The 144,179-nt window shown below is 37.8% G+C and overlaps 8 protein-coding genes, 2 long non-coding RNA genes and 1 pseudogene across 14 annotated transcripts; 6 read left to right on the top strand and 5 right to left on the bottom strand.

Moving 5' to 3' along the window:
* The first annotated feature begins 11,310 nt into the window (after positions 1-11,310).
* Positions 11,311-14,399, top strand: LOC113345528 (protein PALE CRESS, chloroplastic-like). The gene is made up of 7 exons (XM_026589290.1): positions 11,311-11,493; positions 11,572-11,648; positions 11,849-12,043; positions 12,162-12,248; positions 13,109-13,159; positions 13,282-13,461; positions 13,726-14,399. Exons 1-7 carry the CDS (start codon positions 11,340-11,342, stop codon positions 13,960-13,962), a joined length of 981 nt encoding a protein of 326 aa, XP_026445075.1. The 5' UTR covers positions 11,311-11,339; the 3' UTR covers positions 13,963-14,399.
* A 196-nt stretch (positions 14,400-14,595) lies between these two features.
* Positions 14,596-17,275, top strand: LOC113345568. Its single transcript, XR_003358194.1, has 3 exons — positions 14,596-15,849; positions 15,937-16,012; positions 16,148-17,275. It is a non-coding gene; the product is annotated as an uncharacterized LOC113345568 (long non-coding RNA).
* Positions 17,276-32,254: 14,979 nt separating this feature from the next.
* On the top strand, positions 32,255-33,549 carry LOC113345302. Its single transcript, XM_026589089.1, has 2 exons — positions 32,255-32,390; positions 32,494-33,549. Exons 1-2 carry the CDS (start codon positions 32,375-32,377, stop codon positions 33,354-33,356), a joined length of 879 nt encoding a protein of 292 aa, XP_026444874.1. The 5' UTR covers positions 32,255-32,374; the 3' UTR covers positions 33,357-33,549.
* A 303-nt stretch (positions 33,550-33,852) lies between these two features.
* Positions 33,853-35,439, top strand: LOC113345144. Its single transcript, XR_003358022.1, has 3 exons — positions 33,853-34,318; positions 34,480-34,538; positions 35,155-35,439. It is a non-coding gene; the product is annotated as an uncharacterized LOC113345144 (long non-coding RNA).
* Positions 35,440-35,676: 237 nt separating this feature from the next.
* Positions 35,677-50,954, bottom strand: LOC113345479 (annotated as a pseudogene).
* Positions 50,955-51,920: 966 nt separating this feature from the next.
* LOC113345478 (protein FAR1-RELATED SEQUENCE 5-like) lies at positions 51,921-53,048 on the bottom strand. The gene has a single exon (XM_026589253.1). It carries the CDS (start codon positions 53,046-53,048, stop codon positions 51,921-51,923), a length of 1,128 nt encoding a protein of 375 aa, XP_026445038.1.
* Positions 53,049-55,021: 1,973 nt separating this feature from the next.
* On the top strand, positions 55,022-57,402 carry LOC113345488 (pentatricopeptide repeat-containing protein At5g19020, mitochondrial-like). The gene has a single exon (XM_026589259.1). The coding sequence runs from the start codon at positions 55,258-55,260 to the stop codon at positions 57,373-57,375; it is 2,118 nt and encodes a 705-aa protein (XP_026445044.1). The 5' UTR covers positions 55,022-55,257; the 3' UTR covers positions 57,376-57,402.
* Positions 57,403-57,747: 345 nt separating this feature from the next.
* Positions 57,748-64,422, bottom strand: LOC113345487 (mediator of RNA polymerase II transcription subunit 33A-like). The gene is made up of 12 exons (XM_026589258.1): positions 63,851-64,422; positions 63,585-63,695; positions 63,036-63,383; positions 62,527-62,831; positions 62,326-62,417; positions 61,817-62,180; positions 61,356-61,566; positions 61,005-61,119; positions 60,571-60,732; positions 59,789-60,449; positions 59,225-59,431; positions 57,748-59,087 (listed from the first exon to the last, which is right to left on the bottom strand). The coding sequence occupies exons 1-12, from the start codon at positions 64,129-64,131 to the stop codon at positions 57,967-57,969; spliced, it is 3,978 nt and encodes a 1,325-aa protein (XP_026445043.1). The 5' UTR covers positions 64,132-64,422; the 3' UTR covers positions 57,748-57,966.
* Positions 64,423-79,122: 14,700 nt separating this feature from the next.
* Positions 79,123-82,807, bottom strand: LOC113345565. Of its 2 annotated transcripts, none has more exons than XM_026589331.1 (7): positions 82,505-82,807; positions 81,769-81,920; positions 81,288-81,421; positions 80,736-80,971; positions 80,416-80,622; positions 80,190-80,225; positions 79,123-79,909 (listed from the first exon to the last, which is right to left on the bottom strand). In XM_026589331.1, exons 1-7 carry the CDS (start codon positions 82,744-82,746, stop codon positions 79,633-79,635), a joined length of 1,284 nt encoding a protein of 427 aa, XP_026445116.1. In that variant the 5' UTR covers positions 82,747-82,807; the 3' UTR covers positions 79,123-79,632. The 2 variants fall into 2 exon arrangements, with proteins under 2 accessions (XP_026445116.1, XP_026445115.1); XM_026589330.1 differs by having other exon boundaries at positions 80,190-80,270; positions 82,505-82,798.
* A 307-nt stretch (positions 82,808-83,114) lies between these two features.
* LOC113345599 (NAP1-related protein 2-like) lies at positions 83,115-87,370 on the bottom strand. Of its 4 annotated transcripts, none has more exons than XM_026589371.1 (10): positions 87,159-87,370; positions 86,107-86,241; positions 85,484-85,651; positions 85,301-85,350; positions 85,091-85,161; positions 84,881-84,991; positions 84,719-84,795; positions 84,120-84,174; positions 83,803-83,859; positions 83,115-83,434 (listed from the first exon to the last, which is right to left on the bottom strand). In XM_026589371.1, exons 4-10 carry the CDS (start codon positions 85,335-85,337, stop codon positions 83,399-83,401), a joined length of 444 nt encoding a protein of 147 aa, XP_026445156.1. In that variant the 5' UTR covers positions 85,338-85,350; positions 85,484-85,651; positions 86,107-86,241; positions 87,159-87,370; the 3' UTR covers positions 83,115-83,398. The 4 variants fall into 4 exon arrangements, with proteins under 4 accessions (XP_026445156.1, XP_026445157.1, XP_026445155.1 ...); XM_026589372.1 differs by having other exon boundaries at positions 85,445-85,651; positions 86,107-86,232; XM_026589370.1 differs by having other exon boundaries at positions 86,107-86,232.
* Positions 87,371-108,437: 21,067 nt separating this feature from the next.
* On the top strand, positions 108,438-109,267 carry LOC113345173 (pathogenesis-related protein STH-2-like). The gene is made up of 2 exons (XM_026588990.1): positions 108,438-108,722; positions 108,817-109,267. The coding sequence occupies exons 1-2, from the start codon at positions 108,542-108,544 to the stop codon at positions 109,113-109,115; spliced, it is 480 nt and encodes a 159-aa protein (XP_026444775.1). The 5' UTR covers positions 108,438-108,541; the 3' UTR covers positions 109,116-109,267.
* Positions 109,268-144,179: the final 34,912 nt, after the last annotated feature.

The following is a 144,179-nucleotide window of genomic DNA, read 5'->3' as shown; positions in this document are numbered from 1 at the left end:
AAAAGAAGTATTAGCAAGATGGTTGACTATGTATAAAGAAACTATGAGCATCTGCTAAGTGAATAACCATTTTTTATTATGTCAAATTCCCATAATTTTACAATTTGCTAGCACAAAATGGACAAGTAATTAAATATTAAAATATTTCTTAAATCGACTTCTACAAAGCTGTAAGCTAGTTATATAGAGTTTGGTTAGTTGGTATCTTCAATGAATATAAAAAGCTCAAGTATTATAAGATATATTTACAGGCTAAAATATAGGTGAAGGATCAAGTATTAGTTGGTATCTTTAGATGTAGTAAGCTCTCTTAAACCATTTAGAAAAATCGACAATTTTTTCATGGCAATCAAAGATGGATTCTTATGCATTAAGCTTTCTTAAACAATTTAGAAATATTGAAAATTTGATCACGGCAATCAAAGATGTGCATATGAACCACATCCCCTGGAAATAATTAGACTTGTACCTTTATGGTATACAAAAACTCCTTAATCCACGCCAATGCATGAAATGACAATTTTTGGAGTCTCGACATACAATTACAGTGACACATCCCACAAAAATATATTTTTCCTCATTGTATTGCTCCCTAAACCCCTTATTAATTGCGTCGAAACAATCTCCTGAAATCAGAAAATGAAAGATTAAAGGTGAGTCTATAACCCCAATTCTATTTTATCTATTTTTCGGTTTTGTAAATTTAAGATATGATAAAAAAAAATAGTGACAGAACTTTCCTTTTCTTTTCGTAATAGGAGGAAACTTAAAAATTATTGGTAAAATTAAAATATGCAATCTCGTACGGATTTCAAAAGAAATGCATATGTGTATTAACATGATATGTAAATCGGACGGAAAAAAATGGATTTAGTAGCGTACCGTAGCAGCTGTGGAAACGCACAATGAGAGACAAAACAGATACCTGACATGAAGGTGGTCACTATATCGATTCTTCAAGCATCAATTCGACTAAAAGATGTAAAAGTTCAATCTACTTTAAATTTAATTGAAAAGAAGTATTAGCAAGATGGTTGACTATGTATATAGAAACTAAGAGCATCTGCTAAGAGAATAACCATTTTTTCTTATGTCAAATTCCCATAATTTTATAATTTGCTAGCACAAAATGGACATGTAATTAAATGTTAAAATATTTTTTAAATCGACTTCTACAAAGCTGTAAGCTAGTTATATAGAGTTTGGTTATTTGGTATCTTCAATGAATATAAAAAGCTCAAGTATTAGAAGATATATTTACAGAGTAAAATATAGGTGAACGATCAAGTATTAGTTGGTATCTTTAGATGTACTAAGCTCTCTTAAATCATTTAGAAAAATCGACAATTTTTTCTTGGAAATCAAAGATGGGTTCTTATGCAGTAAGCTCTCTTAAACCATTTAGAAAAATTGAAAATTTGATCACGGTAATCAAAGATGTGCATATGAACCACATCCCCTGGAAATAATTATACTTGTACCTTTATGGTATACCAAAACTCCTTCATCCACGCCAATGATAAAATGCATGGAATAACAATTTATGGAGTCTCGACATACAATTACAGTGACACATCCCACAAAAACATATTTTTCCTCATTGTATTGCTCCCTAAACCCTTTATTAATTGCGTCGAAACAATCTCCTGAAATCAGAAAATGAAAGATTAAAGATGAGTCTGTAACCCCAATTCTATTTTATCTGTTTTGCGGTTTTGTAAATTTAAGATATGATAAAAAAATATTGATAGAACTTTCCTTTTCTTTTCGTAATAGGAGGAAACTTAAAAATTATTGGTAAAATTAAAATATGCAATCTCGTACGGATTTCAAAAGAAATGCATATGTGTATTAACATGATATGTAAATCGGACGGAAAAAAATGGATTTAGTAGCGTACCGTAGCAGCTGTGGAAACGCACAATGAGAGACAAAACAGATACCTGACATGAAGGTGGTCACTATATCGATTCTTCAAGCATCAATTCGACTAAAAGATGTAAAAGTTCAATCTACTTTAAATTTAATTGAAAAGAAGTATTAGCAAGATGGTTGACTATGTATATAGAAACTAAGAGCATCTGCTAAGAGAATAACCATTTTTTCTTATGTCAAATTCCCATAATTTTATAATTTGCTAGCACAAAATGGACATGTAATTAAATGTTAAAATATTTTTTAAATCGACTTCTACAAAGCTGTAAGCTAGTTATATAGAGTTTGGTTATTTGGTATCTTCAATGAATATAAAAAGCTCAAGTATTAGAAGATATATTTACAGAGTAAAATATAGGTGAACGATCAAGTATTAGTTGGTATCTTTAGATGTACTAAGCTCTCTTAAATCATTTAGAAAAATCGACAATTTTTTCTTGGAAATCAAAGATGGGTTCTTATGCAGTAAGCTCTCTTAAACCATTTAGAAAAATTGAAAATTTGATCACGGTAATCAAAGATGTGCATATGAACCACATCCCCTGGAAATAATTATACTTGTACCTTTATGGTATACCAAAACTCCTTCATCCACGCCAATGATAAAATGCATGGAATAACAATTTATGGAGTCTCGACATACAATTACAGTGACACATCCCACAAAAACATATTTTTCCTCATTGTATTGCTCCCTAAACCCTTTATTAATTGCGTCGAAACAATCTCCTGAAATCAGAAAATGAAAGATTAAAGATGAGTCTGTAACCCCAATTCTATTTTATCTGTTTTGCGGTTTTGTAAATTTAAGATATGATAAAAAAATATTGATAGAACTTTCCTTTTCTTTTCGTAATAGGAGGAAACTTAAAAATTATTGGTAAAATTAAAATATGCAATCTCGTACCGATTTCAAAAGAAATGCATATGTGTATTTACATGATATGTAAATTGGACGGAAAACAATGTATTTAGTAACGTACCGTAGCAGCTGTGGAAACGCACAATGAGAGACAAAACAGATACCTGACATGAAGTGGTCACTATCTCGAGTCTTCAAGCATCAATGCGACTAAAAGATGTAAAAGTTCAATCTACTTTAAATTGAATTGAAAAGAAGTATTAGCAAGATGGTTGACTATGTATAAAGAAAGTAAGAGCATCTGCTAAGAGAATAACTATTTTTTCTTATGTCAACTGCAATATATAACCATTTTTTTTTATTTCAAATTTAAGATAAACAAATACTTTTTTTGTAAACCATCCAAAAAATATGCATATGAAGATGTAATTTCAAGGTTCATATAGTATAAAGAAAAAAAATATATATATAATCAGGAATCCCCAATCCATTTGATACCAACGTGTACATGACTTAGTCTAAATAAGAGGCTAAAACTCCCTAGAAAAATATCAATACAGTTACAAAAATATTTAAAAGTTCTAAGGGCAATCACAATGGAACCGATGTTTTTTTCGTTAATTATTTTCATTCCATGAAAATCTTCTTGATTTTGGTCGAAGAAGTCAAAGTTAAATTGGACAACATAAAAAGATAAAACATTAAATGTTATGGATATTAGGAAACCTAATATAAGAGTAAAAATGAATAGAGAACAATCATATTTGAGTATCTTTTTAACTGCAAACGAAGAAAAAAAATCCAGATCATAAAATACAACATTAATGAAGAGAAACAAAAAGAAATCAAGCTGCATATATGACCAAACCAATTAGGCATGAGGCACCATCATTCTTTATATGCTAAAAATGTAGGTTTAGATTATGAAAGGGATTAAGTTAAAAGGGTATTTAATTTATAATAAGAGATGGGATTTCACATTAAATGGGAAAAGTAACTCCCAAATAAATGACATTAGGAGGGTGGATAGAAAATTTAAAAATTTATTAAATATGTGGTACAATCTAGATCACTCTTTGTATGCTAAAAATATAGATTTAAAATCTTAAATATATGGCTCAATCTTAACCCTTCTTTATATGCTAAAAATGTAGATTGAAAAACTTAAATCTAGACCGTCCTTTATGTGTCCCAAATGTAGATAACCATCCATATGGAAAAACACCATTGTCCCTTATAATATAGATATAAAACATTTCTTTAAAGTTTTTACCTCTTAGCAACGTAGTTATGTGCCAAGAAAAAAAGTTAGCAGATATTCTCTCAGAATTAGCTAGAGTCAACAGAATGAGGATCAGAGGATGCTCGATCCAGTTAAATTGAACTAGAACCGACTATATAACTGGAATTAACTTACAAGGAAATACCAACTAGTCCTGCAAATAATATATTAGAGACGGTCTAGTCCAGTGGACCTAGTCAATTGTCTATTTGGTAATATAAATTATAATTTGGTCCTAAAAATTATGGTTTGGTCCTAGGGTGATGTCATGGATGATGTAAATGTCACCTTGTGGTGGCAGAAATACCCTTTTGGATAAGGACCATATATATAGTCAAAAAGTAAGAGACAATAAATCATTATCAAATTTACTTTCTCTCTCATCTTTCAGATCTAATCTCTCTCTCTTTTTCTTTCTTCTTCTTTTCCTCCTGTTAATGGCGTCTCCATTTTTCTTCTTCTATTTTTCTTCCTGCTGCTGTAAACGACGGTGATGAAGGTGAAAATCGATTTAGATATTTAGATCGGTAGTTGTAGACGATGAATGCGATGATGTTGGTACTGTTGAATACGATTTTTTAAGGTTTTTTTCTTTTTTCTGCTGTTGTTGACGATGAAGATGATGAAGATATGTTGTTGCTGCTGCTGTTGACGATGAAGACGATGGTGTTATTCTTGATTTGGAAGATGATGATGAAGAAGATGAAGACGATGGTGTTAATCTTGATTTTCTTTTTTCTGCTGCTGTTGACGATGAAGATGATGAAGAAGATGAAGATATGTTGTTGCTGCTACTGTTGACGATGAAGACGATGGTGTTAATCTTGATTTTGATGATGAAGAAGATGAAGAAGATAAAGATCTGCTACTGCTACTGTCGTTGATGATGAAGACGGTGGTGTTTTTGAAGACGAAGATGTTGTTGTTGTTGTTGAAGACGACGAAGATGATGATGATGCAGTTCATTCCAGAAATGAACTCTGCTTTTATAAGGAGTTCATTCCAGAAATGAATTCTGTTTTTATATGGACTTCATTTATGGAATGAATTCTGTTTTTTTAGATTTTTATATGGAGTTCATTTCTGGAATGAAGTCTGTTTGTTTAGGTTGTTATATTGACTTCATTTCTGGAATGAACTCTGTTTTTTTTAGGTTTTTATATGGGCTTCATTTTTGGAATGAACTCTGTTTTTTTAGGTTTTTGTATGGAGTTCATTTCTGAAATGAAGTCTGTTTATTTAAGTTCTTATATGGAGTTCATTTTTGGAATGAAGTCTGTTTATTTAGGTTGTTATATGGACTTCATTTATGGAATGAACTCTGTTTTTTTAGGTTTTTATATGGACTTCATTTTTGGAATGAACTCTATTTTTTTAGGTTTTTGTATGGAGTTCATTTCTGGAATGAAGTCTGTTTATTTAGGTTTTTAAATGGAGTTCATTTCTGGAATGAAGTCTGTTTATTTAGGTTGTTATACAGACTTCATTTCTGGAATGAACTCTGTTTTTTAGGTTTTTGTATGGAGTTCATTTCTGGAATGAAGTCTGTTTTTTTAGGTTTTTGTATCGGAGTTCATTTCTGGAATGAAATCTGTTTTTTATGTTTTTGTATGGAGTTTATTTTTGGAATGAAGTCTGTTTTTTTAGGTTTTTGTATGGACTTCATTTCTGGAGTTTAACACGGAAGGTATTTTTGTCAGTTTAATATTTTTAAATAATTATGGACCAAACAGTAAAGGCGTTTGACCAAAGGACCAAACAGACATGGACCCACCTAAAAAAGGACCAAAAGATATTTTTCACATTAACTTAACCCAGGTTATGCATTTGTGGGCTTATTTCAGCGAACCATTATTTGCATCCATTAAAGAAAGAACTATAATTTTGGGCATACCAAAATCTTCCAAGGCACACTGAATGAAGACAAAAAAGGCTGTGAAATAGCAAAATCAGATAACCCCTTAACCCAAATTTTTTTTAATGGCAAATCTGCCCTTTACGTATTAGTGTTAATAATCTTGATTAGTGATTAAATATTTTTTTTAGTGATTAAAATAATTTTCAGAATTATAAGAGTTGTTTAGATGAAAAATTTGAGGAAAAAAAAATCAAAGTTTTGGTTTGGTTAAGAAGGAGAGAAAGAGAAGGAGAAAGTGAGAAAATTCTAATTCTTGATTCAATGGAGGATGAGGAGGGTCATCATTCATCTAAAAAACCTAGGAAAATACATATCAACTATAACAATGATCCAGAAATGGCTGATTTCTTAAATTATGAGAATGATTTTACACCCACTCAAACTCAAGCTCAAACTCAAACACAAACTCAAGATGATGATTTTTATGAGCCAAATCCTGATGATGAAGACATTGATAAGGAACCCAATGCTTCTAATACACAGGTACACTTATATCCTATACTTAATCTCACTTCTATAGCTCTCAATTATCAAAAGTTAGGTTTTTTGAATCATGGTTCGGCGAAACAGGTTGAGGTTCGGGTCACATCTATGAGCCGAATCTACCAATTGATGAACGGTTCGGCTTACTGAATCTGTTTACTGCATGCGCCGAACCTATAATTTCCAATTCCAACCCTTTTGCTAGACACTAGTTCGGCTTATATGAAAGTTTCATAGTAAGCCTAACAACATCCTGAATATCCCGGAATAGAATCATTACTAATTCGGCTTACATATCCAAATTCGTATGTGCCGAACATAGTTTTTTAATTTCTGGGTTGAAATATTGTTACTGGTTCGGCACATATGGAGAATATCGTATCAGCCGAAACCTCTTATGTTCAAGGTTCGGCACATAATATGATTATCGTCTGATCCGAACATGAATTTGTTAATTTTTGGGTTAAAATATTGTTCGTGGTTCGACACATATTGAGGATATCGTATAAGCCGAAACTTGTAAATGTTTATAGTTCGGCACATAATGTGATTATCGAATGCGCCGAACCTTGTTATTATATTCCCTTTCTAGTGTTTAACCTTGTGATATTCTTTGTAGATCGTGCTTGGACCCATGGAAAATCAACCTGATCCAGTAGACATAATTCACGAGAATACCAAGGATCACTAAAACATGAAATTGAGGAACATCAACCTGATCGTGCTTGAGGAACACCAATACTGGATTACACCAATAATGATTTTTAAGGCTCGGCTTATAACTCAAATTATAGAAAAAGCCGAACCTGAGGACAAATGATTCGGCGCGTAACTAACATTAGAGGATAAGCCGAACTCTATAAATTCGGCGCATAACTGTTAAGCTATTCATTAAAACATGAAATTGAAGGTGTCCATAACCCAATCCCAGCACCATTAAAAACAAAGTTCAGCACCTAAAAGCAAAGGTGTTTGCAACACCATAAAAGTGTACTTAAAACTTAAGAAAAAGTGTACCATAAAAGTGTACCATAAAAGTGTACATAAAAGGGCATTTAACCACGACCCCTCTTCTTAGTTGCACGACCACCTCTTCTTCCACCTTGGTCTTCATCTTCCGACGCATCATTATCGGGTTGGACGGTAGCACCACCTTGGCTTGTACCTTCACCAACTTGTCGAGACCTCTTAGTGGTAGGCCTTTGTTCGGGTTCCTCGGGTCCTTGTCCTTTGTTGATGATTGCATCTCACTTGTTGATGAGGTATTTTTGTTCTTCCACGGTCATTGGTATTTTGCAACCAAGTTTGGCCTTCATTTTTTTCAACATCTCCCTACCCGCGGAAACCTATTTTTTCAATTGTCAACAACTTATAACCATGAGGTTGAAGACATTTTTACCATAAATAATATATGAAAATAGTATAGAGTGAAGTCATTCTTACCATAATCTTGAAAGCCTTGACTACATCTTCGGAAGTAGACTTGTTGGTGATCTTTATTGGCTTCGCCTTCCCCTTATCAGCTATCTTTTGCCTTTTCTTATTGATAATGAAGGGATGAGAAATTTGGTTATACCAATCCATATAAACCGGATCCTCTTCACATGGATCATCAAGTAAAGGTGTTAACTTGGACGCATCTAATGTGTGATTGTCTAAATTATTCCAAAACTCAACGGTGGGACCAGGATCATACTTTGGTTCCCAAGATGAAGTGGTGCTTTTAGTTCCCTTACCACTCTTTGGTAACAACCTGAATTTCTCGTCAAACAAAGGAACCTTTTGGACACATCCTAATTGACGGAGTACTCGCCTAGGATCGTATATAACATAACCACCGAGATACCACAATGGCCCATGATACATACCTACCGGCATATCCTCATCTTCAACAACTTCATCTTCTTCATCTTCCTTCTCATATGGTTGAAAAGTGACATCATCAACACCAAGACGGTCTAACGTCTCTCTCAAACTTGCCACCAACTTCTTTTTGTTCCTTTTCTTGGAGTCCTCGTACGCGTACCGTGCTGCAGTTGGCTCTGTATCAACATAATCGACATCTTTCTCAAATACTTTGGCCAAGTTCAAAATTGGGAAATGGTCATATATCCACACCTACATCCAAAGAACCACATTAAAAAATCAAAGGAATTGAATTGATAGAAACAAGTTTTACTTGGAAACATCAAAGTAAGAATAAAGTTTGCAAACTCAAAGAACTGTTCGGCTTATATGGATCAAGTATTATAAGCCGAACCAAGTAAGTAAAAACTTCGGCTTAAAAGATTTTATGGTTATAAGCCGAACCATACTCTGAACTCCCAAAATTTACCTGTAGCAAAGTGATGTTCCCTCCGATGTTTGTACTTGTCAACCTAGACGCGGTGGCAAGTTGGTCCAGCAGGTAGGCGAGCGTAGCCGTTCCCCAAGCAAACTTGTTACAAGTTTCAAGATTCTTTACCAATTGGAGATAATTAGCATTTACCTTGTTTCCGGTAGTGTCGGGAAAGATGTCTCTACCAAGAGTATAAAACAAGTAGGCAGTTCCGGTTTGCTTCACTTTGACGGGATCCATTATCAACAAACCTTGTGTGACTCTTTCCTTTGTGTTCTCAAACTCCTTTTTCAAGTTAGTCAACTTGATCTTCTTATTCTTCTTATTTTTGCCACCTGGTATGCAAACGGTATCGACATCTTCAACTGATCGACAAAACTCCAACTCAGTTTTCTGTGAACCCCAACCAAGGCATTCCAGATACAAATTGTATAGCTCATCCCAACTCATGTCATAAAAACCAGCATCCACACTTACACCCCTTGCTTTAAGGCCTGTAATCTTACTATCCTCATCAGGAGTGATTGCCATCTCTCCAAAAGATAATTGAAATGTGTAAGTTTCTTGACAAAAGCGCTCGGTAAATGCAGAGGCCGACACACTATCATATTCCTTATGTCCATAATTGATGATAGGCCATAAAGCACTGCGTTGTACGTAAGCAATCACCTCAGGAACCTCTTCATCAAGACTCCATTCCGCTGCCCTCTGGTGTCTCAATACTCGGACTGCACGGTTGTGATCAGGAGTCTCATAAATTTTCTTCGCCCAAGAATCGTCATAACCAATCAACACATTTCCTCCATCTTCCGGAAGACCATGAGGCAAACCATCTGATCGAGGTGTAATTAAGTCATCTTCATCAGGAATGTGTAAACCAGTGATCCGTCGATCATCATCGTCCTTCTCTTTCTCGGGTTCTTCCACCTTCTTACCTTTCTTGTCTTTTTTGGGTTTTCCTTGGGGTTGTGTTCCTTGATGAACTTCTTGATTATCATCAACTTCTTCATCTTCAGCTATTCCTTCTTCTTGTCTTTCAATTCTTACTTGTTCAGCTTCTTCTTCTAAAATTCCTCCTCTACCTCCCGCTCCCAATTTTTTCTTACCTCCTCCTCTAGGATCGGGAGTTTTAGAAGTAGAAGGTGTTACCTCCATCTTCTTCCTCTTTGTAGCTGCATTGGTCCTGACACAAGTATGAAAGTTATAAGACTAATTCGAACAACAAAGAGATTTGGAAAGCCAAAAACTTGTAAGAAAATAAGAAGGCTCGGCTTACCCGAAATAACACATATGAGCCGAATCATATCTTGAAATTTTTATTAGCTTACACAGAGAGTGGATCGGCTCATACCACAAAACAATTATAAGCCGATCCTATATATTCGGCTCACAACCGATACCGTCGAATAATCCGAGTCTATGATTATGAACTCAAACATGTATTCGGCGCAACATGATATCATATAAATAACCCAATCCTATACACTTGTAAAATTTATGAAATTTTAACAATGATATTCGGCGCAACCCTAATACTATCGAATAAGCCGAATCTAGACTTATGAATTGAAACCTTTATTCGGCGCAAAACTAATACAACCATACAAGCCGATCCTGAGCACATGAAAAAATTCTGAAATTCAAACAACAATTATTCGGCATAAAACTAATACTACCATACTAGTCGATCCTACGCACATGCAAAATTTCTGAAATTCACAAAACATATTCGGCACAAAACTAATACCATCGAATAAGCCGATCCTAAATATAAGTCTCTGTGTCACTAAGTTCGGCTCAAAACGGATTTCAGATATACGCCGAGTCGTTCATATGCACTTTCAGGGTTCAGTTTCAAGAACAGCTCGGCGCACATCTAAGATTTGTTTTGCGCCGAACCATACCCTGTAACCGCCGCAGAAACATGATGTTGACGAATTAAATCGACCGAACCAATCTAAAACATCAAATACGAGATGGGTTTGTAGAACTAACCTTCTTATTCTCATTTCCGGAGTTGGTTCTTCTTCAATCTCTTCTTCCGGTTGATTTTGTGGTTGATTTTGAATTTGTTCTTCACTCTCTAAATCTTCTTCTTCTTCAATGGGTTGTCGAGTCGATCGATTTGAACGAGATACTGGCTTACGACGACCCATTATATAGATGAGTTTAATCGTCGACTAAATTTTCACGAATCGACGATTAAATTTCCGCGATGAAAAAAAAAAGAAAGGGAAGGGTGAATGAGTTCGGCTGTGGAGAGGAAGAAGAAGAAGGTGAATGAAACTGATTTTAGGTGTAGTTGATTATAGGTTTTGTATTAGGGTTAGGGATATATTAGTAGTAATTTAAAGGATTTAAGGGCATATAAGTAATTGTACCACCCCATAGGGTACCCCTTATAAGGTCACCCAAGTTAGGACTAGTGCTTTGTATGCCTAAGAAGATTTTGGTATGCCCAAAATGAGGGTTCTAAAGAAAGGGGAAAAGACATTCATTTTTACTGAAAAATCTTCGAAAAATGGAAGCAAAGGGTTTTATGCTAACTTGCGCACCTCCATTACCACCACCACCTCCAAACTTCACCAGAAGAGGAATTTATCTCCATCATCATCATGTTCATCATCTAGCTTCAAGTTTAACCTTAATGACACCCAAATTATCTTGCAGAACAGGTTTGTTCCTAACATCTTAATCCTCTTTGTGCTGCGTTTTTCTTACATCAATTAACACTTTTTGGGTAATACTTTCAGTTCTGAGGAAGAGTAAGACCAAAGAAGAAGAAGAATTACAGTACTTAGAGGGGCTTCCAGAAAAATTTCATGATGATGTAATGTCAAATTTCTAACTTGGGTTTCTTTTGTTTTCCATTTTATTGCTCAATTTATAGCCCCATATCTGTATTAGGATTTGAATGTGAAGAAATGACTTAAATTAGAGAAATTGCTACATTTTTTTTTAAATCCTTACTGTAGGTTTATAATTAGATTTTTGTGGGTTTGGATTTATTGGGAATTTGGCTTAGGTTAGGAATGGCAAGCTGCCCAAAGAGAAAAGACTAAGGAGTTGCAAAGATTACGCGAAGAAGAAGATGAAGAAGAGAACAAGAAGATTGAAGAGTATCGTGAGATTGGTATGCGTTTGAAGGACTATCCTGATGAAGAAGTTCGAGAAGCAAGGAAATTGGTTTCGAGTTTTATTAGAGCTGGTGAGGAAGTTGAGGAGGCAAGTTTTTTGTTTAAGAGTTTTTTTATTGCAAAATTTATAGTGTTATTTTTAGTTGGATTCTATGCGTTCATAAGTAACAAGCCAAAAATCATTGTGTTTGCTTTTCCACATGTAGAAAATAGAGGAAGCTGCTGAGAGAGGAGAGCTGACTGAGCTTGTTCTTATGGTCGTATGGAATCGCCTTGATCTTGCTCGACGTGATGTATGTGTGAAGTTGTACCCCTTGATTTTTTTTCCGGCTAATTTGCTTATTGTTTGAACTAAGTTCTATAGCACCATGCCAAATGTGTCCGAAAAACAAGAGGAAAGCAAATGAGACATGCTCAAAAATGAACCAACCTGTTGAACTGCTATGAAAAACACCATCAGATTAATTGTTTTGTTAAATTGCTTGATTTCTTGCTTTAATTTCATTTCTTGTTAGACTGACACTAGTTTGCCAGACTAAATCTTATTGTTCCACTTTTGATACTACAACGTCACTTTTTTTTGTTGTTGAAAAGACAGCATCACTTCTTAATCACACCATTATCCAAGTTTTACCCACTGATGGAGATTATGAAGGGGTTGTCAAAAGAGAGATGATAAGCAAATCAAATTATGCACGCTATGTGCTTATAGTAGTAGTATACTGTTGTCGTACTTAAGAGATTATACCTTTAGAATTATGGTACAGTAAAACTTTCTTAAAATAATACTCTTTAAAATAATAAAATTCTTTAGTCCGAATTAGGCTTGCACAGGTTAAATTTTTCTCGCTAAAATAATAATTTTTTTCCGGTCTCAAAGCTATTATTTTAAAGAAGTTTTACTGTATACAACTTTTGGTCTTGAATCATTGAACTTCTATTGCAAACTTTCATAGTAGTAGTATACTGTTGTCATACTTAAGTGATTATACCTTTAGAATTATGGTATATAACTTTTGGTCTTGAATCATTGAACTTCTATTGCAAACTTTCTTGTGGCTCATTTTTTCGGGTTTACTGCCCCCCATGAATGTTTATACTAGTCTTCACCCTGTTTTTTATGGCTGATATGTTACTGTGCACTTCATTCCAGGATGAGAAAGATGCAATTAGAAGTCTAGACCTCTTATACAGGAGAATTGAGGCACGTATCTCATCCACGTATCCATCATAATGCGCTGAACCCATCTTAATGCGTTGTACCTGCATGATGGCATTGGTTTGTGTTTTGAAGAGTTTGACTTACAGTTATTTTTAACTTCTCAGACAGAAATTTTGAAGAGGGAAGCTACCGGGGCCATGAGATTGCTAAATGATCTCTTGAATCTTCACGATGGATTTGATGATGAAGGTTGGCTGAAGCAATGCAGAAAGCAAATGGTTGATACCTTCCCAAGAGAGGATCCGTTCAGTTTGCTTGTTCCATCAGGGTTTGACATAAACACGGTAAGTAACATAAGACTTGAAACTCTGTGCCTTTTTGTGTTATTATTACTTTTTCTGGAGGTTTTCAAAAAAAAATTCATTTGCACATAAGGTCCAAACAATATATCTTTCTCTAGCCACCAGTAGTAGTCTACATTGCATTCTAGCCTTGGCAATCATGGATTTTGTACGGTTTCATTGCTTATTAGTACCATTAGGATTTTTTCCACTTCCTTGTTGTGGTCTACTTATATGTTGTGACTAACGTCTTCCTTTTTCTTTCAGCATCAAGGTCCATTCAGACCACCGCCAGAAGATTCTGATGACCTTTTACTGAGGATAGACTTTGTAAGAGAGGTAGATGCTTTGTTACAAGAAGTTCGCGCTGAACAGGAAGAAGCGGAGACTGCAGAAGGATTTGATGCAGAATCCATTGCAAGTAGATTGAAGCAACATGAGAAACAAAGAACTATAAACCAAATAGAAGCTCTATTAAATCTAGCTGCATCTCTGAAATGGTAGTAGTTCAATGACCCAAAGAAACCGTAATGTGATCACACTGACAGAGGTAGGGAACAATGTGGATTCAAAAGGTCACCACTTCTCAACAATAAACAGATCCACAGTAAACTGCTGGCCTGTTTTTGAGTAGTGCCTTGATGGACCCGAGCAGATACAAAAGGGGGTTTGGCAAGTTAAATGAATGGGAAGTTGCTTCATCAAGAATAATTGTCAGGGAAGATATCCTTATGGGTCATAAACTACAGCGAAGTAGTCCATTGATTTAAAGATATCGATGGACACAGAAGTTGCCTGAATTTGTAAAAGACATCTGAACACTTAATAGTCAAATACTGCAAGTTACTCTTGAGAGACGGGAAATGTAATCCTATTTATGTAACTTGATGGATGTCTAATAGAGTTCATCTTTATCGTTAAATTTTTGGATTTGTGCACCATGGCTAGAGCTTCATTATTTACACCCATTTCACCCCAAGGTTGGTGGCACATAAGACTTCTTAGTGAAGTCCAAAGTAAATCCTGTCCTTGAAAGACTTCAAGCGTGCTGTGAATCTGGTCAAAAAATTTCTCACCAGCATAAAACTCCGTCAGAATTTTGGGCTCCTAGGCCCTAGACTGGAAAATCGTATTGAAAGAAACCACAGCAATTTAGATTCCATGAGCTGCCACCCTGCTTGGGGCAATCTAGTCCTCATTTGCAAGACTTTAGTCGCGTGGTTAACAAAACCCTAACTTACAACTCATTCCGCATAAAATCATTTTCTTGGTTTCCCGAAACATAAACCCTAACTTTGTATCTTTCACTCTCTAAGAAAGAAGAAGAAGCAGCAGCAGTCAAGCATTCCAGAAGAGATGTACCATGAAATCCTTTTAAGGTTACCAGTGGAATCATTACTAGTATGCAAGTCCGTTTGCAAGAATTGGTATGCCATAATCTCTTCCTCTGACTTTGTTAATGCCCATATTGCTATCCAGAAAAACAACCCTATTCTCATGCTACAAGGTCTCTACCATGTGGTGCAACTGGAATCTAGTTTACTCTGTAGATTATGATTCATTAGCATCACCAGATGCTGATAAAATTAAATACCCATTCAGAACTGTTGGTCGTGATTTTCAATTGTTGGGTTCATGTCATGGTCTGGTTTGCATAAGGTTGTTTGATGATAAAGGTCGTACAGATTGTATTTGTCTTTGGAACCCAGCTACAAAGCAATACCCAAATCACCAAAGGAATTTGATACCTGCGATGTATGTGCTTTTGGGTATGATCGCAAGACTGATGATTATAAGTTGGCAATAGGTATAGATGCACATGGAACCGAGGATACTTCTCTAGTTCAAGTCTATACGTTATCATCAAATTCATGGAAAAGCGGGCGAATGGTACCTTATAAGTTTCCCTATATGCAAAAATCTAGGGTGCTTGTTAATGGAGACCTTCATTGGTTAGCTATAGCACAAGGTAACATTATCCTACTCTCTTTGGATACCGGTGAGGAGAGTTTCAAAGAAATGCCACTACCAATGGAGAAGGATCAGCAGTATATGAACCTGGGAAGGGTGCCTTTGCATACTTGTCAGTTCATATACTAGTGGCGTTAAGACTCATGTTGAGCTCTGGAAGATGCTGGATTATGGAGTTTGGGAATCTTGGACTAAGTATCATGTCATTTCCCATAATAGTATTGTAGCAGACCGGATTAATTTGAGGATCATCAGGTCTTTCAAGGATGGGGAGATTCTGTTATTGAGTTGCAATATTCTAGTTTCGTATGACCTGAAAAACGGGAGTGCTAGACGTTACAAAACTAACAATTATCCATTCTCAAACGCGGAGAATTATTTTGAAAGCTTAGTGTCTCTCAACTCCGGTACTCATCTTAGGTAGGAAGACATCTGAAGAACCAACATAGATATGAAAAACAGGTTTATGTATTATTTAGTTCTCCTCATTGATATGTATTTATGCAGTTTTTTAGCGAATTACGAAAGTCGAATGAAGTTTGAGATTACAAAGTTCATGTTATCGGGATGAAACTATCATGTGGTATCAATTCTAGACCAATATTGTTCAATTTCCTTATACATATGTATCAAACTATGAACTGTGTAAGTACACTTTTGATGGGTTGGATAACTCTTTCCTTGGTTTTATGGGGTTTGCTTTTTGATCATCTTGTAGGAGCCGTAGAAGTAAGAAGTGAAGCCCCAAACTGTCAGAGCCAAGGACATCCCTTTTTCAGCCGTGAAACTCTCATGAAACTGCAGCAATCTGCGAGATGGGAAGACATGTCGTGCTCAGGACTCCTGCAAAGAGAGAGGAGGAACAATATATGATCCCCATTCTTCCGATAAACATCAACTGCCAAACTACCATATTTGAAACTATCACGAGGTAGTACGCTTTCGCTCCTAAATCAGACTCACTTGCTTCTCTTTGAATCGCCGAGAAATCTCTGTTTATCAGACCTCCAATTGTGCAATTTATTGTAGCAAACTTGAACTTGCAACACAATAGGGTAACTCATGGCCTGGTTGGCCTTAGCATAAGCAACTTGGGTGCTCACCATAAGGAATCCTAAAATTGAAGCAGCGCCTACAGTTATAAAGAAACCCAACAATTAGTGAGGATTCGTGACACCGGGGAGACGATCACCGGCTCTTCTTATACCAAGCAGTATTATAACTACAATTGCATTCATCGTATACGGAGTGAACTTGTGTTTAATTGGGCATGGCCTAGTTAATTATAATTAATCTCTGAGTTCCATCATAAGAAGATTTGGTCTCGTGATTGCCCTCAAAATGTTGGGTTTCTTTTGTGGCTGTGTGTGCTCGACAGATTACCAACGTTGGATAATCTTCATCGACGAAATTCAGCTCTTGTCTCTCCTAGTGGTAACAACATTTGCTGCTTACGAAAGAATGCTCCTGAATCTAATGCTCATATTTTCTTAAATTGCTCTTTTTCTAAGAAAGTCTGGAACCTGTTTGGTCTGGTGCTGGTAGGACTATCAATTTCTCTGGTCAACCTCTCATTTATTAGTTCGTGGTAAGGAAGTCTGGAGACGTTTACCAACAACTATTTTTTTGGGTTTTTTGGAATGAAAGAAATGCTAGGACCTTGGATAATAAGGAGAGGAAGATTGAAGATCTGATCAATGACATTAAAACGGAAATTTTTATGTTCTCCCTGTATGTCTGGTTTATCTTTTAGTGACGTTTTTGTAAGGTGGCGGGAACTGTTTGCATCTTGTTGCTGGTGATTTGCTGCCGGGTTAGCTTTCCTTTTCTAATTTATCTTTTCTTTATCGGCTAGATTGTCGAGAAATTTGGCTAGACTTAAGCCTAGAGCTAAGTTGTGGATGTTAAGACTAGAGATCTCCAAGTATCTACAGTGTGCGGAAACCCAAGTTTGCGCCCAGTATTATTTTTTCTTGGCCTCTTACATTGAAAGCCACATGTTTTCAAGAAAATCAAATCCAGTTGCACGATTCAGTTTTAGTGGAAATTCGGCTTCCATCCAACCTATTTCACGCAGAGTTTTGAAATGTTAAAAGTATCCACAGAAAATAAGCGTCGATCAACACCACCTGTGCCTGCGATATTAGTTCGACGCGTGAGTTACTACATAGCCGCACAACCGCGTAAGCATTATCTTTCCTGAGGGGGCGCGTCTTTTCTTGCCGCTAACAGTTTTCCTCTCAATACCAAAGTATAAAGTACCCATGCTCCGAGAATATGAAAAACTTCAAACCAATTCATATAGATGAGTACTCATTGTCTTTGGTTACCTTCACTTATCATTTAGCTTACGATCCTTGGTGGTTCTAGAATACAAATTTATGCATTTCGGCTTACTTAATCTCTGGTACAGCTTTAAGTTCGCATTGGAGGTCGATTACCAGGTATCAATGCATATCTTGTTTTACATCATCGCATGTACCTACCTTTGGTACTTAAAATAATTCATTATTATTGTGGTGCAATAATCCAAAACAAGGAAAAAATCAAATAAGAAAAAGTTATTGATACTTAGCTCCTTTATAATGGAAGTGATCGATTTGATGAAACGGACAAGCTCCCCAGATCTCCGCAACAGCAACAAGGCAAAACTTTGTCAAGCTAAAGTTGAACATCTACTACTAGCATATGTAGTAGATGCTCAACTTGAGCTTGGCAACTCCGAAAAAATCCTTAAGGAAAACCGCAAACGCATAAGAAAACAATATAAAATAATCTTCCCTTGAGGGTCCCTCTAGAATATAGAGCAACCCCTTTCCCATAGATTTTACAAAAGTAGTGAATTTGTTTATATAATTGACAAATACCCCTTAAGAAGAGGAACTCCCCGATGTGGGACGAAAAATCTTATATAGTTTCTTAAAACAACTAAAAGGTGGAAACTCCACGGTGTGGGGCTAATAAGTTTTTCATTCACAAAAGAAAAAAATAAATTAAAATTTTTATTAAAACTTTAGAAATCATATTTTATTAATTGTTTTCCAACAATCCCCCACATGAATGAAAACTCAATAAAACACGAAAAAACAGATAGATCTTGGTAAATCAACAATGCAATCTCACGACCCGAACTGACTTAACAAACAGACAGATCGTGCATGTTGAAGTCATACTAGCCATTCCAACGTCATCTCCCTTACACGACAGTGTGTTGACCCCAGGGTCATACTATGGATTGCAAAAATCATATAGTATAGAGAGTTTTCATCATTAGTTTCTCACAAGTAAGACTAAAGGTTCCTTTCACCAAAGTGAAAAAGCATGAACTAGTGAACCCTTAGCGACCTTTAGGTCCTAAGTTCTAGTAATATCAAAACCATCAAAATGAAAATCACATAAAAAGCGCAGAAAAATACCATTTTAGGCAGAGGTGTCCATGAGGTCTTGAACCTTTGCTTAGTGAGATATTATCGGAATTACTTGCTAGAGACAGTGAACTATGTATTGAAATGCTAGCGTTTGATGTAATTCGCGATAACGACCACGGATGATATCTTCAAGGTTGCTACTATGTTCGTGCCGTTTTGTCCAATTTGGCCCTGGACATATCCTGTTTCTCAGAATGCTCTAGAGAATCAAAGCTCATATTCTCATAGGAAGCGGCCCCACTTCCTCATTTAGATAGGTGAGTTTCCATAAAGAGTGTTACTGCTACACCCCACTTCAATCTTAAATTGAAACTATAGAACTCATTAAGACTTCTTAAAAGTCATCCTTCACATGAAGTCACACTATCACGTCTACACCATAGGGAAGGGACAAAGAATGAAATTTTCTGATAGTGTTTACCTTTACCCACCACCAATTAGTTGTCTCATTCGAAACCTTGATCTTGGGATCTCTAGTCAGCAAGGTTGAGTATCCTTCATGGCAATTTTAGTTTATGAGCTTAAGCCCCATCCCCCTCGATGCATTTTTAACTATCTCTTTGTACAAACCTTTCGTCGAAGGTTGTGCGATATTCTCCTTGGACTTTATCCAAGCAATGGTAATAACGCCAATTGAGATTAGTTATTTTTATTTTTAGCTTTAGCTATTATAGCTTGGATAACACAATGTATAGATATAGCTGGCACATGCCTATGCCAAAGAGGAATGTCTTCTAAAAAGCATCTTAGGCACTCGGCCCCCTCTCGTGCTTTATTTAACGCAATATTCTCAAATTCCATAATGAATTGAGCAATATATGTATGTTTGGAAATCACATCCACTTTGCATCACTCGTAGACTTAGACTCCTTTGAGTAAACTATCCCGTTTGCATAACAAAGTCCCTCAAGGACAACAAGATAACTTTCATAAATCAAACAAAAGGTAATAGAGTATTCTAGGTACCATAATAATCTACTAAGTGCATCCCAATGCTCTTGCTCTGGACTACAAGTATATCTACTTAACTTACTCACAGTATAGGAAATGTCTGGACTCTTCCAGTTCATTAAATCATCAGACATCCTATAACTCTTGAGTATTCAACTTAAGATACTCCATTACCCTTATTTTTCTTGAGTCTACAAGAAGAATCGTACGGAGTACACAAGCAGGCTTACAATCATACTGATTGTATCTCTTAAGCACAAATTCAACATAATGAGAATGACTAAGACTATAAATGTTTGATTATCTTCTAATCCTCTTCCCTAAGATTACATCAAAAGAGCCTAAGTCTTTAAAGTCAACGTTCTCATTCAGTGCATGTTTTTAGTGGAATTAATTACATATATGTTTGTATTAAGTATAAGCATATCATCAACATACAAGCATACAATCACACATGCATCCTTATCAAGTTACTTGTAAATACACTTGTAAGATTCATTAACTTAAATCCACTAAACATTATCACATGATCAAATTTTCCATGTCATTGTTTACGTGCTTATTTGAGAACCATACAAAGATTCGTTCAATTTACAAACTTTGTCTTCATAACCTTTCACTACAAAGTCCTCAGGTTGGTCTATGTAAATTTCTTTATCTAATTCACGGTTTTAAAAAAGTTGTCTTAACATCCATCTGATGTATATCCAAGTTGTTTATGACAGCAATATCAATTAGCATCTCAACAAAAGTAATTCTCGTCACAAGTGAATAAGAATCAAGGAAATCTACACCTTCTTTTAGTTTATATCCTTTATCTACCAACTTAGCTTAATATTTTTCCACAGTTCCATCTACCTAACGTTTCCTCTTAAAGACTCATTTACATCCCATGGTCTTACTCCCTGGAGGTAAACTAGCAAGCTCCCAAGTCTGGTTCCGACGGACTAAGTCCTTTTCACTAAATGAAGCTTCTTACCAGAATGGGGTTTCAGTAGATATCAAAGCTTCTTTACAAGTCTGGGGCTCAGACTAAGCTAGGCATGTTATGAAGTCGGTTTCATAAGAAGTCTTAAGTCTAATTGTTTTACTTCTCTTAGGCTCAACATCAACTTCATCTTCCTTTAAAATAAATTCTGACTATTTGAAAATAAATCTAGGGGATCAACAACACATCTCTAATAAGGTACAAGTTTAGAATAAACATGTTCAAAGAACTCAGCATCCCTAGATTTTGTAACAATATTCACACCAAAGTCAGAAAAATCAGAATACATAACAAAAAATCTATATGCATAAGTATACTCAGCATACCCTATATGAAGACACAATCAAATTTTTGGTTTCAATCTAGTTCTTTTAGGAAGAAGAATTACAATCTTAGTCAAACACCCCCACACTTTCACACATTCATAAGAAGGTCATTTACCTTTCCATAAATCATATTGAGTTTCATCTGATCCTCAAAAAGGTACTTTATTCAGGATATACAAGTTTGTTTTTTTTAATAAGAAAAGAAATGAAATTGAAACTTAAACTGAGTTCATACAGAGTTTATCTCTTATCAGAGACTATAACCAGTATGGGGCCGCAGAGTCCCAATACATAGAGATAAGACTATTACTAGATTTTTTCGCTAGTTCATGGGCTACGCTATTTGTTTCTCTAGGAACATGAGGAACAATCCATTTATTAAAAACTTTTAACATTTCTAAACAGTCTCTTATTATTGGATTTGTTTTCCATTTAATGGACTCTTGTCTTCCTTTCAGAGCATTAACGATGTTTAAGCAGTCGCCTTCCAGATGCAATTAAGTAATTTGTTTCCTCGTAGCTAGCTTGATTGCCTCATATGCATCCAGAGCTTTCGCTTGCTCCTCGTCCTCTGCTACTTCCGGGATACTCCAGGATCCATGAAAATCACCTGCATCATTAACTAAAATCAGTCCAGAACTCATACATTTACTTTCTTTATAATAGGCAACATCAAAATTAATTTTTATAAATCCAGTATTTGGAACTGTCCAAGGTATCCTTCCACCATTGGAGTTATCCTGACTTCTGCTAGGATTTAGTCTCATTCTACTATCCTTCCAGCTGTTAATATCCTTGTTGATTTGTGACACAACTAAGTCCACCTCCACCTGTAAACTATCAAAGTTAACTGCACACCTGAGCTTCCAAATGTGCCAAAGAGTATAACCTGCAATTAAGCACATATGTTGGATACTAGTACCTGCTCTAGTATTGTTTCCTTTGTCAACCCAACTTTTATCCAATCAAACACACAATTCAAATTAAGGTTATTTAACAAGACAGGGTTTATAGCATTCCAGATTTGTTTAGCAACGTCACATTTTAAAAATAAATGGTCTAAAGATTCATCCTCAGATTTACAAAAAACACACTTACTGTCAATGTTACCAACATATCTAGACAATCCAACCTTTAAAGGCAGACAACCCTGCAAACATTTCCATAAGAAATGCAGAATCTTAGGTGGAAGATTAAGCTTCCAAAATTGCTTCCAATCGATCAGCAAAGTATCCCTATCAACAATTTGATCGTTGCCTACATTATCAGCAACTCTATAGGCAGATTTAACTGTAAACATTCCATTTCTAGAGGGCTTCCAGATAAGTCTGTCCTCACCTTTAATGGGAATTCTAATTTTGCAAATTTCCCTAACAACATCACTATCAAACAAAATATTTAGGAGATCAATCTTCCAGGAATTACTGTTTGGAACTATAAGTTGATCCACAGTTTGCATGCTACTAGAGCTAAATCTAGAAGGAAGAAAACTTTCTAAGGTGGGAACCCACTTATCTTTCCAAATCGAAATCTTTCTACCATTACCCACCTCCCAGCAGTAATTTTTCCTAATCAACGCTAAGCCTCCACAAACTCCTCTCCAAACCCAAGATCCACTATCCCCAGTGCAATGTAAAGGATTATGATATGAAAAATACTTGTTTTCCATTAACTTGACCCATGGCGAGTCAGGTTCAGTGAGTAATCTCCAAGTTAGTTTAGCAAGCAATACTTCATTTAAAACATCAGTTTTTTTGATACTCATACCTCCTTGCTCCTTAGGTTTAGCAACAAAATCTCAATCCTTGAAAAACAAACCTATTCCTCCTTGATTTTTGTTCCACCAGAAGTTCCTTTGTATGCCGTCTAACCTGTCAGTCAATTTCTTTGGCATTGGAAACACAACAAGATGGTGAGAGGCTAAGGTACCAAGAACAGATTGAATCATAATTGTTCTAGTTGGTTGATTAACATTCTTACCTTTCCAAGAAGCTAGTCTGTCATGAAATCTACCTTCTAAGTGTCCAAAAGTTTCCATTTTATTATGCTGAATAAGGAGAGGAACACTTAGATACTTGTCTTTAAGAGCTAGGGTTTTGATATTAAGAATACCAACAATTTGGTTCTTTATACCTTTATCCATTTTCGGACTGAATGCCAAACCAGACTTGTCCAGATTAATGGATTGACCAGAGAATTTACTAAAGCTCTTAATAATGTTATCTTGTTGCTTAGCATCTTTGACAGTGGCTTTAGCAAATAGGAGACAGTCATCTGCGAAAAACAGATGACTGATTGGAGAACAAGATTTAGTGGCTTTAATTCCCCGAATCACATTATTATTTTCAGCACTAATAAGCATTCTAGAAAGACACTCCATACATGTTATAAACAGATATGGGGACAAGGGGTCTCCTTGTCTAAGACCCCTTGTAGGAAAGAATTGATCACCTAGAGCACCGTTAAGTAAAACTGAAGAAGAGACAATTGAAATGCATTCATAAATCATGCTACACCAGTCATCGTGGAAGCCTAACTTTCTAAAAATAACAATTATAAACTTCCATTCTACTCTATCATAGGCTTTTGACATATCAAGTTTGATAGCCATAAGCCCTTTAATAACTTTAGTTTTCCTCATACTATCGACTAACTCATGAGCAATGACTATATTATCGGTTATCTTCCTAGATGAAAGAAAAGCACCTTGGAAAGGGCTAATAAATTTTTCCATGACTAATTTAAGTCTACTAGCAAGAAGCTTACTAATTATTTTATAAGCTACATTACTAAGACTAATCGGTCTGAAATTTGAAGCAGATTTGGGAGATGCATTTTTAGGAATTAATGACACAAATCTATGATTCATTTGCTTCAATAAATGTTTTGAATGGAAAAAAAGTCTGTACCATTTTAACAGTATCAATGCCCACTACATCCCACATATTTTGATAGAATCCAGGTGGGTAACCATCTGGACCAGGGGATGTCCATGGTTGCATTTTAAAAACAACCTTCCTAACTTCTTCAGCAGTGGGTATGCTAATTAACATTTCATTCTCAGCATCAGTAATACATGGTGAAAGCTCACAAAGAAATTCACTATGGTCAGGAGGATTTGAAGTTTTACTAATCTCAGAAAAATGTCGTTTTAACTCATTAGCTATACAAGACTTATCAGTCAACCACACACCTATGTCAGACTGAATGTATTCAATTTGAGTACGTCTTTTCCTGTATTTAACCTTATCATGCAAATACTTCGTGTTCCTATCATCAAATTTCAGAAAAATTTATTTTGCTCTCTGCATATAAAATTCATGTTGCATATCATACCAAAAATTCAGCTTGTTTTCAAGCTCATCAAGTGTAATCCTATAATTACTAGAATTACTATTCTGACTCAGAAAAGAGATTTGAGCCTGAATGTCTTTGATTTGAGTCTGGAAGTTACCAAACTGATGTATATTACAATCTCTAAGAACACATTTTACATTCTGGAGAGACTTAGAAAATCTAAAAGCATGGGAACCATTTATATCCACATTCCAATTACTTTTTATAAGTTCAGCACAATCCGGGTCAAGAAACCAGCATTTATTGAACCTATACGGTTTTTTAGATTGATTCGACTCTCTATCACTAAATAATAAAATAGGACAGTGGTCACTGCCATAAGGGATAAGGTGGTAAAGTACACTGTTAGGAAAGTTGCTAAACCATCTACCATTGCCCAGGGCTCTATCTGGCCTTTCCAGAATCAGACTAGAATTCAACCTTCTATTGGACCAAGTATACGGATTCCCTATGTATGGTACATCACCTAAATTAAGACTCTCTAAATGATCATTAACCAAATTCAAATCAGTCTGAGAAGGTGCATTACCTCCTAATTTTTCTTTTTTGCTAGTAATAAAATTCAAATCTCCTACTACTACCCAAGAGCAGTTAAAGTTTCCCTTTAAATTATACAAAAAATTCCATTGACTTATAGCCTCATCTGGTTGCAAGGCACCATACATAAAAACAATGAGAGTTCATCAATATTAGCATAACAGATTATGAAGTTCCTATTAGCATCAACAATATCCAGTTGAATACCATCCTTCCAGAGTAAAAATAACCCCCCAGAAACCCCAACAGGGTTGACATAATAGTAATTCATAAATCCTAGGTTATGAGTGAACCTAATCATTTTTTTATCCTGATTTTTAGTTTCAGACAAAAACACCACATCATGATCATTCGACTTAATGAGATCTGGTGTCTAGTATATTTGTTCCCGAACCCTTGCACATTCCATGACAGAAATTTCATGATAACTATTTGAGTTTTCGTTTTAAGACAGCAAAACTTAAAATACTGTAAATTGACTAAAATTTTATTTTGTAAAAAACCTAAACCAAAGTAACTTGGGAGAGTATAGATCTGCCTATTATGACGAAAAACAACAATTTTGAAATTAAAATTAAATTAAATTTAGGGATTAGAAAGAGAGTTTTGGGGAAAACCTTTGAATGAGTAGCAGATGCTCCAAGCTGATTCACTGCAATCGACCCTCCAGTTTGAACTTCCGCGTTATCAATTGCTTGTATTGCCCTCCCACCATTCTGATTTTGTTGGTATCTCAATCCAATTTCAGTAATCTGACCAGCATCTCCAACCGAATCTATATCTTCTAACATGTTCTCATCCATATTAAAATTAGGGTTACTACGAGCTGTGATGAGATTTTGATGATCTATGTTCCTATTATGAGAATCTGAAACTTCCTCTCTGGCTCTATTAGCTTTCCTCGTACCCTTTTCATCAACTTCAGTTTTTTCCTCCTCTTCTACATCTTTCTCGACTATCATTAGGGCAGAATTGTTATCGACACTCTCATTAGTTACATAGGCAGACAGAAAAGCCTTCCCCTCTTCGGTTTGGATGTATACAGAATATTCTTCATCAGTCATTCTTTCTACCTTCAACTCTTTCCAAATCCTCTTACAGTTTGATTCAACATGCTCAACCACCCAACAATCTTTACAGATATTATACGGCTGCATTTCAAAGTGATAGATTACCCAAACACGACCTCCTGCTGCAGTATTAATCCATCCTCCCCTTCTTAGTGGTTCCTTGAGGTTGACCTCCACATAGACTGTGTTAGTAACATGTCCCCATGGTAGTCTTCTTCTCCCTTCAGGCATAACTTTCTTTCCGATATCTTTGCATATATCATTTACCAGTTGCTCTGTTAATAGTATCTGTTTAAGATTTTTCAGCTGGACACACCAGGTTTGCTTGGTAAACTCATGCTCCAAAATTGATTTATTTGGGTAATACTTTTGAATGCAGAAAAAATACCCCAAATAGACCAAGGTGCTTTATACAACACACTGTTGCAGGACTCCTCATTTCGAAACTTAATAACTAAGAGATCTTTTCCTTTAGATATGATCTCAAGTCTTCCATAATTTCTCCATCGAGTAATTATATCTTTCTTGATATCATCATGGTCCGGAGGAGTTTTGGCTATAATTCTTCCAACCAAATTTCTAGACCACTCTCCCGCCACATAGTTCACATCTTGTGCAGTGGTAATAGCTCTTCGGATCCCTCTAGATGAGCTAGAGCCTAAGTTAGTTGATTTCATTTTTTCTGATAGCTTCTCAACCTGTTTACCTTCTCCGGCTGCCATCTTCAAACCAACTCTCTCAGACAAATTATAAGACTCACAGTAGGGAATGAAAGTTTTAGGTTTGGTGCAATTATGAGGATATCGTATAAGATTATAAAAGGGAGAAAGAAACTTAAAATCTGTTGGTTTGCAATAGTAAGGGGAGCTATTTTTAATGCACGGTTTATGCGGAGTAATTGTGTAACGTAAATTTTGAATTTTGAAGTGATATGGGATATTCTTAATTGTATGGCGACTACAGTTACAGACTCTCAAGTTGACCGAGTTGAATCTCTGCAAACATTGTATACTCATGGTGATTCAGATGAAGAACAAGAAGATTGTTGAAAAAAAACTGGAAATGAACCACAGATTCGAACTGACAGATGAGATAATAGGACTTCAAAACTACTTTTGATGCACCAACAAATCAAGGTAAAGAGGGCAATACCACAACACCACTTGTTGATACTGCAAGCACTACTGCGACAACATTCAGAAAATTCAATTACTGGATGATCAACCACTACTGGTGATTACACAAGCGAATCAGCCTGGAATCCAACCAAGAAGCTTAAAACAACATCAAAAAGTCCTTAAATAAACATCATATGTTTTGAACAACAAGTTTTTAGAACAAAAAACTGAAAAGACAAAACGAATTTTAATCACTTCTACAAGCGAACCAATGTCAAACAAGAAATCAATTAAAATCCATACATCATTTAACAAAGTTCACCTCATAGACTAATATCAAAAACGTCAAAGTGTAACTTTGTAACTTCGTATATTTTACCAGTCTGCGAGTCTTAGTGTAACTTTGTAACTTTGATATACTAGTTAAGAGGACTTCCTTCCCCCACAAGGCTGCAGGTAATCCCGAACTAATCAACATGGAAATTATAATCTCTTTAAGGATACATTTGTTATGTTCAAGGCTTCTAATTGGTTTCCAACTTTAAGTTTATACATCTTAAGGCTTCTAAGGCATCATCCTTATCCCTAAGCAAGTATACAAGATAGTACCTCGTACAATCATCTACGGAAGTTATAAACCATCTTTTACCACAGTGGTTTTGGTTGAACTCATGTCAACTAGGCCTAACTGAATTAATTCTAAAGGATTAGAATTACTCTGAACATTTGTGATGAAAGGTTTTATATCATATTTTGATTCTTCACAGATTTCACTTTTGTGTTCAAAATCCAAACTAAATTTGGGTACGCAGCCTATGCTATCCAGTTAAGCATTGACTTATAAGTTTACGGTTCCAAGTCTACCACGTAAGACAATCAATCACACAAAGAAAGCACAAGAATCAAATATGTTCACATTATTAGTTTTTCCATTAAGCTTATATAGACCCAAAGTCCTATAACTCTTGCTTAAAAAATCACTGTCTAGTTAAAACAAGTTTTCCAGATTCAATTAAGATCTTAAATTTTTTTCCATCTACAACAGAACAAGATACGAGATTCTCGCATATGCTCGGAACATGAAAACTTCATTCAATGTGAGAATATTACATATATGAGCTTCTGCTCGACCTTTTCCTTTTATGCAACCTCTATTGCAGATGAGTTACTCAAAAAGAGCTTCTCGACATCCCCTGTCCTCTGATAGGAGATGAACATGTCTCTGTTTCAACAAACATTCTTGGTGGCTCCAGAGTCCACCTACTGGTATCTCACATTAGTTATTAAAATAACTTATGACATCATGCCACTGAACTCGTTCTAGTTCGTTTCAACTAAATTAACATTAAATTTCTACTTATTAAGGTTTTTATGTTGTCTACAATTTACTGCCGCGTGGCCAGAAATTTTACAAACATAACAATCACCCTTAATTAAAGTAATGTCGGATTCAATTTTATGAAATTACTTTTCTTCTGAAGACTACGCCTTAGAGTTGTTTGATGTTCTCTCCTTTGTAAGCTTTGGAAGACTTGTGTTCATCCACATGCTCCTGGTATCCATGTACTTTCCAATTTCATGTCATCATCTTCGTTTATACTTTGACCATGGACGCGGTAATTTCCCAATCACCTAATACACCACATCTCACAAACCTTAGTTCCGAATCGGAAAATAAAATATGATTTTTGAAGATAACATCTAGATGTACAAACTTCGTTTGAATCACCATATCAAAAAAACCTCATGGTTACCCCATAAAAACTACTTTAGTTAACAACAAATTTCTGCTCGTCGGAATTTTTCAGGAACGTTACTCTGTTTTGTAAAATATCAAAAAAATACTTTTACAACTCCAAAAATTCTGAAATTTTACGTGAGTAACTATCAAGATGTCTGCTACATTAGGTCAAAAGGGTTCATCGAAATTCCTTCTAGGTTAAGAGATAGAATCGAAACTCTACAGCTGACCAAACTTTCTTTCTTTTGTTTTTCACTCCACAATTAACATCCATGATTATTGAAAATTCTAATGTCTTAAGATTGTTGGGTGCAATAATCAAAAACAAGGAAAAATCAAATAAGCAAAAGTTATCGATACTTAGCTCCTTTATAATGGAAGTGATCGATTTGATAAAACGGACAAGCTCCCCAGATCTCCGCAATAGCAACAAGGCAAAACTTTGGAAAAACATAGAGAGTCACGTGTTCAACACGTTGCTCTTAAGACATTTGCGGCCGGCTACACTCAAGAGTGATGCTATAGCTCTCACTGGACGGATATCTCCAGGATAAAACACCCTACTACTAGCATATGTAGTAGATGCTCAACTTGAGCTTGGCAACTCCGAAAAAACCCTTAAGGAAAACCGCAAACGCATAAGAAAACAATATAAAATAATCTTTGGGGTCCCTCTAAAATATAGAGCAACCCCTTTCCCATAGATTTTACAAAAGTAGTGAATTTGTTTATATAATTGACAAATACCCCTTAAGAAAAGGAACTCCCCGATGTGGGACTAAAAATCTTATACAGTTTCTTAAAACAACTAAAAGGTGGAAACTCCACGGTGTGGAACTAATAAGTTTTTCATTCACAAAAAAAACAATAAATATAATTTTTATTAAAACTTTAAAAATCATATTTTATTAATTATTTTCCAACAATTATTAGCTTTCTCCGGTCATTCATCTGCGCCTAGGAATACTCGTGAAAAAGGTTTCCATTAAAGATTTGACGAGCATATAAGCAAGTTTGTTCACTTTTCACAACGCAGCATACACCCATTTAGCAGTACTAAATTAATATTATCATAACATGACTATATGCAACTGCCACATATCCTACTTCGATTTATATTAGTTTGGCAAACTTGAAATTTTTTAAAACAAGCTAGATGTATACCTCGCCTCGATTTCTCGTTTTCCTTTAAATCGTCAACAGTTATGTTACATGCATCTTGAATCCTTTTCATTATAATGAAGTTTTCTCATTTGCGCGGATGTGATTAGTCATGTTATGTATGCTTATGCGTGTATCTGTATGGGTATTTCGAATTTCATATGCAACTATGTTTCCACCTAGCATGCTTGCAAAAAAACACGTAGTTGTACGTAATTTTGTACATAATAAGACTATATAGGAATACATGAATAGTATAGAGATTGAAGTTTGTCTTTCAGTCGAGATATTTGAAGCTCTGGAGAATAATGGTGATTTCATGGAGTTTGTCACTGTCTTGCCTCCTTACGAAAGCATTCTATCATGAGAACTGTTTTAACTCATTGCATGCATTAAAAAGCTTACATCTCCTGTGCCTTGATGTAAACAGTCTATTTGTGTCTTACAATCAATCTAGTCGATATCGAATTTCCGTGAAATATCAACAATATTGGCATCTCGGATAACACCAAAACCGATGTTATGGGCAGAGATTGACTACATTGCTTACAATGAATAGCATTTTTTTTAGTGAAAGAGACTAATCATGCTTACAACCGATAAAACCGGATGAATCAGCCCAAAATAAAAATAAAAAATGATGTCGGTTAAATATTTGAATTTGTCCATGGGGTGAAAGGGACGGCTAATTTCACCCCACGCGTTAGATGTTACACGCACGGAAATTACATTTATATTTTTGGGAAATATTCCGGTCTTCACCACCCACCTAACCTGGATATGGTAAAATTGCAAGGAAAATTCCCAGCACTCACTTTCTTGCATTAAATTAATTTGCAAAGACTAATTATTGGATCAACAATTATTAACAAAGAAGATAAATTTGTTAGTTTAGTGTCCGTTGAAATTTCCTTTGCACCTCACGCCGTTGAATCAACTTATTATTATTATTACGAAAATTTAATTTGTCAAGACCAACGACTCTGATTAATCATGTCAGAGATGAACAAACAAGACTCTATATTAGAATACGGGCATCCAACTCAAAACTAATTGTCAATGAGTGGAGAGGCCCAAAGAAATTATAAGGCGCAGGATCTTAGAAACCCATATTATGTGAGACTAATAATCTCAACACGCCACTCACGTGTAGTCTCGTTGGGTCTAACACATGGACAATTAATAAATCGGGTGATGCGGAGTAAAGGCGCGGTCAAATGACTCGTCGCAAATATAGCCTGTTCTGATACCATGTTAAAGTTTGTGGGCATCCAACTCAAAACCAATAGGCAATGAATGGAGCGGCCGTTCCATATTATATCGGCACTGGCCTACACCCCGGGTGTACAAGTGACAAAATCGGTTAAACACTTCGGCCAGTAACTCGGCCTACACCCGGCGTACGCAGGTCTGGGTCTGGGACTTAGCTCTGATACCATGTTAAAGTCTGCGGGCATCCAACTCAAAACCAATTGGCAATGAATGGAGCGGCTGTTCCATATTATATTTTATGTTAATTAAGCGGATAATAGCGATGCGGGACTATTGTCCTTTCACACGCCCCCTCACGTGTAAGACCAGTCAATGTGCCTCACACGTGGACCTACGTATGAGTTAACCAGTCCATCGGTAACAGGTGTACACAGGTGAGTGATTACATCAGAGGGTAACACCTCGGCCAGTATCTGGCCTACACCCCGGATGTACAAGTGACAAAATAAGTTAAACACTTCGGCCAGTAACTCGACCTACACCCTGCGTACGCAGATCTGGGTCTGGGACTTAGTTCTGATACCATGTTAAAGTCTGCGGGCATCCAATTAAAACCAATTGGCAATGAGTGGAGAGGCCCAAAGAAATTATAAGGCGCAGGATTTTAGAAACCCATACCATGTGGGACTAATAATCTCAACGCTCTAACAATTCATTACAAATATAAATAGATCAAAATTAAGGGTGTCAAGAATAGATACAGAAAAATGTATGCAACAAGGCCACTGTCATTGTTCCGGGAGGATTCTGATGAGCTATCATGGCTGCCACCAGCTGAGGCTCATGGTTCATCAGGTTATCTTTTCATCACAGACGGCGAAGAAGAATCAGTGGTCAAAAATATTAAAGGATTCTTGTTTCCTCACAACAAATTCGTAAACGTTGTAAATAGAAAAGGGGTAGGATATTACCGGAATATCGAATGGGAAAGAGTTTGGTTCATTCCTGTTCCTGATCAACCCTTGTCTGCAAACAGATGCTACGTTATAAGAGCATATGGCAAACACAAAGGGTAAGCTAATTCTTGTTTTTAAATGAAGAGCAATCCATCTTTATGTGTTTGGCGCGAAATGTTTATTATTAAGTTCTGATTGAATTAATTACTAATTTTGTAGGGCATGCAATTACATGTTCAAGAGAGGAGGATATGGGCACTTGTTTCTGCTCTAAATATATCAAGGATACTAAACCAGAAGCTTTGAATCACAGAAACATATATCAAATTGTAGAGATACACGAACCGAAGCATGGTGCTTTTGTCGCCAAGTCAGTTACGCCGGACGGCATTCTTCCAGGTTTCCTTAGAGATTCACAAGGGTGGAACGTGTACAAATCAAATTCAAAGCTTTGCCAATTAACCGTAGCTCCTGGTCTTAATTTCTCTCTGCGCAGCGTTTTACCAGACCTTAATATTCCGTTACGTGGCAGTCAGATTTCTTCGCCGCCTGTGACTATAGGGAAATGGTATTGCCCTGCTGTGTTCATCAGGGATGGAGATCTGAGACACCAAATGGAAACTTCGTTGTTTTACGAAATGACTCTTGAACAGTTTTGGGAAGCGATTTATAAGTGCGAAAATGATTATTACTCGCCGAATAACGTCGTGGCTGTGAGTACAAGTGTGAAAAAAGAAACAGTTAAACTATTCGGGATGGAAGCTACAACGCGTAACATGGACCATGACGGGACTGATGGGATTCAATGGATACGAAACGAGTCAAACAATGTTCTCGGGTTGAATACTGCAATCGTTGAGAAAATGAAGTGGATTCAGGAAAAGGGAGGGTTCATAGGAGGTGGAGGAAGAGATGCGAGAGTGGAGTATGTAGAGGAGTTCAAACAAGGAAATCATGCAGGGTGGGAGAGATTTGGTTGCTTTGTGTTGGTGGAAAGGTTTGTCCTGAAAACATTAAGTGGAGCTGAAGTTTTTACTTGTGATTATAAGCATATTCATCAGCTTCAGTGCAAGTGGGAATGAATAACTTCATCTCTGCAAGAACCTAAATATTGTTATGTATGTTTGTGCGCCGTTAAAACGTTAAAATCTTGTCAATTTGTGAGAAATGCTAGTTTAGCAAAAAAAAAAAAAAAGTGAGAAATGCTAGCTATAGATACCTTTCCCCTGTCTATGATTCTATCTACTGTATCTGTATGTAAAAGATTATGACATCGTGATTGTGAGTGAATAGAGTGTGAAGTCAAGCCTTGCTATGACCCTTGTTTAACGTTCATGTAACTCCATTAATTTGACGTAGATGAAACAATTAATATTCAGTTACATAACAAGCTCTAAAAAACCAAGGTGACTAAATTGGTTGTACAAAAAATCCAGGCATATTATTTTTAATAAATAAAAGCAATTTGATTAAAAAGTGACACAAAAACTTCATTTTCATATAAAATTATTAAATTTAGTTTTCATTACTTTATGTATTTCCAAACCTGCCCTTTACTATATATTTGCGCATAAATTTTTCTTCTCCTTTCGTGATTTCATTTCGTTTTCCTCTTTTCCCTAAAACCACCACCATCTCCTACCGCCGCACCACCATCAAACCACTACCACTTCCAAATCCGATACCAGCACCTCATCCTCTTCCTCCTCCTTCATATCCACCACCACCAACAATGCATCTGCTGCCACCAACCGGTTACGATGTTCAGATCTGACATCAACACCATCTCCTCCATCGCCTCCTCCTCCACCTTCACCACCAGTAACATCACATTCTCGATTAATATGCTAACAAATCTCTTAAATTCAAGAGTAAGCCCTAATGATTCAAGTTATTACAATCTTAATTAACCAAATCCATTACATTTCGGTCATTGTTAAGTTTTATCAAAGATAGTTTTTGAGGACGAGTGATGAGTTGTTTTCGTGGAAATAACTCGGATCTGTAAAACCAAATGGGAAAGTTGCAGTGGATTTAACAAGAGGTAATTGCGGTGGTCTGGTTTTTTCTAGAAAAAAATCGTTTTTGTGGTGGCGACGGAAAATTTAGCAAAAGATTTTCTAGGGTTTTTGATTGATTTTTGTTTAATCTCTTAAATCTATATCTCAATTGAAAATCCGATGTTGTAATAGTCTTGATTTGCAGGTGCTGGTATTTTGTGCTGGTATCTATGAATTTGGGAAATCTCAATTGAAAAAATTCTGGTAAGTAATGATTCTTTATCTTTGAATAATGTATGAAATTGTTGTTTTCAAGTTGGTTTGATTTCAAATTAGGATTCTTATTCATGAAAATGAAAAGAAAATCCAGTGTTATAGAGCGACGACCCTTCTCTGTCATACTTCTACCAGTGATTTGGTAACATATGTCAAATTGTGTTTCAATTGGTGAGGTAACTAATGTTTTGGTAGGTCCTTATAAAATTGATACATACTAGTGGTTCTTCTACTTTGGGTTATATTTGTGTATATTATTAATTCTGGATTTATAACCGAGGAAGTTGTATGATGGTGTTTATAACTACTCCCTCCATCCCTATTATATAGCCGGATTTAGCTTAATCTCTTAGATTAAGAAATTATCTTGATTTCTTAAATATGTATCTACTTTCCTGTTTTAACATTTGTCTCGTTTCTAATACAATTATCAATGCACAATAAATAAGGGCATATATAAAAAAACTCATCTTGGAATTGTTATTCCGCCTATCTAGTGGGACTACAAAAATTGAAAACTCCGCCTATATCTTGGGGACGGAGGGAGTACTTGTTTCTGCTCTAAATATATTAAGGATATTAAACCCAGAGCTTTGAATCACAGAAACGTATATCAAATCGTAGAGATACACGAACGGAAGCATGTAGAGGAGTTCAAACAAGGAAATCATGCAGGGTGGGAGAGATTTGGTTGTTTCGTGTTGGTGGAAAGGTTTGTCCTGAAAACATTGAGTGGTGCTGAAGTATTTACTTGTGATTATAAACATATTCATCAGCTTCAGTGCAAATGGGAATGAAATAACTTCATCTCTGCAAGAACCTATATTGTTAATCTGTCACAAACTAGTTGCATAAATAAATAAATAAAGCATTAATAATTATTATGTTCATGGCACTTGAAAATTCATTTAATATTCTATTACATAAGAGATGCATATGAAACCACATAGCCACATTGTTACACAGGATGACTAACAATTACGGTAGTGACGATGTTATTGTAATGCATTGATAAAGTTATTGGGTGATGATACTAGATATCTGAGTACAAACACCATATTTTTTACATGTTCAAAGAGAAAGAGAAAAATAATAATAGCAGTTTGAATTTTTGGAGTTTACGGATCTAAAAAACAAAAGGGATGAGGGCCTTGACATGCTTAAGAAAGTTTGGGAACTTAGAAAGATACCATTTCCTAGTTGTATAACTGCTTCCTATCAAATAACATGCATCTCCGATAGCGAAACAGATAGGGTACCATGACTGAGCCATCAACGAGATCCCAATAAACGTTAGAATTTCGAAAAAATAGTGTGGGCAAATTACAGCTCCAAATAGACCTCCTTTAGGGATTTTATACCCTTTATCAGCACCACTCTTTTCTTTTCTTAGATTTGAAAGTATGAAATGGTGGTAAAAGCTTCCAACTATGCCCACCAAAAGCAACGCGACACCGATGAACTTCAGCTCCAAATAGACCTCCCTTGCAGTAAGTGTTGGTTATAAATCATGTTTGCTGAGCAGAAGAAGTAAGTTAGAGAGATGAGGACTGTGGAGTCAAGCACCATGCCTCCACTGTACTTGTGAGCAAACAAAACCTCGATATCCCTTTTGAAGAAATGAAAAGCGAGAGCAGAACTCACCAACAAGAATCTCAAGTCATGAGTGTCAAAGCAAAGCCAGAGAGACACGGCACCTGCCACGAAAGCCGGTGTGTACAAGATGATCATGTTGGAATCTTACAACAATAGAAGAAACGTTAGATGTACCAAACAATAAATATAAAGAACCATATCAAAAAACTCCGCCATGAACAAATTGAAGAGGGCATAATAACAGGTGCAACAAGCTGTCCTTAACACATTAGTTCGCGGCTATACTCTGAAGTAATGCTAAACCCCAACGTGCGAAGATGTGTCCAGGATAAGACTTCCCGATATAACTTGAGTCAACACAACACAAGTTACCCACTCTTGAACTCAGCAACAGGGATGGAAGTAAAACGCCGCACAAAAAACAACAAGAAGAAGAAAAGTAGACCTAGAGATAGTCGCTGCTTGTGTGTTTTGAAAACAAAATTTCGAGTCATATTTATAGGATGAGGTACTTGCAAATAAAGTTAGGTTTTGGTTTTCTTCAAAAACAAGTAAAACTCGTAAAAGGAATTTCCCACAAATAAAACTCTTAAGAAAATATTTTTGGAATTAATTTCCTAAAGAAAAATTCGCCAAAAATAAATACGAGTAGAAGAAGAACTTGGTGCATGGTATACGCGCATGGGAATGGGTCGAAACATGTATTTTTCTCCCCACCCGCTACACCCACATTGTTTTACAACATATCCATGAACACATGGTTATATAGTGGAGCACATCTTTAGTTTTCCACAATGTGGGACTAAAGGTTCTATTTCATTCACTCAAAAATGAGTGAGTATCCTTAGACCCTTAGGTCATGAGATCAAACCACACCAAGAACAAAAATCCATTTATTAAATAACTCATTTTCTCCAACAATCCCCCACATAAATGAAATCTCGGTAAATAGCGAAAAGTCAGAGTACGGAAAATACCATTTAGGCAAAGGTGTCCATGAGGTCTTGAACCTTGCTTAGTGAGAAGTTACCGGAACTACTAGCAAGACAGTGAAAGCGATGTCTTGAACTGCTAGCGTTTGGTGTAATCCTAATAACATCCATGCATGATATCCTCCAAGTGTTGCTAAGTTCGTGCCGTTTTGTCCATTTTGGCCCTGGACATATCCTGTTTCTCAGAATGCTCGAGAGAATCGTCTCCATTCTCATAGGAAACGATCCACTTCCTCATTCAGATAGGTGATTTCCATCAAGAGTGTTTACTGCTACACCCCACTTCAATCTTAAATTGAAACTATATAACTCATTAATACTTAATTAAAAGTCATCCTCCACATGCAGTCACATTATCACATCAACACCATATGGAAGGGACAGAGAATGAAATTCTCTGATAGTGTTTACCTTTACCCACCAAAAATTAGTTGTCTCATTCGAAACCTTGATCTTGGGATCTCCAGTCATCAAGGTTGAGTATCCTTCATGGCAAGTTTAATTATTTGAGCCTAAGCCCTATCCCCTTCGATGCTTTACTAACTATCTCCTTGGACAAACCTTTCGGCAAATTGTCCACGATATTCTCCTTGGACCTTTTCCAATCTATGGAAATAACGCCTGTTGAGATTAGTAATTTCAAAGAATCATGTCTTCTACGCATATGTATAGACTTTCCATTGTAGATGTTATTCTTAGCTCTACCTATTGCAGATTTGCTGTCACAATGTATAGATATAGCTGGCACAGGCCTATGCCAGAGAGGAATATCTTCTAAAAAGTTTCTTAGAGGAATATCTTCTAAAATGTTTCTTAGCCATTCGGCCTCCTCTCCTATTTTATCTAACGCAATAAACTTCGACTCCATAGTTGAGCGAGCTATGCATGTCTGTTTGGAAATCTTCCAAGATACAGACGCACCTGCTAGAGTGAATACATATCCACTCGTAGATTTAGACTCCTCTGAGTCTGCTATCCAGTTTTCATCGCAAAATCCCTCAAGGATGGCCGGATACCCTTCATAATTTAAACAAAAGGTCATTGTGTACTTCAAGTACTTTAGCACTCTAATAAGTGCATCCCAATGTTTCCGCCCTGGATTACAAGTATACCTGCTTAACCTACTCACAGCATAAGCAATGTTTGGTCTCGTACAATTCATCAAATACATAAGACTTCCTATGACTCTCGAGTATTCAAGTTGGTTAACACTTACACCCTTATTCTTCATGAGTTTGCAAGAAGAATCATATAGAGTGCAAAAAGGTTTACAATCAAAGTGATTATATTTCTTAAGTATGGATTCAACATAATGAGACTGACTCTGACTATAGCCATTAGAAGTTTTTATAATCTTCATCCCTAATATGACATCAGCGGGGCCTAAGTCTTTCATGTCAAAGTTCTCATTCAACAGTTTCTTAGTGGTATTAATAACATCCATGTTTGTACCTAGTATAAGCATATCATCAACATACAAGCATACAATCACACAAGCATCCTTGACAAGTTTAGTATAAACACACTTATCAGATTCATTAATTATAAAACCACTAGAAATCATCACATGATCAAATTTCTCATGCCACTGTTTAGGTGCTTGTTTCAATCCATACAAATATTTCTTCAGTTTACAAACTTTCTTTTCACAACCTTTAACTACAAAGCCTTCGGGTTGTTCCATATAGATTTCTTCATCTAATTCACCATTCAAAAACGTTGTCTTTACATCCATCTGATGTATCTCTAGGTTATGGACAGAAGTTATAGCAATTAACATCCTAATGGAGCTAATTCTACTCACTGGTGAATATGTATCAAAGAAATCTATACCTTCTATCTGTTTATAGCCTTTCGCTACCAACCTAGCCTTTTATTTTTCAATAGTTCCATTTATATTACGTTTTCTCTTGAAAATCCATTTACAACCTATGGCCTTAGACCCTGGAGGTAAATCTACAAGTTCAAAAGTACTGTTTTCTCGAGTGGAATCATTTTCACTAATTCAAGCTTTTTTCCACCACGCTTCAGGACAAGTCATGGCTTCTTTATAAGTCTGAGGATCAAACTCGGCTAGGTATGTAATGCAACCGGGATAGGTTTTCTTAGTTTTAACCCTTTTACCTCTTCTAGGTTCTATTTCTGGTTCATCTTCCTCTAAAGGTAATGACTGACTTGTAGATGGAAATTCTAGGGGATCATCTAAATATCTCTTTCGAGAATCACGTTTCATAGGAAATACATTCTCAAAGAAATCAGCATCCCTAGACTCCATGATAGTATTCAACCCTATGTCAGAAATTTCATAACTCATAACCATAAACCTATGAGCACTAGAATGCTCAGGATACCCTATAAAAACACAATCAACGGTTTTGGGTCCTATCTTAGTTATCTTAGGAGGAGGGATGGCCACCTTTGCCAAGCACCCCCACACTTTGAAGTAAGCATAAGATAGTTGTCTACCTTTCCATAACTCATATAGAGTTTTATCTGATCCTTTAAAGGGTACTCTGTTAAGGATGTATTTGGCTGAGAGGATAGCCTCCCCCTACAAATTCGAAGGTAATCCTGAACTAATCAACATGACATTCATCATATCCTTACGTTCAGCTACACCATTGGATTGAGGTGAATAAGGGGTTGTAGTTTCATGTATTGTACCATGTTCTCCGCAGAAATTTCCAATAGGAATTTCATATTCACCACCACAGTCAGACCTAAAAGTTTTAATGGTAGCATTCAATTGGTTTTCAACTTCACGTTTATATATCTTAAAGGCTTCTAAGGCATCGTCCTTCCCTCTAAGCAAATAAACATGACAGTACCTCGTACAATCATCTATAAAAGTGACAAACCATTTCTTACCACCTCTAGTTTGAACTAACTTAATGTCAACTAGGTCTGAATGGATTAACTCTAAGGGTTTAGTGTTTCTCTGGACATTCTTACTGAATGATTTCTTAGCATGCTTAGATTCTACGCAAATCTTACACTTATGACTTTTATCTAAAGTGAATTTGGGTATGCAGCCTACGCTAGCCAGTTTATGCATTGATTTTTAATTTACATGACCAAGTCTACCATGCCAAACATTCGATGACACACACATGTAAGCTGAAGAATCATTCAATTTCACTTCAGGACAGGTTACATTAAGTTTATAAAGACCCCCAGTCTTATAACCCTTACCCACATAATCATTGCCCTTAGTTACTATAAGTTTTCCAGACTCAATTGATACTTTAAAATCCTTATCATCTAAAACAGAAAAAGAAACAAGATTTTTGCAGATGTCTGGAACATGAAGAACTTCATGCAATGTGAGAGTCTTGCCAGATGTGAGCTTCAGGCCGACCTTTCCTTTTCCTGCAACCTCTGATGCAGATGAGTTACCCATATAGAGTTTTTCGCCTTCCCCTACCCTATGGTAGGAGGTGAACATGTCTCTGTTCCCATAAACATGCTTGGTAGCTCCAGAGTCTACCCATCAGTCCATCACATTGGTCACCAAATTAACTTCAGACACTACAACAGAAAACTCGTCCTTGTTCTTTTCAACCAAGTTAGCATTATCCTTCTTGTCCTTACCATGTCTACAGTGAACTTTCATATGGCCAGTAACTCCACACGCATAACGAGCACCCTTAATTTTAGTAATGCTAGACTCTGGTTTTCGAAACATACCTTTCTTGGGAGGACCATGCTTAGAGTTACGATTGTTACTCTCACATTTTCCGGCTTTGGAAGATTTGTGTTCATTCATATGAGCTTTGTTACTCACGTCCCTTGCAGAAGACACGTTCTTGTCCTTGGTGTACAACATCTCTTCCACTTGAATTTTCTTTCCCAATTCAACCATGTTGATCTCGCCAGTTTCATGTCTTAGCTTTTTCTTGTACTCAGACAAAGAAGATGGTAACTTCTCAATTACCGCAGATACTTGAAACGTCTCATCAATGGCCATACCTTCAGCAAGAATCTCATTAATGATCTGTTGAAATTCGAGGAATTGATCAACAATAGGCTTATCATTCGTCATCTTGAAGTCCATCAACTTCGCCACCAGAAATTTCTTGCTCCTTGCTGATGTGATTTTTCAATGTTGTTGTAATAATATGATTCGTTCAAGACTTGTGAAAGCGGATTTTTAGATTTTGTTTTTACTAAATAAAAATAGCGAACTAAATTAAAAAGATGTTGTGAAAATTATGGAGAGAATAGGGCTAGGATTCCACCATTGGTTGATATTAGTGATTTAATAGAACAATAATTATGCAACTCAACATTCAGATTGATTCTAATAGTATTGCCTAGACATGTAGATTTCCAAAAGAATAGATGTTAATCCAAGCATAGAATACCAAAACCCTAAAGCAAGCATATTCTATCAAGAGAAAATGTACCTAACTAATCAAAATCATATAAACAATTTTTAGTTCAATGCAAAAATCATAATAGAGTTTTTGTAATTAATTAATAGAAATATATCACTTTTACCGAAACAACGGCTTCCTCCATAGCCCCAAGGATTGGGTTTAGCTCATCATGATGTTGGAAACATGCTCAAAAGTTGACTTCATTGCTCAAAGTAGGTGTACAAATAATGAAATGGAGAAAATGATGAAAATCGGGTGTATCTCTGTGACCCTCGTGTGGCTGTCGTTGTCACTGTTGATAAACGACTGCCTCTGGTGGTCTTTTGTTCTTCGTGTTCTTGGTGCAGCAGTAGAAACAGAGTTCTGAAAACTCTTGATTCACGCCTCTTGAGCTCTCCTCTCTACCCCAAACTCTCTGTCCTCCTTCTATGTGATACCAGAAGCCTATATATACCCACAGAGGCCTTCGAATATCACCCCATTACTCCAAATAATCCTCATAACTCCGGCAGCAAAGAAAATATTCTCGGGAATATTTTCTTCCCTTTTTCTTCTCCTGCACGCGTCTGGATACGTGCATAGAATCTTTGTTTAACTCCTTCACGTTTCTGAAGCAACCAACGCGTGCGGTACACGTCCAAACTCGCTGTAATCCCGTGACTGTCTCCCTTGTGAACACGGCTTGCCCTGTTTAGCTTCAATCTGACGATGCAGCCAATTCTAATCGAAACAATCAACCATACCACGCCTGTTACGCTCCGTAAAGTCATCCCATGCAAATTCAGCCATTGAGTCTCACTGCAACTACTCCAAATCCGAAGAAGAATATGTTGCAGGTGAAAAAAATATTTCCCGCCAAAAAAATTAATTCAAACGAGGGAGAAGGGTGCTGTGGACAAAAATGGGTGTTGTGGACAAAAATTTGCTACATATAGCCGTGGGTGACACTTAGCAAAAATGGGGGTCTGTATAGCAATTGTCCTCCGGGGTGCTCCGAGCAACTTTTCAAGCCGAATTTTCCAACAATATTTATTTCCCAAAAAATACCTACAAACACACAAAATACCATAATAAGTACGAAATTGTGTACTAATAATACGGAACATTGAGGACAAATTAGACACATAAATGCGTCTATCAAATACCTCAAACTTATTATTTGCTAGTCCTGGAGCAAATCTAATCTAGAAAATAAAAATGACTACACTTAGCACGTGCAGCAAGCCGTTAAACCGCTAGGTGGCCCTAGCGGCGGAGTGTTGTCTCCGGAGGGTTTACCAGAGGTGTACCCACAATAACCATTACTCCAGACCCTAGCTATCTTTGCAGAACCTTGGAAGGCACTAAAGAATCTCCTTGGTTGGCATACAAACATTGACTATAGGAGGAAGTACCTTGATGCGAATTTCCAATTGTTGTACATGAGTTTGCACTCAGCATACTATAATTCATATATAAGTGACAGAGCTCTACTCAGATAGTTTCTAGACATCATAACCGGAGTCAACCAATCACATGGAAAGATTAAGAAGATGGATAAAGATATGGTTAAAAGTGAACGGTGTTTCCCATATCTGTCTGAAGGCCTCTGCCAAGGTGAACCTATCCTAATAGACTGAGATATCGGTCTGACTAATATCAACACAACTGGCATATACAAGGGGACCAGTGTTCGATAAACCTAACTCTATGTCAACACGACTGTCATATACAAGGGCACCAGTGGTCGATTTTATTGAATTTATTCCGGCTGGTCTAATGGTCTGGTCTCATTTTGTCTTTTTTTTTTTGTGTTCTCAATCACTCTATTCCACCCTAGCAAAGGTAACAAATTGAATCGTGTGCCCCACCAAATCACTTAAAAAAAATAAAAACAAAAGGATTAGGATTCAACGAGATATGGCGAAACTATCATGTTTTTTTTTAATTCTAACACCTGAGCTCTGTGCTTTTATGAATAGACTCTTTAGATGTTTCCATCTAATCAAATTGGTTCCTCAACTCCTACAACTAAGATGTTCCCATCCACTTAGATTGGTTAGTGCCAACCTTAATAAGCATAAATTTCTAGGCTCTGGAGTTTATTTGTTGCAGTTAAGAGCTAACAAAAAGTTTCTTCCCCACCCCCAAACTTAAATCTAACATTGTCCTCAATGTTCTAAAGATGAAATTAAAATCATGAAAAATAAGAAACTGTTACCACTTGATGGATGGAAAAAGAAATAAGGAAGGATATTATCGTAAGCATGAGTACCTCCCAGGAAATGCTAAATTTAAAGTCTTTAGCTAGACATCAAATACCTCAAAAAGGATTGTCACCTTCCAAAGTCATATATCAATAATCGAAACAATTGTGGGTCCATAAGACCAAATAGAGCTGACACCAGTATGAGACAACTGCACTGATTCAGAAAAATGAAAAGAAGGAGCACGTCCTCATCTAAGGTTTATGTCAAGACAACTGGGTTTATCTGCGGCGCGTAATTGAACTTCATATGTGTGTCTCGATAAATAGATACATCCGAAAAACGGGTATCTAATACCTGGGTTACCTCCTGGACAGTATCAGGAGGATCGGGTTGCGGATTCTGAAAAAACTCAAGTAATATCTCAGATGTACAAGGCTCGAGCCCCAAGTTAGAGACTCTAATTAGGGATACGATACAATCACAAGAACCATCACTACCCCCAAACTTAGGGTTCACAGACAAACCTCTAACTATTTCTTGAATTTCCGGATCTTCAGAGTCCTTAAAATACTCAAGAGATTCTTCTAGTTCTCTACCCCCAAACTTAGGGTCATCATTATTCTCAGAAAAACCTAAAACTATTGCCTGAATTTCTGGGTCCATAGTATCTTTAAAATACTCAAGAGCTTCTTCTAAAGATTGATCACATATCTGATCTAAGAGAATGGTTTCCTCAAAATCATCTAAAGAATCTACCAGTAAAGTGTCAAGCCAATTATCCTGAACAAAATCCTGAACTAAAGTGCTAATCATATTCACTTCTTCTAAATCATTGTTCTCAGAAGGTTTTCTAGTAATATTAAAGAAATTTAGTTCAGTGGTCATATTACCAAAGGATGTATTCATAAGCCTATTCCTACAGTTGATGACAGCGTTAGCTGTGGCTAAAAATGGGCGACCTAAAATCACTGGGATTTGACGACTTGGGTCCTGAACAGGCTGGGTGTCTAGAACAACGAAATCCAGAGGATAAATAAACTTATCAACCTCAATCAGAACATACTCTATGACACCACTAGGGACTTTGACAGACCTATCAGCTACTTGTAGTTTCATTTTAGTCGGTTTCAACTTACCAAGACCTAGTTGGGTGTATACATGACACGGGAGTAAGTTAACACTAGATTCTAAGTCAAGTAAAGCTTTATCGACCATGTGATTACCAATCGCACAAGATATGGTGGGGCATTCAGGATCCTTATACTTAGGGGGTGTTTGGTTCAGAAGAATGGAACTTACCTGACCAGCTAAAAAAGCTTTCTTATGGACATTAAGCTTACGCTTTCGTGTACAAAGATCTTTAAGGAACTTGGCATAAGGAGGCATCTGCCTAATTGGTTCTAATAGCGGAATGTTGATGTTCACCTGCTTAAATGTTTCCATTATCTCGTTGAAAGTCGACTCCTTCTTTGTTTGGGCTAACAAATGTGGATATGGGGCTCTAGGCACAAAGTTAGACCTATTAGGAATTTCTTGGGAATCCTTAGAGATTGTTTCAGTTTCCTCGTCTACGGGCTCCTCTTCGGAAGTAGAAGGTGGATCTACAGTATGTCCACTAGTCATGTCTACCTTATTGTCTACCGTTTTACCACTCCTAAGGGTTGTTATCGAGTTCACATGATTTAATGATTTTTCACCAGCTAAAGATATTTGATGGACTCCCCTAGGGTTGGGTTGTGGTTGATTAGGAAACTTTCCTTTTTCTCTCAATGTCTCATTTATCTGGCTAACCTGGGTTTTCAACTCAGAAATAGCCTGAGAGTTAGCTTGTACCATCGTTTTATTTTCATCTAATCCTTGTGCAACCGATTGCTGGAATTCTAAAGTGTTCCGAGTTAACAAGGCAAGAGACTCTTCTAAACTCATGATTTTCTTATCTGAAGGGATCTGAAACTGTGCCGGAGCTGAAGGATTCTTAGTATAGCCAAAACCTGGGGAACCTGAGCATTACTAGACTGACCTTGATTCTGGCCCTTGGACCAAGAAAGGTTTGGATGGTTTCTCCATCCAGGGTTATAGGTTTCTGAATATGGGTCAAACTTCTGTCGGTTATCAAACCTAGTATTGTTATAAAGAGCATTGGCTTGCTCTTTAGCAGCATGGCCTTCCCAAAAATGCTCATTTCTTCCACTACTACCACTAGAATGACCTAATTCTAAGGCTTCTAGCCTTTTGGCTATAGCTGCTATTTTGGCATCTGATTCATAAGATCCGTCTACCCTATTAACATTTCCTCTACTTAGAAGAATTGTTTTCTGGGGTTCCCTACTATTTTCCCATTGTTGGGTCTTATCGGCGATTTCATTCAAAAATGTCATCGCTTCATCAACAGTTTTATTCTCAAACCCACCTGTGCATAAGGACTCAACCATGGTTGTTGGTGAATAATCTAAATCCTCGTAGAGGATCTGAACTAACCTAACCTTCTCCAAACCATGATGAGGACATTGAGATATCAAGTCATTGAACCTTTCTAAGTACCTATATAAAGATTCTCCCTCTTGTTGGGAAAAAGTACATATTTGTGTCCTAATAGACGATGTTTTATGCCTTGGGAAAAACTTATGTATAATGGCAGAAGTAAGTTGGTAATAGGTTTCAATTGACTCAGAGTCCAAACTATACAACCAAGATTTGGCTTTATCTTTTAAGGAAAAGGGGAATAACCTAAGTTTCAACGCATCATCACTTAGGTTTTTAATTTTCAGAGTACTACAAACTTCCTCAAATTCCCTAACATGAAAATAGGGTTCTCATTATCCTTCCCTAAAAACATTGGGAGCATCTGTAAAGTCCCGGGTTTCAGTTTATAATTTGCCTCGGTTTCAGCTAACTTGATACAAGACGGACGAGAGGTCCTAGTTGGGTTTAGCAAAGCTTTCAAAGTTGCCATTTCTGGCACTACCAAAGGACTAGGAGTACTAAGGGTACTTTCCTCACGAAGAGACGGATTCTCAAAACTGAAGTTTCCGAAAACGAGGCTCTCAAAAGAAGAGTCTTCGAGCTCCCCGCCTTCACAATAAGAACTACTAGGTTTGTCACTAATCAAACTACCTAGAGTGTTTCTTTTCCAAGCCCGTTTAAAAACTTCGGGCATACACTAGAAAAAACACAATCAAAAAGAAAAGTCCTAAAAAGGAAGGGATGTTCTATGCAAACACAAACAAGGATGACTCCACCACAGCAAACCTACTGATTTCTAGCAAAAAAAAAGCATGATGGCTCCACTTAGATTGTTTCTAGACCAGCTTCTAACCCTTCGAACGGGAATTCGCTACAATTTAAGCGAACCCCTCTGGAATCAATCCGAGTTAAAGTAAGTTGAATAGAGGCGAGTGAAGCTCGGTGGAGCTTTGATACCCAAGGCCTCACCGGTATTATAAGGCGGCGCAACCACGCATTCAACTTACAGAAACCGTCAAGAACTTAGAAGTATGCTTAAAAGAGTAACCAATATTTTTCGAATGACTTTCCTGTTAAGCTCGTTACCCTATCGGTCTCGTTCTAGTCAAAATTTTAGGCTTAGGTTCGCATTTGGTGTCGTTTTCCTAAGGCAGGCAAGAAGAGAACGGTGATGAAATCCGAACCCTTATCTTGTATGGCCAGTCCTTTCCCTTTACTAGGAAATTAAAGCAGCTGTTTTCAAGTCCTCAACATATATGCATACGAAGGAAGACAGTAACTCACTGACAGGGGATTCGCGAGTGTTTCGACAAACTTACCTCCCGTACCAGACGGGGGATGAACCTTTGTAGTCGACTCGGGCCACGACTTCTATGTCATGTACGAACCCGACGGGCCGAGGTGATATCGTAATCACCGTCCTTCTCTGCAAACAGTTTATATTTACCCTTCCGTAGGGTTTAAAAATAATGTCCCAAAATTTAAAGTCCAAAGTCCAAAAATATAAAGTGCAAAAGAAAAAGAAAGTCAAGAAAAAATAAAAATCTACAAAAATAAAAATGTCTCTCTTTTTTTTTCTCTCTTTTTTTTATATATAAAAAAATCTTCTTCTTTCGCTCCTTTCGCTTTTCCTTTTACTCCAGTCTTTAAGTATTCACCAAAAGCTTTGGCAAAATTTTCTTTCGCTCCAAATTCCAAAATCTGGAAAAAAAAAAAAAAGACAAAAACCCAAAAACGTAAAGAAGAACAAATAAAAATAAAAACCTAAAAAAAAATATAAAAACTCTAGCCTAAAGAAAAGTCCGCGTCGGCGGCGTCAAAAATTTGATGTATTTTCAAAGTTGTTGTAGTAGTATGATTCATTCAAGACTTGTGAAAGCGGATTTTTAGATTTTTTTTTAATAAATAAAAATAGGAAACTAAATTAAAAAGATGTCGTGAAAATTATGGAGAGAATGGGGCTATGATTCCACCATTGGTTGATATTAGTGATTTAATAAAACAATAATTATGCAACTCAACATTCAAATTGATTCTAATAGTATTGCCTAGACATGTAGATTTCCAAAAGAATAGATGTTAATCCAAGCATAGAATATCAAAAATCCTAAAGCAAGCATATTCTATCAAGAGAAAATACACCTAACTAATCAAAATCATATAAACAATTGTTAGTTCAATGCAAAAATCATAATAGAGTTGTTGTAATTAACTAATAGAAATATATAACTTTTACCGAAACAACGGCTTCCTCCATAGCCCCAAGGATTGGGTTTAGCTCGTCATGATGTTGGAAACACGCTCAAAAGTTGATTTCATTGCTCAAAGTAGGTGTACAAATGATGAAATGGAGAAAATGATGAAATTCGTGTGTTCGCAACGTTTATAATTGTTGCAAAACACTGTTACAAAGAACGATAAAAAAAACTGATGTTGTTGTATCTCTGTGACCCTCGTGTGGCTGTCGTTGTACTGTTGATAAACGACTTCCTCTGGTGGTCTTTTTTGTTCTTCGTGTTCTTGGTGCAGCAGCAGAAACAGAGTTCTGAAAACTCTTGATTCACGCCTCCTGAGCTCTCCTCTCTACCCCAAACTCTCTGTCCCCCTTCTATGTGATACCAGAAGCCTATATATACCCACAGAGGCCTTCGAATATCACCCCATTACTCCAAATAATCCTCATAACTCCGGCAGCAAAGAAAATTTTCTCGGGAATATTTTCTTCCCTTTTTCTTCTCCTGCACGCGTCTGGATACGTGCATAGAATCTTGGTTTAACTCCTTCATGTTTCTGAAGCAACCAACGCGTGCGGTACACGTCCAAACTCGCTGTAATCCCGTGACTGTCTCCCTTGTGAACACGGCTTGCCCTGTTTAGCTTCAATCTGACGATGCAGCCAATTCTAATCGAAACAATCAAATACCACACCTGTTACGCTCCGTAAAGTCATCCTGTGCAAATTCATCCATTGAGTCTCACTGCAGCTCCTCCAAATCCGAAGAAGAATATGTTGCAGGTGAAAAAAAATATTTCCCTCCAAAAAAATTAATTCAAACGAGGGAGAAGGGTGTTGTGGACAAAAATGGGTGATGTGGACAAAAATGGGCTACATATAGTCGTGGGTGACACTTAGCAAAAATGGGGGTCCGTATAGTAATTGTCCTCCGGGGTGCTCCGAGCAACTTTTCGAGCCGAATTTTCTAACAATATTTATTTCCCAAAAAATACCTACAAACACAAAAAATACCATAATAAGTACGAAATCGAGTACTAATAATACAGAACATTGTGGACAAATTAGACACATAAATGCGTCTATCACCTGCAGTCTCCGCTTGATACTTTTCTTCTAACGCAGTCCACAAATCATAAGCACTGAAATTTTCTTTAGCATTGTAAAAATCATACATCGCATCTTCCAAACCATTCATGATGTGATTTTTCGCCAGAAAATTGCACCTCTTGTTATACTCGATCGCCTCCTCAGTTAAACCTTCTGCATTCATCAATTCATCATGTGGAACAAGTACATAATCGAGTTCATGATGGCTTAGATAAAATAGCATCTTGGATTGACATCTCTTGAAATCCTTTCCGTTAAACTTATGTGGTCTTTCAACGTCGTTCTTGCTCATTGTTACAAGGAATATTAATGTGTTGAGATTGTTGGAATCTTGCAACAATAGAAGAAACGTCATGGTGCGATTCCAGGGGTCTGCGCCTGCTGTTACAGAACAAATGACATTATTTGGATTTAAATTTCCTTAACATCACACTTCCCAACTCTGGAATACTGCAAAAGTTTATTTACCATTATTTGTTCTAGAAAGGAATTTGGTTCCGCATTCTCGAATCGACCATATGTTGTCTTCATATTTGGCTTACAATAATTAAAAAACCATAATGGTTAGAGGGGGGACTAAAAGGAAAAAAAAAATAATAACAAATTGAAGCACAACAGTGAGGTGAATTCCAACTACTCATACAAGCAGGGTTGATAAATGGTGCTTCGGCAGGAACAGGCATGTACATGCCAACAGTAGAAAAGCTTGAAGTATTGTTGCTCTCTTGAGGGGCATTCATATATCCATGAGTTCCCCGACCTCGAGTCCCCGTACCTCGATTTCCCCGACCTCGGCCTCGGCCACGAGTACCTCGACCGCGAGTAGCTTCTGTATGTTGCTGATGTGAAATATCATGAGGATTTGATGGTGTTGGAGTTGTAACACTCTCCTGGGTCACATGCATATCATTTAAGATGGGGTCAGGAAGCTCTCTGATGATATCCTATAACAAATCAAATAAAGCAAAGTTTTGTAGTGCAACCTCACACTAATATAATGGGATGTTTCTATTAGTTCCAAATTTTGGTTTAGAGTTGTATTTTTAAATGAATTTGCAATAAACATAACATATATTTATATCTTAGGGGTTCTGAGAGTAGAGACGTTAGATAAATATTTCAAACAATACTATACTAATATTTTAACAATGAAAGATGTGTTCCATTAGTAGGGAACATAAAACACTAACCTGGCTAGGCTTTGTAGAAGGCTTTGTTTTGGTATTTTTCCATGATCTCTTGGCTTTGAGTCTTTTAGCTCTCTTTCTTCCTCTACGTTTCTTTTTCGATGGATCGCGATAACTAGGAGCTGATGTATCCCCTTGATCCTCAGCATTCATTTTAATCTTTTCGAGTTCTATTGAATTGGATTTGAGCTCCTCGGTCCTATTGTCCAACCATTCGTTAACAACTTTATTTTCTTTATCATTGACAGAAGCCATATCCGCTAAAACGCTGAACTTCAGACACATTTGATTGTAACGCAGACTTTGCTCGTTCAACTCCCAACAGCTAAAACTCACTTTCACTTTTGTATGCGGTCTTGTTAAGTCTTTTCTCCACCCGCGTAATATGTATTTTTCAAGAATAAGGTGAATCCCATTACGCATTAGTACCACAATTGCATGCTTACAAAGTATTCCCCTAGACTCAAACATTTGGCAACTACAATGAATATCGAAATCAACTAATTTTTTTTCTTTTTTTAGCTTCAGTTGCTTCTGTTTCGTATGTCCTTTTATCAAACACGCATTCCTCCTTTTCACTATCATATGTGCCGCTGCTTTCGGTTTCACTTCCATTTGTTTCGTTGTCATATGTTTCGCTTTCATTATCTGTCTCTAAATCAACCATGCCTTCACCATCATCTACAATTTCAACAGCGATATCACCATCCTCCTCTTCACTGCTATCATCATCTGTTTCTATTTTACGGAATGTAACATAAAATTTCACCTTCTTACAAAAATCATTATCAAGCCAAATATCCTCTCGAATAACATACTTATGAACCTCGGTCACCTCATCAAAATCAACTACTTCACATGCAATCTTCCCACGAATTTCTTTCTGGAACTCTTGAAACTTCACAAGGGTATACATATCCCGAAGCTGTTTTTCAAAAGGATAGCCAGAAATAAGAGGAATTTCCTTTATACATGACTACGCATCTTCTTTTAACTCTTTTTCTACTTTAGCCCTCAAAGCTTGTTCACATAGTTCAACAAACTGTTTTAATTTTGTCTTTGAATTGACATAACCTTTAAAGAATGCGTTTATGCTTTCGCTATGCTGAGTAGAAGCCATCCCCTCCCAAAACGTGTCTTTAAGAAAACATGGTACCCATCGTTCTTTCTCAGGGGATAAATCGCTCAACCATGTGTTTTGCTGTAAATTGTATTTGTCGATCATTTTCTTCCATGATTCTTCAAACTCAGCTGGAGTCTGGGAATCATATACTGCCTCTTGCAAAGCAAACGCAATTTTTCTCTTTGTTTGTAACTACCAAAATTTTCAGGAATTTTTTTCATTATGTGCCACAGACACCATCTGTGCCTAGCTTCCGGAAAAACAATTTCAACCGCATTCTTCATGGCTTGACACTGATCAGTTATAATTGCTCTCGGAGCACATCCAGACATGCACTTTAGCCACTTCTTAAATAGCCATACAAATGTTTCTGTAGTTTCATTACAAAGCAACCCACATCCAAGCAATATTGATTGTCCATGGTGATTAACCCCGACAAAAGGAGGGAAAGGCATCTCATAATCGTTTGTCATGTAAGTGGCATCAAAACTAATGACCTCGCCAAATTCTTTATACGCTTCTCTACTCCAACCATCAGCCCAAAATACGTTTCTCAATTGATTTTCATCATCGTAGTCAACTTCGAAATAAAACCCATTATTCGCTTTTACCTTCTTGGAAAAATATTTCATCAAAGCAGTTGCATCCCCTTCACCAAGTAGTCGGCGTATTTCTGCAAGTGCATTTCTACAATCTTTTTCACTGCAATCAACTTTATCATATCCACCATACTGATTCACCACAGAGCGGAAAGTCTTTTCCATTGGAATTCCTGATTGGTCATTAAGGTCGATAGTACGTAATACATGTGGTTCAACTTTCCGATGTTGTCGATAATGCCGAGACAGACTTGGATCATACGTATGATTGTGATCAAGCTTAAGTTGACTAATCTCCCATTTGTCTTCATCATCCAATCTTGCAGTAACGTAAGCCTTGCAATCACAACAATTGCTCTTGCGATGTTTGGCTATATTTTTAGTCTTGTTAACAGGATTTCCTGCTCGGTTACAAACATACATCACACTTCTTATGATTCCTTCTTCGTTTCTCCGATTAGTTCTTTTTCTAACTGCAAATCCTTCACGTTTTGCATATGATTTATAAGCACGGAACAAATCATCATGTGTTTCAAACTTTTTTCCAATGTACCATTCATCCTCATCGGTATTTTGAGTCTTTTCACCCGCTTTCTTCTCAGTATCATCTAAACTGACCACCGCCATCTACACTTAAAATCAGATTAGATGTATCATAAAACTGATATAAGTTTTTGATATAAACACTTCTGTGAATAATAAACATATGAATCATATGATCCATAGTTATACAATTATCAAAATTCCTGATCAAAATGTTTACCCAAATCTAACAGAAGAGAAACAAGAATTATAAACACTTTATAAAATACGATTTGTATCAAACCTTAAACAATCAAGATGATTTTGGCATTCAAAAAATCTTATACAATAAACATAGAGGTGGTTTTTAAGTTTACCTTGTTAGTAAGTTTGAGATAAAATGGTAGTGATCTCTGGAACTACCACCACATAAATTTTTTCTATTGGAAGATTCGAAGAGAACCCTAGATTTGATCGCAGGATACCCAGAATTGTTTTACGAAGACGAACAAACCCTAAGGATTTGTTTTGGGAAGAAAAAAAGAAACTGAATAGGAAACGTCGGACTTCCTTTTTGTTCAGCTGCCAAGTTTCTAAAGTATTTGGTTTCAATATGAACCGTCGGGTACATCCAACGGTTTAAAGAATTAAAGAATTAACTCGTTTTTTTTTTAAAGAAGAATTAGATAAATAAAAAAAGCTACTTACTTCTCAATGCCACATCAGTTTTGCTGTCAAGTAGCTGTCCACTTGCTGTTCAAATAGCAAAATCGTAACAATTCATTATTAGCAAGGCGGCATTAAGCAAAGAATATTACAGCAATAAATTTTGACTCATACAACAAAATAAAACATCTGACACTAAAAGGGGAGAAAAAGTGGCAGGCTGGAAAAATGTATATACTTTCCTCGTAAATCAAGATCAGGAAAACAACAACTCTGGTGAATTTCTTTGGCAAAAAAACTGGAAAATCAATGTGATACCAAGGATCAAGTTATTCATTTGGAAATTAGCTCAGAAAGCGCTTCCAACCAATGCTAGACTAGGAGCCCATAATAAGGATTTTATCACAGAATGCCCAATGTGTAATACCCAAACGACAGAAACCGAACAACAACTAATAAGAGCTTGTCCTTTTGCTAGAGCGATTTGGTTTGGTCTCTCTTTAGATGTAGTTAATACAAGAATTAATACAGACTCAATAGTGGATTGGATTAAAGAATGGATTTCGGGACCTGACTTCGCTAATTATTCTGGAAAGATTGCAACAATCTCCTGGTTCATCTGGAAGTACCGATGCTCAGTAGTTTTCGACAAAATAAAACCAAACCCAAATTCTCTTATTGAGCAAATAAACGAATTCATTCAACAATATCCACAAGAGAATATCAAGAAGACCAAAAGATTTCAACCAAATATGGATTACAAGGATAAATAGCCAAGCTTGTCTTTAGACTGGATAATGTTCATAGATACGGCGTTTAAAAAGGAAAATTGAACTATGGGATATGCTTTTATCCTATACTCAGCGGACAACGAAACATTTATGTACATTGCAGCTGGAGCAGTTAGGGCTTTATCGGCTTTCCATGCCGAGTCAAAAGCTCTATTAAAAGCGTCTTCATGGCTAAGTGAGAATATCTTATCTAGTGTCACCTTAGTTACATATTGCAAGATGTTAGCGGATACAATAAAAAAGGCGGACAAGATCCCAGATTGGAGCGTGGGTAACACCATAATGAAGACTCAAAATATTTTGCAAAAACTCCCTCAAGCTCAGGTGCAATATATTAACAGAAGATTTAACACGGCAGCAGATCACATAGCAAAAGAAGCTCGTGTAAAGAATCTTCAACATATATCTATCAAATTCAGCTAAGGATATCTCAATCTAGTGTGATGTCCAATATTTTTGAAAAGAAAGATATTCTAAATGTACTTTATTGCTTGATTAATATATTACTTTTTCCATCCAAAAAAAAAAAAACTATATAGTACAAAGGTTGATTCTTTATCATTCCCTTCTCTTGTCCACTGTTTTTTTTTTCCCGTTGTATCTCCCTCTCGAAAACTTCATTCACAGAGACTTGGTCTTTGTTTAACGGAGGTTCAAACACCCTTCTTCGTTCCCTTTGTTTAAAATGGTACATCTTGATGATCAACAAAATGAGGATATGATATGGTTGATCATTCTGAACAGTTGATTAGTATGAAAAACAGTAAATCGATTTTTGTAATTGTTGAGGGAGAAAAAAAGAAAAAAAGGGCCATGTGAGTTTGCCCCTCAATATTTGTAAATATGAACTGATCATCATGAGTAAATCCTTCAAACCCACCACATTCCTTCACTCTGTAATCTCAAACCCTTCAACCTCACATTCAAATAGAAAATGGGTTTCAACAATATCTAGAAAAGGACTTACAGAGATGCCAAATTGGCCCAAGGAAAGTGCCTCACTGTTCATTGATGACCCACTGGCTCGAAATAAACCAAGTTACGAATTCGCTTTAGTTTCAGCTCTCAAGTTCTGTTCATCCCATTTTTCGATATCTCAAGGAGAACAAATTCATTCTTTGGTATTGAAATCTGGGTTGGTCTCAAATATTTATATACAGAATAGTCTGATTAATCTTTATGTAAAGTGTGGTAGAATTGATTATGCAATGTGTTTATTTGGTTCATGTTCGGTTTTGGATACTGCTTCTTGGAATATATTGATATCTGGGTATGTAAAGCTTTGTAGATTAGATAATGCTTGTAGATTGTTTGAAGAAATGCCGAACAAGGATTGTGTATCTTTTACTACAATGGTCATGGGTTTAGCTCAAAATGATAGATTTTATGATGCTTTAGAGGTTTGTAAGGAAATGAGATTTGTGGGACTGAAGCCAAATGAGGTCACATTGGCGAGTGTAATTTCCAGTTATTCGCGTTTAGATGGGATGTGTTATGGAAGTATGGTTCATGCATTAACCCTTAAAGCCGGGCTTGAAGGTTTTATCCTTGTTTCCACTAACTTGATTCATATTTATTCAGTAGATTCTAGATTAGATGATGCAGAAAGGATCTTTCATGAGATGCCGGAGCGGAATCTTGTTACTTGGAATGTTATGCTAAATGGGTTTTCAAAAGCGGGGTGTGTTGACGCTGCAAGATATCTTTTTGAGAAATTTCCTGGAAAAGATTTGGTTTCTTGGAGTACGATGATTGGTGCATTTGTCAGAAAAGATAGGTTACATGAAGCTTTGGTAACTTTTCGAGAGATGTTATGTTATGGTTTTATACCCAACGAGGTCCTGACTGTGGATTTGGTTTCTGCATGTGGACGTTTGATGAATATTACCGGAGGTCAGCAGTTGCATTGTGTAAGCATAAAGATTGGCTTGGATTGCTATGTGTTCATGCAAGCAACAATTATCCATTTCTATGCAGCTTGTAAGAAGATAGAACTAGCTCATTTGCAGTTTGAATTAGGGTGTAAAGAAAATATCCCGTCATGGAATGCTCTTATTGCTGGTTTTCTTACTAATGGCATGGTTAATTTAGCAAGTGAAGCATTCAATTCAATGCCAAAGAGAGATGTCGTTTCATGGAGCACTATGATTTCAGCTTACGCTCAAAATGAGCAATCTGAAATAGCATTTGAACTTTTTCAAGAAATGCTAACTAGTGGGGTTCAACCTAACGAAATCACTATGGTAAGCATTCTCTCCGCAATTGCTAATTTGGGTTCATTAAAACATGGAAAATGGGTTCATGATTACATACTTGATAAGTCCATTCCTCTGAATGATAATTTAACCGCGGGACTAATTGATATGTATGCTAAGTGTGGGAGTATTAAGAAAGCCCTGGAGCTGTTCAATCAAGAACGAAACAGGGCAAAGTCTGTTTCACCATGGAACGCAATTATCTTTGGGGCAGCTGTGCATGGGAACCCTGAAATGTCGCTTAGCATATTCTCGGATCTGGAAAGTACCCCCTTAAAACCTAATTCAGTCACATTTTTAGGGGTCCTGACAGCATGTTGCCATGCCGGATTGGTTGAGCAAGGGGAGAGCTATTTTAAGCGTATGAAGCAATTTTACAACATCAATCCAAATATTAAGCACTATGGGTGTTTCCTCGACCTTTTAGGCAGAGCCGGGCGGCTAGAAGAGGCCGAGAGAACGATAGCAAGCATGCCAATGAAGGCTGATGTCGTGATATGGGGCACATTGTTAGCTGCCTGCAAGACTCATGGAAATGTAGAAATTGCAGAGAAGGCTGCAGTGAGTCTTGAGAAGTTGGAGCCAACTCATGGTGGTGGTAGAGTTCTGCTATCGAATACATATGCAGATGCAGGGAGGTGGGACGAAGTTTTCTTAGTCAGAAACGCAATGCTGCGCCAGGGAGTGCAGAAGGTGCCTGGGCGCAGTGATGTTTCTTGATGAGCTCATGCTGTTTTAGCCCGAGAGTGCTATATACATCTTCTGAGTCGCTTGATTCAGCCTGACTGCAGGAATTTCTTTCTGGCTGCAGTGATATTTAGAATCTGCAGCTATAAAGGTAAACATACTGCAGTGATTGGTAAAGCCTGTGGTATTATACTGTGCTTTCACTTGCTTAAGGCACATTCTTTTGATATTGTACATAAAAATTTTCTTGATATGAAAATCTAGCAAGAGTGTGTTTTGTCCAAGAAAAAAAAAACAGATACTTGGTTGCTAGTTCTTGTTTTTTAAGGTTCAGCTTTTGGTCAAATGTAACGAGTCTGTGCAGGCTCAGTTTAGTTTAGCTGTTTTTATACGTAGAATGTAAAGTGAAGAGACAACAACCTCGACTTTCATATTACTCTTGCAAAACCATCCATCAATTTCTATCTATTGTAAATAGATTACTTTCTGCAACTGTACATGGAGATTTCTACATAGACCATTGGTCTTCTACTAGTATGAGAAGTCGGATTTCTACGGTACAAAAGTAGGAATATAACCTCTAAAACATACTGTACAACATTCATTCTCGGAGAAAGAGGTGAATCATTCGCTACTACTTAAAACAATCAGTTCAGCAGCTGCACCCATTGTCGCATTTCCGCCTCTTCCTAACAGAGCCACAGCAAGCTCTTCCTCGTTCCAATTCCTCAATCCTTTACATAATCTCTTCAAGATGTCTACATCCACTTCCAACAGCCACTCCGGTGTGCAAGCGACCATCAAAGTCAGAGATCCCAACATATATGCACGCCACGTAGCACAATCACAACCAAGTGAGATCTTCCCATCGAGCACACTTGCTAGGAATTGGAAGTGGGTTCTGATTACTTTAGGCCGTCTCTTTGAAGCTGTTGATACAGATTCTACACCCCAGGCAAATGTTCCACACATAACCGCAAAATATGCTAGTGCGTAACCACCTAACATTGCACCCATCCCTCCACAGCTTCCTTCCTGTTCTGATCCATGAACAGATAGGAACCATGATGGTAATGTCTCTTGGATCAAGCGCTGAGCAAGAGGTGCCCCACCAGATAACCACACCAGTGAAGCTCCTAGTGATGCTGCGAGCTTCACCTGTTTCATTGCTGCGGCAAGAGAAATCTGCCCATATCTCGTCCCATATTTGGTCCTTTTCAGTTTCTCCATTCTTTGTCTTTGCAGTTCGCTAGCTGCGATTTCCTTCACCGAGTCCATCAAGAGAGAGAGAATCACCTCCGTCATGAACATAATATTTCTAATACATCGATATACTCGTAAATAGAGAATCCCAGGGGCAACAGGGGAAAATCCTCCGTAAAAATGAGAACCAAATCCATGGCCAAGAAGCGCTCCAACACCACCATTACTCGTTATAGGTGAACCACTAAGGCCTAGTGTAGCTGTAAAGCAGCTCTTGAGAAGCTGAACTACAGCATCCTTATTATGGTGGAAAACTGTGCGTGATGCAGAGAAGATGAGGAAATCGCTCCAGCGCTTCACTTTCTGGACCCACAGGGAAGACACAATCGGCATGCATGGCCACGGGCAACCTGCTGCAAGGTTTTCCAATGCAGGACCAGCAAGGTTGAGGAATCTTTCTGAGTCTTTATCGAGTTTGTAGGTTATTGTAAGGCTTACAAAAGCGGCCAAAGGTAGTGGAAGTGTTGCAGGAGAGCTTCCTCCTGACAGCAACAAAGTTTAGGGCATTGATTCATAAAATGAGAAGTTACTGAACTGTTTATGTGGAATATTAAGAACATTTAATTATTTTTTTTGTGAACACATAGCTTAAGGGTGTTTGATGGTCACAAGGAAATACCTGCAACAAGGCTCGGAACATCAACGCCAGTAGCAGCTACAATTCTTTTGATCTGTTCTTCAGTAGACGAGAGATTTGCTGCAGGGCTTGGCCAATCAGTTCCATTCATAAACGCTGGCTTCCAAATTCCACGAGTTACTTCGGCAGAAAAGTAACTGATAATGGTTCCCAATGATGCAGGAAGAAAATCAGCTAGATCTTTGAGGCCTGAAACCCCAGTAATGAATGTTAACTAGTGCCCATAAAAAAAATGTAAAATTTCAACAATGAAGTAAGGAACTTATGTAAAAAGAAGTTATCTAGAATAATGAACGAAGTTTTTGCTTAAAAAGGTTTTGCTGCTGCCTTCTTTACTCGAAAAAATAAGATAGAAAAATTGCTGAATAGATTTCAGCTCTTAAATGATGACTGAGTTTCGTAAAACAAACAATATTTTCATTGACATATTCCTCTAATTATCTATTGAAGTTGGTTAACATTTGACAATACTATTCAACAAGAGTTGAGCTATATTGCTTGGGAGTAAAAAGTAATTATTTAGATTGTAAGTCAATCAAAACTAACCTGTGGCCAATTCACGAGGCGAAAGTCTTCCATGAGAGCAAGCTGTAAGAGCAGCATCGACCACAAAAGGAACAGCTTCCATGATTTCCCAAGCAGGTAGTTTAGGTCTTAGAGAGGCGTCTTCACTTCCAGGACCAGATGAACTACTACTTCCGGAAGTTAGAGGCTGGTTTCCACTTTTATTCATTGTCTTCCTGAACATCATGTTTAAAAGGTTATCAACAATCTGATGCACTGGGGTTCCGTGCACAAGACCAGAAAGGGTTGATGCCAAACATGCTTGATGCTGCCGGTACCAGACTTTCAATTTTGGAAACGAGTCCACAAAGACGGGTTCCACAAATGATGAACTTCTGACTATTGATTTTCTTCGGCTTCTACTTTGAACTGTTGGCGTGTCGCCAGAAACTACTAATTGAGAATTCCGCACCAACAAAAGATATTCAAGAGTTAAGTGGGACCAGACTGGGGGAACATCTCCAATGACATGTTCGAGAGGCGGATAATTAAATTTCCATAGCCTCAACAAAAGAGTAAACGCATTCGAAAAAACTGAATGTGCATTGATTTCTTCTCCTGTTGGAAGAGTCCATGAGACACTCGGCACACATGAACCAAAAATCTCGCAGATGGCGATCAACGCACCCGCAAGTTGTGGAACCTAGATTAAAGGATCATGAGAATATAACGATAATATCCTCCTGCATTGATATAAACTTAATAATAGCGAACTAGGTGACGAGGTTACATAACACTATGGGATTGTACAAGTAAAAGCCTACCAAGCCATGCAGCGATAAAATTTGGATCAAGTCAACGGCTGCCATGCCAACAAGAAGGGTGTTCAGCAAAGGAGCATAAGCTATCAAATGACTTTCGCTCCTGGAATAATCTGCAGGAACTGGAGGAGATAGCAGTTCTGTAATAAAACAGACTGTGTGCTCCTACATGAAGCATGAAAAGGGTCACAGTGGATTAGAATTAAAAAAAAAAATTACATAGACATCGACAAACGAAAAGTTTTCTTCACCTAGAATTAAAGTTAAAATATATAACAAACACCAACCTTAGTGGATAGGAAGGAAGTTCCTTTGAAGAGTCTAGAGAAAGAATACATAAGATTCATGCTATCCCTCTTAAAAAACGAAAATCTGTGTTTTATGCATACACGAATAAGAAAACAAAAATAAATAAAATATAATAAAAACCTCATTACCTGTATGTTCCAACCTCGAATCAGAGATGCTCCACAGAGAATGGTGGCAGCGGAGACCTTCTCATCGTCTGATCCATTTATTGCAATCTCAAATATTTTTTCGAGCTCCGCTAAGCTTCCACCATTACCATGAGCATAATCAGTCACTTGCTACAGTAAATTAAGCGAAGGACATGAAAAGAAGAGGAAGGGACTCATTTACTTCTATATGGGGGAATATAGGAAATTGGACAGTTTTGACATTGATGAACTAAACCATCGAAAGTAATCAAAATTCTGATGGAAATGTATTTAGTAATGGTAGTGTAGTATTACTAGTTTGACAACAAAAGATGGATATTTGGAGCACACCTTGAAGCCGGTACTGAAACCAAAACATTTACCATTGCTGGAGTTAATGGGGCCCCTTTCATTAATGATGACCAACCAAGCACTTGGCCAGGTGCAATATGAGGCAATTGGCTGATTCGCCCATTCACGTAACTCGGCCAGAAATATGCTGACGTGTCCAGCAGATTTCTAGCAATACAAGACTCAACTATCAAATGCCGCATGTTTCCAGCTGCAAGCAAACATAAATGAATGAGTAAAATTAACATAATTCACAGGAACCCCAGAATACACCAAACAACTCAAAAGAAAGAAAAAAAAAACATAAACAAGCCGTTTCAGAAACTGACACTTAAGAAAAAGGGATAGCCAAACAGGTATAATAAATATGAAGAAAAAAAAATCTATCTTACACAAAAGAGAACCAACCATAAAAGGAATCATTTGTTCAAATTAAAAATTAAAGTATAAGTGATTCTTACAGCAGTTCATTGGCATGTCACTCATGCTAATGCAATCAAAGTAGCCACTTTCTACTGAGAGGCCTGAGACAAACATCATTGCTTTTCCCGCAGCCTGATTGGCTGCAGAAATAATAGATTGAGGTGGGGCCAGCAAAGCCTCATAATCCCCCAGCGATTTTAAGCTGGAAACCAAATCCAACCGACGATTCCCCACAACCTGTCTGTCAGTCCACTGGTTATTCATGCTATTTTGTTCCTTTTCAGCGGCTATGGCATCCTCCTCCTCCTCAATAATATTGGCAATTGCAAGTGTGGTAATAGACAGTAACAAGCATAAGCGAGTATCAAGTCGAGGTACAGGACCTTCAATGGGATCCCTTTCCTGGAAAATTACAAAAATCTTGTTAAAGAAGGAAATGGGCTTTTAAAAGAAGCAATATTTCTTTTTGATGGACTAGTTCTCTTTCTCCCTCTCTTTATTCCTTTTTCTTTAACATTTTTTGGTCTTATTGAAACAAACATATTACCCTTTGAACATGCCGAATTGCAGTAAACCAAAGACCTAAAAAGGTGTCGTGCCAGGTAGTACCATTAACTGCTTGAAGAGATTTAATGAAACCTGTGCAATTTAATAGCCATTAAATTCTAACATTATACATGCAATTGAAACCTAATAATTAAAGAGAGCACGAAATGTCAAACTGCATACAACTTATGATGTGCCCTACCAGTAAGAATTTCATTGGCACTAGTTGCTAAAACAAGTGATCCATCATTGGTATCTTCCAGAAACAGGTCAAGTGGAAGCCAAATTGAAGAACAACTATGAGCGGATGAACTCAGAGACCCAGAAGCCAAAACTGCGTGGAATTCTTGTTGAAGACCGCCTTTACTTTCTCGAGATAAAATTTTACGTGTATCTGATGACAACTGCAGCAGGGTTTCTGGTGTTATTGTATTTGAACTCCTTAATGCGGAAGACTGTGCCGCAAGCAGTCGTAAACGCTGAATGAAACCTTCCCAATGTGACTGCCTAAGAAGAAGTCAGAGGGTATGATCAATCGAATTTTTTATTGAACTATCCAACATCTGAATTAACTAACTGCATAACTAAAAAGATAACAACACATTGAATTGAGTATGAAACCAATTTGGAATTTAGAATTTAGAATTTGAAATCTTTCCAGAAGTACTAAACACCAAAAAAAGAACAAGTTGAAAGGTTCACATATCTCACATGTTTTCACGTGCCAAGAAGAGAAGCCTGGAAGTCAATTTATTCTGCAGGAACTGACCAATCAAATCTATCGCAAACACTGTATTTGCTTTCTGTAATCTCTCATGATGTTCAGTTATCCTCTCACTGAAGCCAACATCACCATCTATTTCCATATCTTGTGGCTTTGTCGCCCATCTAGACTTCTTTTCCAAGGTCGGTTCCAGCAACCCTTCGTCATCTAAAGTTGCATCAACTAACTGCCATACAATCGAAAACACAAACTCAACGACAAGAACGCCTGCTTCAGATGCTTGAAGACCAAATATCTCTGAGAGATGAAGAGCATTATCTATGGCTTTCATGCACCTGCGTAACCAGATGTGTCAGTATCACGGCATTTAACTCTCGCAGAAATAAACATATGCAAAACCATAACATCAACATTTTCCAAAACTAGGGAGTTTTTTATTCCAATTCGAACATGTCCAACACTATATCATCGGAAACAAGACCATCAAGTGAATTTTCCTGATATGGGATGAAATAAACCCGAAAAAAAAAACTTACTTCTTGTCATTTGAACCAGTGAATTGAGATGCAAATGAAAAGGCATGCCTCTTGGTTAGCTCCATAAACAGCCTATATGCAGCTGGTTGAGACCTTCTCCTCGGAATCACCCTGTAAAAATCAATTAAGAAAAGAAAATGATATAATAGCAAAATTCACAATGCCCAACTTCACCAAAACATCCACTTCCCCATCACACAATTTCAATTTCAAATCAAATCACCAAAACCTAAAACAATAAAAAGATAGAGAAAAAGGGTTTGCACCTGGAAGAAAGTAGAGCAAGAACCAGCATAGGGTTCACCATTTTAGCAGTGAACGCCTTCTCCAAGAACTTCCATGAGATTGGAACATTATTACCCCAACAAATGTAAGAAACCAACAGAGTTGCAAGTTCAGTTGAAGGTAAAGAAACACCCCCAAAACCCAAAACTGAAGAGATTTGAGTAACCCATGTCACTGGATCGATAGCTTTACTCCGACCAATTTTAGTTACTTCTAAAACACGATCCCAGACATTAGTTGCTGTTTGTCCAATTACAGCCATTTTTCAGAAACTACTCAACTTACTAATTAGATCATAAATAAAGTCGAGAAACAACCAAATTAGAAACCCAGATCACGAAATTGAAAATCTGTAAATCAAAGTTAGTATGATGAGAGTGTGAATGAGATCATGGGATGATGATGATGATGATGCAGACATTGAAGAGGTTTTTTCTCTTCTCTGTTTTTGAGGAACAGAGAATATTTATTTATTTTTGTCCAAGGGAGTGGTATTGTTTGCGGGTCCCTTGGACTTTTATGTCCAAATTTGAGGGTTTGATAAAATTACAGTATTTAATTTGAAGTGAAGGCGAGTCAGTGTGTGTGTGTGTGGAGTGGGGTTTTAAGAGATTTTTATCTTGATTTATAGGGTTCAGAGTTCGGCTTGGAGCAAGCTACGGTCCCAAGTACAAGAGAGAAATGATAGAAAAAACGCACTGGTGCAACACTTGCCTGTCGAAATATCTAGTTTATGGAAACCGTACCAGAGAAACTCCAAATCACGGTTTTTGAACCACAAATGTTAAACTCAAACACGGACAAACAAATCCTGAAAACTCTGTTGACAACACCTACCTCTTATATAAGAATAAGAAACTACAGCTCCACCACAATTAATATTACATCTCATATTCAATGATCGTTGTTCTGCAACTTTATTTATATCATACATGTTTCAAATACTCATACTGAAATCAAACCCTTCACAACTAGAACGTATCAAACATTTGTCAATGGTTAATGTTTCCAAAACTAACATATTACAAGATTTCACTAAATTCTTATTGCAACGAACAATTAAGAAAGAACGAGTATGAATTCACGTTGACATTCTTCAAATTTGAGTTAAAGAAAGTTAGCAACATGAACTATGTGATGACGATTGATAACCAAAATTATTCTTTCTCTTGATTTGGAAAAATAATAAGACTTCAACATGCTAATATTTGCATCTTTACTTCCACCATTATACAAACCAAATTGTATCACAACTACGATACTCTTGATGTACTGTGTCTTGTCATGTAAACACTATCCATTTAAAAAATCGATATATGTTTTCCTGACAAATCACAAGAATCTCATATGGTACGACGTATAGAGCATAATCACTTAGCATTTTTAACTTTTTAATATGGTTAAACAAAACTTAATTGAAGCCATGCATAGGGTTTACGCTTCAATAAGTATCAATGTCAAATCTAGAGCAATACGAACATCAAGACTATCCATCTTAGCCATACCGAATGGATATTACTGGATATAATCTCATTACTTTAAAGCACACGTTTATGTTGCTTGGTACCGAAAATCGATGAAATCAAATCCTACACATACTTGATAACATCAAACACTACATCTTCATATTTGTAAAAGCAAATATTCACATACTTGATGAAACCAAATCCTTCGACTTCAAAATTTTCTGCCAACCAGAAATCCCAAAACTTATCTCTTCAGAATTCTCTATCCAACCAAATACGCAATTGGAAAGCTATAATGCCTATAAGCTAGCCTTGTTAGCTTAGTTTTATTTGTGTTTACTCATTGCTTTAGTGAGTCTCACTTCTTAATTTGAATTTTCCTTTTCGTTTAAAAAAAATAAAGAGAGAGAGATTTCTCTATCCAACCAAAATCTATGGTATCAATTGTCGGGCCAATTGGCGTTACTAAATCAATGGTCGATGTTCAGAGCTATCTACATGCTAACTTGCGGAAATAAAATAGCATATAAGAAATCCTAGATTTATCGGATTGTTTCACGAACCTCCTTACTACAATATATGATGGGAAAAATAGAAAGAGGAGCAAACGTATACAAGTCATAAACAAAAGGAACAAGTAAAGTAATCGATTTAAAATAGCCAATAAGAAGTCCTAGATTTCTCGGATTGTTCCAAGAACATCTTTATTACAATATATGATGGGAAAAATAGAAACATAACCAAACATATGCAATTCATAAAAAAAATCAACAAGTAAAGTACTCGATTTAATGTGGTTCAACAATATACACAATGTGTGTATATTGTCCACATCCACCAAACGTCTATAACCTCTTTCTTTATTGTATATCTATCAAATGAGAATTACACACATGATGACTAATCAATTCATCGACTCACCAGTGTGATCGAACATAAGAAACTTTCACAAACATTATATAGTGGCTTCAAGTCCTTCAACGTAACAAGATAATGTTTACCACATTCTCTCTCACGACGAGAAGATCTTCTCTGCACATCCTGACATAAACTATCGTGGACGTCTACTGCTCAACACCAATAATTTATTTCAGGACCACTAAGATGATCTTGTCCCCAAACACGATATCTTATCAACATCTCTATACGAATACTCCATAATGACATATCTTTAATATCGATAAGTATTCCGTAAGCACCATAATGATGTGTAAACATATAGCATGGACCTCCTTATATAGGAGTCAAAAAATTGATTTCCAAATATTAGTCTCCTTGGAATAGGAAATCCATCTCAACTAGGAAACCTTAGTAAATTTAAGAAATTCATCTTACTATGGAAATTGACTCAAACTAGTAAACCCAATATTTCCTAAAGAAATAATAATTAACAAAAAATATTACAATCAATCAGCAACATTACAATGATTAATCTCATCAAGAATAGCTAGTTCAAATGGGCAACCTTACTACACATATACAACAGGAAAAAATAAACCAACTGCAAGACTAATCCTACCAACAGATACATGGTTACAACAGTAAAACACGCCTGCTAACTCAACCAATTCTACTTTTTCTTATGAGTTAATTATTTTTATGACCCTAAAAATTATGGGTCTTACTCTCTTGGCCCTAAAGTCATACAAATAATTATGCAATGACCCCCAAAAAATCCTAATTATAGGAAGACCAAAATAACATCCTAGTTATGGATATTCCCTGTACAAATTTTAGTTGTAGATATTTTATGCACATAGGTTAGTTGTGAATATTTTCTACACAACTTCTTATTCTGTTCATCTTTAAAAAACGATTTTCAAAACTCATTTTCTGAATTTGACTGATTGTGCATATTTTCTGCACATATCTACTCATATATATGTGGCAATCAAAAGAGAGTTTAAATAACCAAGAAAGAGTTTTTAGCTCATATAGTGATTTTTTTTTGAAGCATAATCTTATTAAATTAATTAGGCGGCTATTACACGAGGGTATATAATACCCAAAGATTCATCAGTTACAATTGGAATGGTACGCCATAAATCTAGAGTAGCAAAACAGAGGAGCAGAGTATCGGTCTTCGGATCACTGTTGCATCGGAGGGAGATGTTGGAGTCGAAGGTCCAAAGGCCGTCGTTCAATGCTTTCCACAAGAAAATCTGTGTTTTTGATGGACACGGCAGAGTCCATAGAGACTGTAATGATGAAAGAGGTTTTCGATGCGCTTGATTGAAGGTGTTTGTCATGTAATTGCGTCTGTATGCTGTCGAGGTGTATTGATCGACCGTTAACTGTCTATCTTCTTTCTTTCTGTCTTGATCCATCAGTTGGTGTTACCAGAGAAGTTGAAGTTACGATTACTAAAATTGTTATTAAAAACATATTAGAAACTGAAATATAAAAGCAACGGGAATTACATACTCAAACTAGTATTAGATTACACTAGTGAAATTAAAGAAGCAAAAAAAAAATTGCTTAAAATTAAAAAACTATTCAACTGACTGTGAGTATAGTGGTGAGTACACCGGCCCGTTCGCCTAAATTAGGTCTTGATCTTGTTGATGCTGCTATGATAAAAATATTTGTGAAGCTGTGATACAATTGTAAGATTCAATACCCATGGATCCATCATGTGGAAAGGTTGTTATGCGGCATATTTCGCCTTGGTCAAGACATTGGGGATGAATATGCGAAGCTGAGAACTACACATCCGGCTGCAATTGGGAATTAATGTCTGATGGCTGTTTACGCTTGAATTTGGTACAGACAGAGATTTAACTGCTGAAGAGTGAAAATTGAATGTTGTTATTTTCCTTGGATTCCCATGTTAAAACTTACTACTGTTGTCCCATACACTAATTTGGTTGCAACCAAATCAAGATAATCTTCTAACACGATCCAAATCCCGATCAATTACAACTCCAAGGATAATACTAGTCCTTGGAATACAAAATTAACTTAACCAAAATGGCCAAAACAAACATAAGAAAACTGAATACCAAAAACTCTGATAAAAACAAAAGGAAATATTGTAACACTAAAGGAGATAAACAAGGCAATCGATGAAATAACAAAAGGGACACCACTAACGACAAAACCAAAGCAACACTACTAGCAGAACTTAAACTGGTGGTTTGATTGAAATTGCCTTTCAACTTAAACTTTTTTCTTTTTTAACTTAAAATTATTCCGACTAGATGAGGTTGAGCTTTTAATCAAATTGAAATTTACCTCAAATTCGTAATAGCAAACCAGTTGGAGATCAGGGACGGAAAGGATTGTTGTTGAAGACCGAATCCAAGAGAAACATTTACAGAAATCCCAAATCTCAGCAGCAGCATAAAGAAAATTAGGTTAAAATCTTCATGAGTAAAAATGGGTATCACTGATTAGAAGCAGCAACAAACTAATTAAAGGATAAAGGCCGGTGAATCGAGGATTTAGCTGATAAGATCTACTAAATCCATGGTGGTTATTTAGGGTTTTAATGACAGTGATGAAAGGGTTTTTTTTTCCTGCTTTCTTCTGTAGAGGTTTTTTAATTTAATTAATTCATCTATAAGCTAAAAGGGAGGAAGGAATTGATCCTGCTCAGATCAAGGCTGATCTGGGCAGCAGCGGTTGTCGGGAAAAATTCCTCCTATGTCGGTGATCGCTTATCTAGAGGAGAGAGATTTTGAATCCTTCGTTAAAATGCAACTGTTATGGTGCATGTATTTTTTCAGAAGTTCTATCTCATATAGTGATGTACATACTATATTATCTATAATGTTAAACAGAAGGGGGTTTTTGAGTTTGGACAGTAGGATAACATTTTGAGAGACAAAACATTGTATCCGACCATCCCAGTCTCGTCCCAGCCAAAAACATCTGACGGATGTAAGATTTATAACTTCCTTCAATTATGGATATATGCATTGACAACCCTCATATTTAGTTCATCACCAATTAAAAAAATTAGTGTGCCAACAAAAAAAAATCCTTACCAATTAAATGCCACAACTATATAAAACTCGTATTATTACACTCACATTTTCTATTCAAAAAAATAAAATAAAAAATTGAATCATATATTTTTAAATTACGAATTAGCTTACCTTCATCAACCTACACCGAACAAATAACGTTATAACATTTGCGGTTACAACATGTAAAACCCTTATTTCTGCCTTGAAATAAATTAACTGTCCTTCATCAATCTGCAAAGAACAAAGAACATTATATTAAAAATACCAAAAATTCATTTTCATTTGACTTTTCCTTTTTTGGAAAAAACAAGAAAATAAAAATAAATAGTACAATTGAGATCTATCCAATTAATGAATCACCAAAACTTTTCACTTCAACGTCTCACCAAAGTGCCCGGTTTTTCTTTAGAAATTGATGAAAAAGAGGTAAAGTATGTTTATGGCTGAAGTCAACCTGCCAAGGGCATATTCAATTCTAAAGGCATATGAATAATTTTATGGTGAGTTTGGATGTAGAATTGTAAAGGTGGTATTTATGGGTTCATGGGATTTGGTAGAATTATGTTTCCTTCGTTATGTTTGGTTACCCAAATCCCTGGAATGACGTTTCCCCATGGAAATCAGTTTTCCATCAAATCCTTCATATGGAGTCCGACCCCTCCCCCCTAAGATTTGCTGGGAAACTCATCAAGGGATTTCTTGACCAGTTTTTTTAACTTTAAATTTCATATATATTCAATTTTAAGATTCTAAGGGTAATACCAAATGGTATATGGACTTTAAAACAAAATAATTTTATGAATCCTAGGAATTTTAAATGAGTTTCCAAACACACAAAGGATTTATATGAATCCCAGAATTTGTAATCCCATGGGATTATAAATCCTCGGAATCGTGAATTCTGCAAACAAACCTACCATTAATTTTAATGAAAAAAAAATATACTCCCACTTTAAAGATTATAATTGACCTAGAGGACATGAAGTCTCGCAAGCTTGCATTCTTTGCAGCCTTGAAAATGGGACAACATTCTATCTTGGAATCGCATTCCTTTTTAAAGCTACACTAATATTGAAACCTCAATCTTTTTATAAACCTCCATGACTTTTTGGGTCGTTTCCTTTTTCTTCTGCATCCACTAAATCTATTATTTTATTTTCTTGATCCTCAACAAGAGAATATCGACGTTCCTTTAAGGAGGAAAATAAAGGAAAAGCCATACCTCATGCATCACCTGTACGTGAAACTATTGATGACTCGTGAAAAAAAAAATGAGAGAATGGATTTGAGGCTGCGCCGAAACCATGCAATGGAGATGACCTGGGATAATACATGAATGGAATCACTAAAACATATGGATAACGAACACAGGACGATAGTGCCAGCGATCGAGGAAGAATTTCTTGGAGCATGTAATTACATTTATTGCTCATCTGATGAAGATTCAACAGATGGTCTGAATACAACACAAATTAGTATCAAAGACCAATAATATTTGAGGATCTACTAAAAAAATATTATTTTAGGACAAAATAAAATAATTTACCTAATATTTTTATCAGAAATTATGATCTTAATGAATTGCAAGTGTAACCTAATTTATAATTATATGGATGAAATGTATCTAAGATTTTCATAGCTACAAGTTCTCGTGGATCAAAATAAGTCTTATCATAGTTTGTATTATTTATTTAAATCATGTGTATGAAAAAAAATTATTCCGTCTCATGTCGTGCCGTCACGACACGGATTATTTATAATAATATAAACAATTATGGAAGGTTAATTGCACTCTAATATATTATGCATAATAGTTGCATTCTAAAAAAAACTGTGCATAATAAATACACACTGAAAATATGAAGAAAATAAAACACTCATTTGGAGAATAAATATTTTAGAAAAAATAAAACTCATATTTATGCTCGTTGTGTAGGTGTTTCAAAAAGCTTTCCAAATATATAAAATTTATCAAATTCATACTTTTTATGAGGTATGTTATAGTTAAGTGGGCTTGATGATTATACCCCTAAATGAAAGAGTTTAGTCCGATTTTATAACATTTTACCCACAAGGATATTCTTGCCATTAAAACCATTAATTTGATGATATCATCAAATATCTTTATTCATATGACGTTCCTTATTTTCCAAGGGAGATTTCAATAAAATTGTTAATTTTTTTTAGAGAGTACCAAGCCTTCAAAAGGGACAAGGCAAGCATACCCTTTGTCTCCTTTTATTTTTCTTCTGGTAGTTGAAGTTCTCTCTATGTTGTTTAATGAGGTTGTAGCAGAAAACATAATTGGTGGTTTTCAGGGGGAGGACGGTCAAACAGTGGTTTCTCATATACAATTTACAGATGGTACTATTTTTCTTCTAAATGTTAGAGAACTGCTCGGTCGAACTCACAAGCGTTGCTATCTCAAACTTGTTTGTCAAGTTTAGTTGATCAAAACTATATACTTGATTTGTAGCCTACTTATAGATATGTTTCATATTAGGATAGAAGTGTGTAGTTGAGCTTTAGACTTCACGACGTTCACCAATTGAAGAAGAAGATATATTGAAGATCTTGGAGGAACTTCTTCAACAAAAGGTATGTGGAGACTAAAATTATCTATCACTCAGAAGTTTATTCTACTCTATATTCTAAATAGAATAAGTCGTATATCTATGTAGACTTTTAAATTATACACAATTGAAATTTCGAGCCGAGTTTATCTCGTTTATATATTTCTCGAAATATGTGTTGGAAGCATTTAGCTTTAGCTAACTTCATCATCTACTTGACGAGTTTAGTTGGAAACAATTTATTTGTTGGAAACTAAATATTAAGTCAAGTTGATCATGTGAAAATTACCTTGAACATCTTACATGATTTGTGTGAGACAATCATTTGATGTTAATTTGGGAAGTTTCGTATTGATCGATTAATCACTTGAAAATTACTTGAAGCTAGTGGTATGTGTAAGATTACCAGTGTTGTATTATAAGGATGTTTCAATAATTATATGAGAGTTTAAAAAGACTACCAATGCATGGATATAACACAATATGTATACTTTGTATGTGCACTGTGAAGTTATAATTCAGGTCTGGAACTCAAGTTTGCGAACTATGTTTGCGATCAGATTTAATTATGAAAAGGTCTAGACATGTTGTTCGTGTACTCTGTTTACGAACGGCTAGACAAGGCTAAGTCCGGAACTGTTGTTCGCGTACTCAGTTTGCGAACGGAACGACAAGGACAAAGTACAGAACTGTTGTTCACGTACTCTGTTTGCGAACACAATGGTAAGGTTCTAAAATCGGTAAGTAAGAAATACATACTCATGAACTCAGGTTCATTTTCGAACTAAAATCCCTGGAAATTTAATGAAATAAGGTCTGTGAACTTGTTTTACAAACCGTGACATTATGTTCATGAATTGGTACTTGTATAAGTACTTTATACAATTACAAACTAAACCGAATTTGTTTCAAATGGTTCATATATATTTCTATGAGATGATGAAAATTTGAACAACTCTCTTGAAACACATTTAGATTCATTTGATTATCTATCATGACTGATTGATCATCATATTTTATATAGAAGTGTTAAATGAACGTGGGTAAGTTATAAGTGTTCATATGGGTAACTTCGGTTAATTTTTATTGACCCAACAGAGTATACCCGTTTGGGTATGGTCATCCATATCTAAATATAGGTATATTTCATTTGTGTGTATCAAGCTAATACCATCTTACGGTGGAGATTAATTGCTTAGTTTCTAAGAAGACTTAGCTTGAATCTTAAATCAGGAGTTCATCTAACGGCGAATATCAATTGCTTTGTCACTAAGCTATCCTACCTTGATTGTAAGAAAGCCTGATTTGAAAGACTATATAAGGGAGAAATCTAGCATCTGGGAAACCCAATCCCGACACTCTCGTGTGTCCTAGTTGCAAACTAGATTCGATTATCCTTTAACCTAGGTTTTCCAAAACCATTATTAGGTTAACGACTTGAAGACTTCATTTGGGATTCGTGAAGCCAAATCCAACTATTTTCTCTGTAGTTGCGTATTCTAATCTTACTTTTTCTATCATATTGAGTTTTATATTCTCTAAGATTTACTCGAGATTTATCTCCGATAGGTAAGATATAAAAAGTAATCACAACAGTTCTTCGTCTCAGACTCTTGTGATGTCGCAATAACTTCTTCTGTTAATCAGTTGGGAAGTTTCATACTGATCGATTAATCACTTGAAAATTACTTGAACCTAGTGGTATGTGTAAGATTACCATTGTTGTCTTCTAAGGATGTTTCAATGATTAAATGAGAGTTTAGAACGACTACCAATGCCTGGATATAACACAATATATATGCTTTGTATGTGCACTGTGAAGTTCTAATTCAGGTCTGGAACTCTTGTTTGCGAACGGATTTAATTGTGAAAAGGTCTGGAGCTGTAGTTCGCGTACTATGTTTGCGAACGGCTAGACAAGGATAAATCCGGAACTGTTGTTCGCATAATCAGTTTGCGAACCGCATGACAAGGCCAAAGTCCAGAACTGTTGTTCGCGTACTCTGTTTGCGAACATAGTGGTTAGGTTCTAAAAGAGGTAAGTATGAAATACATACTCATGAACTCGAGTTCGTTTGCGAACTAAAGTCCCTGGAACTTTAATGAAATAAGTTCTGTGAACTTGTTTTACAAACCGTGGCATTATGTTCATGAAATGGTTCTTGTATAAGTACTTTGTACAGTCACAAACCAAACCGAATTTATTTCAAATGGTTTATATATATTTCTATGAGATGATGAACATTTGAACAACTCTCTTGAAACACATTTAGATTCATTTGATTATCTATCATGATTTATTGATCATCATATTTGATATAGAAGTGTTAGATAAATGTGGCTAAGTTATAAATGTTCATATTGCTAACTTCGGTTAACTGTTCTTGAGCCAACATGGTATACACGTTTGGGTACGGTGTATCCATATCTAAATATAGGCATATTTCATTTGTGTGTATCAAGCTAATACCATCTAACAGTGGAGATTAATTGCTTAGTTTCTAAGAAGACTTAGCTTGAATATTAAATCAGGAGTTTATCTAACTGCGAATATCAATTGCTTTGTTGCTAAGCTATCCCATCTTTGATTGTAAGCGACCATGATTTTAAAGACTATATAAGGAAAAATATCTCATCTGGGAAACCCAATCCCGACACTCTCGTGTGTCCTAGTTGCAAACTAGAGTCGATTATCCTTTAACCTAGGTTTTCCAAAACCATTATTAGGTTAACGACTTGAAGACTTCATTTGGGATTCATGAAGCCAGATCCAACTATTTTCTCTGTAGTTGCGTATTCTTATCTTACTTTTTCTATCATATTGAGTTTTATCTTCTCTAAGATTTACTCGAGATTTATCTCCAATAGGTAAGATATAAAAAGTAATCACAACAGTTCTTTGTCTCAGACTCTTGTGATGCCGCAATAACTTCTTCTGTTAATCAGTTAGGTTACTGTGAGGTGACTAATATTTCTAGGATGCTCTTTGGGAGTACAAGACCATATTATTAGTTGAGTTTCCTGTTCACCTTGATTTATCTAAAGACGAAAACAAAACCAGAATAGACATATCCGTAGGAGACATATTTTTTTTTATAAGTCTTCGACTTTGGGTCGTAGCTAATATTAGTTGTGGGTGAGATCACCTAAGGGAATCACGTGCGCAGAGTCCTGTTGGGATTTTAGAGGCGCAAGGAACGCGATTGTACCTTAATCGGTGTGAGACTTGGTTAAGGCTCAACTATATTCCAGTTTGAAGTTAACTTGTAGTAGGCTAGAGTCTGTAGCGGCTTAATACAGTGTGGTGTTCAAATCTGAACTAGGTCCTGAGGTTTTTCTGCATTTGCGATTTTCTCTTTCACAAAATTTCTAGTGTCTGTGTTATTTATTTTCCGCATTATATTTATTTATATAATTGAAATATCACAGGTTGTGCATAGTTCAATCACAGTTGATAAATCCGACCTTTTTTATTGGATAAAACTTGATTGATACTCGGACATTGGTCTTTGATACCATCCGAGTTATTCTCATATCAATCAGTCTCATGGATTTCTATCTAGTAGATTTACTGATTGTATTGAGAAAGAGATAAAGCTCTTTGATATCTTTCTTGATTTAGTCTCATTTTTAAGTTGGTGCTCTCTCGGAATTATATTAGAGTTTAGTCCATACAGATTGCCGAACGAAATATTGGGTATGGTTGTTATACCCCCGCGTTTTCACTAAATTCTTCAAAGATGGAGGTAAGAAGATTGCTAATTATTCTTTTGATATTTGAGGTATTGGATGGTTTAAAGTTAAACTTGGATAAAAGCTCTATGACTAATATAAGAGCTGATGATTTGATTCAAAAGCTGGAGTTGGAATTGGTCTATAAGATTGATTATTTGTCTATTACTTATTTAGGTATGCCAGTTGGTGCTAGTATGAGAAATGTGGCTATTTGGGATGTTGTCATTGAGAGAATGAAGAAAATATTGGCTCCTTGGGAGAAAAGTTTCTGAATAAAGCTGGTAGAGTGACTTTGATCAAGAGCTATCTGGAAAGTATAGTCATGCACATATTTATTGTCTCTCTACCAGTTGATGTGGAAAAGAAGCTGAATAACATTATGAGGAAGTTATTATGGGGAAAGCATGAGAATAACAAGAGGATAAGTTAGGTTTCTTGGGAGAAAGTTTGCAAGCCAAGGAAGAAGGGAGGATTGGGAATCAGGAGCTTAAGATTAGTCAATAGGTTTTTACTGGCTAAATTGCATGGAAGATACTTTAAAGAATAAACAACATGGTGGAAGAAAATAGTTTATCAGAAAACTATGCCAAATGACTCTAGTTTGGTACCTATTCAGACCAGGAAAATAATTGGAAGAAGTATGTGGTTTGAAATCTTGAAGTCTAACAACGATTTTTTTGTTTATGTTACTATTCGGGTGCAAATACGAGAAGTACAAGATTTTGGCATGATTAGTGAACTGAGAAAAGATATTTAAAAGAGAAATATCCTAGACTTTACATCATAAGTAGACAAAAATTTGCATTTATTATTGATATGGAGAACAATACGTGGAGTTTTGTGTTTACCAGGGTGCAGCTGAATCCTGCAAGATGTATTTATTTACTGGAGATCAAACATGATATCATGAATGTAACTCTTGCTCAAGATGAAGAAGACAAAATCGAGGGAGACTGTTCAACAAAAGCGTATATACCAAAACTTTCTGCTTCTGATACATAATATGATTGCTATAATATCGTGACAAGAAAATTTGCTCCTCCAAAGGTGTTATTCCTTATATGGGCATCTCTACATAATTCTATACCTATTGGTAAGGATCAATTCTAATTTGTGTTTATTCTGTAACAATGAGATAGAAACCTGGATCATCTTTTCGTTCACTTTATTAGGGATAAACACATATCGGATATCTTTATCTCCTCTTTGCAAGTGTTGTTGTTTTTTCCAAACGATTTTAAGGATTTGATGTTGATCTGGAGATTAGATAGAGTGTTGAGGAGAATCAGAATGGTATGTCATATGCTACCATTGGCGATTAGCTGGAAACCGTGGATATAAAGGAACAAAAGGGTGCATGGAGAAAGAGCTTAGTCTAAAGATGATTTGGTGCACGCAGTTAAGTCAGATATATTTGCCTTTGAAGTTCAGATCCGGATACTTTAATAACTCCAATGTGGATCAAATTACTTATCAATGGGAAGACATCATTATTATGTAATAGTAGTCTGTGTCTTTTTTTGATGGAGATCTTTTGACCACTTTGTAAATACTCTGTAATTGTCTTTTTCCTTTTAATATATCCTTTCTTCTAAAAAAAAAAAGAACCCCAAGACCGCTAGAACAAGAGAAAGTGAGGAGAGTATCAAGCACCTAGTTCGTCTGACTTTGAACATGGCAGAGTTGGTCCGAGTGCACACAAAAATCAAAATGTTACATATCCTGAGAGAAAATCCAAGAATTAAATCCCACAAGACATATAACTGGGGACTCACTTCCATTTTCACCTATCCCACTGCTAGAAGTTTTTTTTATCGTTCGCCCGTATCCATTTCTGCCTTCACTTATCATAGACGAGTTCAATGGACTCCACCTAATATACACACAATTTGGTATCTATCCAAGAAAGGTAAAGAGTTTGGTAGCGAAAAACCACCCGAGTAAAATTGGAATAGTAAGTCATCTACTACTAACTAAAATTCCATTCTTTGAATAAACAAAACAGGGAAAAGGTGTTTTTTAGGTGGGTAGAAATGGTGGTGGAACCACCACCAATTTCATAATTAGTTAAAGAAATGTGATGGATGGTGGTAGTAGGTAAGAAAGAGACTTCACCCTGTTCAGTACCATTTCATATCAATACCGGGGGTTGATTTTCTTTATACTCTCTCCGTCCCACTCCTAAGTGACCTATTTGAAATTTGCACAATTTTTAAGGCAAGCAAGGAAAATTGTATTTTTAATCATTTTTTACAATTATACCCTTATGAATAATAACTAGTGAAATTTAAAAATGGTTTATCTCTCAAAATACTCCACGGATGTTCGCAAATTTCATACAATTGAAAAGCATTTTAAAACACCTACGTAACGAATATAAACATGCCTATCAAATTATACATATTTCATATATTATTTATAATTAACTAAAAGGATAATTCCGGAATATCTCATTGTTTAGTGATATAGGTCACTTATCATTGGGACAAAATCTAAAATCAAATAGGTCACTTAAGAGTGGGACGGAGGGAGTATATGATTTAGGCTTAAGTAAAGGTTTCATTGCCATAACAGGTAATGTCACTGTTGGTCCATAGTGGATTTATGGAATGAACCCTCTTTTCCACTTCTTGAAAGCAACCAACCACGTTAAGTAGAAATTCACTGATCAGAAAGAAAGGAACATGTCAACCGAACGAAAGATGGTCTCTAACAGTTGGTTAAGATGACATTAGATTGTGGATCCCAAAGAAAAGTTTTTTTTTTTTTTTTTTGCTCGTAGAAGTCATTTTAAAATTATGTACTTAAACTAATAACGTGCTTGGATACAATTCAGCTTCTGACTTCTGCTTCTCCAGAAGTAGAAGTCAGAGCAGAAGTCGGAAGTCCGGATTTTTTATTTCACAACTTTCTGTTTCTAGAAGTCGTTCTGAAATTCTACACCTAAACTGACTTCTTGCTTTTTGACTTCTAAAGTCAAAAAGTTACTTCTGAATGTGTATCCAATAGCGCGTTTGGATAAAACTCTGCTTCTCCAGAAGTACAAGTCAGAAGCAGAAGGTAGAAGTCCAGATATTTTGCTTCACAAAAAAATCGACTTTTCTGCTTCTAGAAATCGTTCTGAAATTCTACACCCAAAAAGTTACTTCTGGATGTGTATCCAAACGCGCTCCAAACACGTTATAACTTTTGATTATTTTTTTTTTTACTTTCAAAAGTCAAAAAGTAACTTCTCAAGTGGTATCATGCCGAAAAAACTCCGAAGCTACACTTTTGTTGCTGGACAAGCATAGTGGCCGAGTTTAGTCCCGACCCCCAGTTCAATTGTTGGACACTTGCAATGGGATCCAGAACTAGTTGATGTCAAGCGAAGATGCTCTAGCACAGGATGCATTCATCCCCCACTTTCTGAAACTGTCAATTACTTCTTACACTAAAATGATGCAATTCAGAGAATCATCACAACACAACTAGATAAAGTACAACATTTCATGATGGAACGAGGATATAAAAAAAAGAAGAGCATTATGCAGCTTTGCGTAAAAAGGAGTGAATGCATAGTGGACAAACCCCATCAAGCCTGATAAAGTGTTCACACATGAAAACATGTCAGTGTACTTCCTGGACAAGCCTAACATTTCTCAAAGACTTCAATAACCCAAAATGCCATATCTGCTGATTAAGCAATATCTCTACTTTGGGCAAGAATATCTTAAGAGTGGATGGATCCAACCACCAATTATCACATCAAAATTGCTAGTTCAAGTGTTGAAAAGAGTCTCGAATTTTTCCGAAGGGTTTCCAACAATCCATAAGTTTCTTTGTAGCATATACATGAACTTTTCGATTACGTAACCCACCATAAGAGTCTTTAACTTCTACAAGTCTCTGACTTTCAACCCTTCTGAAGGATCTGGATTGAAAAAAACCTTACCTCCCCCCGGCCCTATTTACACCAAAAAGCGATCTATGATCTTCAGATGGACCAGCAGCAACTGGGACAGATGAACCAGAAACCCTATGGCCAAGCCTCTCCGTTAGAGCTTTGTACATTTGCCTTTAAGTCCAGACACCAACATGCATAATTTGATCGCGAAATCTCAAAGAGGGCATCTGGTGACATATTCTGAAGTTCCCAACTTGACCTGATATCGAAGCCACTTGGACGTGACGAGTACTTTGATGGCGTAGAGTCTTCTGTTGTTGGATGATCCTGTGCACGCATCCTCTTGTAAAGTCTCATTGTTGCAACACAATCCTCATATGGGTCATGCGTCCCTGATTGAATCTCATACCTGTAACGCCAAAGCTACATAAATCAATCTGCAGTTGGTTTGACAGTGTAGTATTTTTCTTTTCTGCGTTATGTTTGGGTTTATTTATGGCACATAACAAACTAGGGAGTTGATAAATGAAAAAAAATGATAAGAAATTATTCCACAAATTATTGAAGCGAAAATTGAAAAACCTAGCATGAAAGACTGGTCAAGAGATGACCTCAACAGAAGAACAAATTAGAATGTACAATTGATAACACAAAATATTGCTGAACCAAGTGAGGAAAGAGTAACTTACCCTAGATATGTTTTTGTGAGGTATTTGAGTGAGTGGCTACACAAATTCGTTTTCATCAAGGGGGAGTAGTGGGCGGTATCCCTGTCTCAATAGACAAAACATTGCAATTTGACTAGTAAGCCATAAAGTTACCCATTTCTAAAAAAAACAAAAACACATAACTGAAATAAAAATGGAACAGAGAAAGTAATTGCAGTAAATCATAATGCTTGACGACCTAATTTACCTAAACAAGTGCTCGGGGTACTCCATTCTCAAGCATTTTAAATCATGCTCTATTTCATGACCCACGAGAAGCTTAGCTCTTCCACCGACCAACCGGGATCTCCATAGGGATTCTCCATTGTACAAGATCTTCTGAATGATCTCCTTCACTTCCTTGAGAGGCATTGCATCTCTCAAATGCTCCTCTTTTATACCAGTTATTTCATACCTAAGTGCGTATAAAGAGAATGAAATTTATATGAGTCTTATATGGGCCGTTTGACCATTAGGCCAACATCAAACACCGGTGGATCAAGAGGAACAAAAAACACAGGGAAGTACCTATAGTCTGTCACAGGAAGTTCAGGTACCACGTATGTGTGAAAGACCACATTCTCGTTTTCATCTGTGAGGCACACTCTTGCGCACAGATCAAGTGTCCCATCACTTCCTCCACCAACCATTTCACAATCTAAAGCAACAGCTTCAGGATGTCGGCTACAGTGCCACCCCTCGGCCAAGTTTGAAGTTTCCACTTCATATGAATCAAGTTCTACGGAAGGTATTTCGACAAGGTCCTGAAAGTGGAGTATGCATTTAAACGGTGCATTTCATTTATCATAAGAAAACTCTATGAAGTTAAATAAAGCTCACCAGTCACCATTCAGATACTACTAGGTAAAGGAAGAACATTTTCAGATTAAGCTTTTTAAAATTTCCCCAACTCTGTTAGATGTATGTCCTTCTGATGAAATTTACCATGACTTAGATCAAAAGTAGGTTTTATTTTCATATATATGGTTATTAAATTGCAGAACCACTAACGGCAAGCCAATAATTGTTTGTGAATACTCTTTCAAGAAATGTGTTTCTTCTATTTCTCAGCTTACTTACAATTGAAGGTGCGGGATGTAAGCAGCAAATCTCTTTGTGTGAATTGAGAGCAGTGGAAGTGTCAAACATGTTCATACAAAGTTCGCAACCTTGGGCACTAAAGACCTTTGCACAATCAGCTTTGGCCAGTGGTCCTTCACAAAACACGAAACAACACAAAGTTAGACAAGAATAAAGAGGTTGGGATCCTGTGACACCAACTTAAGACAAAAAGGTTGAGTTTTGACAAAACATCTCGACCCCCTATTTGAATCGTCCATGGGTCCAACTATAAGCTGATAAAACATTTTATTCACAACATGATTGGGACAACTGCAATTTTAATCCTTCAAATGAAGGATACCATATATTCATGAAACATAAGAATGTTTTCTTTTTTTGATCGGCGAAACTTAAGAATGTTGGTGCCCAAGGAACCTAAACCAAATGATGATGGCCCAAATAATTAAATAATGAGTAATGATTATAAAATTGATTGTACCAGCGATATGTTCCCTTAAAGATTCGAACGATTTGCAGCACTTGTGACACACACCGCACCTTGGCTGATGAGGTGAATGATACGATACTTCCATGTGCTTAACAAGATGCTCCTTCTTCTTGTATTGCTTGTAGCAGGCAGAGCATCTGTGCCTGATATAAAAAAACATAAGATGAGAAACACATTCTAACCCAATTACTGTCCAAGTAAGAAAAGTAAGTAAACACAAGACGATTTGTCTTCATATATTCCAGCACTGAGGCACCTAATCATCATAAAAATCATATCCAAGATTTTTTTTACATTTTCTACTTTCGAAAGAGGACGAGAGCTCAATGAATAGTTGAATTTCCCTCACTCAAAACCCATTGAGCTCCCATGTGTTTAAACAAAATGAACACTACTTGCAGAAAAATAATACCCTAAACTTGTCAAAATTAAGCTTGAGAACAGAAAAATACAACAAAATAATCAAAACCCATGTTAGTTTTAACCCCATTATTCTCAGGGTTCACTCCAAAAAAAAAAAAAAAAAAAAAAAATCCCAAAGCTTGAGAAAACCTTAAAAAAAACAACGAACCCATACTGGAAATTCTCTGAAATAGTCTCAAGTAAGTGTTCTTAAACAAGATTACAACATGCATGGAGTATACAGAAATGATGCTGAGAAATCAAGAAGAACTAAAACAACTAGACAAAGAGTAGTAGTTGAAGCAATTTCAAAGATGTTTAATACCTTGTTGTTTGGGACTGGAGAGGATTCTCTTCTTCTCGACCATCATTCAGTTCAATCGATCTAGCCATTTCTTGGTACAATGTCGGATTGACTGATTTAGGGTCTGGGACTGAAATGTTTGAACTTCTAAAGACCAAATACGAATCGTGTACAAAAATGAGTCTAAAACCGAGTCTATAGAGAACAAATGTGGCGGTTCGGCATTTTTTTTGATCCACACCGGGATGGACAGGTGCTCTCATTTATGATTTCTTTTAATATTTTTCTGGGGAGGAGCAAAGGCTATGAAAATCATTCACTTGCATATTCCCCGTCCGACTTAGGAATATCAATTATGCTTCGGTTTGATGATATCAATCCATTTTCTTTTGGTTTTTATGATCCGATCCGTAACTCAATGTAATTTCTCTATAAGTAGAATGAAGCATATTGTTGTGGGCAATCACCAGGGGCGGAGCCAAAATTTCTAAGTTGGGGGTGCAAAAATTTGGTTTGGGGTACAATTTTTTTTAGGGGATACAAAGAATCAAAACTAGTCTTGTAAATAGCATAAGTATTTGATATTAGGCCTAATTTTAGGATTTGGAGTCAGCCGGGTAGGAGGTGGAAGTGAACACCATACACATGAACTTTTTGATTATGTAAAAAAAAATGTTCAACAAAAACCAACACCCCCGTAACCTTTGTGTAACATATACATGAACTTTTTGATTATGTAACCCACCATAAGAGAGTCCAACTATAACAAATATCTAAATTTCAACCCTTCTTAAGGATCTGGATTGAAAAAAAAAACACTACCTCCCCCTATTTACACGAAAAGCTATCTACAATCTCCAGAAAAGACTCCGTCATTCCTCGTTGCAATATCATAACAACAAATGACAGTCTTTCTCAGATGGCGAGCTCCTCTTCATCAGTGAAGTTTCCCTGAAATCAATGCATAGAGGAAACAATGTCAACTGCATGTACAACACCAAAAAAAAATGTTTGTGCCTATTGACACACCAATTCTGCCAAATCCGAAGTTGGGAGTCGATAGATAAAGTTATGAAAGGTTATGGATGCAGTGAATTGGATTCTTAACTACCAGAGGTTTACACCAGCAAAAGGATTGCAAAAGAATTACTTGACAAACTAGGTATAGACGTAATTGTAAATAAATGAAATGGGCTTTTCCCAGCTAAGAGAAGAACACTCTCTTTGATCCACTCTATCTCGTACCAGAAAGCATGGATCACATAGTATCTATTGGCTAGATTCTTTAACCAACTAAAAAGAGGAGCAAAGAAACTCACATTGATGAAATATTTGACTGCGTTGGGCCAAAAGTCGTCTATAATCATGTACGCTACCTGCATTATGAAAACGAGCTACATTAACGAGAGTCGTGTGTGAATGGACAAGTCCATCAGAGTAGTCAAGCCACTTTGCTCCATCAGACTTTGAACATTAGAGAACGGATAACAGAACAATAAACTGTATATTTAGTAACTAAGTCAGCACAATGAAAGTTTTTCACCTTGCTGGTTGATGCATTTTGCAATTTTCTGATTTTATAACTAGAAAAAGACTGCAGATGTACTACAAACTTGAGAAAGGGGAGGGATATTACCTCATCAGTCATCCCTTTTATATCATCGTCACGGTAGGAGAACCAGTTAATGAAGCTGTAATCCCAAACAATTACCAAGGTTAAGTGCAAGCAATAAAGCATCAAATAATTTCTTCAAAGATAGCCAAGAAACGGTGTCTCAAGAGATGAAACAAATAAATGTTTCGATTCAGTGTTATCATGCAAACACCAAATCTGGCAGTTTGCATGTTCCATCAGAATGCCGTTACAAATAGTCTTTAAAAACAAAATTGGATTAAATTCCAGATGTAATGTTATTTAAACTAAATGCAGGTGTGAGAAGAAGGTTAAACAAACTGAAGGCAAGATTATTAGTTCTTTATTCAGGGTAGTATATTTGAGACATCGAGTAACTGATACTTCGTTAATTTCATATGTTTTATGAAGTATAATTGACTTCATTTTTCTAGTAAATTTCTTTTGGCAATGAGGTGATGCTTCGTAGCAGCCTTGAGGCTGCACCTAACAATGCCAAAGGAAACCGTCTTGCCACAAGTGAATTACGTTATATAGCTAGCTAACAGGAAACATTTCTCTTTGCAATAACAACAAAAGACAAGCACAACTACAAAACAAACCTTGTCTCACCGTTAATGTATCCTTGTTTCTCTCCTTCACCATCAAGACTTTCCTGTTGATTCCAAGTAGTAGCAACCTTACAATAAGAAAATGACAACTAATGCTATAATGATGTAAACTTCAGGTCTATTCCTAGTAGTAAGAGATATGATTCCACTTACAAAGCCATCCTTCCACTTGATAGTGCAACCACATGTTTCCACTCCTCTGTCGGAGTATAAAAGTTTCTTTGTAAGACTTTCATTCTCGAAGTACTGATTTTCGGCAAAGTTCTGCAATCAAGAACAAATATCATAGACTGAAAAGAGATAATAACATGAATCTCACCCATAAAGAACAAAAATAAGGGATGTGGATATTGAGTAACTCACAAAAAATAGTGTACCCAGATTCACCGTCTTCAGTATCCTTCGACATGTATAGACTTTAGAAACTCGAATATCTAGATAACATAGTGGTATGCGAATATCAGGCTTTAATGGCTTAGGATGTCAGGTTCAAAGATATCAGTTCTTGCAAAAGAATAAAGAAGAATCTAAGTCCTAATCCAGTTCATGTATCTTTGAAATTAAAAGCTAAACCTTTTGATCTTCTTCGCTCAAGGAAGGCCAAGGGCATGATGACCTAAAAACTGCAAGGACAGTAACATTGCCAGCCAAGTTAGATAGCAGTCAGTAGGTAATTACAAAAAGTAGATGAACTGGGTATCACGAACTCTTATATACCGGAGGAAAAAAATAACAGGGGAAGGATAGATTACACACAGCAGTTAACCAGAAATGAGGAATGGTTTCAATAATCTCGCTCCTTCTATCATACAAAAGTCTCCTTGTAATCATATCCTTCTGACATGACGTGATCTTTTTCTCCTCTGCCTTTGAGTCAGACATATTCTCCAGTGACCATCTTTTCTCGCATGCCTTCTTTTGAGCCTATATAGATTATCCGCAAAAATAAGTAGATACAAACATAAATAACAGAGAACTGAGAGCAAATACTAGATGCTTTTTAGCATTTTTGTGCCCCTTGAAACTAATTCTTCCTATTTTTTTTGTCAGTAGAGAAATAAGCATTCAACATTCAAGGGAGGTCTTTGACTATTTAGATATTCTTGATCTCTATATCCACAGCACCAACAGCAGACCTAGCAGTTGACTTAAAAAACATGACCAGGGTCATTTCATTTGGGCTGGTGAAGTTGCTACGATGTACAGAAAACTACACAACCAGCGAAAACAAGATTCATACATCCTGACTCCTGAGGGAGGAAGGGAGGGAGAGAAGGAAAATATTAAACCAAGTACATCTGCACCATTATCCCTACAACAAAATCAAACATAGAATCAAAACAAAAAGGACTCCATTAGGTACGATTAACATATCTCACCTCTTGAATCTCAGCATGCTTTTTCATCAACTTTTCCCTGGATTCCTGTAACTTCTCTTCATTGCAGACCCCCTTCTTCCCCTTAGATACACTGGCTGTTTTCTCCCTTTTGTCGTCTTCCTGCACCTGCATGTTCTTCCCCTTGAATAATTTAATTTTCATGAATTTCACAATTTTCTTACAACCGCGTTTAATGAACTATAACACTTAACTGCAAAACTGTAGACATCTGACAATTAATTTGCCAGTAAAGCTTAAAATTTACTAACTAATACTTCATACCATGGTAATAGCTGGTTCAATCGATAGTATCTTCCTACTGTTGGGTTTTACCTAGACTAGATTTATCTATGTTCTTATTGTTCCAATCTTGTATTCTATCTTCTTTATTCTATCCGGTTGCATTATTCTATAACTTTTAGCTTCTAAAGGAGTCACTAGTTGATCGAAAAACAATCTGCCCGTGAACACAATTTGCAATACTCCGACACCTTCAAAAATAGCCTACCCTTCCTCTACAACCCGTCCCTTCAAATCATTCAAAAGCAATTTAATGAACTTTCAGAATGATATCACGAACACCAAGAAACCAAAATATAGAGACACTTAAGTAGCACATGCCCAATGTTTAATCAAAACTCTATCATTCTCAAATTTCAACCTAATCATATATCAGCAGGTTACTCTAGACTTAACCTATGTCCCAGAAGCAAGTCAGGAATCTAACACTACCAGACTACCAGCTTTGTAAGTTGTAAAAATCAGAGATGCCATAATATGGGGAAAACTGCAAACACTGTCGAGAAGATGTGTTCACTTGTAGCCTTAAATCCAATATCTGATGCTGATGGAACTTTCAGCCACCAATTCACCCACTTAAAAGGTATGGGGTGTTGCAATTTCACAAGGACAAGACAATTAATCCATTTCTATCAATAATTTCAGTGCGAATGCAACGAGCATTGCTGTAAATTTTCAAATCTAAGCAAGAAAATAAATACACCCACTCAAATAACAACGAAAGGAGTAAAAAATTGTCAAAAATTGAATACCTGTTTCTGTTGTCTGTAGGAGAGAGAGCGAGGGAGACTGAAGTAGAAAAATTTAAGAATGAGATGAAGATCAGCGAAGATAATCCGTGGCAGAGAGAATTTGAGGAAGACGGGAGTGGCGGGTAAACCCTAGTAGGGGATAATAAAAGTTGCTGTGCGCTCCTTCACTTCACTTAGGCCATGTTTGGGAACTTTGACAACATAAAACTTAACTAGGGAAGAATTTTCTCTAACTCGACTAGAGTTATCATAAGATGTATTAGTAAAGATGTTGTTTGTCCTTCTATTGTATCCATCACAGGTTTATTATACATTATGTTTGTCTCACCATACTCTAACCCCATATTTTTACAAAATAGTCCTATATTAAGGAAAAAATTATATGGAGGAAAATATAAAAATATAAAAATTAATCAAAAATTAATAAAAAAAATGAAAAATTAAAATAACTACTTATATAACCGCCTAACCTATGTAAGGATATTGGTATCCTAACTATTTTGGAGAATACCATAATCTTACTTTTTTGGGTTCCTAAAATCAAGGAAGATTTAGTAGTTCCTGTTCAAGATTAGGATTGCAGTGAGACAAACATATTTTTATTGTATTTTCTTGATAACCCAACCTAGGATAGGAATTTCCAAGGGGCCAAACACGACCTTAAGAATAAGCGAAGTTACCCTTTGTGTTACAAAATAAAATTACCTCATTAACCCTCTCACCAACTGGTGCGGAGGATTTTTATGGTAATCCCCCGCAACGTTTGGATCCCTTCTATATAAATCAAGCAAATTAGAGAATAAGAGGTGGAGAAGAAGAAATAGTTGTTGCCACCATGAGTAACTCGGGTAGGAGTCGAAAGTATGCGAGGATGTTGAATCAAGTGAAGGCGCCAATAAGTTGGCAGAAGAAACAACTGATTCAGAATAAGAGAGCGGACTTCATAAAAGGTAAGATAAATAAACCAGCATGTGATAGTTCAGTTTTGTATATATATATATATGTCGTGTGTTAACCTAGAATTCCCACTTATGAATCAGAGTGGAAGGTCGCAGAGCTCTTGTTGGATCTTTGGAGAAGTTGATGGAAATAGAAGACGAGCTTGATGTAGAACAGTAGTCCATGTATAGTCCATATATGTTACGGTCCATGTATATTTGGTCTTATGTAAGTGTCTTGTAAACCAAGAGTCCGATACGCTTATATAAATACTTGTCTCCAGTACCCTAATAGGGTTAAGAGAGCTTATACAATTGTTCATGGTAACAAGAGCCAGAACGATCTCTCCAAAACCCTAGCCTCAATTTTTTTTCTTCTTCAAAACTCTAGCTTATTCTTATCTTCATCATCATGTCTTCATCAGCTCAATCATCTTCCTCTTCTGCTTCTTCTACCTCTAGTACTATGGCTTCTGATCAAAGCAATTGTTCTCCTACTATCCCTGCTTCCGTGTCGCAACCCGTAGGCTCTCTTATGTCTACTTCTTCCTCTTCTCTGTTCAACAAATCCCCTTTCATGCCTTCTTCAACAAAAATAGTTCTTTTAGATAGAACTAACTATCTTCTTTGGGAATCTCAGATCCTATTCTTAAATCCCAACGACTTTTCAAATATCTTCATGACTCTTATGAGATACCAGCTGCAGAACTTGTGGATGAAGAAACTGAAGCTCGAACTCCTAACCCAGCCTATGAGGAATGGGAAGTTATTGATAAAACTATTATATCATGGATTAACTGCTCTCTCACTGAAACCATGAAGTCTGAATGTGCAAGACGTGGAAACTCTCGTGAAGTTTGGAACTATATTCGCTCTACTTATGCCACAATCAACCCAGCACGTATTCTTCAACTGAAAGCTAATTTATCAACCATTCAAAAGGTTAACTCTTCCATCTATGAATATATTCTGAAGATTAAGGAAATATCTGATTCCTTGGCAGCCGTCCTTCAACCAGTGTCTGATCTTGAGCTAGTTTCCACAACACTACGTGGATTGGGTGCTGATTGGTATAATATTTACACCACAGTTATAACTCGAACTACTCTTCCAACCTTTACTGAACTTCATGCCTTACTACTACATCATGAGTCTCATCTTCAATATTTGCAAAATCTACAATCCCATGTTGCTGACATTCAAAATCCAGTTTCTTTCTTTGCTGGTACTCCTACTGGTCGTGGTAGTCAACAACAACAGAACTCATCTCAACCGAATAACTATGGTCGTGGTCGTGGTTCTTTCAACACTTCTGGTCGTGGTCATGGAGGAGGTTTTGGTCATGGTAACTACTCAAACTCTTATCGTGGTGGTTACAATAACTCTGGTGGACGTAATGATGAGTGCCAAATATTGTATATATTTGCACCTTTTTATTGGCATTTAACTCATCATTTGTGCACTAACGCTCCATTTAATCCCATATTCTGTGTTTTCGTTGTTTTCAAGAATAAATACTTTTCTCAATTAATTTTGCATTTTTAGGTACTAAATAAAGCCTGGTTAACTCACGGAGCGAAAAGAGCAAATAAACGGCAAAGACTCCTGCAGAAAGGCAGCGAAGATTGATGTTTGCAAGAGCCGGATCAATTAAAAGTGGGATTGAAGAGGAAGAATTGTTCTTAAAGAAGATATGGGCTTGGCATACCCAAGGCCCAAAACCCTTACCCAAATCCATTTCCATTATCCATACCCATTTCGATGAGAGCCGTCAGATTGGATCCATCTCATCAACCAACGACCACCTCATCATTGTGCATCAAAATCCGAAGCTCCTGTCAAACACATAGTACCTAACTCCATCTGAAGCCGTCAATTTTGTTGTATCTCATAATCCAACGGTCGCTACAAACCTCTCCATCGTAGCCGTTCGATTCAGTCTATATGGGATCATCCAACGCTCTTTACTCGTTGTGCATCAAAGTTCGCTACTCCCGCTCAACACCCAAACACCAAACACCTACACCACAAACCAAACATCCCCTAACCCATTCTTCATCGACCTCTTCTCCTCTTCTCCCCAAATTCCTCTCTTCCCTATCACCTGCAACTTCCGCCACCACCATCTCCTGCCATTACTGCCACCACCAGACCTCGAACCACACCACCACCACAACCACCCGACAACTCCACCATCTCTCTACCTAGCCTAGGTGTTTCATCAAATTCACATCCCACTGACCTAGGGTGTGGAGTTGATGAGACGACTCGAGCTAGGGTTCACAGTTCACAAAGAAGAGCAGCAAAAGCAGCAGAACAAGTGGGAAGAACAGAAGAAGGTATGGGTCGAGGTGAAATCGCAAGTGGGTACGTCAAATTGAAAATCCCCAAATCAAATTTTAGGTTTTCAAAAATTAGGGTTTAGAAATTTGGGTATTCTGCACTATAAATAGAACATGGTGTGTGTAATGTTGGGGGTATGCCCGGATTAGCCGGTGCACCAAGCTGTAGTAGTATATTGTGTTCATCATGTTCTAATTACTTTTGCTAGGGTTGAGATGAAACCATTAATTTACTGCTAAGTTTGATTCATGTTTCTGATATTGTTCTTGTTGTGCTTTACTTGTCTAGGATAAATATAATCTGAGTTCTTCATCATTTTACTTTCACAGTGTATGTCATGCATCCATTGTAGTTAGAATACTTCTGTGATGAATGTGCTGCAATTCATGCTTCATTGTCTGTTATTGATCCCTTGACTAATTGTGCCCTGAAAAGACAGTTAGTGCTTTGGAAAGATACCCTAACTGTGATTAGAATATCCATCTTAGGAAAGGTTTAATTATCTAAGTTATCAAATTGATCTGTGATTAGTTGTACTGTGAGAAGACAGCTAATACTAGGGATTAGTTAGTTGGCTTAGTTGATATTAATCCATCCATTGAGACCCTGGATAAACGGCAGACTTGCATCTTGTCCGGTGTCCATAAAAAGGGACAAGAACATTATTGAAACTGAACTGACTTATCTGAGATTAGGTGGTGGATTCGACTGCCCTAGTGCCCTTTAATATGCATTCTTGTTTTCTATTTTGTGTTACATAACCAACATCTAGCCGTATCGGCAAACAAAACCCCCTATTTGTGTTACTTCTTGTTCTGAAATCAGTTTAAGTGAGACCATAGTTTCAGCTTTACACCCACCTTGTCCCTGAGGATCGACCTGTGCTTGCCCTGTGTTGCATATCGACACTGTGCACTTGCAGTTAGACATAGTCGTAGGCTTCTTTCAAGTCCTACCAAGTTTTTGGCGCCGCTGCCGGGGACTTGGCTGCTGTGTAGTTGAACTGTTGTCCTAACTGTTTTCTGGGCTAATTTCTGTTATAGATGTGTAGTTTTGTTATGCATCTTAGTCCCTGTATCTTAGTTTCTGTGCATCTTAGTTCCTGCATCTTGCTGTGCATCTTAGTCTCACTTGGCATAACTTAGTTCTGTAAGCATTTAGCTCACTTGATGTGCATTTAGTGTAAGCATACTTGTTGTTCTTCTTACTTGTTGTGCATTTAGTGTAAGCTCACTTGCTGTCTTGTTCTTTGCATCTTTTAGCTTAGTGCTATTATTGCATCTTTTAACTAAGTGTTGTTCCTGATTCTTGCATATTCATCTTACTTGCATCATCTTTGTTGTTCTGCATACTAACTTGTCTGCATATTGTTTTGCATTAACATGTTCATCTTAGCTTGTTCATCTTCATTGCTTTTCTGAGCTAGTTCTTGCTGTGTAACTGCATCTTAGTGTAACTTGCATATCTTGCATAGCATATGTAGCTTAAACCCACGTAGTAGCTGTAACTTTTCTGATAAGCATCTTAGTGTAGTAGTTTTCTGTAGCTTTGTAAGCATCTTAGTGTAATTTTGCTTGTTTCTTTTTCCTACACACAACTGAACTTCCATATGTGAAGGTTCTGACAAGCTTCTTTGAGCCACTAGGTACATGTGGTGCTGCTGAGGAAGAAGCTTGTGCTGCTGTGCTGCTGCTTGTTACTGCTGCCAGCTGCTGCTGGTGAGTGTTGTGTAGCCCGGCTGCTGCTGGTGCTGTTGTGGCTCTTGCTGCTGTTGAGTTGCTGCTGAACAGGCCTGCAACATTGCTGCTTCCAAGGCTGGGAGAAAATGGAAAGGAGCAGGAGCTTGTGAACTGTGAGTTGTTGCTACAACAACCAAAGAATACAACCCAGTTTATTGGGTTTGGTGTTACAAGCTGTTGCTGGGCTGCTGTTGGAAGAGCTAAGAAGAAGTGGGATATCTAGTTTTGTTGCTGGGTTGTGCTGTAAAGATTAAGATCAAACCCCAACTGGGCTTGTGCAACAATAAAAGGGATAAAAAGCCCAACTGGGCTTCCCTCCAAAAAACAAGTAAGCCTGAACCCATTAGCAAAGCCCAACTGTGCCTTCTTTATTGTCTGCTGGGTTTATATTTTTTTCTGGGCTTGTAATATTATTTACCTAACAGTGGGCTTGTGTTTTTGGACTTTTGGGCTTGTAATTTTAATTGGACTGTGGGCTTATAACTTTGAACATTAACTGGGCCTTGTACTCAAAACAACAAATTTGGAACTTTGAGAACAGTGGGCTTAAAATCTTTGAAAATCTATCAAGTTTTCCAATTTCAAAAACTCATGTTGGGCTCCTCACTTTCCAAATAACCTGTTGGGCCTCCTGAAGACTACTGGGCTATGCTTTGGGACCTGTTAAAATACCAACTGGGCCTGTTCAAACTTCATCCAAATTCACAGTTGTAGGTTGTTTTTCAAACTTCTAGTGGGTTGTGCATTCTCCCACCAATGTGGGCTTGCTCCCAATTTTAAAACCAAATTTGCTCCCAATAACAAAAAAATTTCTCCCACATTCAAACCAAATTTTCTTTTCAAAACCCAACAAATCTAAAAATTTTCAAAACCCATCAAAACCAAATTTTTCTGAAAACAATGGGCGAGTATGTGAATAAACCCCGTAGTCTCCATGAATACATGTACTCTAACAGAATAAGTCAGTTATCATGTATCGTCTTACCCCAGACTGATGGACCATTTGAACTAAACGCAAGCATGATACAAATACTTCCTATATTTCGAGGGTTCGATTCTGAGAATCCCTATAATCATGTAAGAGAGTTTAAACAAATTGTCCGGGCTATACAACCTGACTATATGTCTGAAGACTCTTTGAAATTGCGTTTGTTTACATTTTCTTTAAAGGAAAGGGCTAAAACATGGTTTTACAGTCTGAGACCGCAATCAATCACCACTTGGGACCAACTCACAAATCAATTTGTCAAAAAGTTCTTTCCCCATCATAGGACCATCTCTATTCGTCAAAGTATTAATTGTTTTGTCCAGTTAGATGGAGAGACACTTTTTCATTATTTTGAACGGTTTAATGATTTGTTGTTTGAGTGTCCTCACCATGGCCTTGAGAAATGGAGACTGGTCGCCATTCTTTATGAGGGACTAGACTTTAAGTCTCGAGCCTTGGTTGAATCTATGTGTAATGGTGAATTCATTGATAAAACTGTGGACGATGCATGGTCATTTCTAGCTGAAGTTGCAGAGAAAACCCATCAGTGGGAAATCTATAGGGAAACTAGGACCATGCCACATGATATGGGTAATCACCATGAGTCAGATGTTGATTTTCCCAATGAGCTTAATTCTGGATATAGTGTTTCATACCCTATTGCTGAAAATGTCAATCCATATTCACCTATTTTAGAGGCAGATGTATGGACGAAAAATACTAATGGTTTTGACAAAGTAGGATTTTCATGTATTTGTGATGATGATGATGATGATGATGATGATGATGATGATGTTATGTTAGAAGAACATGTCTATGCTGAAAATGTTATGGAACCTTTGGGTTCAAATACATTAGGCTTTTCTACACCGACCTTCATGAATGATGTTTCTTCTAGTATTCCATATACATGTGATGAGGCTACTGATTTAGATATTGTGCAGTTATCCTGTGAAGAGCATGACTTAGGTAATGTTGAATCTTCTGTTGACACTAATGATCCTATACATGAAATATAGTTGATGTGTCTGATTCCATACTTAAGCCACAATATATTGCTTCTTTTGATGCTGATTTGGATATTTCGGATAACCATGATTCTGAATTTGGACTTGTGCAATTGTTTTGTGATGATAAGCATGCTACACAACTTGATTATGACTTAGAAAATGCTTATGTGACTGATAATATTGGTACTCTTGATCTCATGCATGTGCGAAACTTAGATGTCACCTTCCTACTTAAGTCACAATCTGATAGCCTTCCACCCAACCTAGATTCGGTTTGTAACAATATTGTAAAACCAACTTTTATGAGAATACCTAATCTAGGCCTGGAATTGTGTGCCTCCCAAGTCCTCTTGGACTATTTTGCATCTAAATACAATACCTTTAAGGAGCCACAGTTGGAATATGCATGTTTGTCCGTCCCTAGCAAAGCCCATTTCGAGTTAGACCTTGTGCATGATGAACCCCCAAAACTGTGAGATTTTGTATCCAATAGTATATCTAGTGTAAAATCCAGGTTTAGGGGTAGCTCATTTGGTTTTTCACTCTCACTCGCATTTCAATCCAACTATAGTTGTTTGAAACTGTCTATGTTTCAACACTTTGTCTTTTGGGTTGATCCTCAACTCTTTAGACTGTATGTATATAGTGAATTGTTTGTATATAATCTGGTAGGTAATGTTTAGTGGAATCATATGTTTCTTGTATATATTAAGCTAACCCAATGTGAATTCAGATGAGTTATTGTTGGGTTTTCCTTGAATAATGGAGTTCAAAACTTGCTTTCGCCAATATCCGGTAATCTCTTTCCTTTTTCTTCACTTAGCATCGTTCTCATGGTATGTGTCATGTTTATCTTTTGAAACATTGAGGACAATGTTTAGTTTAGGTTTGGGGGTGAAAAGTAGATACTTTGATAACATGCTATAATTGAAAACAAAACTCTTTCTTTTTGAAAAAAAAAAAAAATCAAAAAAAAAAAAATTAAAAAATTTGAAAAAAAACATAAAAATGGAGCTCATTTACCTTGAAATGTTGACTCTTGTGCATGTATGTAAACATAAGGATTCTTAGTCTAGATATTTAGGCACCCTGATTCTAGCACAATTCACATCGTGATAAGAAATTTGCACACGCACGATCTACCAATACATGTATAGCCTCAACCTTGAGGTGTTCTATCGGAAGTTTTAGTTGCCAATCACTTTAGAATACTGAACGAGACTTGACTAGCTTGTTCTTTGGTTGGTTGGGATAGAAGGTGGAGGTTACGTTAAGAAAAACAACCATCAAATTTAACTGGGTGCATCAAAAAGTGCTACCTCTTGATAAGAGTCATATAATTTTTTGTTTCCTTTTGTATATGTATCAAAAGTGTTACCATGTTAAAAAAAAATGATGTATATATTCAGAAAAATATCAAAAAAAAAACAAACAAACAAGTGTTTATCAATTCCATATGTGTCATGTAAAGACAATAGTTCTCTCTTGTTCCAAAAATAAAAGAGAGTAGTCAATGTAAATAAGAGTCATGTAAAGAGTCATCTTTTATTGTTTTATTGTAATAAGCAAGGAAGGGTGTATGTCATTGATGTATAACGCGAGTAATTGTGAAATATCTCCAACTCATTCACAATTCTCGTAAAGCCGGACAACTAGCTAGATTTCGACCTCAGTTCTTAGCCTAAAAAACTATCTCTTGGTGATTAGTAGTCATAACTTCCGATCTTTGTTTACACATGTGTAGATACACTTTACACTCTTATCACGTGTCTTTATTTGTTATCAGTGCTAGGATTGTGCCTTTGATAGCTAGATTGACATCTCCATTTTGCTGTGAGCTTCTACTGTCTTGCACATGTCACATTTCATGGAATCTGAGCTTATATTTTTTCCTAGAACTTTGTAGGTACGTTCTAAGCAAACCTTCACGAGACTTCAACTCGTCCACTAGGGACACTTAGTGGTTTAAAAGGCTTATTGCATTCGTTAAATGCAATCGAGAGACCAGCGACAGTGGTATAGGTAGGATTTCCTTAGTTTTGTTTTACTTGAGGACAAGTAAAATTCAGGTTTGGGGGTATTTGATGAGTGCCAAATATTGTATATGTTTGCACCTTTTTATTGGCATTTAACTCATCATTTGTGCACTAACGCTCCATTTTATCCCATATTCTGTGTTTTCGTTGTTCTCAAGAATAAATACTTTTCTCAATTAATTTTGCATTTTTAGGTACTAAATAAAGCCTGGTTAACTCACGGAGCGAAAAGAGCAAAGAAACGGCAAAGACTCTCACAGAAAGGCAGCGAAGATTGATGTTTGCAAGAGCCCGATCAATTAAAAGTGGGCTTGAAGAGGAAGAATTGTTCTTAAAGAAGATATGGGCTTGGCATACCCAAGGCCCAAAACCCTTACCCAAATCCATTTCCATTATCCATACCCATTTCCATGAGAGCCGTCAGATTGGATCCATCTCATCATCCAACGACCACCTCATCATTGTGCATCAAAATCTGAAGCTCCTGTCAAACACATAATACCTAACTCCATCTGAAGCCGTCAGTTTTGTTGTATCTCATAATCCAACGGTCGCTGCATACCTCTCCATCGTAGCCGTTCGATTCAATCTATATGGGATCATCCAACGCTCTTTACTCGCTGTGCATCAAAGTTCGCTACTCCCTCTCAACACCCAAACGCCAAACACCTACACCACAAACCAAACAACCCCTAACCCATTCTTCATCGACCTCTTCTCCTCTTCTCCCCAAATTCCTCTCTTCCCTATCACCTGCAACTTCCGCCACCACCATCTCCTGCCACCACCAGACCTCGAACCACACCACCACCACAACCACCCGACAACTCCACCATCTCTCTACCTAGCCTAGGTGTTTCATCAAATTCACATCCCACTGACCTAGGGTGTGGAGTTGATGAGACGACTCGAGCTAGGGTTCACAGTTCACAAAGAAGAGCAGCAAAAGCAGCAGAACAAGTGGGAAGAACAGAAGAAGGTATGGGTCGAGGTGAAATCGCAAGTGGGTACGTCAAATTGAAAATCCCCAAATCAAATTTTAGGTTTTCAAAAATTAGGGTTTAGAAATTTGGGGATTCTGCACTATAAATAGAACATGGTGTGTGTAATGTTGGGGGTATGCACGGATTAGACGGTGCACCAAGCTGTAGTAGTATATTGTGTTCATCATGTTCTAATTACTTTTGCTAGGGTTGAAATGAAACCATTAATTTAATGATAAGTTTGATTCATGTTTCTGATATTGTTCTTGTTGTGCTTTACTTGTTTAGGATAAATATAATATGAGCTCTTCATCATTTTACTTTCACAGTGTATGTCATGCATCCATTGTAGTTAGAATACTTCTGTGATGAATATGCTGCAATTCATGCTTCTTTGTCTGTTATTGATCCCTTGACTAATTGTGCCCTGAAAAGACAGTTAGTGCTTTGGAAAGATACCCTAATTGCGATTAGAATATCCATCCTAGGAAAGGTTTAATTATCTAAGTTATCAAATTGATCTGTAATTAGTTGTACTGTGAGAAGACAGCTAATACTAGGGATTAGTTAGTTGGCTTAGTTGATATTAATCCATCCATTGAGACCCTGGATAAACGGCAGACTTGCATCTTGTCCGGTGTCCATAAAAAGGGACAAGAACATTATTGAAACTGAACTGACTTAGCCGAGATAAGGTGGTGGATTCGACTGCCCTAGTGCCCTTTAATATGCATTCTTGTTTTCTATTTTGTGTTACATAACCAACATCTAGCCGTATCGGAAAACAAAACCCCCTTGTGTTACTTCTTGTTCTGAAATCAGTTTAAGTGAGACCATAGTTTCAGCTTTACACCCACCTTGTCCCTGAGGATCGACCTGTGCTTGCCCTGTGTTGCATATCGACACTGTGCACTTGCAGTTAGACATAGTCGTAGGCTTCTTTCAAGTCCTACCACGTAACAATTGGATTACTGGTTGGAATGGCAATGTCAATACTAATGGTTGGAACAATGGTGGTCGCAACAACATCATGGGATCTGTGCTTGGTCCTCCACCTCAAAACGTAGTTGTTATCTGTCAGTGGTGCGATGTGAAGGGCCATACTGCTCAGGCCTGTCATCGACTTACATAAACTTCAAGTCTTGATATCCCGCATGCCTTTTCATCTTTGCAAGTTCAACCAATGCCGTATGAAAACCAGTGGTTTGCTGATACAACCGCATCTGCAGACATGACGCCGGATTCCTCTCAAATGACCAATCGTTATGACTATAATGGTAATGATAAAGTTCTCGTTGGTGATGGTAAACTACTACCTATCACAGGAATTGGTGAAATTACTCTTCACTCTCCTTCGTCAAAATTGTTATTGAAAAATACATTACATGTTCCATCACTTGCCAAAAATCTCATCTTTGTTGGCCAACTTACTCGTGACTCTAATTGTGTTTTTCGTTTTGACCGTGATGGTTTTTGCATTCATGATCAACTCATGGGAGATTTTCTGTACAAGGGCAAGAATGAAGTTGGACTGTATGCTATTTTTCCCAGTGCGTCATCAGATTCTCGCTTGTTTTCTGTTTCATCACTTTATGCTACCACTATTGGTGTTCGAACTAGTCCCTCTGTGTGGCATATGCGCTTAGGACATCCCAATGATACTATTTTTAATCCTCTCAAGTTTCGTTTATTGTTTGATTCTAGTCTTTCTTTTCCTAAGTCTATATGCTCTAGTTGTGTAGGTGCTAAACATCACCGCATTCCATTTTCATCTAGAAATACTTATTCCAATAAAATTGGAGCTGTTATACACTCAGATTTATGAGGTTCTGCGCCTTTTCTTTCTAATTGTGGTTTTCGTTATTTTCTTCTGTTTGTTGATGAATGCTTCCGCTTCTCTTGGGTTTATTTTCTATCTGATAAAACACAAGTCTTTCGTTGATTTCTCAACTTCCAAGCCATGATAAAGAAACAATTCTCTACAACCATGCGAGTACTCCAAACTGATGGTGGTACTGAATATGCTGATCCATTGAAATCTTACTTATTTGAACACGGTATTTTAAGCCAATCTTCTTGTCCTAGCACGCCTCAAAAAAATGGCCTTGCTGAACGTAAAATTCATCATATTACTGAAACATGTCATGCTTTAATGCTTCAAAGTGGCTTCCCTAAGAGTTTTTGGGCTGAATTTTATGCCACAGCTGTTTATTTGATAAATCGTCCCCCTACTCCAGTTTTATCTAATAATTCTCCCTATTTTGTTGTTCACAATCGTCTTCCTAATAATGATTTTTTGAAAGCTTTTGGGTGTCGTTGTTATCCACTCTTGAATCATTTTCGAAGTAACAAATTGCAGTAAAAAACTCTACCGTGTGTTTTCTTTGGATATAGTGATCACCATAAGGGATACAAATGCCTCGAAGTTAAGAGCAACAAGATTTATATTTCTCGTCGTGTTATCTTTGATGAATCAATATTTCCTTACCCTACTGATGTTGGTGCTACACCTTCTACTCTTTCCTCTAATCCACCAACTGCTACTCTTCTCACTTGGTCAAATCCTATTACATCCACACATTTGCATCCTTTACCACATACTTCTCAGTTACCTTCACCCTACTCTTCTTGTTCTACAACTACTGATTCTGTTACTGTATCTCCACTGAATCCAGTTCCACAACATTCCGTTCCTCCCTCACATACTTTATCTACAGTTTCAGCAACTACTCCTTCCATTTCTCCGTTACTTTCTCCTCTAACAAATGCTCATTCTCTGCCCTTATCTCCTCGACGCCTCTCTTTCTCTGATAGTTCTTCTTCGTCATCACCTATATCTCCTCCCACATTATTATCAAAGTCTCATTCTATAGAGTCTTCTCCTACTGCGCATACATCTTCAGCTGAATTGCCAACTGTACGTGAGCCTCCTCAGTTGCCTACTAATGCTCATCCGATGGTAACACGTCTCAAGGATAATACTATTCAACCTAGGAGTTTTGAAGGTTGTTTTACTACACGATATCCTGTCTTACAGTGTTTTGCAGCTCAATTTGCATCTCTTTATTCTGAGCCAACCTGTTTTACTACTGCCTCTTAGTTCAAAGAGTGGTGGGCAGCCATACTTGAAGAATTCAATGCTCTCTTGTGTAATTTCACTTGGTCTCTTGTTCCTCGACGACCATGTATGAATTTTATTGGCTCTAAGTGGGTTAATCGTGTGAAGCAAAAACCTGATGGTTCTCTTGATCGACGAAAAACACGTTTGGTTGCTAATGGGTATTCTCAACAATATGATATTGATTTTGATGAGACTTTTAGTCCCGTTGTGAATCCGGTTACTGTTCGTCTAGTTCTCAGCCTTGCAATCACTTATACATGGACGATTAAGCAATTTGACGTTAAGAATGCACTTATGCATGGTTCTCTCAACCAGGAGGTTTATATGGAACAACCTCAGGGGTTTGTTGATCCTAGATATCCTAATCATGTCTGTTTATTACACAAGTCTCTATACGGTTTAAAACAGGCTCCTCGTGCGTGGTACAATCGATTTGCTGCTTTTCTTCTTGCCATTGGATTCAAGTCATCTCATTCAGATCACTCTATGTTTATTAAACAATCCAGTGAAGGAACAATAATTCTATTACTTTATGTCGATGATATCATCCTTACCGGTAGTAATACTGCAGGTATTAATTCTCTATTACCTAAACTTCAGACATAATTCTCTATGACTGACTTGGGAGACTTGCACTATTTTCTTGGTTTGGAAGCTACGAGAACTAAGGATGGTCTTGTGTTAAATCAGAATCGATACACGTTAGATCTTTTAAGAAGGGTTGATCTTACATATTCTAAACCTGTTTCTACTCCAGTGGCGTCGCGTTCTAAGTTATCATCCAATGATGCTCCATTATTTTCTGATGTTACCCTATATCAAAGTTTGGTGGGAGGTTTACAGTATCTAAATATGACGCGCCCTGACATCACTTATGCAGTTAATCAAGTTAGTCAGTATATGCATCGTCCAACTCAAGCTCATTTTATGGTTGTTAAATGAATTCTTCGTTACCTTAGGGGGACACTTGGTCATGGGATTTCTTTTTGGCGCAACAACCCTATAGAGCTTACGGATTTTTATGATGCTGATTGGGGAGGTGACCCTGATACCTCTCGCTCTACTTCCGGTCATTACATTTTCTTGGGTAAAAATCTTATTTCCTGGGGTTCTCAGAAACAACCAACTGTTTCTACTAGTAGCACTGAAGCTGAATACCGTGCACTATCATCTACTTCCGCTGAGCTCACATGGATTCAATATTTGTTGCATAATCTTGGTTTTTCATTAACAAAGCCATCAACTCTATATTGTGATAATATCAGTGCTACATATCTTGCTATCAATTCTATTCAACATGCGCGTTCGAAGCATATCCAAATTCACTATCATTTTGTACGAGAACGTATCTCCTCAGGCCGTTTACTTCTTCGCTATATTGCAACAGAACATCAACTTGCGGATTTGTTTACTAAGGGTCTCTCTACGACAAGGTTTCATTTTCTGTATGGCAAGCTTTCACGTTGTTTACCACCGCGTACAGCTTGAGGGGGGTGTAGAATAGTAGTCCATGTATAGTCCATATATGTTATAGTCCATGTATATTTGGTCCTATGTAAGTGTCTTTTAAACCAAGAGTTCAATACGCTTAATATAAATACTTGTCTCCAGTACCCTAATAGGGTTAAGAGAGCTTATACAATTGTTCACTTGACCATGTAATATTCTTAAAGTTTGCTTCTAAAATTGTGTTCTCATATTCATCATTGTGTGAGGATGGAATGTGTAAAGCGTTGCTGGTACTACTGTTTATTTGTGTGTCATGCATACAGGTTAAAGAGATGACACAGAATACACTTTACAGTACGCGGAAAACGGAGGAAGAGTATAAGGATAAGCTGTGGGAGGAGGAAATGGAGAAGCGGGATAACAAAATACTAAGGCGTCTCTATAAATAAAGGAGTGACATTATCCAAGAAATTCCTAACTTCTGGTCAACCGCTGTTCGTATTAATCCTATCCATTTTTTTACCTTGTTTTCGTTTTCTGAGAGTGTTACCCAGTTGATATGTCTATTGTAGTGTCTCTATGATGCATGTTTTTGACTCTGACAAATTTATTATTTGCAGTTTATGAGTGATTGTGGGCTTCAAATACGCTTGAATGATGTAGACAAGAATGATGGTTTAGCATGTCAAATACTTTTGACATCTTAATCCACAACTGCCTGAAGTTCACATTTAGTGCTCTTTGTTTTGTCTAGATAGTCGAGTTTCTGGACTCAGTGGTTGTTGAAGATTCTTTAAATGACAAATCATATGATATTGCTTTAGTAAGTTTTATATATTATCCATAATCCCCAGCTCTTGTTTCGGATTTGAACATGTACTATTTTCCGTAATATACTTTTGGTCATTAGTTGGAAACCATATGATATTACTCTTCAGTTTATGAATCTTCATTGTACTTGTTAACTACATCTACAAGTTCAGATAAGTCGCGCATCATAACATCAGGAGAAAATGTTTTTGTTTGTTTCTCCACGGCTCAGTTCATTATATAATTTCCAAGAGATATAAACTCTGAATGCACACAGTACTCTGCCACTAAATTGCAAGGTGGAAGGCTCTACTAGTGCTACGCTCCAAGTCAATTATATTAGGTATTTGTTAGAAGAAGGGAATCCAACTCAAAACCAATTGACAATGAGTGGAGAGGTCCATAGGATTATAAATCGCAGGATCTTAATTGCCCAGACAATATGGGACTAATAGTCTCAACACGCCCCCTCACGTGTAGTCTCGTTGGGTCTAACACATGGACAATTAAACCGGGTGACGCGGAGTAAAGGCGTGGTCAAATGACTCGTCGCAAACCAATCTTATTCTAGCGGCATATGATCCATTGATTACAGAATTGAAGAAACAGATTGAACTGGAACTGACGCTTGATCCAAAGGAGAATGTTTTTGGCTTTTGTTACCAGACTGATACGAGTCAGACGACAACAGACATAATTGGTATGCCTGAAATAACCCTCCATTTAATGTTGGATTAACTTCAACATAGAAGTCACTAACAAGCTGGTTAGGACAAGATTAGGAAATTGATGTAATCCTAAGGGAATTAGAAGTCATCTAGTTCTAAGAAAAGGAAAGACATGTAATAAGGTAATAGGACTAGGAAAAGGAATTCATGGTTCTATATATATATGATCACCAAAGTTGTGGTTGATCATATGAGCAAGATTAGAGCTTGTGTTTAGTTTTGAGAGATTTTCTAAACATCAATAAAGAGAGTTGTCTTTATATAAGCTAAGTTTCATCTTGCAGTTGATATTAATTGGTATCAGAGCTTGTTTCTGAGCCATGGAAAGCGAAACCACCATTGTGGGTGCAAAACAGTTCACATCACCATCAATACAAGTTCCAATTCTCAACGCCACAAACTACACAGTATGGGCCATGAGAATGAAGGTACTGATATAAAACTACAAGGTGTGGGATACAATTGAACCAGGAACAGATGATGCAGATAAGAACAACATCGCTATAGGTTTACTCTTTCAAGTAATACCAGAATGTCTTGTTCTACAAGTTGGTGAACAGGAAACTTCAAAGAAAATTTGGGATGCAATAAAGGCACGTAATCTCGGAGCTGATCGAGTTAAAGAAGCCCGTATGCAAACCTTAATGTCTGAATTTGAAAGAGTGAAGATGAAAGACACTGATACTATTGATAGATTTGCAGGAAAGCTATCAGAGATAGCCTCAAAAGCTGCGTCACTTGGACAATCCATTGATGAAGATAAACTGGTAAAGAAGTTTCTCAATAGTTTACCAAGATCCAAGTATATTCATATCATAGCTTCTCTTGAACAAGTCTTAGATTTAAAGAAGACTAGATATGAAGATATAATTGGAAGATTGAAATCATATGAAGAGAGAATCCTCGATGAAGAAAACAATGGAGAAACTCAAGGAAAACTCTTGTACACAAACTCTTACCAACAAAACTCTGCGACAAGAGGAAGAGGTCGTGGAAGAGGTGGTAAAGTAAACATAGGCCGAGGAAGGGGAGGAAGGTTTAACTCACTAGATAGAACAACAAGTCAGAATGATCAAAACCAAGGGAAAGAAAAGAAGGATAGATCAAACATTATTTGTTACAGATGTGATAAACCAGGACACTTCTCCTCTGTATGCCCTGAAAGAATACAAAAGATGGAAGAAGCAAACAAGAATGAAACAATAGAAGCAGATACAACTCTTTTCATGCACGAAGTTGTATTCTTAAACGAAGGGAAACTAATACCAAAGAACTACGAATCAAATGATGGAGAAGAAAGAATCTGGTATTTAGATAATGGAGCCAGCAATCACATGACTGGTAAGAGACACTACTTTTCTGAACTCAATGAAAAAATCAAAGGAAAAGTGAAATTTGGAGATGGTTCTTATGTAGAGATTGAAGGGAAAGGATCAATCCTATTTCAAAGCAAGACCGGAGAACAGAAGCTTGTCAAAAACACCTACTTCATCCCAAACTTACAAAGCAACATTCTAAGTTTAGGACAAGCTACAGAAGTTGGATGTGATGTTAGAATGCGACAAGATTATCTAACAGTTCATGACCCAAGTGGAAGACTTTTAGTTAGAGTCTCACGCTCACAGAATAGACTCTACAAGATAAGTCTCATGATTGGAAGGCCATTGTGTCTGAATATGAGACTGGAAGATCAGACATGGAAGTGGCACGCAAGGTTAGGACACATAAGTTTCAGAACCTTAAAAACTATGTCTCAGAACAAGATGGTTCGAGGGCTACCACAACAAAACGGAGTGGTGGAGAGGAGAAACAGGACTCTAATGGAGATGACAAGAAGTTCTTTAAAGGCTATGCAGGTACCTAATTATCTATGGGGAGAAGCTGTACGACACTCCACATACCTAATAAACAGGATACCTACGAAAGCTCTGAAAGACATGACTCCATATGAAAGTTTGCGAAAGAGAAAACCAATAGATCATTTAAGAGTGTTTGGTTGCAAAGCATACGCAAAAGTTGATTCTGCAACTCTTAAGAAACTGGATGATCGATCTCAGACTCTTGTGATCTAGGAATTGAGCCTGGATCCAAAGCTTACAGATTATTCAATCCAACAACGAAAAGAGTATAGTGAGTCGAGATGTGGTATTCGATGAAAAAGCAAACTGGAACTGGAAAGAAACTAATGATGGACCAAGTAGGGATCCAGGAATGTTTCACATGAGATGGGGTCAAGTAATTGATGAAGGCGAAGGACCCATAATCATCAATACCAATGGAAACAATGATGTTAATCAAGAAGAAGAAGAGAAATGAAAACACTGAGAATAACGAAGAAGTAGAAGAAAGAAGAAGAAGAAGAAGAAGAGATCGATGAAATAACTCAACCCATTCCACTGCGAAAATCAACAAGACAGATACAAAAGCCACAGTATCTGGAGGATTATGTTCTTCAAGCTGCAGAAGAATGTGAGATTATGCTACTTTCTGTTAATGATGAACCAAGGAATTTTCAGGAAGCAAAGGTCTCGACTAAATGGACACAAGCATGTAGAGAAGAAATTATTTCAATCAACAGAAACAAGACTTGGTTTCTAGTTGATAAGCCAGGTGGGGTAAAAGTGATTGGTCTTAAGTGGATCTTCAAAATAAAACGGAATGCTGATGGTACTGTCAACAATATAAGGCAAGACTTGTAGCTAAGGGATACGTTCAAGAATCAGGCATAGACTTTGATGAAGTTTTCGCACCAGTTGCTAGACTAGAGACAATTCGTCTCTTAATAGCAGAAGCATCAAACTCATGGGAAATTCACCACTTAGACGTTAAGACAACATTCTTACATGGTGAATTGCGAGAAGATGTGTATGTTGAACAACCAGAAGGTTTTGAAGTAAAAGGACAAGAGCATAAGGTTTATAAGTTATCAAAAGCTCTATATGGTCTAAGACAAGCTCCTCGAGCCTGGAATACAAAGTTAGATCAAATCTTAAGAGAAATCAGATTTGTTAAGTGCTCTAAAGAAACATCAGTATACAGAAGAAGAAAAGGGAACGCTTCTTGTGATTGCAGTCTATGTAGATGATCTATTTTTGACTGGCAACTCCCTTAAGGTGATCAATGAGTTCAAGAGAGAAATGTCATCAAAGTTTGAGATGTCAGACCTCGGAAAACTCACTTATTACCTTGGCATAGAAGTCCATCAAGGAGTAGATGGGATTCAGATTAAACAAGAAGCTTATGCAAGGAGAATTCTGAAAGAAGCAGGACTTGAAACTTGTAATCCAACTAAGATACCAATGGAGTTTGGACTTAAAGTTTCAAAGGCACAAGAAGAAGCTGAGATTGATCCAACGAGTTATAGAAGAAATGTTGGATGCCTTAGATACTTGTTACACACAAGACCAGACTTGGCTTTCTCTGTGGGAGTAGCAAGCCGTTATATGCAGAGTCCACGCAAGTCTCATGGTGATGTAATAAAGCAGATATTGAGATATCTAAGAGGAACAATCAGCTGGGATTGAAGTATGGTCGAGGAGGATCAAAAGGAATTGTTGGGTATAGTGACAGCAGTCATAATATTGACCAAGATGATGGAAAAGGTACAACTGGTCATATATTTTATCTAGGAGAAGCACCTATTACATGGTGTTCACAGAAGCAAGACACTGTAGCCCTCTCATCCTGTGAAGCTGAGTTTATGGCTGCAACAGAAGCAGCTAAACAATCAATATGGCTTCAAGAACTGTTGGGTGAAATCAAAGGAAGAGAACCTGAAAAAGTTCTCATCAAGATTGATAATAAGTCTGCAATTGCACTCACTAAAAATCCAGTGTTTCATGGGAAGACGAAACACATTCACAAAAGGTATCATTTCATACGAGAATGCATCGAGAAGGAGGTCATTAACGTTGAACACATACCAGGAACTGAGCAGAAAGCAGATATATTGACAAAGGCATTAGCTCGGATCAAGTTTGAAGAAATGAGACAATTATAGGAGTACAAGATATTCACAAGGTTGAAGCTTAACGGGGAGAATGTTGGTTAAACTTCAACATAGAAGTCACTAACAAGCTGGTTAGGACAAGATTAGGAAATTGATGTAATATCCTAAGGGAATTAGAAGTCATCTAGTTCTAAGAAAAGGAAAGACATGTAATAAGGTAATAGGACTAGGAAAAGGAATTCATAGTTCTATATATATATGATCACCAAAGTTTTGGTTGATCATATGAGCAAGATTAGAGCTTGTGTTTAGTTTTGAGAAATTTTCTAAACATCAATAAAGAGAGTTGTCTTTATATAAGCTAAGTTTCATCTTGCAGTTGCTATTATTTAAGTGGTCTGGATTTTGTTTTAACAAGATGGAATATCTGGTTAGATCGTGGTCATGACGTTGTATGCCTAACTCTGTTACCAGCAAAAGATGATCTGACAGTCATAGGGGCAGAACACCTACAGAATGTTAATGTCGGGTATGATTTGCGGAAGAAAGTAATTTCTCTCCAGAGCAGGGACTGCATGCAAACTTAATTTATTATTTTTTTCACAAAATGTAGTTTCCCTTACATTTATTAATTCAGTAGATGCAAGAAAAAGGATTTTCCTAGCCCCTCGGAAGGGTGTTGATATTCTGACAACGTTTTCTTATAAAATCCAAACGATAATGAATTCTTTCTCTCATAAAGATTTACATTGTTATTAAAAAATGAGTATTTTCCAAGAAATATAAGGTCACCGTGTACCACTCCAAAAAAACAATTAGGTAATTTCCATTACATTTATTATTTCACCGTCTATCAGATAACCTAGATAACAAACCATGATCCAGAGTCCTATAAGCTCGGCTCCCCCTGACCAAGACCTAGTCAGTCTTTCTAGAATGTGATCCCACACAAAAATGCAGCCAAAAACAATATTATAGTCAGAGTTCACCATTGTTGAATGACCGGAATTTCTTCTTCCTCTAACCATGGACCAAGAGACAATTTTTGTCAAATAATGTTATTTTTATAGTACGCAACTAATCTCTATATTTTATTTCGAAACAAAGACTTTTGAATCCCATTTCCCAAATTTAAAATCACCAAAAATCCTGAAAATGAAACTATATATACCCCCATATATATCTATCATCTTCACAAGCACATCAACCAAAACCAAGAGAAAGAAAGAAAAAACATACACTAGATTTTCTATAATTTTCGAGTTTCAAAACTTTTGATTTGTGCAAGCATGGGTATTGTCACATTCACTGAAGAACTCCACTGCCCAGTTTCGGCTAAGAGGATGTTCCATGCCTTGTTCCGTGACGACCACAATTTGATCCCTAAGATTATGCCCAACGTAAAAAGCGTCGATTTCATCTCCGGTGATGGAAGTCCCGGAAGTGTCAACCAAGTTAACTTCGTCGATGGTGAGTAAATAGCACAGTAGATTAATTCTTGCATCTTTCGTAGATATATATCTATCTGTGTGACTAAACAATTCGTTATGAAACTTATATGCAGGACATCCAGTGAAGTTTGTGAAGCATAGGTTGGACCACTGCGACGCTGAAAACTACTCGTGCAACTACACCGTGATTGAATCCGACACATTTGGTGACAAGGTTGAATGCGTTGCTAACGAGGTTAAATTCGAGGATGCAGCTGATGGAGGATGTATCTGTAAGATTAAGAGCTGCGTTCACCCAAAGGGAGATGCTGTTCTTGATGAAGAACATTTGAAGGCCGGTCACGGAGGATACATGGCCAAGTACAAGGCTGTTACTGATTACCTCGTCGCAAACCCTGACGCTTACGCTTAATTTGAGTTCAGATCTGTCTGGATTTTCTTAGTAAAGAGTGGATTTGGTGAATAAGTGTAATTTGTGTGTGTGCCTGTGTTTGTTCATGTTACATGTATGTGCCTTCCCTAAAACATAATAATAAAAACGGATAGTGTATTATTAATTTCTCACGTTTCCATCTCCTCTCTTTCATTCTCACTTGATGGCAACAGTTCTTATCAAACTATATCCCTTACCCATAGTCTTCATCTAATCTCAAGACTAGACTGCTGAGTTACTATGTTAAAAATTTAGATCAGTAGCGCCTGGAGGGCTGGAACGGGCGTCTGAGTGCTATATATATATATATATATCTTGCATTTTTATTCCATGGATCAGCATCAGGTTCAGATAGGAATTGTGGCTCGAATCCACTGCCAAAGGACATATTCAATTAATACTACATCAATCATATAGGTATGCGATGAAAGTAGACCACAAAGTAGAGGTTAAGGTTTTCTCACTTTCATGACTATATCGTTTTTTGCTTACTTGTGAGTAGGTGGGAGTGGGAATACTTATTGTAGTTTTAGGTAGATTTATGAGCGAGACCTTAAAAGGGGATAGTATTGTATTTAGGGACGGTTGCTTCATGGATCTAATATTTTTTTACGGAACAAATGAAAACGAAAACAACGAAGTCGACCGACGTTGTCTTTTAGTCGGACAATTACACTTTTACTTCTCTCTTTAGACACAAAAACAAAAGTTTAACCTCAATTCTCCGAAAGAGAGTAACTACCACGACACCGACACGTACTAAAACTTAATATGCTAGATGAGGGCCTTCAAGTATAAATGGGCTTGGAAATTTAGATTTCTTTAGAAAGACAATTGGTTTCCACTCCATGAAAACGTGGTTTGTGTTTAGTGGAAATTGAATTATTGTCCCTCCTTTTGATGGGCCTTCACAAATACTCCTAAGCCTCTTTACAAATATTCCTGATGAAAAAATTGAAACTTTTTCTAAAAACCTAATTATTATAATTGCTTATCTAGCCTGATCTCTTCGTTCTTCTTCACTTCTCACAACAGAGAAAAAAAAATGCATCGCTCCCACCACCATCTTCTCCATCTCTCCTCCACCATCAACATCTCGACTGCCTCCACAACAACCAGCACCACCACCTCTGTTACCTTCGCCACCGCTATCAACAGATCTATTACGGTTATGTTTTTTTTTTTAAATATCAATTTTGTTAACATGTTCTGCTGCTGTTAAATCTAAACTGAGAGATTGAAAGCCGGAACCTGAAATTAGGGTTCTTGAGATGAAATTAAGATTGGGGGCGAGTTAGATTAGCAAAGAAGATGAAGGATCTGTTCGATTTTGGGTCACAGTTGGTGTTGTTTTAATGGGGTTTGAATCCTTGTTCGAGATCGAGTTGAACTGGGTACAAAATTGTGATGGGGTTTGCATTGTTTCTGTGAATAAAGAGAAGAAGGAGTTGAGGAATTGCAGGATTAGAAGCTGAGAAAATGTTGTTGACTGGTTATAGAAGGACTCTGATGGTTGCTGTAGGAGCTGAGAAGATTACATATGGTTTGGAATTTGTGTTTAGCTTCGGATGGAGAGCTTGGTCTTGAAGTTGTTGCTGTTTATGAAGTTACAGGTGATGATCAATTATTTTTTTTATATGTTTTTATGGGATCAATTGTTGTTGTTGATCCCATTTATTGGATCAACTCTTGTTGTTGAACCAATTTTTTATTGGATCAACTACTGTTGTTGATCCCATTTATTGGATCAACTCCTGTTGTTGACCCATTTTTATATGGGATCAACTATTGTTGTTGATCATTTGAACTCCTGTTGTTTCCTTTCGATAACTATAATCATGCTTGTAGTTAAATCATGCATGTAGTTTAAATCATGTAAATTTCTTCCAATGTTGAACTTGTGGTGCAATGGTAGCATGACTGACTCCATGTCAGATGATGCGTGTCCGACTCACGCCAAGTTCACTCCATTTATATGGATCAACTTCTACTGTTGATCCTTTTTTTTTTTATCAACTACCATTGTTGATCCCCTAAATTGGATCAACTTCTATTGTTGGTTCTATTTTTATTTGGATCAACTACTGTTGCTTATACAAAAATATCTGAATCAGTGGTGGCGGCGGCGGAATAGTGGTGATGGCGACGACGGACTAGTGGTGGTGGAGGACTGGTGGTGGTGAATGAGTGGTGGTGGAATATTAGTGGTGGTGGCGGTTGGTAGGTGGTTGTTGTTGAACGGTGGTGGTGAAATGGTAGTTGAATGTTGGTGGTGATGGTGCTAGTGGTGGTGGTGAAGGGGTAGAGGAAGAAATTTGTTCAATTTTGAAATAAAGAAAAATATTATATGGGTGAGGGTATTAAGGTAATCTAATTTTAAATGGATAAGGTTATTAAAAAGTAGGGATATATTTATTGTTGTATAGGGATATATTTATTGGGTTTCAAAAGTAAGGACATATAAATAATGTACCCTTGTGCTTAATCCTACTAATCCCATCTGAAAACTACGTTAAGAGATATTTCTAAGAAAAAAGTAAATTCGGGATTTAACCTTGTCATGTTAATATTATATTTTTACCTTTAAAAAAAATTATACAACACTTCATTTTTATCCCGTTTATCGAACTAGAAAAACGAGACACCGGTTTCAACTATCACTGCTACCGAATCCTAACACAATCGGAGATCAAACATACATTCATTCAAAAAACCCTCCACTCCATCATGGAAATTATCAAAGAAGTAGCGAGATATACAGATGTAGATGATCCCCAGATAGGTATCGCCTCCTCTTCTACAAACCCTAATATTATCAAACCTAAAACCCCTAATCATGGATAATCTGATGAAAATGAAGACGTCCGTCCAAATATAGAAGTGTTAGGTCGGGGTCGTAAAAGGTAATATAAACGATGTTTGAATATTTTTTACCATTTTAAGTAGTTTTTTCAAATATTTGCATGCATAATTTAGGTTTTTGAAAATTATAATTTCAAATAGATTTGGTTCATTAGTGATGAAAATGTATAAACTCGAACTAATAGACAATGTATATGCCTCATACTAATTTTGGGAATAACATTGAAAAGAAAAGTGATACTGATTTTAATATATCTGTTGCATTATGGTTGCAGTAGAGTGAACAAATTTATATTTACAGGATTGTACAGTAATGTGAGCTGTGTTTTGGGTTAATTATTGTATGTGATTTAGATGGAATTGTAATTCTAAGTATGTTAAGATCATTCACAATGTTGCCAAAGGATGTATGTATATACTATAATTTCAGCTTCTAGTGGTCTTTTCTAAAGCTAAATTATAGCATATGTGATATATACTTGAATGCCAAATTTCGCATTCTCAAATCGCAATGACCAAATTTCACATTCTCAAATAAGAATTTCCAAATTTAGCAATATGATAATGACAAGTTTTGCGGCCTGGCGTAACTTGAGGGTAGTTATTATTACATCTTCTGCGACAAACTTTATTTAGTGTGATTTACTATTGGTTTCCCCTTTTCTATTAGATTAACAAAGTGATTGTTTAAACATGGATGTTATCGTGTTAAATTTAAGTATTACATATCATACTCTAAGACATGTCTACTTTAATTTCATATAAAGAAAAAAGATCTTAACTCAACAACTTGATACTCCTCCAGGTCATTGGCTTGGTAAGAATTTGAATGCCTCAGCCAGGTTAGAAATAAAAAACAACATGAACAACAAGAATAAGAAGAGACATGCACATGCCATGGACCAACCAACTATAGGAAGACCAATTATGGACCCAGCAGTTGTGGTCCTACCAACCATGGACCCAACAACCGGTGTACAATCTTGGACCCACCAGTCGAGGAAGAACCAGCCATCACTGGTGAAACACTCATGGAAGCACTTATGGAAGATGAAGTCAGGGATGATGCAGGCATAAATAGAGTATGTTTTGATATAGACCCATATGAAAGTTTTCTCCATAGTCATGATAAACATATGAATACATTAGTATGGAATTGGTTTTACGATATCTCTGGTGTACAAATACACACGCAATTAGGGCAGCATCATCAACAACTAGAACAACAACTACATGTACAACATCAACTACTACATGAAAAACAACAGCAGCAACAACAACAAGGATAAAAGAAAATGAAGAAGAATTAAAATTTCAAGAAGAAATAGAATAAGAAGTACAGAAGTAGTGGTGCGAAAAAATCATAGGTGTGGAAGGAAGACCAAGTGTACTACCAAGCCCAAGCCCAATACTAAGACTAAGCCGAACCCTAAGAGGGTTGAGGTTGATGATGATCTGCTACCAATTGAAAAAGTTGGCGAAAGATTGCTAATGATGGTGGTAAAGTCATTTTCTATATCGGCAGCATATCGCTACCAAAATTTGGCATTTAAATGTAATATCCTAATCTAGTGTCCTAAATCACACATTCAATCATAGGCTAAATGACACTTTAAGCACATTACTTGACATATGAATATCTTGTGCAAGATGTGGAAATAAAGGTAGAATTCTGACTGTTCACAGTTCGGGGCAATGCTTATTTGGAGCATTGATGATTAGCTCCAAAGTCCTGGAAATTTTTAAGCGGTCAAAGTTGTTGACAGCAGATGATTGTTCTCAGACGAATATGCTTGGCAAAGTTGCGATCTCAGCTTTCGTAGAGAGATTCTACCTGGATATCGATACATTCATCTCCAATTCGGAGAGATGGCCATAAATCCAGATGGCGCACAACATATTTTGGGTCTACCTATGACCCATAAATCGGTAAATGAAAGGTAAAACACTGATTTGGATTGGAAGACACCGAAGGTGTTGACGTATAAGAGTTTGGGTCTGAAATAAAAAGAAGTTTCTCAAGAACTATTTGATAAGACAGGTAGGAAGAAGAAGCTGAAGTTCTTTAGACTTATGGATTGAGGGAGCATTTCAAGGGAAGTTCTGACAAAGGTGATCATCTAACACCCTATGAAATAAATTAGACGACGACTTCCTTTTTCATGAACATCCTGGGTACGACCATATTCCCAGATAGGACATGAAACTTGGTGAATACCCATTACCTCCAGATTTTCCAGGATCTCGACGTGTCGGTGAATAATCATGGGGAACCGCCTGCCTTGCATATTTTATAAAGAACTTGAGATAAGCAAGAGATAGTTCTTATGTCCATACGGGAGGGAATATGCCTCTTCGGCAGGTTTTGGGCGCTGTCTGCCTTACCTTTTCAGTTTTTACCTATTTTTTTTTTAGTTTTTTTAATTATGTTGGTACTGATTCCTTACATATGTGTTTATATTATGGACCGGAGGATGGATATATACCCATTTCCCGTTGTCGTCTCATCATCGTTCGATGAATATTGATTGGATACCAGGAACTGCCCACCGCACTGAGGTGGATTAACAACGATTCTTCTCGGTCTCAATCCATGAAGTTGGTAGTAACCAGGTTGAAGATGGATAAAATGATAGTCTTTTATAGTGTCAGAGCAGATCTCGGTTGAACTCACCAAGCATTGGTATGCCAAGTTTGGTTGTCATATTTTAGTGTGTAAAAACTCATCTAAAGTCGCTTGATTGTAAACTAAAGTCAACTTCGTTTAGGTTAGACTAGAAAGTCAAGGAATGTTGACACATACAAATATTACTCCGAAGACCTGAAGAATGTGAAGAAGAAGCGTACTACAACGACAACATCATCCTTCCTCTTGAGGTTAGTAATATTGACTTGAACTGTTTCATTCCTAACGTATCTTTCAAGTCGTGCTATATTGAAAACATAACTACGAAGCTGTATATACTGTACATATTTTGTTAGAGCATTGCTCGGTCGAACTCGCATGCGTTGCTATCTCAAGCATGTTTGTCAATGTTAGTGATCAAAGCTATAAGTCTTGATTTCTAGTCTACTATAGCTAAGTCTCGGACTAGGATAGAAAGTGTAGTTGATCTCAAGAAATCCATGGCGGATCATCATACAAGACGAAGAACTACTCAAGGAACTGGTGGAACTTCATCGAAAAAAAGGTATGTGGAGACTTGAACATATCTATCACTCAAAAGTCTATCTACTCTATCTCATATCTTGAGACAAAAGTCGTTTTTCTATATAGACTTTGATTATACACATTTGCTATTTCGAGCCTAGTTTAACTCGCCCATCTATTTCTCGAAATAGTAAGCTTTCGCTTTGGCCAAGTTCATCTTTACCTAGTGACGATAGTCATGTTATGTTTCAATCACTTTGATAATTGCTTTGACGAAAAATGATTTGTGAATAACAACTATATAACGTCCTCTAAGAATGTTTGATTTATTGAAATGAGAGTTTAGATTATATAACCAATGATGGATATAAGCATTATTGTGGAAACACATATATGTATAAGTCCTTATTCCTTGAACCGAAGCTTGCGAACTTTGTTGATCAAGAGAACCGGAACAAGAACCGTGAACTAAGTCTGCGAACTCAGTCCGCGAACTGGCGGAAGTTCTTGACCCGAGAAAATATGCTGGAGTTTGAGAACTCCTTCTGGGAACTTAAGTCCGCGAACTTGAGTTAGGTTATATCTAAAGACGATTGTTTGTGAACTCATGTTTATATAACCCAAGGAATGCTAATTGCAAACCGTGGCTATAAAGTTCTTGAACCGATTCGAGTGAATCAAATCGTTTTTGCTTCAATTGTGTCTTGTGTAGTTACATAAGATTTCCCTGCAATTGAACAACTCCCTAACTAGTTTATTTGAGTCATTTGAACTAGTTATGGTGAAGAATAATATGGTTGATATGAAAGTGCTCATATGGCTAACCATTTGGTTAACTATTGTTGAACCAACAAATGTACATGTTCGGGTACGGTTACACAAACCTAGAAACGTGCATTTCATTTGTGTGCAACAAGCTAGGTTTTCGATCTAATGGTTGAAAGATATTAGCTTGAATCTAATCAGGTTTTCATCTAACGGTGAATATTGAATGCTTTGTTACCAAGCTAACATTGATTGCAAACCCTGATTTCAAAGACTATATAAGGGAGAACTCTAGCAACTGGGAAATCTAATCCCCACACCTTACGTGTGATACTAGTTGTGTAAGCTAGAGTCGATTCTCCTTTAACCTTTGGTTTCTTCTTCTAAACCAGGTTAACGACTTAAAGACTTCATTGGGATTGTGAAGCAATACCGATACTATTTTCTCGTAGTTGTGTGATATGATCTTGCATATTCTATCGTACGAGTACAATCGCAAAGATTGTCTTGAGATTGATATCTCCGATAGGCAAGATATAAAAGTAGTCACAAACATCTTCGTCTCATCGTTTGTGATTCCACAATATCTTCTTTTGCCATGTCGATTAATATTATTGTGAGGTGATTGATAATACTAGGCTGTTCTTCGGGAATATGAGTGCGGGTTATCAATTGGTTCCTGTTCACCTTGATTTATCAAAAGGAACAAAACTCGTAGGTATTTCTGCGGGAGACATATTTATCTATTACTGTAAACTTTTCTGTGTGATACAGATTTGTTTATTAAAGTCTTCGACTTTGGGTCGTAGCAACTCTTAGTTGTGGGTGAGATCAGCTAAGGGAATCAAGTGCGTAGCATCCTGCTGGGATCAGAGACGTATGAGCATAACTGTACCTTTGATCAATGTGAGATTGATTGGGGTTCAACCACAGTCCAGACCGAAGTTAGTTTGTAGTAGGCTAGTGTCTGTAGCGGCTTAATACAGTGTGTGTTCAATCTGGACTAGGTCCCGGGGTTTTTCTGCATTTGCGGTTTCCTCGTTCACAAAATTCTTGTGTCTGTGTTATTTTTATTTCCGCATTATATTTTTTATCTTTATAATTGAAATATCACAGGTTGTGCGTTAGTTCAATCAATTAGAATATCCGACCTTTGGTTGTTTATTTGAATTGATTGACACTTGGATATTGGTCTTTGGTACCATCCAAGTTATCTCTCTAGTATTTGATAAAGACTCGCAGATTTCTATTTGCTTGAGTATAGATCAAATTGAGAGATTGAGACATTAGCTCCCTGATATAATTTTATCTAGATTGAGTATGACTGTCTAGTTGATTCTCTATTGAAAGTATATTGGAGTTAGTCCATACAGATTTCTAAGAGAAATATTGGGTGTGGTTATTATACCCCCGCTTTTTCAATTGGTATCAGAGCAGGCAAACACTTTAAACCTGATAAGTTTGTGTTTTCTCGATCCTTATAAATTTCCCCATGGTAAATTTCTTTGGAAAACTTGCTCTTGGCATCTGTAACGCACGCCAGAAATCCTTAAAGATTGCTCAAGGATTATTATGAGTAAAATCTCCGGTTTCACATGATAACCTCATTTCATCTAAAAAGGAAAATTTAGATGATGAGAATCAATCTAAAGGAAAAAAATAAAAAGAAGGAAAGATCGAAGATACGTTCGTCATGCTCAAGGATATGAAACCTCACTAGACTAAATCTTAATCTCTTTGAGGAATACTATCAGAATGGATCAATTGATAAAGATCTATCCAGAGCATTCGAAAGCGTTTTTAAATTCTTAGAAAAACTTAAGTCTGTTAAGCCTAAGAATCAATACGAAAAAGGTTATGTATATGTTAAACCATGGAATAATATTGTACAACCTAGGAATCAGAAGAATCTTCCTTCTAGTCAGATCAAATGAAGGATAGGAAGCTACTGCTCTGATTATCATCATTACATTGATTATATCACAGAGTCTGTTCACAAGAAATGTTGCATGAGAATTCCTCTGCACATTATGCCTCTTGGTAACAAGCCTGGCACTACCCCATTTGTATATATCCTGGAATGGGGCAAGAAATGGTTTGAGATGTGTACAGTTTTGTTATTCTTTATTTAGAGTACCAAATAAAGCCTTCTACTGCATCCATCTTGTCACGGGATGCATAATCTTTGATATGCATACGTCTAAGAAAATCTCACTTTTCTTTTGTGGGTCACGGTTCACAATCGGGTCCAAGCCCATAATTGGGTCTTATAAAGAAGAAGTTCGCACACTCTCTTCTTCATCCCATCAGTCCGCGTACGAGAACCTGTAGGGTTTTTGTGTTGTGTTTCCTCCATTGAAGCCTCTTTGGAGAAATTGAAAGAAAGGGTGTTCAAGGTTCATTCCAAGTAAGTAAATTCTTCTTGGTTCCTTTAATTTTCTAAACCTCATGATGAGTTCAAAAAACTTAAGTGTCTTGTGACCAAAATTCTCTTAGGATTAGGTTTGTGAATGATTCTTGTGCTAGTGTTTTTGAAAAGATTTCATCTAAAGGTTTTATCCTAGAAAAGAAATTGGATCTATCTAGTGGACATGAAGAGGATTTAGTTTGCTTCAAAAAATTCAATCTTGGAAACATCTTTGATGGTCATGGTCAAGGATTTGATTCTCTTACAAGAATTTTCTATGCCAACACTCATGATGTTGATCTCAATAAGATGGAATTCAAATCCATGATAAATAGAGAAAGATTTCTTATTGATAGAGAATTAATCTCAAAGATTACCAAAATTCCGTTAGGAAACATGCGTCTTCCTAGACCATGTGATGAGCGTCCATCATATGATGACATCTCTCTTGGGCTTTGTGGCAAGAAGGTCACTTGGAATCAAGGAAAGTTTCCTACTAATGATCTTAGTATTGCATTGATGGCATTTTTAAAACTTGGTATCTCCAATCTTTGTCCCTACACAATTGAAAATTCTTGGTGGAGTCATGAGTTTAAGGAATTGGTCTATTTCCTTGAATCGGGTGTTCAAAGTATCGATATTTGTGGTTTTATCATTTTTCAAATGACTTCGATGACTTCACCCATCAAGATGTTAGGTTACCCTTGCTTGATTGGTCAAATTTGTCGTGATCGTGGTCTTGATTCAATTGGAAACTCTCTCGCGGTTCCCAAACCGGTTCGTCCCTGTACCTTCAGATGCATAAAGGAGAATGTGTGCAAAAGACAAAGAGACGCTTCCCTTAACGGTTGTGACCCTACCACCTTGAGTCTTCTTCAAAAAATTCACAAGGGTGTGTGTAAGGTCATTTCAAGGGTTAAGTGTGTGCAAGAACATTTTTCATTGGTTGCAACTAAGTTTCCAGAGCTCCAGGAAGAGTTGAACACAATTCAAGCATCTTGGAGCATTTACGATGAGGAAGATAATGAGTAAATGATTTCTTTTAATCTTCCTAGTAAATCTTCTTTTTTGATTTTATTTAGAAGAATAACTAGAGTTTGGAATAACCATTATTGTGATTACACATATCTATGTCCAACGTTTTCATCTTCATGTTTTTTAGGTTTATTTGTTTAAATTCTAAAAATATGTTTGGAAGATGATTTTTGCAGTATTAATCTTTATGGTTTTATATATTGCAATTTATTATGGGATATGTGTGTTTGCGTCCATGAACTATTAATGTCCCATATCTTGTCAAAAGTAAAGTCTTTCATAAGTCGATATGCATGTATTGATAAAAGAATGAATAGACTTTTGACAAATACAAAAATTAAGCCTATTATGTCAATTATTGATGGAAGATAGGTTAAAATCTCTTGTTTGCAAGGATTATGTCTATTGTATGTCATTGTGCGAATAATGATGGAAAATAGAATGAATTCTTGTGTATTCCGCAGTATTGATCTTCCCTGATCCATAGTTTATGTATTTCTGTGAGGCTCCGTAAGTTATCTTATGTTGAGCACTATTGAATGAGTTGATTGTTTTATGATTAGCTTAGTTATTGCTCCATAGATTCTCTTATGTCTAGCATGACCAATTAAATTGATTACTTTTTGTGGTTAATTTGGTTGTGTATTTCGATTAGATTAATTATGGGTTGTCTTGTGATTAATCTAATTGAGTATTTTTGAGTCTCCATAAATTCGCTTATGCTGAGGATTTCCGATTAAATTAATCATAGGTTCTCTTTTGGTTAATTTAGTTGAGTATTTATGGATTCAAATTCATATTCGTATGTGATTTGTTATGTCCAAAGAAATCCTTCTTTTCTTTCTGTTTGAGGGTAAAATGCACTGCATAGGAATGCTTTTAGGTTCGAGAGATCAATCTGTAAGACTCAGGCCTAAACCAAAAAATGGTCGTTCCAGATTCAATTCGGTCACAAAGTGAAGGAGAAGGGTTGATCTTAGGGAGGGAAGCGGAGAAGGTGTTTGAGATCATAGTGTTGAATTGTGAAGGTGTTTGAGATCATAGTGTTGAATTGTGAAGGTGTGGTTGTTTATGACTTGCATATCAGAAAATGATTTCTGGCTACTTATGTTGATAACACTTGTGTTCCTCTATCGTCGAAATAGGTTGAAAAACCTATTTATACAAGTCATTTGAGTGAAATCTCGTAGGAAGTGGAGGAGGTTAAGTTGTGGAGTTGTGTAAGAGGTGGTGATCATTGTGTGCCCACACCTTCACCCACTAATCCATCATCGTTAACCGTCCGTCCTTTCCTGACACGTTCTCGTAATGGGCGCGTTGCACGTCGCATGTTGTAAACCACCAGACCAATACCCCAGTAAGTATCCCCCAGTTTGTGACATGTTTGATGTCTCGAGTAGGTGGTTCAAATCGTGGGACTTGCCGCAAAGAATAGCATACAGTGCTATTAGATGAAACAACTAAGTTTCTTTGTGAGGCTGACATAAAATATCGTATGCGTTCGATGCATGTAAAGCATCGCTTTTAAGCAAGAAGCTCAAGACAATCGACGTGCATGAAGCATCGTTGTCTTAGATCTTATCAAATAAGTCGCGGATTGAGCGTCTTAAAATGGAAGCATGTCCGACCACCTTTGGGTGATCGTTTGAAGGCCGCTTGAATGAGCCACCACTTGTACGATTTCTCCCTATGATAGAGTGGCGGTCGGTGATCATTGAGGCACCTCATTAATCACCTAATATCTAATCCAAACTGTCCGACCAAGCTGGCGAAGTTGGACAGACGAGATGGTTTGCGGCAGATGTTTGTCACCGTTGATATAATTTAGGGTTTGAAAACCGTGTGACCCACCACCCTTTGGGCATGCGTTTCGAGACATCGATCCCTGTTTTGCATAGGCCGGCCTGTCAGGTGTAAAGATGTGTCGATGGTGGTCATGTTAACACCTTTGTGACCACTTGATTCTAGATCTACACCGTCCGCTTAGGCTGGCGAAGATGGATGGCTGTGATCAATTTACGACAGAAGTATGTTGTCGTAAACCCAATTAGGGTTTTGAAACAGTCGTGGATTATCTAGTTCGATCGAGCAATTCAATGCATCATTGACTTCCCATGGGTAAGTCGATCGAGCAGTAATATTGTTGGTCCAGTGGTGAACTCGTGCGTACCTCCTTGACTATCCAAAACGTGATCTAAGCCATCCAAACAGGTTGGCTAAGTCGGATGGTCGTGATCGATTTAAGTAACTAATACGCTTCCGCGACCCAAATTAGGGTTTAAAAGCATCGCGTCTGCCATAGTTTGGGAAAACGATTCATTGCCCTACAGACTTGTCGTGGACAGACCGATCAAGTGGGGGGGGGGGGGGGGGAGGTTGGATAGTAATTCCTTTATCACTCTTAGGAAAATCCAAGCCATCCAACCAGGATGGCAAAGTTGGACGGTTGTAACACTCTTGAGACTGTTTTAGACAGTTTAGCTTGTTCGAGCTTCTTTCAATAACGCGACCACCCTGTTTAGGGTTGGCGTTTGACAACGCTGGGATGCGTTTAGGCAAAGTCCGGTTGGTTGGGACGTTGGTAGTCCCACCGACGGTCAATGCGGTAATTACCTAGTTCTGTCAGGAGCGGTCTAGGTTTGTTGAATTTCGCGGCCAAATTGTGTGGCCATGATCATTTTGAGACTGATATGAATAGTCTAGATTTCCCTTAAGGAATTTAAAAATGTTAGATCGAGCTATCTATAATTAAAAGTGCGTCGATATGAAAATCTCTTTGTCAGAGAGTGATGTATCCTGTGTGGGTATTTTCATGCATATCTCAATACTGGCACTTCGGGAGATTCATGCTACTCTGCTAAGAGTGAACTGGTGTGATTATGGGGTTGCACACAAAACTTGCAAGTATACAAGTCCAAGTTTTATAGTATAGGGATGAGTAGGGGTTAGTCCACAGGGAGTGGGAGCATACAAGAAGTTTTCCTAAGCTAGCAATGGAGACAAGGCACTGTGGCAGTGAGCAGTGATGGATGAAGGCAGTGAATAGCACTAAAACAGTTAGCAAAGCAAAGCAATTAACACAAGATGGAAGCACAACAAAGATTAAATGGCAGAGGATATAAAATAACAATAGCAGGGAACCAAGGCTGTAAGCCAAGGGCAGGGGGAGTTTGTGCACTGATTTCAGTGCACAACAACTTCAAAATGCAAGAAAAACAGTGAAGGAAGGTAAATTTAGCAGGGAACCAAAACAGAACTGAAATTATAAGTGATTGCAAAGGGTTTGTGGTTAAGCCAAGGCTTAGGATCCACCTTGTGTCCTAATCAAACAACATATTTCTAGGTTGAGTTGAAAATCCTATGCATACATATAGAATGGGAGGAAAACTAATTTGCTCCCTAGTTTGCCCCTAGCATTGACTGTCTTTTGACAGAACAATCAATCACAGGCACTATGAGCATTAATCTCTTCCCAATGCTCAAGCAAAACAGGGAAAGGAGTTAACTATCCTAGCAACTTGTCATTTGACAGTGCATAAGGCTTCAACTGAGCCTCAGCCTAATGCAGTTTAGCTCATGCTAAACTTGTAACTAGCAATAACATTCATTGAGTATGATAATTCAAGCAACATTCAACATTCAAGATAATTGAAAACAACATGCACACATTCACTGTTAACTGCATAAGAAGAACTGAAATTGGAATTGCAATGAAACAGAACAAATGTCTACTGGCTAGTCCAGAGATGATTTCTACACTCATCCTACATCTCTATTTATACCCAAAACATTCAATTAGGGTTTACAATGTTTTCCCCCAAATTCTCAAAATTAGGGTTAGATATTTACCTAATTTGATGTGACAAATCACTCAAAACGGTCGACCCCTTTCTTCTCTGCCTCTTCTGGTCCTTCTATGCCTTCAATTGACGCCTATGCTGCTCTAATTGTTCCCTAGTTCGAGTTATTTTACTCACCCCAAAACCTAGGGTTTCAGTGGTTGTGAGATGGGGAAAATAACTAGGCTAGGGCGATGGGTTTGAGGTAGGGGAGGTGATGGTGGTGGTGTCCTTGTGGTCGGGGAAGAAGATGGAAGTGGTGAAGCTCGAGGGGAGGCAGAGAGCAGAGCTCTGTTGGGGGATGGTTGTTGCAGAGGATTTGGGGAGAAGAGAGCTCGATGGATAATGAGATTAGGGTCTGTTTGTTTGGGGTGTAGGTGTTCGGTTACTAGGGTGTTGATCGGGGATAGCGAACTTTGATGATCTACGACAAGGAGCGATGGATGGGAAGATGGTAGGTGGATCCAACGGCGATACGGAGGTAAGCGTTGGAGCGACCGTCGGATGAAGGGATGTAGCAAAACGGACGACCCAAGATGGAGATGGGCGTTGCGATGTAAAGCGGGGGCTTCGGAGTTTGATGTGCAATGATGGAGCGACCGTAGGATGCTGAAATGCTTCGATCTGACGACTGAAATCCAAGACGGGCTTGGATAGTGGAAATGTGTTTGAGTAAGGGTTTTGGGCCTTGGGTATGCCAAGCCCATATCTTCTTTAAGGACAATTCTTCTTCTTCAAGCCCACTTCTCGTTTATCCGGCTCTTGCAAACATCATTCTTCACTTCCTCCTAGCGAGAGTCTTTGCCGTTCCTTTGCTCTTTTCGCTCCGTGAGATAACCATGCTTTATTTAGTACCTAAAAAAGAAAAATTAATTAAGAAAAGTATTTATTCTTGAAAACAACGAAAACACAGAATATGGGATAACATGTAGAATTAATGCACAAGAGATGAGTTAAATGCCAAGAAAAATATATAGAAATATGCACTTTTTAGCACTCATCAAATACCCCCAAACCTGAATTTTACTTGTCCTCAAGTAAAACAAAACTAAGGAAATCCTACCTATACCACTGTCGCTGGTCTCTCGAATGCATTTAGCGTATGCACTAAGCCTTTTAAACCACTAAGTGTCCCTAGTGGACGAGTTGAAGTCTCGTGAAGGTTTGCTTAGAAAGTACCTACAAAGTTCTAGGTCAAAATATAAGCTCAGATTCCATCAAATGTGACATGTGCAAGTCAGTTAAGCTCACAGCAAAATGGAGATGTCAATCTAGCTATCGAAGGCACAATCCTAGCACTGATAACAAATAAAGACATGTGATAAGAGTGTAAAGTGTATCTACACATGTGTAAAGAAAGATCGGATGTTATGACTACTAATCACCAAGAGATAGTTTCTCAGGCTAAGAACCAAGGTCGAAATCTAGCTAGCTGTCCGGACTTTACGAGAATTGTGAATGAGTTGGAGGTATTTCACAATTACTCGCGTTGTACATCAATGGCATACACCCTCCTTGCTTATTACAATGAAACAACAAAATGACATTACATGACTCTTATTTACATTGACTACTCTCTTTTATTTTTGGAACAAGAGAGATGGAATTGATAAATACTTGATTTTTTTTGTATTTTTCTGATATTTTTTTTTTTCTGAATATATACATCGTTTTTTTTTTTTTTTTTTTTTTTTTTTTTTTGCAAAGAACTTGAAATTGATTTTTACATATGGTAGCTCTTTTGATACATAACAAAAGAAACAAAAAATTACATGACACTTTGCAAGAGGTAGCCCTTTTTGATGCACCCAGTTAAATTCGATGGTTGTCTTTCTTAATGTAACCTCCACCTTCTATCCCAACCAACCAAAGAACAAGCTAGTCAAGTTTCGTTCAGTATTCTAAAGTGATTGGCAATCGTGACTTCCTATCAAACACCTTGAAGATCGAGGCCATACATGTATTGGTAGATCGTGCGCGTGCAAATTTCTTATCACTATGTGAATTGTGCTAGAATCAGGGTGCCTAAATATCTAGACTAAGACTCCTAAAATTACATATTTGCACAAGAGTCAACATTTCAAGGTAAATGAGCTCCATTTTTATGATTTTTTAATTTTTTATTTTTATTTTTTCAATTTTTTTGGAATTTTTCAATTTTTTCAAAAAGATGGAGTTTTGTTTTCAATTATGGCATATTATCGTGGTATCTACTCTATACCCCCAAACCTAAACTAAACATTGTCCTCAATGTTTCAAAAGATAAAAATTATACAACATATGAAGAGGAACATGCTGAGTAGAGAAAAGGAGAGAATACCCGATTTCGGCGAAAGCTTAAAACTCCGTTATCCAAGGCAAAACTCCAACATATTCGGAGTCACAATGGATGAGCACAAAATATATACAAAAGGAAATTTAACTAACACATTATCTACAAGAAAATTTGGTTTTTAATGGGATTGGACTTTTTGGGAAAAATTTGGTTTTGTCGGGAGACATTTGGTTTTGATGGGAAAAAGAAAAATTTTGGTTTTTAGGGAAACATTTGGAAAACTTTGGTTTTTATGGGAGAAAAACATTTGGTTTTGATGGGAAAAAGAAAAATTTTTTTTTTAGGGAAACATTTGGAAAACTTTTTGGTTATTTAGGGAAAGAGTGGACCAGTTTAGTCCACATAGACCGGGTCCTCCAGGTTGGTTGTTTCAATGTCGGGTGGGAATGGTTCAAGGAATGGCTTCAATCTCTGCCCGTTGACTTTGAAAATGTTCTTGTTGGAGACATCTTCTAGCTCCACAGCTCCATGAGGGTAAACTGTGCGTACTAGGAACGGACCCTTCCATCTGGAACGCAGTTTTCCCGGAAAAAGATGTAACCGGGAGTCATACAGCAAAACTTTCTGACCAGGAGTGAAGGATTTGCGCAGAATACGCTTATCATGAAACATCTTCATCTTCTGCTTATATAACTTGGCACTATCATAAGCCTCATTTCTCAATTCTTCCAACTCGTTGAGTTGAAGTTTCCTTTGAATTCCAGCTTCGTCCAGAGAGAAGTTCAGCTCTTTGATTGCCCAGTAGGCACGATGTTCTAATTCCACAGGTAGATGGCACGGCTTTCCATACACTAGACGATAGGGGGACATGCCAATTGGTGTCTTATAAGCTGTTCTATAGGCCCACAAAGCATCATTCAATCTTAATGACCAATCTTTCCTGACGGGTTACCGTCTTCTCCAGAATGTGCTTAATTCCCTATTAGAAACTTCTACTTGTCCACTAGTCTGAGGGTGGTACGGAGTAGCAACCTTGTGAGTTATGCCATACTTGCGTACTAAAGACTCAAAGTACTTGTTACGAAAATGTGAACCGCCGTCACTGATGATAGCTCTAGGGGTACCAAAACGTGCAAATATGTTTTCCTTTAGAAATGAAAGTACCACCTTGTGGTCATTTGTTCTGGTTGCTATGGCTTCTACCCACTTAGAAACGTAATCAACTGCGACTAGGATGTACAATCTACCGTCAGAAATAGGGAATGGACCCATGAAGTCGATCCCCCAAACATCAAAAATCTCCACAATCAAAATGGGGTTCAATGGCATCATGTTTCTCCTCGAAATGCTTCCTAGCTTTTGACAGCGTTCACAAGCAACACAATAATCATGGCAATCCTTGAACAATGATGGCCAATAGAATCCACACTGCAAGATCTTTGCAGCGGTTTTCTTGGCACTGAAATGGCCTCCACATGCTTGGTCATGACAGAAAGATATCACATCTTTCTGTTCAGTGTTGGGGACACATCTCCTAATGATTTGGTCCGGGCAGTACTTAAACAAATATGGGTCATCCCAAAGGAAATGTTTAACTTCAGCCAAGAACTTATAGCGGTCTTGTCTCGACCAATGAGGGCATCCTACCTGCAGCAGGTAGTTAACATGTCGGCAAACCAAGGAGGTCTGATACAGACATCAATTGCTCATCAGGAAATGATTCTCTGATTAGCATGGACTCATCAATAGACTCAATGGTTAATCTAGACAAATGATCAGCAACCACATTCTCACAACCTTTCTTATCACGGATTTCGAGATCGAATTCCTGTAATAAGAGTATCCATCGAATAAGGCGAGCTTTAGCATCCTTCTTGGAAAGAAGATACTTCAAAGCCGCATGGTCAGTGTATATGATGATCTTAGATCCTATGAGATAAGATCTAAACTTGTCTAATGCGAAAACGACAGCAAGCAATTCCTTCTCGGTAGTTGTGTAATTGAGTTGAGTATCATTAAGGGTTTTGCTAGCGTAGTATATCACGTATGGTAGTCTATCAACACGCTGTCCTAAAACAGCACCAACAGCATAATCAGAGGCATCACACATGAGTTCAAACGGTAGTTCCCAGTTGGGTGGTCGGACTATAGGAGCGGCGGTGAGAAGAGTTTTTAATTCCTCCCAAGCTTTCACACAAGCATCATCGAAATTGAAGGTAACATCTTTGGCGAGTAGACTACACAGAGGTCTTGAGATTTTGCTAAAGTCTTTGATGAATCGCCGGTAAAAACCAGCATGACCTAAAAATGATCGAATTTCCCTCACAGAGCGGGGTTTTGGTAAATGTCGGATGAGGTCTACTTTAGCTTTATCTACTTCAATGCCTTTTTCCGAGATGATGTGTCCTAGAACTATTCCTGAATTCACCATAAAATGGCACTTTTCCCAATTTAGAACAAGGTTCCTTTTCTTACATCTGGACAGCACAAGGGTAAGATGTCTTAAACATTTATCAAACGAAGAACCGAACACGGAGAAATCATCCATGAAGATCTCGAGAAAACTATCTATCATGTCAGAAAAAATGCTCATCATGCATCGCTGAAAAGTAGCAGGTGCATTACACAACCCAAAGGGCATGCGTCTATAAGCAAATGTCCCAAAGGGACACGTGAACGTAGTTTTTTCCTGATCTTCTGGTGCAATGTGAATTTGGTTATAACCGGAAAAGCCATCTAGAAAACAGTAGTGACTGTGTCCAGACACACGTTCTAGCATTTGGTCTATGAAAGGGAGCGGGAAGTGATCCTTCCTAGTTACTGTGTTCAACTTTCTGTAGTCGATACATACTCGCCATCCTGTGGTTGTACGTGAGGGACTAACTCTTCTTGTCGTTCTGAACTACAGTAATGCCTGACTTCTTAGGCACAACTTGAATGGGACTAACCCATTTACTATCTGGTATTGGGTATATGATACCCGCATCAAGTAGTTTCAGGATTTCTCCTTTGACTACATCTCTCATGTTAGGATTAAGTCTCCTTTGCATTTCCCTAGATGGTTTGGCATTCTCTTCGAGATTAATGTGGTGCATGCAAATGGTGGGGCTTATTCCTTTGAGGTCTGAGATGGTCCATCCTAAGGCCTCTTTGTGTTCCTTAAGTACTTCTAAAAGCTTACTTTCCTGTTCCGTGTCTAAACATGATGAAATAATGACAGGTAAAGTATCAGAAGAACCTAGGAATGCGTACTTCAACGTACTAGGCAATGTTTTCAATTCAAGCTTGGGTGGCTCAACAATGGATGGAATGAGCTTGGAATCAGAGAGTAAGGGTGGTTCCACTTCATATTTCCTTTAGTGACGTCCATTTGAGGTACAGATTCGAGCAGAGATAGGACGTCACTACAGTATGCATCATCATAGGAATCTGAGTTAAAGTTCTCCATACATGCTTGAAAGGGGTCGACGGATAGAATGTTAGTCAACGAATCTTGTATTAATCCTTCAATCATATTAACTTCATGCACATCATCATCATCAAGATTCACAGGTTGTTGACTAATATCGAACACATTCAATTCTACCGTCTTGTTGCCAAAAGACAGTTTCAACACTCCATTACGACAATTAATGATTGCGTTGGACTAGCCAAGAAAGGACGTCCTAAGATGACAGGAATGTGACAGTCTGGGTTTTGTACAGGTTGAGTGTCTAAGACAATGAAGTCTACGGGAAAATAGAATTTGTCAACCTTGATCAAAACGTCTTCGACCACTCCACGAGGAATCTTGACAGATCGGTCTGCCAGTTGTAGAGTGATAGATGTTGGCTTCAACTCCCCAAGACCTAACTGCTCATAAACAGAATATGGCAGAAGGTTAACACTTGCACCTAGGTCTAATAACGCTTTATCGACCGTGTGTTCTCCTATAGTGCAAGAAATTGTTGGACATCCTGGATCCCTAAACTTGGGTGGAGTTTTGTTCAGAATGATGGAACTCACCTGTTCAGCTAAGAAAGCACGTTTGTGCACATTGAGCTTGCGCTTTTGAGTACACAAGTCTTTGAGGAATTTGGCATAAGCAGGGATTTGCCTAATTGCCTCAAGAAAAGGAATGTTGATATTGACTCTTTTGAATAGTTCTAACATCTCATTGTAGTAGGTGCTTTTCTGTTGATAAACTAACCTCTGAGGAAATGGGGCGACAGGAGCATGAGTTGGTAAAGGGACATTCACAGCAATAGAATTGTCAGATTTTCCAACTTGCTCAGGCTCATTGGTTTTCTGGGGTGGTGTAGGCAATGATATGTTTGGCTCAGATTCATTTGATTGTGGTATGCCTACATTGTTCTCAACAATCTTACCACTTCGAAGAGTGGTGATGGAATGGACTTGATCGGGTGAGGTTTCATTGCAAGATGATGTACCTGCTTGAAATATCCTCTTTGGATTTTGTTGGGGTTGGCTAGGAAGTGTACCCTTTTCTCTCTCGCTCATGGAATCGCAGAGTTGACCCATCTTTTGATCAAGATTTTTCTGACCTTGCACCAGATTCTGGACCATCTCCTCTAGGGCGGATAATCTCTTGTCGGTATTGTGTTGAGGATATGATTGTTGTTGAGAGTTTGATTGTTGTTGAGGGTTCCTAGGATATTGATAACCTTGATTGTTCTGAGATCCCTGATTGTTTTGATAGCTCTGATTGGGTTGAGATGGTCCTCCCTGAGTGGGTCCTTTGGACCATGAAAAGTTAGGGTGGTTTCTCCATCCTGGATTGTAGGTCTGTGAATAGGGTTATGCTCTTTTTTTGAAACATGGCATGTGCCTGTTCAAGCCTAGATTCCTGGACTGCAAGCAAATCGGGGCAATTTTGGAATTGATGGTTGGGATCGTTACAAGCGGCACATACAGACGAAGCGACATGTTCTCGGAGAGTAGTGGTGGAAGGTTTTGAATTTTTATGTAGTTCTAACTCTTATAATCTCCTAACTATTGATGCCATGTTTGCTTTTCCCTCGAAATCTGCTTCAATCCTAAAAGCCTTAGCTTCGGATGTAGTCTTTCTGGGTTCACGGATGGATTCCCACTGTTGCGTCTTTTCAGCTACTTCAATCAAGAAGTCCCAAGACGCATCAGCAGTTTTGTCTACGAATAGACCATTACACATTGACTCAACCATTGTTCGGGTGGACACATCTAGACCTTCATACAAAATTTGCACAAGTCTCCATTTTTCAAAACCATGATGGGGACATTGGAGCAATAATTCATTGAATCTCTCCAAGTATCTAGCTAAGGTCTCACCCTATAATTGCACAAAGCTATTCAGACTTTGACGAATTATCGCAGTCTTGTGATTCGGGAAAAACTTTTTGAAAAACTCCTTTATGAGGTCATCCCATGTCATGATGGATTGAGGTTGTAAAGCATAAAGCCAGGCCTTTGCCTTATCTTTCAGGGAGAAAGGAAAAAGCCTTAAATTTAGGGTTTCGTCGGACATTTGAGTGAAACGCAGAGTTCCACAAATTTCCTCGAATTCTCTCACGTGGTGGTACGGGTTTTCATTCTCAACACCTCTAAAAATAGGAAGCATCTGTATTGTGCTTGATTTCAGCTCATAATGGCCATTATCCTCGGGTAGCACAATACAAGAAGGTTGACTGGCTCTAGTTGGGTACATATAATCCTTGAGGGTACGGGGTTCTCCCATTGTTTCGGTTTGATCTGGGCTGTCTACCTCAGAACTCAGAATTTCGATAGGTTCTTCTTGATTAATTCTAACAAGTCTGTTTGTTTGGTCTCTATAGGTCACAATCATGTCCTTGTAGGTACCTCAACTAACATGTTGGTCAGACAGAGTAATCGGAAACAATTTGGCCCACAAGGGTTACGAAGATTTGGTTTTGAATGGGTGTTGGACTAACAAGGGATTTTGGTTTTTTTTTGGTTTAAAATTGGGCTTTGGAAAAATTTTTGAACTAAACCTAGCATAAATTAGCACAACCCATAAAAGAAAATAAAAACAATAATAATAATTAAGACAAGCCCATAAAAGAAAAAGAAAAAGAAAAAATAAAAGAAAAATAAAGACAAAAAAATAATTACAGTCTCAAAGAAAAAGAAAAAGAAAAAGAAAATAAAGGAAAAATAAAAATTATTACAATCCCAACTAAATAATTAAATTAATTATTACAAGCCCGAATTTGAATTTAAATGAGGCCCAAGTGGGTTAACTCATGGGTTAGGCTTACTTGATTTTTGGAGGGAAGCCCAAAAATAGGCTTTTGGTCCCCTTTTAGTTGCACAGCCCAGTTGGGCTTTAGGATCGTCCTTAGCAGCTCACGCTCAAGCCCAGCAACAACAGGTGGAACAGAGCCCAGCAGCAGCAGCAACGAAGCCCAGCTCACAGAAGACCACGAGCCCAGCAACAGAAGAAGGCAGATCCCAGCAGCACTTGGCAAGCCCAGTTCAGTTGAAGTTGGTGAAGCCCAGTTCAGAGAAGTACAAGCCCACCAGTAGAAGGCAGAGCCCAGCAGCTTCAGTTGGCAGCCCAGTTGCTTTGGCTTGGCAGCAGCAGGCTTGGTTCACCAGCTCCAGCAACAGCAGCTGCACCAGGGTCAGGCAGCTTTTCCTAGCACCAGCTCCAACAGCACCTGCAAGTGAACAAGATTGCAATGATCTCAGACAACTCTGCAATGATCTTGTGCAATGATTGCAGGGCAGGACAGCAAAGGAAATCAGCAGATGGCAGCACCACTCCCCGGCAGCGGCGCCAAAAACTTGGTGTGGAAATGGGGTTGCACACAAAACTTGCAAGTATACAAGGCCAAGTTTTATAGTATAGGGATGAGTAGGGGTTAGTCCACAGGGAGTGGGAGCATACAAGAAGTTTTCCTAAGCTAGCAATGGAGACAAGGCACTGTGGCAGTGAGCAGTGATGGATGAAGGCAGTGAATAGCACTAAAACAGTTAGCAAAGCAAAGCAATTAACACAAGATGGCAGCACAGCAAAGATTAAATGGCAGAGGATATAAAATAACAATAGCAGGGAACCAAGGCTGTAAGCCAAGGGCAGGGGGAGTTTGTGCACTGATTTCAGTGCACAACAACTTCAAAATGCAAGAAAAACAGTGAAGGAAGGTAAATTTAGCAGGGAACCAAAACAGAACTGAAATTATAAGTGATTGCAAAGGGTTTGTGGTTAAGCCAAGGCTTAGGATCCACCTTGTGTCCTAATCAAACAACATATTTCTAGGTTGAGTTGAAAATCCTATGCATACATCTAGAATGGGAGGAAAACTAATTTGCTCCCTAGTTTGCCCCTAGCATTGACTGTCTTTTGACAGAACAATCAATCACAGGCACTATGAGCATTAATCTCTTCCCAATGCTCAAGCAAAACAGGGCAAGGAGTTAACTATCCTAGCAACTTGTCATTTGACAGTGCATAAGGCTTCAACTGAGCCTCAGCCTAATGCAGTTTAGCTCATGCTAAACTTGTAACTAGCAATAACATTCATTGAGTATGATAATTCAAGCAACATTCAACATTCAAGATAATTGAAAACAACATGCACACATTCACTGTTAACTGCATAAGAAGAACTGAAATTGGAATTGCAATGAAACAGAACAAATGTCTACTGGCTAGTCCAGAGATGATTTCTACACTCATACTACATCTCTATTTATACCCAAAACATTCAATTAGGGTTTACAATGTTTTCCCCCAAATTCTCAAAATTAGGGTTAGATATTTACCTAATTTGATGTGACAAATCACTCAAAACGGTCGACCCCTTTCTTCTCTGCCTCTTCTGGTCCTTCTATGCCTTCAATTGACGCCTATGCTGCTCTAATTGTTCCCTAGTTCAAGTTATTTTACTCACCCCAAAAACTAGGGTTTCAGTGGTTGTGAGATGGGGAAAATAACTAGGCTAGGGCGATGGGTTTGAGGTAGGGGAGGTGATGGTGGTGGTGTCCTTGTGGTCGGGGAAGAAGATGGAAGTGGTGAAGCTCGAGGGGAGGCAGAGAGCAGAGCTCTGTTGGGGGATGGTTGTTGCAGAGGATTTGGGGAGAAGAGAGCTCGATGGATAATGAGATTAGGGTCTGTTTGTTTGGGGTGTAGGTGTTCGGTTGCTAGGGTGTTGATCGGGGATAGCGAACTTTGATGATCTGCGACAAGGAGCAATGGATGGGAAGATGGTAGGTGGATCCAACGGCGATACGGAGGTAAGCGTGGAGCGAACGTCGGATGAAGGGATGTAGCAAAACGGACGACCCAAGATGGAGATGGGCGTTGCGATGTAAAGCGGGGGCTTCGGAGTTTGATGTGCGATGATGGAGCGACCGTAGGATGCTGAAATGCTTCGATCTGACGGCTGAAATCCAAGACGGGCTTGGATAGTGGAAATGTGTTTGAGTAAGGGTTTTGGGCCTTGGGTATGCCAAGCCCATATCTTCTTTAAGGACAATTCTTCTTCTTCAAGCCCACTTCTCGTTGATCCGTCTCTTGCAAACATCATTCTTCGCTTCCTCCTAGCGAGAGTCTTTGCCGTTCCTTTGCTCTTTTCACTCCGTGAGATAACCATGCTTTATTTAGTACCTAAAAAAGCAAAATTAATTAAGAAAAGTATTTATTCTTGAAAACAACGAAAACACAGAATATGGGATAAAATGTAGAATTAATGCACAAGAGATGAGTTAAATGCCAAGAAAAATATATAGAAATATGCACTTTTTAGCACTCATCATGAACACTTCATCGTCATGTCATGTCAATAATGAGAGTTCGGCTAGGAACTGTTTGAGGGTGAAAACCGTTTCTGCTGATTTTGGTAATGTTGGGTGTGTGGGTGAGAAACGAACCTAAACCCTAAACAATGTACTGCACGGGAGTACTTTTGATTCGAGAGATCAATATGTACAATCCTGGCCTAAACCAAGAAATGTCCGTTCCAGACTTGCTTCGATCACAAAGTGAACAATATGTACAATCCTGGCCTAAACCAAGAAATGGTCGTTCCAGGCTTGCTTCGGTCACAAAGTGAAGGAGAAGGGTTGGTATTATGGAGGGAAGCGAAGAAAGTGTTGACACCAGAATAGTTGATTCTGGAAGTGTGGGTGTTTTGTGACTTGTATCAGAAAGTAGAACTGGTGAGCCGGATGGAAAGATACCAGGTGATTTATAGATACTGTGTGTTGCCGATCAAAAACTTGTTTTGGTGGAAATAGGTGAGACCTATTTATACAAATCATAGTCAAACGTACCCTGGTCTCATAGGAAGCAGAAACGATTGAGTGGTGGGAGAAACGAGTAACGTGTAACTGCCAGACGTTATGTTTCCATGATGAAGAAAGTGAATTCGTGTAACCGCCGATCATTACACTTCCATGATGAAGGAAATGAATTGTTTACACTGTTACTTTTCACCACCAATAGTTATCCTACAGACACTTTCTTGTAACGGGCGCATTGCACGCCGCACGCTGTAAACCACCAGACCAATACCCTGATGAGCATCCCCCAGTTTGTGACATATTTTGATATCTCGAGTGTTTTCGTGGAAAACATGTAGTACTTTGCTATGTGTGGTAAGTTAAAATTGAGAGACTTGCTGCAGGTAAATATCATGTAATGCTAGGCTCGTCTTGGCTAGTCGCCTAAAACTTGTCGTGAGCTCATCAGTTCGGTGGCGAACTTGGATGGCTGAGATTGCATCTCATGAAGAAGGATGGCCATTGATTATGGCCACATCTTGTTGTATAGTGAAGTGGCTTCAACCACATGATAATGGCATGCCAGTGGTGTATCCATGGAATGGCGACATAGCGGCATGCTAATATCCGCGGCATAGTGGTACGCCAGTGATGTTGCGGCATGGCCAAAGCTAAAAATTGGCTCCGCAGCCAAAGTTAGGGTTTGGCGTCGTGGAAGGATTTGGCGTGGCCAAGTCCTGGTGCCGTGGGAAGGACTTGGCGTGTCCAAGTCTTGGCGCTGTTTGAAGGACTTGGGCGTGGCCAAGTCTTGGCGTCATTGGAAGGATTTGGCGTGGCCAAATCTTGGCACCGTTGGAAGGATTTGGCGTGGCCAAGTCTTGGCGTCGTTGGAAGGACTTGGGAATGGCCAAGTTGTGGCGCCATTGGAAGGACTTGGGCGTGGCCAAGTCTTGGCGCCGTTGGAAGAATTCTTCGTGGAAGAATTAGGGCTTGGCGTGGCCAAGGCGTCGTGGAAGAATTAGGGCTTGGCGTGGCCAAGGTGCCGTGGAAGAATTAGGGCTTGGCGTGGCTAAGGCGTCGTGGATTCGACCCACATGTGGCGTGGCAATGTTGGCCCTGTTGCCACGCCAATACTGTTGCTCTGGGAATGTTATTTGGATTTCGTAGCAATTTGCTCAAATTAGGGTTTGTCGAATACTCTAATTAGTGCACGTGGCATGCGGATGCGGCATGGCGCTACTTTTGTGCAAATGGCGCCATGGATATGCCAAAGGAACCATGGCAAGGCCATAGTGTGGAAACGGCCACAGGAGTAGGAATTGCCGTGTGGTGGCTATTTTAGGAAGGTTTCCACGAAGTGGCATGTTTGCGAGGTAGCATGATGCGAAGTTGCCGTGGTAGGGTGCGTTTGGCCTTTAATGTATGGTGGAAAGTTTAGAGCAACCTGAATGGACACAAAAAGGGGACGGCTAAACATAAGGCGCGACCACACTTCTGGTGAGAGTGTGACGCCTTTAGGGCGACCTGATTGGTCAATGGGAAGTGGGGTCGGCAAGCTAGGCCGTGGCCGCACTTCCAGTGCGCTGCGGCGAATTTAATTAATTTTGACAAGCAAGGTCTGGTGTATTGCGCGAGGCGCGAAACCCTAACTTCTGCAAGTTAGTAAGGACGATTGACTGAATTCTATGTGTCGACACAGAGTTCTTTTAAGTTCGTCGTTAGAGAGTAGCATGCTTTTCTGATGATACCTTATGCAAAGATATCATTCGTGATACTTGGAGATTCGTGCTACTCTGCTGCGAGTGAACACGAATCGTCATGTTATATCAACATTAAGAGTTCAGCCGGAGAACATAGCATAGAAGGCATTCAAAGGAACTTATATTAAGTGAATATACGTGAGGCGTCAAAATTTACAGAACATCTGGGATTCGCCAGTCTGGATAAATTTCATGTAAGTATATTGAGCGACTCAATAAATTTGTCAGTGGAGAGGTTAGCACACGTGGCTCTGTTTCCTTGCAGAGTGGCGTCATATCAAATGCAAGGTTTTACGATTTTGACCCGGAACGTTGGTGCAAATTTGGGCCATGGTCTTGAACGCGGACCGTTGGCGTTGGCGTGGAGTGGTAGAGATGGCCGTTTGGGAGCGAACTGTTTGGCATTGTCTCGGCCGCGGACTGGTGGCGCCATGGAGCGTTGCCTTCGCGGTCCCGGATGCCTTTTTCCGTGCATAGATTAAACGAGAAACCTTCCTCCATTCTAATTCCAAAAGTGATGTGATTATAAAAGGAAACCTTCTTCCACCCAAACTCCAAAGTAATATGTGGATAAAAGGGGTCGCACATCTTTCTTTTTTTGTAGTATTTGCTTTGTTTTCACCTCTCCACGTTAGAAGCAAAGCAGCGAAGTAGTAATTCTTTGCCTTTGCTTCGTTGTAGTTACTTCAAAAGCATAAGGTATTTTGTTAAGATGTCACCTGAAAGTAGTTCCGCCGCCGCGTTGAGAAGTGTCAACAACTCCAAACCGAACAATGATGGTGAGTTTTTTACGAAGTCTGCTACGATTACAAGTATCTATCCCAAATTCGTGGCAACTCTTCTGACTGATTCAGAGAATGATGGAGAAGTCCAATCAGTCTGCCCAGGGCGTATATGAGGTTTTGCCTTCATTAGAAAGAATATCTGGCTTCTCCCATAGACTCCAAAATCTTCCTTAGTCCATTTCACTCTTATGATAAATGGATGAAGTTCATGATGAGTCGCGATCACTTAAAGGCCAACTTAACTGAGGCGCAAATTATGCATGCTGTCATGGCGCCTGCGGTACTTCAAATTAGAAAAGATGTTGCAGGCTTGATTACTTTCATCTCAAGGTGGTGCCCGGAAACTCACACAGCTATATGTAGATGGGGTGAGATGACTATTTCTTTGGAAAGCGTAGCTTTTCTGTTGAGTCTCCCGATAATTGGGAATCTTGATGTTTTCTTGTCTGGGGAATAAGAAAAAATACATGCCACTTTGGTCACAAAAGAAGCGGGATATGTTCGAAAGAATTATGAGGAGAAGTGCTTCTATAACTGGTGGGTGTCTGAATGGTTCCCTGAAGAGCCGGAGTTGGATCTAGTGCTAGATGATACGCTACATGTCGCCGCATTTTTAGCTCTGTGGATGTCCAGATATATTTTTGACGATGGCTCTGGTAAGAAGGACATAAAACAGGATCTTATCAAATTTGCCATCAAATTGGCGAAAGTCGTCGTTCTTCCCATTGGTGGCTTGTTTCTTGGCTCTTTGTACACCCATTTGGATCATCTGGTCACGGACATGTATGCTTCAAATGGTTATATGAAAGTGGACTCATACGTTCACGTCGCTTTTCTTCAAGCGTGGTTGTGGGAGCATTTCAAAAATTACGCTCCTAACCCGAGAACCTTGTTTCCTGATGCATATGGCGGTTCTAGGATACTTCCTTGGTTGGAGAGGCGTCCAAGACCTGGAATAAAGCTCATTGATTTCCTTGAAAACTCGCATGCAGTTAACTTTCGTCCTTGGGTCCCGTCCCAAGCCTCCATAGTTCAACCGAATACTTTTGCCGCTGCTCCGAACTTGACTTTGCTTTCTGCTGGAGAGAACATGAGCGTTGGAGAGGTTGTATTTATGCGAAGATGTATCTCCGGACACGTGTCATCCTTATTCCGTGGGTCTTTCAAGGCGGTCCCTTATAATATTGACAGGGCAGCCCGACATATGGGATTTGACCAAGGGGTCCCATTTATTCGTCGGCCGGTTGCTCCAGAACAATTGTTACCAGCTACTCTTGATGCCAGTGTTCTTACGCCAGGTAAAAGCCTTCTTTTATTGCTCTCGGAACGAAGACCTATGACGAATTCCAAATAAAATGTCTTCTGGCAAGATGAGTTCCTCGTCGTTCATCATTTCGTGCAGGATGTTGTGACAAATCCGCGTGGTAAACCTTCCTCTGCGATTCTAGAGAAGCATAAGTTGTTGAACGAGCTTCCTTCGGGCAAACGAAAATCCTCTAACTTGGATGCAGACAGTCCCCAAAAGAAGGAGCGAAGGTAGAAAAACCGTGCAGGTGGATTCCAATCAGATTCGACGGCTCTTGTGACCTTCAGTTCTTTCAACACGCAGGTGTGTATGATTCTCTTCATAGACTTGGCTGAATTCCATAAATTTTCCATTTCGTTACTGACTCTTCTTTTTGACTCAGGGTCTCAGCAACTCGAATATCTTCGCTAGACTTTCCCACGACCAAAATACGGCGCCTCTTGAGGGAGGAAGCGACAAGACTGAATCTCTTGGAGAAGAATCCGAAGAAGAGGAAAGTTCAAGATCCGGTGATGAGAGGAGTACTTCTGAATACAACAACGAGTCTTCTTCCAGTGGGCCAACAAATGAGTCGGTGAGTTTTCCAAATCCCTCTTTTCTTTAGATTATTTATTTATACCGAATAAATGATTGATTGGCGATATTTACAGGAAGAGGCTGCTCCTGAAAATAACTTTGAGATGGAGATCCACGGCAATGAGGGTGTAACAGTGTCTCCAGTCATGGAAACCGTACCTGTTAGAAACCCGGAGATGGAAATTGATCGTCGTGAAGACACTGCTGTGCTTAAGATGATGGAAAACGCCCCCACGGCTGCGGGCGCGATTGTAGCCAAAGAATCCTTGCTGGCAGCGGAATCGATTGCAGGCGCCACTTTCGACCCTCCATTCTTGATTCCTCATGAAGATCACGTGTTGATTGGAGGCTTCAGTGTACCGGATAAGCATGAGGAGTTGTATACCAGAATATGGGAGAGATATGGACACATCGCAACAACCAAAAATATCACTAGCCGGTTCGCGTTGGTTAAGAGAGTGGAAGAAATATTATCTTCAATTCTTGATATGCGCAAGGTGACTTGTCACACCGTTTCTAGAGATGTAATCTCAAAATGGGAGTTCCACCGGGATATGTGTGTAAACTCTGAGTTTAGCGCTTCCTGGTTCTGTGAAGGATTTTCCGAGATCCAAAGGATGCAGGCTGAAGCGGTTGATGGTCCTTCCGCAGATTTAATTAATCAACAGGAGGTAGAAGTCGAGAAGTTGTCCCTGGAATTGAAGCTGAAGCAGGTAGCTCTTCAAAGTATGAAGGACGTTTTCTCCAACAAGAACGAGTCGTTGTTAGGAAACTTTCCTTGAATACTTTTATTTTCTGACTTCTTTTCTTAGGTTTTTTTTTTGAAAGGCAAAAGAAACGCCTAGTTTATGGTATGGTTTTCTGGTTTTTGGATTGATAGATGATTGCTTTTTGTAAGAGTTTTTGGATTATTTTTTGAGTAATGGCTTTTTGATCAATTGATATGTCAAAATCTGAATTACGAATGTAAGTAGCAAAATCATTTAGGACCTTGAACGTTGCATGAGAAAGGAAGAGACATGAAATCTTGGGATGATTGGGTCATCGACCTCCATGATAAATGTGGAAATCTAAACAATAGGTCGTGTAAACATCATCTGGAAAACTTACTCACTTTAGGGTCTTTCACCAAAACTGAGTCTCCAGGTAGAAAATCCGAGTCTTTACGTAATGCCCTTCTCACCACGGGAAGTCCCCGGTCGTTCTTTATTGTCGGTGAAACATCTTTATGTTGATCTGTAGTAAGATGGAGAATCTCTAGTCCCCAGACGCAATTCTCCTGAAACCCCTCTTTTCTTGGACGATGCGCTTCAAAACATGGCATTCGCTGGTAGGATGACGGAAACGAGAGTTGGATTTGTAACCGAGAGATTAATATCCAACTGTGGTCGCCAACTGTTTGAGGGTGAAAACCGTTTCTGCTGATTTTGGTAATTTTGGGTGTGTGGGTGAGAAACGAACCTAAACCTTAAACAATGTACTGCACGGGAGTACTTTTGATTCAAAAGATCAATCTGTACAATCCTGACCTAAACCAAGAAATGGTCGTTCCAGGATTGCTTTGGTCACAAAGTGAAGGAGAAGGGTTGGTCTTATAGAGGGAAGCGAAAAAAAGTGTTGAGACCAGAATAGTTGATTCTGGAAGTGTGGGTGTTTTGTGACTTGTATCAGAAAGTAGAACTGGTGAGCCGGATGGAAAGATACCAGGTGATTTCTAGATATTGTGTGTTTCCGACCAAAAACTTGTTTTGGTGGAAACAGGTGAGACCTATTTATACAAGTCATAGTGAAACGTACCCTGGTCTCGTAGGAACCGGAAACGATTGAGTGGTGGGAGAAAAGAGTAACGTGTAACTGCCAGACGTTATGTTTCCATGATGAAGAAAGTGAATTCGTGTAACCTTCGGTCATTACTCTTCCATAATGAACGAAATGAACTGTTTACACCGTTACTTTTCACCACCACTAATTATCCTACTTCATGACACTTTCTTGTAACGGGCGCATTGTACGCCGCACGATGTAAACCGCCAGACCAATAGCATGATGAGCATCCCCCATTTTGTGGCATATTTTGATGTCTCGGGTGTTTTCGTGGAAAACATGTAGCACTTTGCTACGCGTGGAAAGTTAAAATTGAGAGGCTTACCGCATGTAAATAGCATGTAATGCTAGGCTCGTCTTGGATAGTCTCCTAAAACTTGTCGTGAGCTCATCAGTTCGGTGGCGAACTTGGATGGCTGAGATTGCATCTCATGAATAAGGATGGCCATTGATTATGGCCACATATTGTTGTATAGTGAAGTGGTGTCAGCCACATGCTAATGGCATGCCAGTGGCGTAGCCATGGCATGGCGGCATGCTAGTATCCGCGGCATAGTGGTATGCAGTGATGTTGCGGCATGGCCAAAGCTAAAATTTGGCTCCGCAGCCAAAGTTAGGGTTTGGCTTCGTGAAAGGATTTGGCGTGGACAAGTATTGGCGTCGTGGGAAGGACTTGGCGTGGTCAAGTCTTGGCGTCGTTGGAAGGACTTGGGCGTGGCCAAGTCTTGGCGCCGTTGGAAGGATTTGGCGTGGCCAAGTCTTGGCGCCGTTGGAAGGATTTGGCGTGGCCAAGTCTTGGCGCCATTGGAAGGACTTGGGAGTGGCCAAGTCTTGGCGCCGTTGGAAGAATTCTTCGTGGAAGAATGAGGGCTTGGCGTGGCCACTGCGCCGTAGAAGAATTAGGGCTTGGCGTGGCCAAGGCGCCATGGAAGAATTAGGTCTTGGCATGGACAAGGCGTCGTGGAGTCGTACCCACATGTGGCTTGGCAACATTGTCTCTATTGTTACGCCAATCCCGTTGCTCTGGGAACGCTATTTGGCTTTGGTAGCAATTTGCTCAAATTAGGGTTAGTCGAATACCCTAATTAGTGCACGTGGCATGCGGCTGCGGCATGGCGCTAATTTTGTGCAAATGGCGCCATGGATATGCCAAAGGAACCATGGCAAGGCCATAGTGTGGAAACGGCCACCGGAGTAGGAATTGCTGTGTGGTGGCTATTTAAGGAAGGTTCCCACGAAGTGGCATGTTTGCGAGGTAGCATGATGAGAAGTTGCCGTGGTAGGGTGCGTTTGGCCTTTAATGTATGGTGGAAAGTTTAGAGAAACCTGATTGGCCACAAAAGGGGTCCGTCCAAACATAAGGCGCGACCACACTTCTGGTGAGAGTGTGACGCCTTTAGGGCGACCTGTTGGTCAATGGGAAGTGGGGATGGCAAGCTAGAGCGTGGACGCACTTCTAGTGCGTTGCGGCGAATTTAATTAATTTTGAAAAGCAAGGTCTGGTGTATTGCGCGAGGCGCGAAACCCTAACTTATGCAAGTTAGTAAGGACGATTGACTGAATTCTATGTGTCGACACAAAGTTCTTTTAAGTTCGTCATTAGAGAGTAGCATGCTTTTCTGATGATACCTTATGCAAATTTTATGTAAATTTACAGAACATCTAGGATTCGCCAGTCTGGATAAATTTTATGTAAGTTTATTGAGCGGCTCAATAGATTTGTCAGTGGAGAGGTTAGTACATGTGGCTCTGTTTCCTTGCAGAGTGACGTCACATCGTATGCAAGGTTTTACGATTTTGACCCTAAGCTAAAAACCACCATCAACAGGAACATAGCATATGCAAATACTAGGCAAGTCATGCATTAGTTGGTAATGCTGGCAAAAATAGAATTCACAGAATATTTGGGATAGCTAATACGCGCACCCTTCTGGGTGAATTTCATATATATATTGAATTTCTCAATGAGCGAGGAGGGTTTTTTGAACTCGTCACTCTTCAAATGGATGTATCCCTTGCAGGTTGATAGCGCATTAAATACTGGTTATACAATTATAGCCTTGAACTAAAAACCACCATCAACATTAAGTCCCCTGATTTTCATGTAATAGTTACACTATTGCCGGGTAAGCACTAGATGGTGACAAATAAAGGTAAAACTTATGAGACAAAGTTAGATGTTACCAGGAGAGATGGTTCAGCCTGTCCTTGGAACATGTCACGTTCAAGAGGCGTCCAGGTAAGCGTTCCCCTAACATGATGTCGGTTGGCCTCAGGTAGATTAGGCGTACTGTTGGTTGGGATATCAAAATGCATTCCAAGTCCCTTGTACATCTGAGTATCGTTCGAGAGCGTGTCCAAGCTTTCCTTATTCCTGACGATATCATAATCCTCGAATCTGATGTGGACAAGCCCTGTCATGAGGAATATCCTTAAAAGGCTGCTGAAGCAGCTCCCAAAGAGAATGTTGATGCAGCTTCCAAGAAGGATATTGAAGAGGATCGAGAGGATGTTGAAGCATCTCCTGGAGAGGACTCTAGTGAAGGCGCCATTGGCCTTGGCGTTGACGACACTTCTTTGATGTTTAGTAGTATGCGGTTAGACCCAGGGCTTGATCGAATAATAATCCCTCATTCATGTTGCAACTTCCATTTTTTATATCACGTGTGGTGTGCTTCCGTGAACAGGAGATACATGAGTCGTATTTGCTAGGTGCGGAGGCTCTATATCCAATTAATAGCGCGTGTGATATGATTGGACACGTCTGAAGAAGTAATAGCAATCTGGGAGTACCGCGTGCACTAGCTCGATGCTTCCTGATTCCGTGAAAGGATTTTCCAAAATATGAAAATTACAGATGGCGAAACTTCTTTCTGGGATCTAGGCATAATGAGATGGTGATTGAAAGGTTGTTTCGTCATTGAAGCAGGTGCACTTCAGGGTATGAATGACGCTTGCCCTAAGAAGCATGTACTGGTTGTTTGATGATTTCTTTCAGTCATCTTTCTCTTTCTGATTGCGATGATTATATGTTGGGATGCTTGTACGGGCACAATCCTCCGGAGCCGCTAAATGAAGTAGACAAGTTGAGAGGCGTTCCGTTGTCGACGTGCCGCTATCAAGTCTTCAAGGACTTCGTTTCAAGCAACATCCTTTGAACCTTCTTCTGAATCTTATATGGTTGTATGGGATGCGATGAGAAGTCCCTAGTCACACTTCAGAATCGTTGGCGTGGC

Source organism: Papaver somniferum, unplaced genomic scaffold, assembly GCF_003573695.1.
Source record: "Papaver somniferum cultivar HN1 unplaced genomic scaffold, ASM357369v1 unplaced-scaffold_81, whole genome shotgun sequence".
Classification (NCBI taxonomy): Eukaryota; Viridiplantae; Streptophyta; class Magnoliopsida; order Ranunculales; family Papaveraceae; genus Papaver; species Papaver somniferum.
The sequence above is the reverse complement of the archived record's forward strand: the minus strand, read 5'-3'. Positions and strand labels throughout refer to the sequence as shown.

What these genes read in the sequence shown, in the direction of transcription:
- LOC113345528 (XM_026589290.1), top strand. Translation starts at nt 11,340, where the DNA reads ATGGAAGCAAAGGGTTTTATGCTAACTTGCGCACCTCCATTACCACCA. An exon ending in CAAATTATCTTGCAGAACAG is followed by an intron (nt 11,494 to 11,571) that starts GTTTGTTCCTAA and finishes TAATACTTTCAG; the next exon opens with TTCTGAGGAAGAGTAAGACC. An exon ending in TTGATCTTGCTCGACGTGAT is followed by an intron (nt 12,249 to 13,108) that starts GTATGTGTGAAG and finishes ACTTCATTCCAG; the next exon opens with GATGAGAAAGATGCAATTAG.
- LOC113345478 (XM_026589253.1), bottom strand. Translation starts at nt 53,048, where the DNA reads ATGGCGGTGGTCAGTTTAGATGATACTGAGAAGAAAGCGGGTGAAAAG.
- LOC113345488 (XM_026589259.1), top strand. Translation starts at nt 55,258, where the DNA reads ATGAGTAAATCCTTCAAACCCACCACATTCCTTCACTCTGTAATCTCA.
- LOC113345487 (XM_026589258.1), bottom strand. Translation starts at nt 64,131, where the DNA reads ATGGCTGTAATTGGACAAACAGCAACTAATGTCTGGGATCGTGTTTTA. An exon ending in ACTGGTTCAAATGACAAGAA is followed by an intron (nt 63,384 to 63,584) that starts GTAAGTTTTTTT and finishes CTGGTTACGCAG; the next exon opens with GTGCATGAAAGCCATAGATA. An exon ending in TGACATGCCAATGAACTGCT is followed by an intron (nt 61,567 to 61,816) that starts GTAAGAATCACT and finishes GTTTGCTTGCAG; the next exon opens with CTGGAAACATGCGGCATTTG.
- LOC113345565 (XM_026589330.1), bottom strand. Translation starts at nt 82,746, where the DNA reads ATGAGAGCACCTGTCCATCCCGGTGTGGATCAAAAAAAATGCCGAACC. An exon ending in TACATCCCGCACCTTCAATT is followed by an intron (nt 80,972 to 81,287) that starts GTAAGTAAGCTG and finishes CTCCACTTTCAG; the next exon opens with GACCTTGTCGAAATACCTTC. An exon ending in CTTCCTGTGACAGACTATAG is followed by an intron (nt 80,623 to 80,735) that starts GTACTTCCCTGT and finishes ATACGCACTTAG; the next exon opens with GTATGAAATAACTGGTATAA.
- LOC113345599 (XM_026589371.1), bottom strand. Translation starts at nt 85,337, where the DNA reads ATGCCCTTGGCCTTCCTTGAGCGAAGAAGATCAAAAG. An exon ending in TAAAAGGGATGACTGATGAG is followed by an intron (nt 83,860 to 84,119) that starts GTAATATCCCTC and finishes TTCATAATGCAG; the next exon opens with GTAGCGTACATGATTATAGA. An exon ending in CAGTCAAATATTTCATCAAT is followed by an intron (nt 83,435 to 83,802) that starts GTGAGTTTCTTT and finishes CATTGATTTCAG; the next exon opens with GGAAACTTCACTGATGAAGA.
- LOC113345173 (XM_026588990.1), top strand. Translation starts at nt 108,542, where the DNA reads ATGGGTATTGTCACATTCACTGAAGAACTCCACTGCCCAGTTTCGGCT. An exon ending in CCAAGTTAACTTCGTCGATG is followed by an intron (nt 108,723 to 108,816) that starts GTGAGTAAATAG and finishes ACTTATATGCAG; the next exon opens with GACATCCAGTGAAGTTTGTG.